Below are 139,869 nucleotides of genomic sequence, written 5' to 3' on the forward strand. Positions count from 1 at the left end.
TGGTGGTGTAGGTTCCTTCAGGGTCATCCTCCAAAACACGTGACAAACCGAAGTCAGACACCTTGCACTCCAGGTTGCAATTGACCAAGATGTTGCGAGCAGCCAGATCCCTGTGTACATAGCTCATGTCTGAGAGATATTTCATTCCGGCCGCAATACCATGAAGCATGCCGACCAACTGAAAGGACGCCATCTCACCATCATGATCCTTAAAAAAAGTTTAATTTATTCTATTTTTCATTTGGAACTGACACAAGGTAATTCTGAGTAAAATATTTGATTTATTAAATCACTTGAGATGACATGCTGTTATCATCTGTCATAATTTTGCTGTCTCCAGCAATGAATATGACAAACATACCCTCAGGTATTTGTCAAGAGCACCATTTTCCATGTACTCAGTCACAATCATGGCATGCTTGACTGCAAAAAAGAAACAGAAACAGTTGTTTTACAACATAAAGAGGAAATACCAGTTCCCCTGAAATACATTTAGTAGTAACAACCAAAACAAAAATGTTTTTGTAATGTACCTATTATCATTAAACATATTTTTAAATAATTAAATTATCTAAGTAAATTATGTATTCTTTGTAATAATTAAAATTTATTTATTAAAATATTTAAATAGTTCTACAAATAGTATAATAACATAATTATTTAATTATTAAAGATTCTAAAAAAACTAATTATTTAAAATAACATAGAAAATGATAAAAAAAATCAGATAATGATTATTAATTAAAATAATGCATTTATAAAATGCAAGTATACATTTATTAATACAAAATATGTATATCATTTATTTATAAAGTTTATAATAATACATTATATAATGTATAATAATATATAATTATATTAAGAGTATTTATTTTGGTTAAAATATTATTATATAATTATAATAAAATATTGTAATTGTTTTAATTATAAAAATACAAATTATTTTAAAATAAATTTAGATTTTTTTAAATAGTTAAATAAAATGATATATTTATATGATTAATTATTGTAGTAATTAAAAGGTATTTATTAAATATTTATAATAAATATTTATATATTTTATTTACATTATAATTATCTGTATTACAGTGTATAATTATAATAATTCAAATTAAATATTTAAAATCACTTTTTTTTTATAATTGTAATACATTTTTAATAAAATGTTGTAATTGTTTTAAGTATTTAAACATATAATTAATTAATTAAAATAAAATGCATTTATCAAACACTTTTTTTGAAAATTAGGTGTAGACTACACTTTTAAAGGGCACTTACATTTGGTGACCACCCCCTCCAGTCGGATGATATTTTGATGTGAGAACTGTCCCATGATGCTGGCCTCACTAAGGAAGTCTTGTCTTTGTTTCTCCGTGTAGCCTGGCTTTAGCGTCTTTATTGCTACTGGCACTTCTTTGCGACCTGGAGCTTTCATAATTCCCCGATATACCTCTCCAAACTCACCTACAGTACAGCAACACAAACCACCAAAGGGGAAGGCATACAGGCATCAGATAAGCAACATACCAAACAACAACTCCTTAATCTTGTCTGGTGAAATATAGGGGTGATTTCAAAACACAGAGGAGACTCTTTGAAATGATATTCAGCAACAGAAAGGGTGAGAAAAAAACAAAGGCATGTGGATGACCCATGTGCACCTGGGGTTAAGGCCATGGAAAGGCCTAAGTATGGACAGTGATTGGATAAATGGGGATTCATGGGAGGGTCATTAAGGACATGAGAATCTGTGAACAACAAGCACAAACAAAGTGGACAAGGTCCATGTCATTTGGGCGGCTTAATAGTGGAAACGTGACCACGCTGCACTGATCTTCTCATTTCAAGGCTAGGGAGGGATGATGTTTGAGGACCTGATTTATCAGTTGTTTGTTTTATTTTTAAGTCATGATTAATTAACTTAGTGTTTTTAATAGCACTAATCTACTCCATGTGGGATATGAAAAAGCACCAGAGCGGGTTAAGAAAACAACACTGATTCAGTTTGAGTAACATTGTGAGGGAAAAAACAGTCTCTGGAGGGGAAGAATTGCTACATTAAAGATATTCCAGCTCTAACATGTAGAGCTCGAATCAGACAATTTCTGGTTTGAGCCTTGTTGAAGCTGTCACTCCAATGAACTGTAACATAACTTCAAATAAATATGAGTGAAGTGTAACAAGAGGGGAAAAACCCTCTCTTCCCCAAAAATGCATTCAAGTTGGTTGTCAAACTGCCACAAATGTTCTAACCTGCTCCAATGACTTTCTGCTTGGTGATGTGACTGGGATGGATCTCGCTGGCAAATTTGAGCACTGCTGTGTTGGGGTCTTCATATGTGTGAGGATCCACATAAGTCTTCAACGGCTTCAGTTGGTCTGGATTTGACAGTCAGATCAGAGAATATTTAACAAGACCAAGGAAAAGCAAGCATGTTGGGTATTTTCAACAAGTAGAATGGGAATTCTAAAAGAGGAAAGCCACCAAATGAAATTCAATGCCACTAACCTGGGCTGGAGAAGTAGGTGTCCACTGGACCTTGCCTGGTGTGAGAGTTTCTTCGGCTGTCGAAGAAAAACAACTCAATAAGAGCTCTATTTTCAGCAAAATGATTTCTTTTCAGACTTGAGTTTGAAGAGTGGCTAGAGATGGACCGGCTCCATTCAGTTGAGGAGTGCTTACATTAAAAGCCGGCTGTGTTTGTCAAGTGGTGACAGAGGTCCGGGTTATCATAGGCACCTTCACAGAACTGCTACAGCCTCAAACCCATAAGAACCAACCCCCTCTTATCTCACACAATATCTCTCTCTGATTCATCTCCTTTGAAACAAGCCTCTTATTAAGGTTCACTTAATGAGCAGTCAACGGACAAGTTGTATTCAACGCTGATTCTTCCTTCAAAGTGGAGAGGAGCAATTCCCATAAAACGGAACATTGAGTGGACATTTAAGAAGGAAAAAAGAAACGCCTGGAAAGAGTGAGAGGAAGACAAAGCTCATTGAGTTCTTGTTTCTTACCGTTTTCGCAAAAGCAGTACCACTACCACAATGAAAAGCATGACGCTTCCCCCAACTGCTGCCCCGAGGATCACTGCTGTGTTTCCCGTTTTTTGAAGAGCTGAGAAAACAGCAACAAAGTGGTCCGGGAAATAAGTTACTAAAGAATGGAAACACACACTCCATAACACCATATAAAAGACTATACAGACATTCTTTGTAACTTAAGTATAAAAACTTTAAGGCTAAACATAACAGCACATTCTGCCATACACTTTAAAAAAAATTAAAGACCCCATGAAATTGCGTGACTAGCACAGTTTTCTTTCTTGTGTTGAAGTATTTCCTATTGAAACAGGATGTTTGGGTGTGACATATCAAAGGGCTCGTCCGTTTTCATTTTAAATATCCAATAGGCTTTAGATATATCACAGCCATGAACCAAGATTTGCTAATTGCTAGTCATTTACAGGTGGTATTAGGGAGAGGGACATTCTCATTCTAAAGATAATTTGATTGGATGAAAATCTGTGGTGCAAAATGAGTCATCAATGTTTTTGGTTTGTTTTCCCGGAAGAGAAAGACTGTGAATTTAAATGCATATATCCACTTAAAGAGAATGTTGTCAATATTTAGAAGTAAAGTACCATATACTGTATATTCCAAAATTAAAACACATTGACTAACTATCCATAAAACTTTCATTTTGATTTCACGGGGTATTTAAATACCCACACACAATTCATACAAAATCGAAGAAAGAACGAAGGTGTTTTTGAGTTTGTTTTGGTGGTTCATAACAGCTTGCCAGCATGAACTTTCAAGAAAACTTCATATTGGCTGCTAAACTTCTTTTTACTGCCATTGGTCCATGTCACTGGTAAGTGTAACTTGGAGCCCCACCTACTTTGAGACCGACAGCTAATTCCCATTCAGTCAGTTAAGATCAGTCAACATGAACATACCGGCGTGCAAAGTTATTAGCAAGCTGGTGCAAATTTGCCTACATCATTTTCCAAGAACATTTCATGATTTTCTTTGTTTCATTAGTCTACAAAAGGAATCAAATCTTCTCAAATGATCTTCAATACCAGTTCACTCTTTTGTTTTTTATGCTGCTTCACTCATGTGCCATTCTGCAGTGAAAGCCATTCACACATCAAAGCAAGACATGCCTCTGTCATCATTCTTTGTTTGTATTCTACCCATTAACACTCTTCACCCATCAGTTGTATCAGTGTCATCATAAATTACAATAGCAGAGTGTAATCGGTGCATATTATGTCCATGTACAGCGTTAGCATATTATCTCTGTGAATGCAAAATTTAAACATCACAAATGACACATTATCTACAGCATATATTACTTTAAATCATTATTGAGTAGTTAAAAAAGCTTCTTTTACTGATCTCGTGTGAATTCTACTCATAGAATGAGGCATGAAGTCAATGATAACATATTTCAATGGCATATTAATTGATGTTTTACATGTAGTCTTGAGTGTCCTCATAATTAAATGTACCTCTAAACAGTATGCCATTGCTCAGCTATTTTGAACTTCTTTTTAGCTCAGAGCAAATAACGAAGAAGCGATTAACTGTGAATGTGCAGGGGTCTTAATTGTACCGTATGCATTTTTACATGGTTTACCTTGTGGAAGTGTTGAAAACTCCTGTTCCATGCTGTAGATGCCCGGATTGCCCTCTAGGCTAAGAGCTTGGACTTTAAACAAGTAGACAGTTGAGGGAGCCAAATCACTGATCTGGACTGAGTTCTTTTCCAGCACCAGCACAGTGTAGGTAGTCACCTTTCCACTGGCCTTCTCCTCATCATTCTCCTTTGGAAATGACAATGAAGAACAATCAAATTAAGATTAACAATGCCAATATCAAAGATCAGAAGATGAGAATTTGCAGTGAAGTACTTGAGCTTAAGACGAACATTTTGCCTGACCTTCTTGCGATACATCAGTTCGTAACGGGTTGCGACTGGCTTGGCGCGGTGAGAAACCGACCACTGTAGTGACAGGCTGGTGGGGCCACTTTCCACTAGATGCACTGCAGTCACTTTTGGGGGATCTGGGGTAAAACAACCAGATCAAAGATTCAACGAAGTCCTTTGGATAGTTTAGCCCTCACCCTCATGTAGTTCCAAACATGTATGACATACTTTCTTCTGTAAAACTTAAAAGAATGTTCCAGGTTCAATAACCTTTTCTGTGTAAAGTTATTTGACTAATTTTACAACATTACAACTTTGTTACCATGACGATGTAATTCTAACAAACCCTAAAACCTTAAAATTATAGTAAAACTGTCAATTTAAACAACTTTACAGCTCAAATAATACACAAGTTTTAACAGAATAATTAATGAAAGTGCTTATATAAAATTATAAGCTTCACATTTCTGCCTTTTAAGGTTAGGAAAAAATTGTCCCCATTCTCTTCCATTGTAAGTGCCTTGTTGTACCTGGATTTTTGCTTTTTTTAAAGAAAATGAGTCAAATTCATTTTTGTGATTATCAACATTCTGCCACAAATGCTGTCGATTGAGCTTAACTTGTATTGAACCTGGAATATTTGTTTAATGAGAGAAGTTAGGCAGAATGTAAGCCTCTGTCACCATTCACTTTCATTGCAACTTTATGCCATAAAATGAAAGTGAATGGTGACTGAGGCTAACATTCAGCCTAACATCACTCTTTGTGTAACACAGAAGAAAGAAAGTCATACATGTTTGGAAGAGAGTGAGTAAATGATGAAAGAATAATGTTCAATTTTTTGTGAATTATTCCATTAATTTAGAGTTTCTGTACCTTTTGACCAATGAATTTCAAAGATTGTACTCACAAAGAGCAATAACTAGCTGATGAAACGTTACATGATGCATAACACAAATTTACATAGCAGACACACTTCTAACTATTAACAGATATAATACAATTATGAAATATATCTAGAACATCTTACATTCACAACAGAAATGTTCATGACTTTTGAAAGCTTTTACACATTTCTATGACTGTCCCAGGCCTAGAAATCACAATTTTAAAATGATCTGATATTTCCAGGCTTTCCATGACCATGCTGGAAATCCTGTTAATTAATAAAAGCACTGACCTGTATAATGCAATGCAGTGTTGATACTGTTGATGGATCTCTTCTTGCTGAACTGCGACACTCTGCTCCTTGCCTCCACAGAGAATGTGTAGTTCAGATGGGGCTCCAGTTCACTCACAGTGACTTTGGTCTCCTTCAGGTCTGTGCTTCTTGGGTCAAAACGCACTTTCTCACCACAAGACTGACATGCTCTCCCGGTGCACCGCTCACACACCACATTGTATGTGATATCACTGCGCCCACCAGTATTTACAGGGGGCCTCCATGACAATTGAAGTTTACCTATTGACATCTGAGCTGTGGTGGCCACAAGACTTTGAGGAGCGGAGGGTAAACCTGAGTAGACAAAGAGCAGAAGCCTTTTATTTACCTGTTCCCCTGTTCAAAGGGGCACTTGAGGGTTTAGTTAATCCCTAAAGAAAAGACTGACATGGGTAAAGATCTGTAAAGGTAGAAAAGGAAGGATATTGGCTAACAAGGTTATATCACCAATGGATGGATGTGCAAAGCAGAATGATGGTTTGACCGTGGAAATTTCTTACCAGAGCAAGCATCTGTCTCCGCATCCTCAGGTGCCCGATAAAAGCCCTCCATACAGGAGCAGCTGGTGGCCCTGGGGCCTGAGAGCTGGGTATTTTCTGGACAAGGTTTACAGGCTTCACTGGACACGGAAGATTTGAAGAAACCTGGCTGACATTCTGTTAAAATACACATGAATGACAACTTGGATGAGGATGGAGGACATTGCAATTAAACAGCTCTTGGCATATAATAAGTGATTATCTATGAACACAGTAAATGAACCTCCTTTGAGTGTTTTTTTTTTTAAAGCTCTGCGCAAGAGTGTGCAAAGTTGACAGAGCAAGACTAAGCACACTCTTACTCATCCTGTGTTAACCATCCCCCCATTCTCTGCAAACAGGACCAGTCATCCCACATTCCAGCCCGGTACCTTCGCTCTCAAAACTCCAACATGAGAAAAAATAGAACAAAACAAATTAAACCAATAGACAGTCAGAATGCTGCACGTAACAAAGGAGACTAAACACTTTTTAAAAAGCCAAACATTGTTTTTCAACTAAGTTCATTGCCTGGTTAGGTTTTGTATAACATATTGTATAACATAGCATATTGTATATGGGCGTACACAGAGGTTTTCATGTTTTCAATGAAAAGCATGTTGGTTTCTGGTTATAAACCACAATCTATAATAAATATTTAAAAAAAAAATGTAAGGCAGACAAATGCCAGATATGGGGAAGTTGTCACAAGGCCTATATATTAATAACTATTAGGATTTAATCAAATGTCAAATTATTTCTCTATTTACCAGTGGTTTTGTACATTGGTTTCAAACACCTTATTTGAATCAGAATTATTTAATTTAATTCTATCCTCCAAATAAAACTTCCACCATATATCATTAAATATCATATTTTTACTACAGTTCTTAGGTACAAAGTACTTTGGTGCTATTTTGTAAGGACTAGAGTTATTTTCATTATCATAAACTTGCCCCAACATGTCAGTTCAGCCCAAGTTATCAAAATTGTATTGGGTCAAGTTGTCAAATGTGTTTAAATGTTACATATTTATAGCATTTAGTAATTAAATGTTATTAATACATTTTCCGGAGATATTAAATAATATACAACAGTTAGTTCCGGTCCTTGAATATGACTGGATGAGAGATATTCCATGAGCACTAATGGTCTGACCCCATCAGCACTCAAACGGTTCACTGTGTGTATCACTCCGCTTGTGTTCATGCAGTTCTAAACTAAAGTGTAAGATCAGAGCAGATCTTTTAAGAGCTATGGTTTGCCTTTTTTTACATGTATTTTTTATGACATTACAAATGTTAGCCAACAGGTGGTGGCAAAAGATAATTGTTCTCTGTAATATGAGCAAGTTAGGTGACAGTGAAGCCGCTTCAGCCAGTGTTTACACACAGCAATACACTCACCTAAAGGATTATTACGAACACCACACTAATACTGTGTTTGACCCCCTTTCGCCTTCAGAACTGCCTTAATTCTACGTGGCATTGATTCAACAAGGTGCTGAAAGCATTCTTTAGAAATGTTGGCCCATATTGATAGGATAGCATCTTGCAGTTGATGGAGATTTGTGGGATGCACATCCAGGGCACGAAGCTCCCGTTCCACCACATCCCAAAGATGCTCTATTGGGTAGAGATCTGGTGATTGTGGGGGCCATTTTAGTACAGTGAACTCATTGTCATGTTCAAGAAACCAATTTGAAATTATTCGAGCTTTGTGACATGGTGCATTATCCTGCTGGAAGTAGCCATCAGAGGATGGGTACATGGTGGCCATAAAGGGATGGACATGGTCAGAAACAGTGCTCAGGTAGGCCGTGGCATTTAAACGATGCCCAATTGGCACTAAGGGGCCTAAAGTGTGCCATGATGGATCCATGTTCTCATTCTGTTTACGCCAAATTCTGACTCTACCATCTGAATGTCTCAACAGAAATCGAGACTCATCAGACCAGGCAACATTTTTTCCAGTCTTCAACTGTCCAATTTTGGTGAGCTCTTGCAAATTGTAGCCTCTTTTTCCTATTTGTAGTGGAGATGAGTGGTACCCGGTGGGGTCTTCTGCTGTTGTAGCCCATCCGCCTCAAGGTTGTGCATGTTGTGGCTTCACAAATGCTTTGCTGCATACCTCGGTTGTAACGAGTGGTTATTTCAGGCAAAGTTGCTCTTCTATCAGCTTGAATCAGTCGGCCCATTCTCCTCTGACCTCTAGCATCAACAAGGCATTTTCAGCCCACAGGACTGCCACATACTGGATGTTTTTCCTTTTCACACCATTCTTTGTAAACCCTAGAAATGGTTGTAGCGTGAAAATCCCAGTAACTGAGCAGATTGTGAAATACTCAGACGGCCCGTCTGGCACCAACAACCATGCCACGCTCAAAATTGCTTAAATCACCTTTCTTTCCCATTCTGACATTCAGTTTGGAGTTCAGGAGATTGTCTTGACCAGGACAACACCCCTAAATGCATTGAAGCAACTGCCATGTGATTGGTTGATTAGATAATTGCATTAATGAGAAATTGAACAGGTGTTCCTAATAATCCTTTAGGTGAGTGTATATGTTCACTTGTCTTACTACTAAAGCTAGGAAATAGCTTTAAATGGCTTTAAATTAACAACTTCAGCATTACGGCTCATCACAGCTTAGAGACACAACAGACTGATTAATTACACAAACTGAAGGCGCCTACCTATTATCAAACTTTCCACATTGGAGTGGACACACTGTTTAAAATGGTGGAGGACATTGCGGTTTCTACAGTGAAAGAATCTTGTGTAACGGCTACCGTGAAATTGGTAGAATTACCCCCGCTTGGACCACTATTTTTCCACTGAGAAAGCTGATCTTCAGAAAGCTGACAGCATCTCTGCTTGGATGTGGCAACAGGTGATCGCACACGCTATGTCTGTCTCGCTCTCTCTCTCTCTCTCTCTCTCTTCCTCACTCCCTCTCTCTCTCTCTCTCACACAAACATACACACACATCCATCCATCCATCCTTGTTTATCCTATAACTTGTTAGAAACAGCACAAGCCATGATGCTATTTCTGAAGTGACATTTTTTAATTACTAACGAAGGCTTGGACGCATCATTTGGTTTTAACAAGCAATGACAGATTCTGATCCACCGTGTAATAAAGTAGTTCAAATGTGTTTGACTGACCATACTCAGTTTTTTCTCATTTTTAAAAATGTACTTGTTCATTGAACTGTTGTATATAAGCAATATCAAACCTGCAATCATGATATATGGCCCTAAATCAGCACTGCTATGATTACCTACGACACTCGGACTGTGGCAAAATCACAGCAGTGCTGATGTAAGGCCATATCACACTCTTGCTCGTGTGATATTGCTTAAATAAACTATATATATATATATATATATATATATATATATATATATATATATATATATATTAGGGCTGTCAATCGATAACATTTTTTAATCAAATGAATTACATGATGTCCTGATTAATTAATCGTGATTAATCGCATATACAAATATTTGCTGAGAAAGCCCTCATATAACAATAATTCAATATATAATGATGAAATAATTATACATAGTTATCTTTAAATATATATATATATATATATATTCAGATAATATTATATATATATATATATATTCAGATAATTAAAATGCATTACATTCTTGTGGCAGCAGAGTTAATCATTGATAAGACAATACATAAAACAGCTTTAGAATACCATGTAATATTTACTATCATATTATTGATCATAAGTCAAGCATTGGCATACGGTTCACAGCAATCCATTTGCAAGTGAATTTGTCAATCAGTTCGAGGGCTTGTTTAAGGACCCGTCAATTTCAACAAGCGTCAGACTTCTGTACCATCTCGGGTGCATTACGTCATAAACATACAATTTTTAGGTCACTGTGTCAAGTTAAATATAGCGTAATACTTCAAACTCATCTTGAGATCCCTTAGTTCGAATTTGCACTCCATCAAATGTTTTGATTGCAAGAACGTAACGCATGTCTGTGTTGTTCTGCTGCCTGGTTGTTTTCTTCATTGTATAAACTGCGCGTTGCCACACAGCTTAAATTTCAATTACTGCCCTCTGGAGTAAACAGTTGGTACTACAAGTTTGCATTTCTCAGGAATCTTTCATATTACAGTCCGGGGGGCATTGCTATTAATTGCGTTAATTGTTTTAATGCATTATTTTTAATAAAATGAATCGCACTGAATTAATGCATTGAATCAACAGCCCTAATATATATATATATATATATATATATATATATATATATATATATATACAGTAAGTATATACAGAACTGTGCAAATGGCATTTGTGAAAAATGTTGCATACTGATAATACCTTCAAAAATAATTACATAAATAGTTTTCATTTATCACTTAAATGTCATACAAAGTCCAGTAAACATAAAAAAAAGCAAAATCAATACTCAGTGTGACCACCTTTGCCTTTAAAACAGCACCAATTACCCTAGGTACACCTGGACACAGTTTTTCTTGGTTGTTGGCAGATAGGATGTTCCAATCTTCTTGGAGAATTCGCCACAGTTCTTCTATCTATTTAGGCTTTCTCTAAAGACTTTTTCACAGTACTGTATATACATATATATATATATATATATATATATATATATATATATCTATATATATATATATATATATATATATATAGTACCATGCACTGTACAATGAGTTATAGTGTGTGTGTGTGTGTGTGTGTGTGTGTGTGTGTGTGTGTGTTTTATATGTATGTTTTATACAGTATTTCTAGTAAAGTATATAAATATTTGTATTAATATAAATGGAAGGCAAAGAGCAGGATTTGCAAACATTTCTGCTTTTAGTCAATCTGATGTTGATATAAACAAACAGTACAAAAATAAAGAATCTTGGAATCTTTCTAGAAACATTCCAACATGCCCAGCTCATGTCCTTCCGTTGTCTACTTCTATACCCCCACCACTCCCCGCACACACACAGTCTGCTTCCTTTCTAAATATGCTATGCTATATTCGTTTCAAGGATTAGCCACATACAGTATTTATTTACATTTACACTAAACCCCCGATATCTGGTTTTCAGTTTCATGTAGGGGTTTTATTAGCCAAGGGACAAGCTGGGACACAACACAGCATAGATTACTGGTTGCATTATTACACAATTATGTACACTAACACCATGTGTCAGATCAGGTGAGATATGTGTATTTGTGTGTGTTGAAATATTGCCAGAGGTGCAGCCAGCGTAAGACTAAAGAGATAAGTAAATATTTGGGCAATAGTTTCAGGGTAAAGATGCTTCAAGGACACGATAGGGTGCAAAGTTACGCCTACGGTGAGGTACACTTATATCCAAATTATACAGCATGTACTGTGGTATTGCATTAGATACAAATTATCAAACCAAGTGATATTTTGCACAAAAATCTTTTCGCAAAACAATGGTTTGACATTTTTGTTAACTTTTACATTTTTGCTGTTTCAATAATTGTTTTGTAGACTGCAAAATATTATTTTCAAGACAAGTAATTTTGTTTTGTTTTCTTGTAAAATTATCTAAACATTCTTAAAACATGATTGATTTACTTGTCAAGCAAAATGGCATAAGATATTAATTCTTATTTTAAGAGAAATCTGACTAAATTTAATGAACGTATTTAAAAAAAAAAAAACGGTTTTCCAATGGGATAAGAAAAATAAACTTGTTTTCCCTTTGAATTATGTTTATTTATTTACTACATTGGCAAACCGTTTTTTTTTTTTTTGTATAAATCTCACTAAATTATGTTAAAAAAAAGATGTAAAATCTTATGCCAGTTTACTTGACAAGTAAATAAATCACGTTTCAAGAATGTTTTTCGATATTTTTATTGGAAAACGAGACAAAAATACTTGTCTTGAAAATATTTTTTTGCAGTGTATTTACATTTTACTGAAACTTTAAAATATATATTTTTTTTTTAATTCGTTCTATATGAAGGAAAGTATTATGTAGAATATATAATAATTATAATAAAATATAATACAAACAATGTCATATAAATGATTTGCAAACATGCATAATGCATACATTTTTCCTGACTACTTTTTACCAATTACAAACATGTCCTTTGAGTAGTTGTATAAAGTTTATTACTCGAAAGTTTACACAAGTGTCCTAGCAGAGTAACCCCAGGTGTAACTCTGCTCATAAACTATGAACATTTTCCACTATGTTTGACAACCAGAAAACTTAATTTTACAATAAAATTATTTTAAATTATATATTTTATCATTTAAACAAAACTTAACGAAAATCTTTCTGAGAAATGTTTTTAGGAAAAGTGGGCTTGTGCAGTCTCTCTGAATTTTTTTATCATGCATTTTCAAGTTTGGCTAGAAAATGTCCAAATGTTTGTGTTTCTGCCGCCACTGTGTTTCTGTAACACAATAGCCACAAGCCAAATCATTGTTTCCATTTTTTAATGCTTTGTTATCTAAAGATTTGCCAAACAGTTATAATTAAAGAGTCGGGTGCTTCCTCCTTCCTGAATGCTTTGTATCAATTGAGGTCTTGTTTTGGGTTGAGACACTTGCTCTCTCTCTCACAGGAAGGGGGTTAGCGGCAGTATACATTACCTCTAATATTTGAAAGCATGCATTCTCTTATTTCAAAAGAAAACTCTCAGCATGAAAAGAATTCAGTGTGGCAGCAAAGATCGAGCCAATGTGTTATTTATTCCTCCTTTCAAGTGAGCTCCTCATCCCGTTTCAGTGCCAGCTGTTGTGGAGACTTTACAGCAACTCATTAACTCGCCTCTCTGCGGAGGTGGGGATGTTGTGGGAGACAGGGGGACTGAGGGACAGACAGAGGGATAACGATTCCAGCAGGGATTTGAAAGGAAAAGGGGGAGCAGGAGAAGAAAAAGAATTGTCCTATTCACCGAGTACGGGGGCTAAACAGCTGCGGCTGCGTACCCCGTTTCATATGCCTACTGCCCCCCACTCCGGCTATCCACTCGTAATCTCCAAATTGTTAAGTCTACTTGCTTGCCTCATGGACACATGTGAGGGTCTAGCACAACATTCAGCAGCCCATTCACTCTGGACAACAGGCACAGAATGCCACTCAGTGCACAGAGAGGGAAAACACTTGTTTCAAATAGTGTAGATACCACATGACGTGATAATACACTGGCTAGCTTCTTAACAGCCAAGGACAAAAAGCTGCAGGCATTTTGGAGGGCTGAGTATGCTGGACTTCAAGTTTTGCTTTAATCCACTTATACACTGGCATTCAAAAAGTTTACAATAGAATTTATCAAGTATCCAAACAACACCCCTGAGACTTTACTTTTTTTCGAAACACTTTTTGTGTATCAAAAAAGTGGATTTGTGCAGCATTTTGATTTCGATAGAGTTTCAATTTAATCATATTAAAGATATAGTAAAATGTTGTCATTATTTACTCACCCTCATGTTGTTCCAAACTAATATAATTTAAGTATGTGTTAAGCGGAATCACATCCTAAGATAAATAAAGGCAGACATTTTATTTTTAAGTGAATCTTTACTTAATATTTACATTTTTATATCTTTTTTTTTTAAGTTTTTTTTTTTTGTAAACAAAATTTATTTTTTAAATATGGAATGTGGAATTTTAAGTGAACTTTTCAAAATACAGCAGTAATCTGGTTCAGCATGAGGGGCTTTATATGGGCGTACATTAAAGTTTTTTATGTTTTCTATGAAAGAATGTTGCTTTCTAATTGCATACTGCATACTTTAATAGTAATATACGAGCTATAGCAGTGGCGATTTCTCAGTGCCAGCAAAGCTGGCATAACATGTCTAATAAATACATATTTTTTTAATTCTTTCATTCTCATTCACCTTTTTGAAGATGTATTTTCAATCACTTTTCACTCCTAATTCATCTACAAATGAATAGCAAAGAACAAAAAGTTTTCCAATCATAATTTTTTTTAAATAATTTACATAATTTAATTTCACAAATCGCATACCCGAAGCCATGCTCCTTAGCCGAAGCACCACGTGAGTCTGAGCTCCACCCCTTCAGGCCTTCAGAATTTCTTCAGAATCCCTCAACAGTGTAAGTGAATAGGCATCTAAATTCAGATTGTCAGATTCATCAACCAATCAGATTGATTTATTTGTTCTTGGTGGGTGTGGTCTTCTAGCTGGCATTGAGTGACGCAATCACGCTTTAAGTGATGTATATAATTTGAAAGCGAAGAGCGTGAGATCTTGCTGACGAGTCGGCTGTCATCACTGCTGTTTTTGCTATTGAGAAAAAGATCCTAATGGATTTACAAACCTGAGATATTCTGCATGATCATAAGATTGTTAAATTAAACAGGAAAGATGATTGATTTTCACTTCAAGCAAATTGGTAAGTGCTTTTGCATTGTTAAAGCAACATCAGGATTTTTCTAAGTGTAAATTATGCTGCTTGAGCATTCAGTGTCAGATCAAGTTTTGAAAAGTAACCGTGTACTCAGGTGAAACAAAATTTTGTTAGAGAGCAAATATAGTTAGAGAGCTTTCTCTTGGTATTAGACCTCCTTGCGTGGACATGTTTTTAAAATGTCAATTGGTATTATACTGTAAGTTGACTACCACATAATGTATGAAGGCATACGGTGTCTTATTGATTGTGAAATGGCGTTTTCTTAATTGCATGAATCGCACTGAAGGCCTAGACTTAAAATGATCGGGCTGCGACTGAGCTATATTACAGATATATTAATAGTGAAATAGTGCTCACCTTGTGAAGTTCTAACAAGGACTAACAGTGAGATCTTTTAGTCAAATTACACAAATGTGCAGTTTTTCTAGCACTGGATTTCTACATTAGATTCAAACACCTACTTAAAACCCCCTTAAACTAGAATAACGTTTGTAAATTATATCCTTCAAAACTAAATTCCAATATATTTTAACTATAAATATAAGTGAACATGATAAATCCAGAGTCTGTTACATTATATAACTATTGTGGCATTTATGTTACCTTTTCACTTTCCAAAATACAGTAGGACTGGGGATTAGGGCAACAGGCTTTGTCTTAGCATTTCGGACACAACAGGAAGCAGGAAGCATGCGTTGCTTCCTTCCTAAGGCAGCCAATGAAAGCATAGTGACAGAGAAGGCAAATGTTGGTCGGACTCTGGATGGAGGAAAGGAAAACTGGCCCATTTGCAAAAATGGTAAAGCAAGGTCATAGGTTAAAAAGGACGTATGGCTTTTGAGGAACGTTGATTACATTGTATTTATATTACAATGTAATACAAACGTCCCAGCAGAGAGATGCGAGCTTGTCTGTTTCGCTTGAATCTCAAGGGCTCCGTCTCGCTATTTGGCACCACAGGCATAGACCTTAAGAGGCTCTGATTGACTGTTTGTTTATTGTGAGAGTAGCAGGATCCTGCTCGCTGATGACCTACTGGGGTCTGCGAGCTGTGTGGGTTGAGAGGAACAGTCAAGACGGATGAGAGTCTGACATTAATGGACGGATGTATGGATGGATGGATCGACGGCGAAGGGGACTGAGGGTTGAATGAATTAGTGGCGGGACAGCTCGAAGCCCTCCAGGACAAGAGTTTGACGAATAAGAAAAAGGAAAGAAAAACAAAAGGCCTAGTCATTTAAACTAAGCGCAGAGGGGCTTATATGTAGCCTCAGGCTGAGTTGAGTTAAAGTGCGCTGCTCCACCAGGTGTTGACGGCCAAGTAAAACAAACTGTGCAGCGGAGTGAGTGCGGACTGCGGCCAGGGGCTCATTTCACAGTGGAGGAGGTTAAATTTAGAAGGGGAGCCATTGTAAAAATAAAACATGTGCACTGAAGAATATGAAGATTAAGACAACATAGAGCAATCATAAGAACCCGTTTTCTACGGTTTGTCATGAGGTGAAGACAAGTTCACAACGCAGCTACATCTGCTCTCAGCTAACTAGTCTCTCATTTTTTTCTTTCCCCTAGTTCACCGCCCCACCCCCCAAATGACAATTCTGTCATCATTTATTCCCCCACATGTTGTTCCAAAACTGTATGCCTTTCTTTCTTCTGTGGAACACAATTAGTGAATTTAGTTTTTTTGGTCATATTTTCCACACACACAAAAGAAAAGTGGGAGACTAAATCTTTCAAGCTTTAAAAAGGATGCAAAACCACAATTAAAGTATCCTAATAGTTAAATCCCATTTCTTCTGAAGTCACTCAATATGAGCGTGTTTACATGCAAAGCAATACGCTGATACCTATAAAAAATAAGCATATTTAAAACATCAAAGTAAGAAATGTGCGTTTACATGAGATTTGAAATAATTTGATTATTCTCTGCTTTTGACATCAAAATATAAACAGGCAAACACACAACACCAGTAAGAATGCTGGTAAAGGTTTTAAAATGCATAGCGAAATCAGGGTACTCAGCTAAAATCTATCGAATCATGCGCTGATTGGTTTATGCTGAAACCATCCATGACCTACCCCGCAATACAATAATGCATTTACATGACCTTACATGTTGTCGGCTTATCAAGTATAATCTGTGTAAAGTCGTGCATGTAAATGCTCTCCATGTGTAAGGAAAAGACAGAATTTTAAGTTGTTTAAGAGTAACTAAATGGCATAATTGCCATTATTGGGTGTCCTATTACTTTAAAGAGTGTCACTTTTTGTCTGAGAAAAAAGTCAAATGAAAAAAATTATTTGACCATAATTAAAATAGTGTGTATAAGAGTTCGAGTTTAGAAGAAAGATAAAAAAGAAAATTATAGGTTAACACTGACTGACATTGTTTTTACCATTACTGAATGGTCAGTGGAGTGGTTCTTATGGCCAGACTAAACAAAGCCAAAGCTGTGAGTGTGTGTTTGTATGTGCAGGGGGGGATGCTGTAGTAACATGAAGCCAGAAGGGATGGAATGGTCTCTAGGTGTGGTGAGAGCATTAGTGCAAAGATTATCAGTCCATTGGAACAGTTGTAAGAGAATTACATCTACACTTTATAATTCCACTAGCGCTTTCATCTAGTCGTTAACAGACACAATAACCACTCTAATCCCTCTCTTTTCACACTTTTCACTCATTCTAAAGGAAAGAGGGCAAGAGAAAGCGATGATGACAGAGCACAAAAGGAGACAAACACTGAGACCTATCCAGAAGATATGTTAATTAAGAAAGGAGTTAACTAAGAAACCAGAGGCACAACTGAAAACACTACAAAAAAGCTGTGAGATCCTCAACACATCAATGAGCATAACACTAGTTTATTATATGGGTGGGAATCAGCTGGGACCTGGTACTTTGTTATTATTTCCATATTTGTGTTGTGATCTGATTCCATTCTTTATGTTTACTGTATTGCGATTCAAAATTGTGATATATATTGTCATATTTTACTCACTTGTTTCACATTCATTTTCACTGGAATTTGGTGCTTTGCGTAACACATAATGAACTTCCTCCTATGCTTGAGAGCATACGCATTTCAGTGTTAGTAAACAAAACAATGTGAGGGAATATTGCACTTTTGTTCCAGTGTGTTTATCATTAAACAAAAACCTTACAGTCTAGCTGTATGTACCATCAGTACAGACCTTGTTACAACCGCAAAAAGTTATAGACGTTATAGAGTTTGCATTTTGTTCGAACAGAAATAATGGAGAGTTCATGAAATTATAATGTCAGAGTACGTTTTGTCTTCTCACACTATGAGTGGTTAAACAGATAGTTAAAACAAAAATACAAATTCTCTCATAATTTACACACCCTCATACCATACCAGATGTGTATGACTTTCTGTCTTCTGCAGAAAGCAAATTAAGATATATTCGCTTTGTGTCTGTACAGTGCAAGTGAATCCATGTCTTCTCAAACAATCCAATTGTTTTTGGGTGAGAATAAACCAAAATGCAACTTCTTCTTTCACTGTACATTTTGCTACTGCAATCTCTAAGCGTGATCGTGATTTCAAACTCGATTACACTTCCTAGTGCTTGACACATGCAAAGAGAGCAAGATGGCGCTAGGAAGTGTAATCAATCTTGAAATCATAAACACCAAGGAAAATGCGTTTTGGTCTGTTCTCACACAAAATCTATTGGATCCCTTCTGAGGATATGGATTTAACCACTGGAGACTTATGGAAATCTTAGATGCTGCTTTTATGTGCTTTTTAGAGCTTCAAAGATTTGGTCAACATTCACTTGCATTGTATGGATCAACAGAGAAATATTCTTCTAAAAAATGTAGTTTGAGTCTTTCAGAAACAAGATGCAGTGATGCAGTTTTGTAAGGCATAATATTGCAATACTTGGAAATATAAATTTTTACCCCTCCTCTCTTTATTATTGCACTGATAATAAAAACAATTATATAACAGCATTGTTTTCTAAAGTATGCAGTACTGGAAAACATTTTCGAAATGCTCCTTTTCGATTGAGGGAAATGCTGTTTCAGTGTGGATTAGATGAGATGACAACAAAGATGGGAAGAGTCAGGTTTAAGCCAAAAAAAGAAAAGCAAAGCAATAAACAAAATTCCTTAATAAGTGGGAATAGAATAAGTGAATGAAGCTAGTGACTGAGGGTGACAATAGAAATCCCTGAGCTGACGAGTTGGAGGGTCACAGAGGATTAGTAAGCCTCCGGTTTCCACTATAGCTTGTCCTGTTTCAGGGCACACAGAGCTGACACGGGCCAGGAAATTTGGTCTCACACACTAGCAGCACAATACACTCAGTACATGCACACAATCCTGAAATCAACTCCTCTCATGTGAGACCTTCAATATACTGTATATAGAACATCTAGTTGCGGGAAAAAGCATGAGAGCCCTAGAATTGACCGTCGATATCTGCATAAATTTGTCATAAATTAGATTTATCTTCTAATAAGTCACAACAAACAAACACAGTCTTGAATAACACTTACAATGATGGGTTATATATTCTGATGAGACTCTCTTTCTTAAACAGACTGTGTAAACATTCACAGTGCAGAGTGGAAACATTATGTGCACTCTTGGAATTAATAAATGGTTGACCCTTCTTTTGGCAGCAATAACTTTAACCAAATGTTTTCAGTAATTGCAGATCAGACCTGCTCAATGATCATGAGGAATTCTGCCCCATTCCTCTTTTCAAAAGTGATTAAATCCAGCAATATTCTTAGGATGTGTGGTGTGAATCGCTCTCTTGAGGTCATGTCAAAGCATCTTAATCGGGTTGAGGTCAAAATGAGCCTCTCCAGAAGGCATATTTTCCATGGTAAGAAATCCATTGTAAATTATTACTAAGGTGGAAAAATCCACACAATTCTCATGATAGGCGAGCTCTCCAACACCCCACTGACAATTCAAACAAAACTGTGAGTAACTGACTTCCAGTAAGTCTACAGTAGTTTCATTTAATTTGTATAAAAAAAGTCATTATAGTAATATTAACAAACAATTATAATATCTACTCTTATTGTAATTTGATATTAGATATTGGTATTAGGATCAAAGATGACAAGCAACCCCATTTCCATGAAATAATTCCTCATTATCTAAACTTCTCCAGGCAAATGGCACTAGCAAAATTGAGTAAATAAATTAAGATTAATGTCAAAACCAAACTGTTTCTGAGGGTTAGTAAATGTGATCGATGGAAAAAAAAAAGTTCAGAGAAGAAATAATTAGAATCAAATAAACCAGAGAGTGATTACACCAGGTGAAATAACCTAGAATTAGCTGGATTACATATCATGACGATGTTAAACATATTCACACAGCTTTCATCAACACACATTTACTGTGAATGCTGGCATTACACACTAGAGTGGTATGTTAGATGACTACAATACAATTTTAACTTTAGTCTTGCGCAAACGTTCAGAGAGCATTTAAGCCAAACAACTTGCTTAATTTCCTTTATGTTTATCTCAGCTTTAAACTACAGTTAGACTCTCTGCAGTGAGCTGATTTCTTTATCCTCATTTTTTGCTGTTGAACTGCCTGTCACCACATGGTTCGACATATTTGAAGACTATACTGTTTCTCAAGCAAGGAATTCCAAACTTCCACAAGCTTTTACAATGCACAGTATGTACAGTGTATTGCACAAATGAGTTAAAGTTTATCTTAAATGTGGTGCATGTACACTAAAGTTAGTTTAAAAGCATATATTTGTCTGTGGGAGACAGGTAGGGGATAAGCAAAGCTGTTTATTTACAGGACACCGTCAAAAATCTCCCAGAAGAAACTAAACAGTGTTTGCAGGGCCGTGTGAAACTGGATGTTTGAACTTTCAATAAATGTCACTTCCAAGACCTGGTCAAGGCCAGAAATTACACTTTGTCATCAGAGCAGCCAATAACAATAATACATGCTGCCTATTTGGTTTAATTTAGGAAAAGCCATGCAGGTTTTGAAGAGGGTATAAATGTGGCCAAACTAAAAGAAAGAAAGAAAGAAAGAAATGAAGAGCAACTGGATAGGAAGTAGATATATCCAAAACCAGTACTTATGGCTCCTGAGAACACACACCCAAGTCAATTACTACCCAGCCCATCACTCACCGCACATAATACATACACATCTCTAACTTGGTCACCCACTCTCGGCTTAAGCATGTTCCAGTGAGGGAAAATCTTCTTTACAGTAAAGCACAGGCCTTTTTTAGACAGAAATAAGTTACTATAAAAGATTCAATGCCTAATCAGTCTCTATTTTTCCTAAAGACCAACAATAAGGAGACCAATAGCCTCTGAAATATTCCAGAAACTAGCTATTTTTCAGCTCTGGAAACCTCAAAAGGGTTTACTGTTAATGACAGGGTGTGGGCATGAATTTCTTCGGCAATCTAACATAACGCGTTACATTTACTCATTAGGTTTAAAAGTGGCTTCTTTTTACTCTCACTCAAGTAAATACAACAAAAAAGTTTTTACTTTGTTACAATGGGCGGCGTAATTTTAGTTAATGTGTAATTTATTGAGAGATTATGGAATGGGACTTTTACGACAGCGTAAGGTCACAGAAAAAATTTTATTCACCCAAAAATGAAAATGATCCCATAATTTACTCACCCTCAAGCCAACCTAGTTGTATATGACTTTCTTCTTTCAGCCAAACACAATCAGAGTTATATAAAAAATATCCTGGCTATTCCAAGCTTTATATTCTGAATGAATGGTACCTTAGAATTCAAAGCCCAAAAAGTGCATCCATCCATCATAAAATCATAATCCATATGGCTCCAGGGGGTTAATTAACTTTATAAACTATAATCACTGCGCTTCCGGTAATGGCCATCCACGCATTCACTGGCTTCCTCTGTCCTCTGCGCTTCCGCGTTTAACGCTTCTCACTGTAGCTTACACAACACCTCCATCATACGCCAGAAATCAACTCTCTCATGAATGCGCGGACGGCCGTTACCGGAAGCCAGTGATTATAGTTTATAAAGTTATGAATATTAATATTTTTCTTATTCTGAAATAAGAAAGTCATATACACCTAGGATGGCTTGAGGGTGAGTAAATTATGGGATAATTTTCATTTTTGGGTGAACTAACCCTTAAGCCGAGTCCATCAGTACTGCAGCATCAAGCTCGTCAAAGTGAAACACTTTCTTTGCTCCACATGGTGAAAAAAATTATAGTTTCATCATGCAATGCCTTAATTTAATACCAAGTAAACAGATATTTAAAGAATAAAATTGCAGCTCCAACTAAAGTCAGCACTCTGAGATAAGTTGTGGCTCTAATGCTAACGCGGGCTTTTCTGTGTAATGAGATGGTCATTTTCAGGGTGACTCTGTAACTGGACTCTTATGACATACATTTTTAAGTGTACACATTTAAATCAGTGCAGCAATATATCAGTGTGCTTTGTCCCGCATGTCATGAGCAGTATTTACACATTTACCCTGTGTTCTCACACTGGCAACTATTGCAACTACTTCTGACTGATTAACTGTATAAATCTATGCAAACATCCAAGTTAAGTGTAAATGCCTTTTGCTCTGCCGTTCGCATGACTGACAACTGGAGCACTAACAGACAGCATTTCTGTGTATGCAGAGCGAGGCGCGCAAGGCGATATGTGCAGGCATGAGGCGATCGTATGGCGAACAATATATATGTTAATATAAAGAGTAAACACATTTAATATAATGTACATTATTGTATTTATTTGTTATATTTTAGTATCTTTAAACTCTAATACAAACTGGGTAGCCTTTCTGGGTGCATAGCGCCCTCATTCGACCAAATTATCATAACCTACAGGTTATAATAGAATATTTAAATCATTCACAGAATTATAATTTTAAAAATGCATGTTTTGCATCTCTATATGTTACGTTATTTTAATCAAGTAATGATTTGCCAATACATTCAGCATGAAATAAAACATTGTAGGAGTGAAGGAAGCAGTAAACTCCCAGCTCGTATGTCTTCCCTGTGGTGAATTATGGGCAATTAACCGTCATCGAGTGCACATCAAGTGTACACTCGAAATTAGAGTGCAATGTGGGTAAGAATGAGTGAACAAAAGTAAGGAATGAGTGGCTCACACAGACACTCCTACAAAATGGTGAAAACCCAAAATAGTGCACTATATAATGTATAGGGGCAGTGTCAGACACAGCGAGTGTTCAGCCACCGGGGTAGGTGCCCTACGTAGGCTGCGTACTCTGCGTTTAGTCAATATCTTTAGAAGCGATATGATAGCTGTGGATGAGAATCAGATCACTTTCACATTCTTCTTCTTGTGTTTTGGTGATTCACATTCTTCTCTGCATATTGCCCCCTGCTGGGCAGGGAAAAGAATGTCTAGCAAAAAATTACAAATATTGATCTGTTTCTCACTCACACCTATCAAATCACTTCTGAAGATATAGATTTAACTACTGGAGTCTTATGGATTACTTTAATGCTGACTTCATGTGCTTTTTGGAGCATAAAAATTTTGGCACCCATTGATTGCATTGTATGAACCTACAGAGCTGAAATATTCTTCTAAAAATCTTCATTTGTGTTCTGCAGAAGAAAGGAAGTCATACATATCTGGGATGGCATGAGGGTGAGTAAATGAGGAGAGAATTTTCAATTTTGAGTGAACTATCCCTTTAAAGTGATAGCTCAGCCATAATTTTTCCCCAACCCTCATTTTGTTCTAAACCAGTGTGACCTTCTGTATTCTTTGGAACACAAAAGAAGTTAGATAGAATGTTATAGACTGACTCTATAACTTTTATTCTACTTGAGTAATTATTTTTTTAAGTAATTGTACTTTTACTTGAGTAAAACTTTTGGCTACTCTACACACCTCTGTAGGTCAGGCATCATGTCTTTGTGCGGTCAGCTAATATAAGCAAGCGTTACAATTGTGAAAGGGTGTGTTTTATAAGTGGCAAACTTGAATGCAATTTTGTGTGTATTTTAAGCAATCTCACCACAGACAGTTTGCCATCCTCTTTGAGAACATAGTTAGCCTCACCCCACCCTTGCACTTACCCTGTTCTGTTTTAGAGTGCCCCGATCTGACTACCTGACAATGATTGCCTTTAATCAACAGTTCATCCATCAATGTAAGTCAGCTCTGGCCTGGAGCTCTCCCCAGGGAATTCTTCAGGCCTGCAGTAGTTGGGAAGGCTCCTTAATAAACCTAGCAGGGTTATGTCTCAAACTGAACACAGCACTTCATTGTTCTGCTACCTTTACATTCCATTCTCCACCTTTCCACTACAATATCCTCCCACTCCAGAGTCTAATACTTTATCTCTCTTCCAATTCTAAAGCATGCACACACCTGTTCCCACAATCTTCAGTCTATAAATCAAAGAATGTATGCAAACGAAAATGTGTATGTGCTCAGCAATTAAATTAATCTGTAACCGCTGAAATTAAGAAATTGTAATGCAGACGCCCCGTTTTAAAGGAATTATTGCTCATGTTCAGTGTGTAAATTTGGCTGCATTTTACCTGTCATTGCATACTGTAGAAATGTGGGGACTATGTAAAAGTTTTGAGGTTAGAGGACGTTTAAAATGGAATGATTCTAACAAGTTTCTGCATGCCAATATTCTCATACACATTTCTGCCATCACAAAACACTTTAGGACTGTCACATGGCTGATGCCTCTCTGGTGTTGCAAGAAAAAGAAAAGACAGGAGGGGAAAAACAGGTGGCCAATAGAATGACATTGTCACACCCTCAAAAAGCGTGTTTTAAACCTGTCTTTGAAATGTTCTACCTAAAGCTAATAGTCTGCAACAGTCATTGACTTTTGTTGTATTTTAAAGAATGCTGGGGGTCATGGGAGTCAAGTCCACTGCCAGGAAGAGCAAACACGTTTCAAAGCACATGAGTAACAGCATGCACAAAATAGGTGATGAGAGCAACATTATAACATGTGAAAATGTGTCTACTTTGTTGTATGAAACATGCAGGGCCATTTCTGAGCAAACAGGGTCACTAAGCGAAATCCTACTTGGAGGCCCCCGGCAATCCAACCACAATATTATACATATTATACTGTATATATAAAAGCAGTTTAACACAAAACAAAAAAATAAAAGGCATTTTCTTGTGGCATCATCTTAGCCCTACATATGAAACAAAAAATTGACCAAAAAACTATTTCAACTAATTTCCCCACAGTATAAAGAAAAAACATTACTTCTAAAAGAATGCATATCATGATATAGTACAAATGAGATGCTAATTATAATCTCAATCTGTGTAGAAGTCTAGTCAATATTCAAAATCTTGACCAAAGCCAGGCCTAACATGAAATTATATTTCAGAATGGAATAAGAAATCTGAGTTTCCAAGAGACGAAAGAAACTATGGAAGCCAGACAAAGGAACACATATCTTACCTTGGCATGCATCTTTCATGGCTTCAAACCCAGGTCGGCATTGGCACTGGCTCACTGGTACCACCCACTCCCCATCCATGGTGCAATAAATGCGAGGTTGGTCCTCGCTCAAGGCATTCTCCACGCACCTTCCAGCCACCTCCCGCAGTGCCTGGTTCTCTCCCCCTGCCACTGTCTCAGGGAATGTTGCCATGCTCTTCACAGTTGCTGGACATGTTTTATAGTAAACCCTGACAGAGTAGATGGCTACACAGGCCCCAATGTCCTGGAAGGCCAGGTAAAAGCCCTTACGAGAAAGATTATCCACTACTTTAGTCTCAACGTTCATCTTCATTGCCCCAAGGCTGGATATTTCATCCGGAGCAATCGTGGCCACCTTGCGGAACTGGCCTTTGCGGAAAGCAGTGCCGATGTCAGCATCAGCCTCGGAGGCGTACAAGTTAAAGGTCTCCTTGCAGATAAGCGAGTCTGCTTTGAAAGAGTTGCAGTCACGAACGACAAATCGCAGCTCCACAAAGACCCGAGAGGTGGTGGGGTGGCGCTGGATGAATGTTGTACGAAGCCAGTTGTCTTGCTCTCGTTCCTCCACGTTACATATATAATAGTTATACAGCAGAGAGCCGTTCACAGCTCGCTGGCCTATCTCCCACTGCAACAGGAATTAAAAATGTGATGTTAGCAGTAAAGTCAAAACCAAGGTTGTGGAAAATACATTTTGAAGATGTCAGTGAATGGTGTGGACAAAAATAACACAAAATGTCCTAACCATGGAATTTTAAATAGTAGTGAGGATGATGAACCAATACAGCAGTCTTTCTACTGTATCTAACTGATGTAACATGCTGTAACACATATCATTTCAAATGCAGTGTGTACAGCACATTACGTTTTTACTGTAATTCATGTTGCCACTGTGCTATTAATTACAGGAGTTTTTCATAGTGTGTGGCATGCCTATAAAACTGCAGCAAATGCTTCCATATAAAAGAAACTTGTGGTTTAAAGCATTGAATAAGTTTGAAAGTAGTTGAAGTATTTAAATAAACAGCCACTCATTAAAAGTGCAATTAACTTTCTATATAAATTAGAACATGCTGGCACCATATTCACATTCTTGAATTCTCAGCTTTTTCCATTACACCCTTAAGGAAAACAACTACTATACAGATTTCTTTGTTGATAACACACTTTTTCCAACCGCTTTTAAGTAGATAAAAACAGACTGGTTATTGATTAGACAAACATGTAACAAGTCAGTACTTGCAATCTCTGACCATTATCATATGAAGAAGGACTGAAAGAATGGTTTTAAAACCAATTAAGCTTTCACATTCACAAAAGCACCATATGTGCCAACCTTAAAATGTTAATTACACTCCTAGTTTTACAATCCCTAGCACAAGGCTTTAAACTCATGTGAGGCTACAAGTGTTCAGCAGGCAACAAAGTATCTGCAGTTTTCTGAACTTTCTCAGGAGTGTTTTCCCAAAGTATGTAATAAAGACCTCTATTCAGTAATGCACAACTTAAACTAATATATAAGAAAAAATAACTTTTAGACCCGTTGTAATGAGCTTGGCACATAGTAATGCAGCAAAAATAAGAATTATGGTAGTAGTAATATACTCACCCCACGCTCAACAGGCGATGTCAACCAGCCCAACTCTGCTCCCGATGCCACCATATCCAACAGCACCTCTGCAATAATTTCGCAAATATATTAGCTAGGCCTATATATAATAAAATATTTCTGGCATGATAGATTTATCACTTAAAGGGTCACAATAAATAAAATATTCGAGCTTATATTTTTGTTTGTTTTTTCAATGGCAAAAACTTAAAATAAATAAATACATTAACGATAGTAGCCTAAATATACGGTGTAACCAAATGGTCAGGATAATTTTTTTTATATATTTTTTACACTAACGTTTCAAAGAATTTCATTTTTTTATATCAAACTTTAAAAAGTTTTCAAATTCGCACCGAATTGTACGCACAGATTTGCACTGGATTACCGAAACCAGCCTTATAAGAAGTCCCATGTTTGTTCGCGCACAGAATTTGATTTAACCATATGCCAGTCATAGTCAAATGATTTTCAAAAAGGCAAGTAATTGCCACAGAAGCATGGCATAGAACAGAGAGCTTTTAAATAGTTTAATCCATGTGAGTGAACCTGACTGATACGTTTTAGATAACGTCTCAAAGAGTTGCGTACCTTCCTTTTTTTGAAGAGAAATAAACACTAAATTCATAAATACATTCACAAATAAAATCCGCTTAATCCGTCGGTAATCCATGTTCTCTGTGGAGTTAACAGTGATCTAGGGCGATCCACGCTGAAACCAGTGGCTGTTCCAGTTGCGCTGTCGGAGGACTCATTGAGAAATGCCGAGCGTCATGAACTCCGCCCGCTGGAATGTGATCGGTTAAATGAAGAGTGCTCAGCAGCATATTTTCACTTGTATCAATTCAGTTTTGTGACCCCGCCCCTCACTTCTCAATTTACCTGTACATTTTACAGTGGACCGTCCTTATTCCTTAAAGGAATAGTTCACCCCAATATAAAATTTCTCTCATTATTTACTCACCCTCAGGCCTTCCTAAATGTGTATGACATTCTTCTGAAGAACCCAAATTAAGATTTTTAGAAGAATATCTTAGCTCTGTACATCCACACAATGCAAGTGAATGGTGAACAGATCTTTGAAGGTCCACAAAGCACATAAAGGCAGCATAACAGTAATCCATATGACTCCTGTGGTTTAATCCATGTTTTCAGAAGTGATATGATAAGTGTGGGTGAGAAACAGATTAACATTTAAGTCCTTTTTGCTCTAAATCTCCACTTTCACTTCTATATTCTTCTTCTTCTTTTTTTTTTTTTTTTTTTGGCAATTAATATTCTTTGTGCGTATCACCGCCTACTGGTCAGGGCTGGTCAAATTTATAGTATACAAAAAAAGGACCTAAAATATTGAACAATGTACCTTTTGCCACATTCACTTGAATTGGACATACAGAGCTGATATTTTCTTCTGAAAATCTACATTTGTGTTAAGCAGAAGAAAGCAAGTCATACACATCTGGGATAGCATGAGCGGGAGTAAATGATGAGAGAATTTTCATTTTTGATTAAGTGAATTTTCCTTCAGTTGCATTGAAACTGAGACTTTCAGATGTACTGTGAATTTAAATGTTGTCAGTTTATGGTAGGCCAAATGACTGAATAAAACGATTGTCATGATTATCTATAATTATTGTACTAATGAGGTTCACAAATGCTCTGGTTTTAGAATCTAACCCATCTGTGAAACCCCGGCTAAAGTCACATAATCTAATTGTGAGATTAAGAGCATCAAATATGGTTAAAAAATGCATCCGAACCTGAGTGCTTACAGAGCTGGTGAGAACATAGATGCAAGACTTAAATTATGGCAAATGTGTCCACTCTTAGGAATTTTGGAGTCAAGCTCCCTGTGTTTTGAGACTCCTACTTAGCTGTCTCAGTGGAGTCACAGACATAAAGTGCACGAGTGAAAGAATATTATCACACTCACTTCTCTGTAAGTACCAATCAGACTGTTAAATAGATGTTTTACAAAAACATGTTTATTTTTTAATCAGTTCTATATTTATGGAGTACATTAAATAGGTGAGATTTATTTTGTTCCCTTTTTGTTTGTGTTACACCTGTGGAACTGATCTGAGATCATTGCATGTTGTCATTGCACTACACTTCTCAAAATGCTAATTTTCGACACCTCTGACGCTACTGTATCCAAAAATTCCTTCACACCAGGGGCTGTTCCCAGTGTTTCAGATTCTTTTGGTTAACAATGCCACATTCCCCACCCCACTATTCTCACCTCACACCCTTTTTTCACACATGTATATGAATTCAAGGGATTCATTTGAGAGAAACGATGTACATAAAAATAAAGGACTAGTTGCTTTTGGTCAGAAAATTATAATAGATTTTGAAATTTAAAGTATATAGTTATTTTGACAAAACTCTACATCTACAAAATACATTTAAAGGACAGTTCACCCCAAAAGCCTTAGTCACCATTCACTTTCATTATATGGACAAACGTGCAATAAATGTGAATGGTGACTGAGGCAAACATCTCTTTTGGTGTTCCACAGAAGAAAGTCAAACAAGTTAAGAATATGAGGGTGAGAGAATGATGAAAGAATTTTCATTTTGAGGCGAAATTTCCCTTTAATATCATTTATGGAGATGTGAAGCAATTTCCTATTTCTCCCAGTAACTCTTGTGGCAATACATTTCATGTTCTTATACAACAGCAATCTGAGATTATAAAAGCAGTTACTAGAACATACATTGCCAAGGTGCCAGCTATATATGGTAATATTCCCATACCACAAATCTTGAAACTTAAGAATCATGAATAGATGGAGAAAAGGGTGACTTAAAACTGTGTGTGTGGGGGGGTTTGGGAGGCAGTGCTGTCAGAGGACAGGTGGTGGTGCACTCAACAGCAGAGTAGCAAACAGCAGGTCCATTGTTACTAACCCATCAACATACAGCAGCAAGTGTTGCTTAAAGACGCACGTGTGTGAGCTAATATATATCTCAATGAATCACCAAGTAACACAGGGACTTCCTGCTCTTAAAGCCTGGCATGATGTTATAGTGTATAGGCTGTATACAAGAAAACAATATGTTTCAATACAATACAAGTTAAGCTCAATCAACAATGTTTGTGGCATAATAGTTATTTCCACAAAAATGTATTTTGTCTCATCCCTCCTTTTCTTTAAAAAAAAATTAATCTTGGTTGCAGTGAGGTACTTACAATGGAAGTGAAAGATGTCCATTTTTCAATGTTAAAATACTCACTGTTTCAAAAGTGTAGCCACTAGATATTACGGATATGATATGATGTGATAAAATCTCTTACTAAATTTTCTGTGTAATGTTATAGCCAATTTTACAACTTTTAACCCTAAAACCCTAAAATGACTGTAAAAATTACAAATTAAACAACTGTTTAAACCCACATTAACATTCATTGTCTCCATTCACTTTCATTGAAAGTGCCTCACTGTAACCTCGATTTTTGCTTGTTTTAAATAAAAGGAGGGACGAGTCAAAATAGATTTTTGTGGTAATCAAAATTATGCCACAAATGCTGTCAAATGAGCTTAACTTGTATTGAACCTGGAATATTCCTTTAAAATATATAACTTTTTGTATTGAAACTAAGAGTGAATAAAGCTTTAATTTTATATTGTTTTCAGTTTGTTATGGTAACAATCAAATCAGTATCGACTCACATGATAAGAGCCATTAGCAGGTTGATTCACATACCAGGTCAAAAGTTCTAGAAGGTGATTTCTTATTGCGACATGAAGTACTAGTACAATATTTATTTCAGATGTGGTCAGAGTTCATTTTACTGTAAGATCACAGACTATGGCCACAATTTTGAAACACGCTCAGAGCAGCAGGCCACACACACTTGGGGAGGTTGAGCAACATGAAGGGGTAAAAGAGAGGTTTCAGAAAAGATGACTTTACAGTAGGGTTCAAAAGTCACAGTAAAAATCTGTGATTCTAGGAAATAAATATGGGAAATAAATAAATGTTGGGATTTAAAAAAACCAAAAAGCAAATAAACATAATGTAAAATCGATAAGAAATATTTAAGACTCTATTTCATATAAAATAAGCAAATTTGTGACATTGTTAAGTTCTTTGTATAAAAAGAAGATGGAAGCATTTTCACAAGAGGACTCAGACATTTGAACTCCACAGTACATAATCTTAAAACAGAGTTTTTAAATGACAGTAAATTTAAACTACAGTATAAGGGCACCAAACAATAGGTGTGGTAATACCCTTAACGACAGAGTTTATGATTTTTGCTGATGTTTGTTTGGTGTAATTGGAGTGAAAGCCATCAATAGTATCTACATCTCTTCGCATAAGATGGTAGTTTTAAAAGTAGTTTCAGCATCTGGGTTGAGCTGCAGTTCAGACTCTATGCGGTTGCAAATTAAGATAATGATGGGAATGGGGGAGATGCCACTGTGGTCCTAACCCTAAAATGACTGTATGACCATGTGGTCGGTAGAAAGAGACATAAAGAGAAATTCCATTCCACTAGCTTATTTTCCAACTCCTCAGCATCTCTAAAAAATGCAGTCCAGGTCCAACTGTTGATTTGGATGAAGAGGGCTGGAGATGGGTTCCTCACTCTCCTTCATAACACAAATTTGTTGTGAGGTTTTCCTTATTATTATAAACACTTTATGGATCAAGCTTATTTTCATTAACAAATCATTTACTCACCCTTATGCTGTTTTAAACTTTCTTTCTTCCACAGAACACAAACAAAAATATTTTGATGGAGATATGAGGATATATCCATACAACGCATCACGATTTGAAAATCAATTACACTTTTCACACTTCAAATCATGATCGGGCCTAGGAAACTGCAAGATGTCTGTTTCTCACATTGAGTTGTATATATTTATTTTTTGCTGCCTTTAAGTCCTTTGTAGAGCTTGAAAATTTGGACCCTATTGACTTACATTGTCTGAATATTTACACATCTCCTTCATAATCTTCATTTGTGTACCGCAGAAGAAAAAAGTAATACGAGTTTGAGATGAAATAAGGATGAGTATATTATGAGAAAATTTCTATTTTTGGGTGAACTATTCCTGTAATTATGTGTACGGTGAGTCACAACTGAGTGATCATGAAAATGAAATCAAAAAATGATATGTGCAGAGAGTGGCACATTGAACAGATAATGTTGCAATTCTGATTCTAAAATGGATAGCTCCTGTTCTGGACTCTGATTAGTCAATACAATGTTTCAATCATGTAATTCACAAGAGAGCGCAACAGGGCCCGCCCACATTTCAGCCATCTTGGTCCTGGAAGTGAAGAGATTTCATAAAAGTGTTCATAAAAGTGTTCTAAACCATGCACCAATCCAACAAGCTCCAAGTTGAATAACAAGATTACAAGCTTTGATTTATTTGAAAATTGGACAACAAGACAAAGGGACAAGACCATATACTTAAAGGTGCAATTATGTGCCATATGTGGTCTGTTGGAGAAAATTTGGAATATCATTAGCTGACCACTAACATAACTTTTGGGTCTGTCTTGTGGTACACTTGTTCTGGGGAGAAATCCTAAAAGATCCTTGGAATAGAGGTCGATTATCCAGGTTATGTTTTATATTTTGGACAAATACCTGAATTAGTTAAAAGCAGTAACAGATATCTACTAAGGATAGAAGCTGTTACAGAAATGTATAACATAAAAAGAGACTTACATTGACTTACTTACATATTATATTGAGATTGCAAGCAGGGACTTTTTGGAAGACTAAGCAGTATATATATATATTTTATATATATATATATAAATATATATATATATATATATATATTTTATATTCTACAATCATTTAATAAAAATAAAGTTCATAAAATCTAAATAAATTGCCATACAATCCCATTAAGCATTGCAAATGCCAAAATTGGAATAAAAGTGATAATGGAAATACTAATAGTTTAACTTGATGATTGTAAGTATAGAAACAATATATTTAAAGTTTATTGCAAAATATTCAGATATATACAAATAGATCATTCACAGTGCGTTATTATGGTTCAAAATGAATTCTATATAGTAACAGCTGTGATGTGGAACACTTTTTTTTCACCAACCACTGAACAGAACCCATAGCGGATGATTAGTTTTAGCAATCTGTTATATAATCTCTATTAGGTAAAAATGTCACTAATGAATAAATAATAATATTTTGTGGCCTTAATAATTTTTCTATGTAGTAACTGTTTAATAAAAGCAATTAGAGCATAGCAAAGTCATTTGGAATGTAAACGTCCCAGATTATGTTTCAGGAAGTTGCATAGGCCGACTGACAAAGGTGGTCTAGGCCTACCCAAGATTTTGTTTTATTATAATGCATTTGGAATCAGACATTTGACTCATTGGTCGATTCCACCTGAGAGAGACCATCCCTGGTTTTGTATTGAACAGAAAGTTCTTGCCCCTATTTCGCCATTGCAAAGCCTTTCTGTTAAACTAATCAGAGTTTAGATTTCACATTTGCAATCGATATGGACAAAAGTGTCCAGAGTGTTTAATTCTGACATTTATTTAAATGTTGCCTCGAGCATATGGCTGAACCCAAAATTATGTATTAAAAAGTCCGCTTTCTGCTGGTCAGAGTGGATTCTGAGTGAGGTTGGTATGCTCCTATATGAGAGTGGAGTGTTGAGATCTTTTGAAAATTTGGTTCAACATTTCTTTAGATATTTACAGCTGTGCCATCTGCTCTGTGCTATTTTTGGGGTGATTACTGCTTTTGGAAAAGGTCATGAGGCATCAGTGTATTACTCCCTTAATTCAGAGTCTGGGGGACGGAGCTTTAACTTCTCTCAAGAGATTGTGGGAGAAGATTTAAACTTGGTATTGGAGGAGGGAGTGTGGGCTAGGATTCTATAAAACATCAAGTCTGCATCTAGAGAGGCAAGGGTGCACCTTATGCAATTTATGATTTTACATAAATTCTATTGGACCCCTTCTAGATTGTATAGTCTTGATCTGAAAGACACACCCACCTACTGGCGATGCCAATCAGAAGATGGGGACACAACCCATGTTTTTGGTGGTGAGTTAAGATCCAAGAATTTTGGCTGAAGGTTCAAAGTTTTATGTGTGACGTATTGGGCACTCAAATTTAATTTTGCCATTGTTTTTTAGATGATGGAAAGGTCATCAATATAGGGGATAAACACATAAATAATTGGGTCCTAACCAGTGTTATGGTTGGCAGACTGATTGTTTTAAGGGGATGGAAGTCAGCTGGAGTGCCCTTATTTCAAGAATGGTGCACGGAGATGGGGTGGTGGCTTATGAGGAAGTATTATGTAGAAGGCTGGGTAATTTGGTTTTGTTTGATGGGAAATGGGGAAGCTATTTGGCATTCTTGGAAGGCTCTCAGGGAGGAGCAGTGTGTTTAAATGTGTGTGATTATTATATTTATTTATTTTGTATGTGTACACTCAAGTGAGACCACAGGGGTGTTTGTTGAGGGTCAGGGTGGGATTGGGAGGGGGAGGGGTAATAGTGGGTTTTAAATGTTGATTCTGTGAATATAATGTATGTTTTTCTTTTCTTTGTTGTATGAATCAATAAAAACTGTTAATCAGAAATAAAAGCAATTAGGCCATTAAGGCTGTGGTGTGTATAATGGCTGAAAGTGTTGGAGGCACTCAGCTACGTGTCATGCCTAAAAATCACCCTATAGCCAAGACTATAACCACAACATAGCACAGCATCTTGACCCTTATTGCTTAAATACAGTATAGTTACATTGATAAACTGATAATCTAATGTAATGTTCCTGCAGATTACAGCTATTTTAATTCTTGTTTTTGGTGGCACAGATTGAATCAAATTTTTCATTTCACTGGCACACCCGAACACAAAAAGTGTCCACAAAGAGACTTGCCGAGACTGGCAGAAAAATGAGCAGCAACTGATAGCCAGGCATTTATATGATTGCACTACATAAAGCAGTGCACATATTCACTTGAATGAATAAATGCTCTGTGGGCAGTGAGGGCCTTTATAACAACATTCCAATGCTCTGACTTGGAACGCACCAATATACCTCCTGTTCAATTAGATATGCTCAAGGCTCAGTTAACACAAGACCAGCAACGGGGATGCTCTCAATGTTCATTGGAGGTGAATGACCTTGTCACTGGGGAATTCATCCACCGACAAAACTATCTTTAAGAGGAAACTATAAAACTTGTGTGTAGATCAAGAGAGATCATATACAACCATTCAACACTCTGAAATTACTTCCCATGTTTACTTTATTCTAATGAAGTTGGCACATCAAGATGTACTTGTACAGTATAAATGAGAATTTTGTTGAATGGCCACCTGTTGATTCAGTGCTCACGACCCACCCAATATTGAGTGTGTGCAGTCATGCATCATATCAGATGAGTCTGACAGTAGGAAGGGAAGGAATGAAGTAGCAAATAATATGCACAGGTTTGTGTGTGGTGTGCTAACATTTGACTGCATGACTGAAGTCTCTTGCCAAGTTTGTGTGGACTTAAAGGGACACTTCACGCAAAAATGAAAATTCTCTCATCATTTACTCACCCTCATGTTGCTCCAAGCCTGTATGACTTTTTTTTTTCTGTGGAATACAAAAGGAAATCTTAAGCAGAATGACAGCCTCAAGTTGCTTTCAAACATACAGCCCTTTCCTTTTTCATGTGTGAGAATGACCCATTCAAAAATATTGGTATATAATGTTGCACTGGCCTGAATTAGAAGTTGTAACATTACTTGAAAAGTTCAGTTTTGATGCTATGTGTGAACAGGGTCATCAGATTACCAGTTTGAGCACTTATGAGGTCAGGGGAAGCTGATGTAAGATGGAGATGATTCAGTTACTCTGGAGTCCAAAAAATGTCTTAAAATTTGACAGATAGTGAAATTATTCAATTTTGTGGGAGGATATAAAAACATTTTATATTTTAGAGCCGACAATGGAGGAAATCTCATTTGGATGCTCCACGACTCTGAAGTCATATGGTGAGTAGCCAGTAAAATTTGATGGCTACACTGGACCATGAAGAAATGGAGATTGCGGACAAGCAAGCATATAGCGGAGAAAACATTCAACTCCACTCACCTCCAACTCGCATCAAAGTCTCTGTTTTCCATCCAAGACTGCACCCAAATACGCTTCTCTTAATTCGAGCAAATAAAGAAATTTGTCGACTGATAAAATTACTAACTGCATCTCAGAGTTTAAATGCATTTTGGTGCTGACGTGCGAATGGTCACAAAATGAGAAAAAAAAAAAAAACTGTTGCATGTTTGAATAGCAGATGTGGAACATTTACCAGTTAAGGCAATTCAACAATTGTACTGCAATTTAGCAGGTTGCATGTGTGAAAGGAGCCATTCAATGAGAATAAAATTCTCCTTAACATCACATTTAATTGTTTTAATCTGCAGCATCTGCTGTTTTTATATTCTCTTTCCTAAAGTTACAAGTAAAAATGTGGCAAAAAGACACATCTGTTTACAAAATATGAAGTAGATTTTTTTTTACTCAAAATATATTTGGTATGTCAGTGACACAATATTTCTTGTACTCCAGAACTTTTTGATCTGTAAGATATTTTGACCATATTTTGACAGTATGGTGTACAGTAAATAATGATATTTCAATAGTTAAAAAAAGGAATACTTCAATTTTTCAGCCAATTAAAAAGCACCTGTTAAGTGTCGGTTATGCGCATTGTAAAGTCCAGCTTTTAAGCTTTAAAACGACACCCATTTTTTGTTGGTAATGCAAGTAGTTATTAATTAATTTGATGATTTTATTTTCAGCACAGTGCACCAAAAGTATGTCAAAAATATTTATTTATTATTGGGTAAGTAATGATGAGTAAATGACAAACTTTTTGGGGTGAACGTTCCCTTAAAATGTATAGTCAGTTAAGTGTTGAAACACTTTACAGTTTCACTCAACTGTATTGAGTGAGCAGAGAGCATTAAGGCACCTGTTCCAGCAGTCTAAGCCCCGGGAGGTTGACATTGGTTTATTGATGTAAGCATTAGGAACGTCAGGCATGTCACCCCCACGACCAGCTGACTGGCCCTTCCTTCCTCCCTCACTCACTGTTTAATGGGGGGTTTGGGGGCAATGTCAAGAGAAAGTGGAAGACAGCTGTTTAAATTATTGCAGGAGGGGGAAACTCATAATGTAGTGGAACCACATGAGGAAAATGAGGAAAGGGAGACGAGGATTAAAGCAGAGATTAGTCAAAAACAAGATAAAAAGGATTACAACAGATGGAAATGCTTTATCAATTTGATAAGAACAAAGGACCCTAAGTTTTCAGAGAAACAGCTAAGAAGTGAGGTGTTGTATGGTTATGTAGGTCACTGAATCTTCATAACCAGTGTGTAAATAACACTAAAAACCAATGGCAGATAATTGGCATGCATTATAATCTAGTAAATATGTACTGTTTTCATGAAGGAGTAAATTACAATAGGAAAAATGTGTGTCAACATCCAAAAATCCAAGTTGGGCTCGGGTGCAGGACAAAAATGTTAACGAGCGTCAAAAAAGGATTATATTTCTGCGTGCTGAAATTAAAGCTCCAAATATAAAAAGGCAATGTACCTGATGAAGACCTAACTGATCAATACGTTGCCTTTTTGTAATAAAGTTTGGAGCTTTAATTTCAGTGTGTGGACATCTACCCCATTTTTGATGCTAATAAACTGCAATCCCATGATTCAATACAATTGTATAATACAATAATTAATAATAATAATAATAATTTTATTGCAAAATATAAAAATATACAAGTAGTTTTAGAGTGGGAGGTCGACTCAATTGCATAATTTACGGCATCATGGCAGTGGGCAGTCGCTACAGAGATTCTTTGGTGCTACTCGCTGATTGGTTGAGCTTCTCTTCGGGGTTCTTGGGTAGTGTTGTTCTTCACCATGAATTCCGATATTTAACACAATTCTTTTTTCTTTTTTTTTAAATGAATATAGTGTAGCTATATTTAATATAGCATATAGTGTACCATTGATTAACAACCTCAGAGATCATGGTAGATCTGTCTGTAAAGATTGATAAGTTATTGTTAAAAATCAGTTTGTCTACAGAGAAAATTAATAGGATGTTTAATTCCGAAACCCGACTGTTGTACTCTACAGAGCTCAGCTGTTCAGTTAAGACAACAATTTGTAGGCCAACCCAGAAGGCTAATTCACCATGGGTTCCCTCTGGAATTTTGAATGGGTTTTTAGAATAGCAATTTTTAATTAATGCGTAAAATAAGGTCTGTGGTTAATATTACTTTGAAGAGACTGACGAATGATGTGCAATTAAGCAGACAACTGTCATAGTCCTTGTGTAGCTGCTTACATTATTAAAGCAAATCGTTTCAAAATTTACATTTAAAGTATGACTGTGTGTAATTTATTTTTAGAACAAATTAAACCTAGTCTCATAGAATTAATTTACCAGAACTTCATCTTTGCAAACTGACTTTTGTGACTCTGCTGTTAATGTTGACAGCTGAGCAGAATTGTCAATGAAAGATCCTCTACTTTGACAGGTAAGTAGTGGTCTGAAATTGAAGGTTGCAAATCATATCCTTATTTGCTGACAGATGTCACATCTTACTTCTTCTCACGGAGAGCTTTAAGTGTGGTGCGAGAACATGGCTATCCTTGTTGGCCCCACTCTAAACACCACCCTCAGAATGATTCACCATATGACAGCAGCCCTATTCAATTTAAACACTTTGGCACATGGCAACAACTTCAGATGCAGATGCTGTCTTTCACTTTCCACACCCCCTCCCATTTACAGACAAGCACTCTCAAAAATCCACAGGTGAACCAAAAACATTGAACACTTATCAATAAAAACCATTAACACTAATCATGTACACTTCAGCACTATTTGAATCATTATTCTATTTAAAAATATAATGTCCATAAAGTGTCCACCAAGGCTCAGATGTGAATGCCATATTACAATGACTATAAATCTAGTCAATTTTAAAAATGTATTCAAATAATGAACGTGGAAATGTTTTACTGAATGCAAACCAACAAAGGCCAAACACAATAACTATGCCAACTCTGAAACTGAGATAAAAAAAAAAGCTTAAAAATGTAAGTACTGTCACTGTTCTGTATTGTTACTTGTTGTCCCCCTCGGTGGTACTCTGAAGAAATCACAGTCACGTTCGTTCTGCGGCTTCCTTTAATGATGTCATCAGAGAGCGCTCAGTAATATCTTCTAATAGAAAGTCTTTCTGCTCACGTTCAAGCTATAAACGATCATCGTCGGTATGTAACGTTCTTTAACGTCATCTATCTATGCTTAGGAATATTATCATGTAAGATGAGATGTATGTTGTTATAATTGTTGTATAGATTTTCGGTGTTCTCTTAGCCCGGCTGCGTGTATAATCAGAATAGTCTGAGTTAAGTTATGTCTAAAAAACCTTTAAATAGTAATTTCATTGTGTAAAATAACAAGTTATTTGTACTAGTATTGTTTAAAACATGTGAATAGACCCAATGTGAAGATTTAGTACTCATTTATGTATATCTTTGGTTTCAGTTTTACCCTACTTTTGGTCATCATTAAAGAAGTAAACGATTCACCTTCGTCCTGTGTGGTGATTAGAGGAGGAGTTAAACTGTCTGTCAATTTACACGAAGGGTTGTAACAAGGACGGAACAGTAAAACGACACTTCATAAACGAGCTGATCTACAGCAGACAGGACCCTGCACGCTATACCGCTGAAATAAAGGTAGCCAGCACACGCAATGTTCCAAGTGGACGCACAATCAATCGACTCATGGAAGACCAGATCTCAAGCTTCCCGCACATCCAGCCGCTCTAGCAGATCAAATGCAGCCACAGCCATGGCACGCGCAGAAGCGGAGGCAGCCAGAGCAAAGGTAGCATACGCTGAAAAAGAGATGCAAATTAAAATTCAAAAAGCACAATTGGAAGCATCATTGGATAAACTGAATGTAGAAAAGACAGCAGCTGCGGCCTTAGCTAAAGCAGAGGCTTTAGAGGCTGCTTTGGAGTACGAGAATGATGGGCATGGCCCTAAGCTAAGGGGTGGATCAGAGCAGTGATCTCACAACGCCATGCAAATGACTGAAGAGTACGTACAAAAACATAGTGTACTGGACAGCAGTCTAAAGTCAGGGGTGCAACTACAGGGTTCCCCCACTACTACACAACCTCAGCAAACACCTCCTCCGCAAGCAGTTACAGCACTCACTTATCAACCCACACAGATTAAGCCCGAAAGGAATGAAGACCCACAGATTGAAGCCTGCCGTGCTCCAAAATGTTCTTCCACGATAAGCAAGAACCCCGCACACACACTAATAGGGGAAGGAAAACACGCTGAGCACCTGGGTCACAGAATTTACGACAGCTATCACCTGCCATTAGCCACACCTATGAGTAACCACCAACAAGCATATCAAGAGGCTCACATAGGGGCTTATGACGGCCGGCACTACCCACCTAGCAGGTTTGTCCATAGCGAACAAAGAGACGAGGTGCTCAGAGGTTCGTCTAACGAAAATAAAAATGTGACCAACTTTGTAAGCTTCCTTGCCAGACGAGAAATTGTTTCAACAGGACTGTTGAAGTTTGATGATAGGCCTGGAAATTACAGGGCATGGAGGGCGTCTTTCCTGAACACTGTCAAAGGCCTTAATCTGACCGCAAAAGAAGAAATAGACTTGTTAGTAAAATGGCTAGGGCCAGAATCAGCAGAACATGCGAAACGCTTGAGAGCTGTACACGTCAACGACCCAGAAAAAGGACTGTTAATCGTGTGGGAGAGATTAGAAGAGTGCTACGGTGCACCCGAAGTCATCGAGGATGCACTATGGAGGAGATTAGATAACTTTCCTAGGATTTCAAATAAAGACAATCAGAAACTCAGGGAGCTGGCAGACTTGTTGACAGAGCTACAAGCTGTAAAATTGGAAGGTGAACTCCCAGGCCTAGCATATCTAGACACAGCACGCGGCATAAGCAACATCGTACAGAAGCTACCGTTTGCTTTGCAAGAAAGATGGATGACACAAGGCTCCAGCTACAAAGACAGCTACAGAGTTGCCTTCCCTCCATTTTCTTTCTTTGTCAACTTTGTCTCCCAGCAAGCAAGGACACGCAACGACCCAAGTTTCATGTTTGTTCCTTGTACTGGAGATCAGATCAAGACAGACAAATATACTCATAAAAACATGAGCTACCATACACCTGTGTCGGTCCATAAGACTGACATCTCAGCAACCATAGTTACACCAACTGACCCTACACTCCCCAAGATAGAAGACCCAGCGAAGACATGTCCTATTCATAAGAAGCCCCACCCCCTTTACAAATGCCGTGTGTTCAGAGAGAGACCCCTCGAAGAGAGAAAAGCCTTTCTAAAACAAAGTGGCATTTGTTTCCATTGTTGCTCATCTACATCTCATCTTGCGAAGAACTGTGCAAAGAACGTTAGATGCACCGAGTGTGATGACGACAGACACCATTCAGTTCTACACCCAGGGCCCGCTCCATGGTCCATCAAGACCCTGAAACCTACGTACGAGCATGGCGGGGAGGATGAGAGTGTCGGTCCAAACGTTGCCGTGACATCAAAGTGTACAGAAGTTTGTGGCGGAGAGACAACTGGAAGATCCTGTTCTAAGATTTGTTTGGTCAAAGTTTTCCCTACCGGCCAACGGGATAAAGCAGTCGAGTTGTACGCCATATTGGACGAACAGAGTAATCGGTCCCTGGTAAGGTCAGAATTCTTTGAACTCTTCAATGTTAAAGGTGACCGTTCTCCATATTCCCTTAGGACATGTGCGGGAATAGCAGAGAAGTCGGGGAGAAGAGCGCATGGCTTCCAGGTATAATCTTTGGATGAAGAAGTCACTCTCACCCTCCCTACTCTGATAGAGTGCAATCAAATCCCCAATAACCGATCTGAAATTCCTACTCCAGAGGTAGCTGTTCAACACGTGCACCTAAAAGGTATCGCAAAACAATTTCCAACTCTACATTCCCAAGCACCTATAATGTTGCTGCTTGGCAGAGACCTCATCAGAGTCCATAAAGTGCGTAAACAAATTAATGGCCCGCACGACTCTCCATACGCGCAAAGGCTCGACTTGGGCTGGGTTATAATGGGCAGTGTCTGCCTTGGTAAGGTCCACAAACCAGACACAGTGAACACCTTCTACACTAACACGCTGGAAAACGGACGAGCATCCCTCTTCAAGCCATGTCCCAACTGCTACTTTGTGAAAGAAACACATGACAGCACTGGGTCTCTCATTTGCAAGAACAGCAAAGACCACAAAGGATGCACTGTGTTTCAGAGATCCAAAGACGACGACAAAATTGCACCTTCATTTGAAGACGTGGCATTTCTGAACATCATGGAACCAGGGTTTTACAAAGATAAAGATAACAGTTGGACGGCTCCCTTACCCTTTAAGACACAGAGACGTCGCCTGCCCAACAACAAGGCTCAAGCTCTTAACCATTTCAGATCACTCCAGCGCTCCTTCAACAGGAACCCAGAGCAGAAAGAACACTTCTTCGCATTTATGCAAAAGATATTTCAGAATGAACATGCAGAAGAGGCACCCCCGCTCGAACCTGAGGAGGAGTGCTGGTATCTACCTATTTTTGGGGTGTATCACCCTAAGAAACCTGGACAGATCAGAGCAGTCTTTGACTCAAGTGCTAAGCACGATGGCGTCTCTCTTAACGATGTCCTCCTGACTGGTCCAGATCTAAATAATAACCTCCTAGGCGTGCTTCTTCGTTTCCACCAGGACTCTGTTGCTGTCACAGCGGACATCCAGCAGATGTTCCACTTCTTCTTTGTCAGACCAGACCACCGAAACTTCTTACGTTTTCTGTGGTATCAAGACAATGACTTTAACAGAGACATCAAGGAATACAGAATGCGTGTGCATGTTTTTGGTAACAGTCCTTCACCGGCTGTAGCTATCTTTGGACTGAGAAGGACTGCGCAAGAGAGAGAGGAGACCTTTGGAGGAGATGCTAGAAGATTCGTGGAGAGAAACTTCTACGTAGATGATGCATTAAAATCTCTACCTTCAGCTTCAGCTGCCATCGATCTGCTCAAAAGGACACAGCAGATGCTGGCACGCTCCAACCTCAGGCTGCATAAGATCGCGTCAAACAATGCAGAGGTTATGGCAGCCTTCGCTTCAGACGATCATGCCAGCGACCTAAAGGATCTAGATCCGAGAGCCGATGATCTCCCCATGCAGCGAAGTTTAGGTGTCAGTTGGGACCTGAAGAGCGACACATTCACATTTCAGGTGTCTGACGAACACAAACCCTTTACTCGACGTGGAGTCTTGTCAACCATTAACAGCCAGTATGACCCCTTAGGTTTCGTCGCCCCGATCTTGTTGCAGGGGAAAGCCATACTTCGGGAATTAACAGTTGACTGCCACGACTGGGACGCACCGCTACCTGCCGAGAAAGAGCAGCTATGGACAGCATGGAGAGAATCACTCCAAGAGCTCAGGAACCTACAGATACCTAGGTCCTATACGCAGGTCTCTCCTCCCACAGCCCAACGCAGAGAACTTTGCATTTTCTCGGATGCATCAGTTCAGTCAGTAGCAGCTGTGGCCTACTTAAGGCTCTTTGATCAAGATGGAAGCTGCCACATAGGCTTTGTTCTAGGCAAAGCAAAACTAGCCCCTCGGCCAGAGTTGACTATCCCGCGATTGGAACTATGTGCTGCCGTGTTAGCAGTGGACATTGCAGAATTCATTACTGCTGAACTGGACATTCAGATAGATGACATCAGCTATTTCACGGATAGTAAGGTAGTGTTGGGATACATCCACAATGAAAAGCGTCGATTTTATGTCTTCGTGAACAACAGAGTGCAGCGGATAAGAAGGTTCTCCAACCCCACACAGTGGCACTTTGTATCAACTGATAACAATGCTGCTGATCACGCAACGAGATTCATTTCAGCAGCACACCTCAAAGACACCATGTGGCTCTCAGGTCCAGCTCTCTTGTCACAGCCTGAGCAAACACATAACCAGCAGGCCACCCTTGACTTAGTGAATCCGGAACAGGACGTAGATGTCCGCCCCCTTGTGTCTACCCTGAGCACAACTGTCAAGGAGAGACTACTTGGGTCCCAAAGGTTTTGCCGCTTCTCAAGCTGGAAGTCACTCACCCGTGCCATTTCATGTCTCACCCATATAGTCCGTCTTTACAGGAAGAATACAGAGGATTCTCATGATGGCTGCAATGGGTGGCATCACTGCACCCAAGATCACACGGTAGAAGGGTTCACCAAGGCCCAAAACACAATCATACGTACCGTTCAAGAGGAGACTTACGCAAAAGAGCTGCAGTGTATCAGGGATCAAAGACCTCTTCCAAAGGACAGCCCCATCGGAGCCCTGAGCCCTTTCATTGACACAAACGGTCTCATTAGAGCGGGCGGACGATCACAGAGGCTAATATAAGATGCGAGGAGAAGCAACCTATAATAGTTCCTGGTCGTCACCACATTGCCACTCTTCTTGTGCGCCATTATCATGAACAGACTCAACATCAGGGACGTCTCCTTACAGAGGGCTTATTCGTTCTGCCGGTTTGTGGATAGTGGGTGGAAAAAGGTGTGTGAACAGTCATATTTTCAGATGTGTCACTTGTCGTAGACTCCGCCGCACCTGCTGAAACTCAGAAAATGGCCGACTTACCTGACTGTCGCCTCAACACGGATCCTCCGTTTTCGTGACGTTGGACTTGATGTCTTTGGACCATGGTCGGTCTCTTCACGACGCTACACGGGGGTCATGCAGACAGTAAATGATGGGCGGTCTTGTTCTGCTGTCAAAGCATTCGTGCCATCCACATTGAAATCATCGAATCCATGGACACTTCTTCCTTCATCAATGCCTTGAGAAGGTTCATCGCCATTCGCGGACCGGTCAAGCAACTACGCTCAGACAGGGGAACTAATTTCATTGGGGCATGTCATGAGCTACTGATCCCTTCCAACATCAATGGTAAAGTAGAGAGGTTTCTTACGGATCAAGGTTGCTTGTGGGAGTTTAACCCCCCTCACGCCTCCCATATGGGCGGAGCCTGGGAAAGGATGATAGGGCTGACACGCAAGATCTTGGACTCAGTGTTCTTACAGCTTGGGTCTTCAAAAATCACCCATGAGGTCCTAGTCACCCTGATGGCCGAAGTAACAGCCATTGTAAATTCCAGACCACTCGTACCTGTGTCTACAGATCCAGATGACCCATTTATTCTTACCCCTGCAACTCTGTTAACACAAAAAACGGGTCCCTCTCTTGCTCCTCCAGGTGACTTTGATGGCAAAGACTTGTACAAACGTCAGTGGAGACAGGTACAAAGTCTCGCCAACACCTTCTGGGACAGATGGAGGAAACAATACCTGTCCACTCTGCAGACAAGAAGGAAATGGCAGTCTGACAAGCCAAATCTCACTAAGGGGAGTCTAGTGCTCATCAAGGTCAATCAAGCCAAAAGAAACACATGGCCTATAGGGCGTATCGCAGAAGTGTTTCCCAGCAAGGACGGTAGAGTCCGCAAAGTGGAAGTGTAAGTAGCACATCCAGACGGGGTCAAAGTGTTCCCGAGGCTAGTTACAGAGTTGGTCCTCCTTTTACCATCCGAAGACTAGATTACGGCTGCCTTTTCAGACATGTATTATGTATTAAGTAATGGTATCCAGGGACACCAGACGGGGAGTGTTCTGTATTGTTACTTGTTGTCCCCCCCTGGTGGTACTCTGAAGAAATCACAGTCACGTTCGTTCTGCGGCTTCCTTTAATGATGTCATCAGAGAGCGCTCAGTAATATCTTCTAATAGAAAGTCTTTCTGCTCACGTTCAAGCTATAAACGATCATCGTCGGTATGTAACGTTCTTTAACGTCATCTATCTATGCTTAGGAATATTATCATGTAAGATGAGATGTATGTTGTTATAATTGTTGTATAGATTTTCGGGTGTTCTCTTAGCCCGGCTGCGGTATAATCAGAATAGTCTGAGTTAAGTTATGTCTAAAAAACCTTTAAATAGTAATTTCATTGTGTAAAATAACAAGTTATTTGTACTAGTATTGTTTAAAACATGTGAATAGACCCAATGTGAAGATTTAGTACTCATTTATGTATATCTTTGGTTTCAGTTTTACCCTACTTTTGGTCAACATTAAAGAAGTAAACGATTCACCTTCGTCCTGTGTGGTGATTAGAGGAGGAGTTAAACTGTCTGTCAATTTACACGAAGGGTTGTAACAAGGACGGAACAGTCACAGTTTGTGCAGGGAAGAGATGAGAGAGTGAGGATCCAAACACAGGACTTTAATAATCAACAACAGAAGTGGAAACAACAATGATGATAACACAAACTAAACAACAGTATGCTGGCAAATAACACTGTGAACAAGTTCGTTGAGCAATGGAGGAGTCAGGAGACAGCGAAGCAGGTTTGAAATCAGCACTTTAATTTATTTCGTGAACATACGACGGTCACCGCCGTAGAAATGTAAACATAAACCAAAACAATATCACACTCAGTCTGTGGAGCTCTCTGGTTCCACTCTCTCTCTCTCTCCCGCTCTCGACACTTGGCGTCCCTTTTAAATGTCTCTCTCCGTATCACTACAACAAGACACAGGTGTTAGAGATAATTACAAACCAGGTGACAAGCCTTACCGCTCTCTCTCCCACAGACGGACACACAACCACGCCCCCATGCCACATGCCCCCACCGCTGACTCAGACCGGGGCAACTTCCGGCCTGCCTTCTCCCCCCCATTTCTGTAGAGAAAGTCAGCCACAACCATCTGCGCCCCCAGCCTGTGGACCACCTTGAATTTAAAGGGCTGGAGAGCCAGATACCAACGGGTGATCCGCGCATTAGTATCCTTCATGCGGTGGAGCCACTGCAGAGGGGCGTGATTTGAACAGCGGGTGAAGGCCCACCCCAGCAGGTAGTAGCGGAGCGTCAGAACCGCCCACTTAATCGCAAGACACTCCTTTTCGATGGTGCTATATTTTGTCTCCCTGAAGGAGAGTTTGCGACTAATAAACAGCACTGGCCGTTCCTCCCCTCCGACCACCTGCGAGAGCACTGCGCCCAGCCCCCTGTCAGATGCATCAGTCTGCAAAATAATGGGGAGAGAGAAATCATGTGCATGTAAAAGTGGCCCCCTACACAGTGCAGATTTTACCTTAAGGAAGGCCTGTTGGCACGACTCTGTCCACTGGACCGAATCGGGAGCCCCCTTTTTAGTAAGGTCAGTCAGCGGGATGGTGACATCAGAATAACTAGGCACAAACCAGGTGACAAGCCTTACCGCTCTCACTCTCCCGCAGACCGACACACAACCACGCCCCCCATGCCACAAACACACTACATACAATCAAGAACCAACATGGTAGCAAAGAACAAGAGGGTACATATACACTTGAGATAAGGAGATGAGGAACACCTGAAATACAATTAGGGTAAAGAACAAGACACAAAAAAAAGGAAGACATAAAACTTCAGAATAAGAGTCTCTTCAAACTAAGAGTCCTTGGGGAAAACATAAGAATAACGTGACAGAGAGGCATGGGCAGTGGGGGTGGGCAGAGCCACTGGAGCTGCTGAAGGAAGAGCGGGCGGAGCCGCAGAAGAAAGTGAGACAAAACAACTGGAGGAAGATTGGGCGAAGCCGCTGGAGTCTCAGGAGGAGGAGCGGGTGGAGCTGCTGGAGGAGGAACAGATAGATGGAGCCGCAGGAGGAAGAGTCTCAGAAGAAGCAGCAGTGGAAGGCTCGGAGGGCAGAGTCGTGGAAGGCTCCGAGGGTGGAGTCGCTGGAGGAAGAATGGGAAGCGGAAGGACTTCCGTCGAGGGTATCTTCGGAACCACCAGATCTAGGAGCAGAGGGGCCTCTGTTGACGGTGTCTCCAGAACCACCAGAGCTGGGAGCAGAGGGGCCTCCGTTGAGAGGGTCTCCGGAACCACCGGAGCTAAGAGTAGAGGGGCCTCTGTCGAAGGGGTCTCCAGAACCACCGCAGCTAGGAGCAGAGGGGCCTCCATTGAGGGTGTCTCCGGAACTACCAGAGCTAGGAGCAGAGGGGCCTCTGTTGAGGGTGTCTCCAGAACCACTGGAGCTAGAAGAAGAGGTGCCTTCATTGAGGGGGTCTACAGGACCACCGGAGCTGAGAGCAGAAGACCAGCCCTTAAGATTTTAGTGATAAAATCTTGAAGAGACAGACGATCGCAATCCAAAGGGACCAGCTTCCTCACGGGGTCCCTCAGTCCCAACCAGAACATGGCTCTGAAGAATCTTTCATGCCGGTTCACTTGAGAAAATTAAGCAGTACTCCGCTGCAGGAGTGGACCCTTGGGAAAGTCTCTCAGTCTGTTCTGCTGGATCCATAAAATTGGTAGGTTCTTCTGTCACGGTTTGTGCAGGGAAGAGATGAGAGAGTGAGGATCCAAATGCAGAACTTCAATAATCAAGAACAGATGAGGAAACGACAATGAATATAGCACAAACTAAACAGCAGTATGCTGGTAAATAACACACTACATACAATCAAGAACTGACACGGGAGCAAAGAACAAGAGGGTATATGTACACTTGAGATAACAATGAGACTAGGAACTCCTGGGATACAATTAGGGTAAAGAACAGGAAGACAGACATAAGAGGAAGACACAAAACTTAAAATAAATGTCTCTTCAAACTAAGAGTCCTTGGGGAAAACATAACAATAGCATGACAAGTACAAAGTAGCTGTGGTGGATTAAACTAATTGTAATTACTATCTTAATATAAACTAGCTGTATACTGTAATTTTTTTTGTGTCAGAGTAAGGCAATGACTGCAATACAGGAGCCCCAGTCTTATGACTGTTTATGTAGGGTTGCCACCCGACCATAAAATACAGGATTGTCCTGTACTTAAAGACAAATTTAATTCTATATTGATTCAATATGGGACGCAATTTGTCCCGTATTTAACCCGGTCAGATGGTGTCACTGTGAAATTGTTTTGCTAATTTAACATTGATATGAGTTGGACGTTTTGCCTGTGGTGGGTAAGAGACCATCTGAAGGAAATTTGAGAGTCCATTATTTTACCAATTCAAAAGTAGCTTTAAGGCAATAGATTTGTAGTAAAGGTGCACTCAGAAACTTACAGTGGTAAATAGTGGTCTGGATGAAGCATCATTAAAAGTCAATAGTTTTCAGTTACAGATGCCGTCGTATAAATTCACTATTCACAATCAGCCATGATTAATTTAATCCAATAGTGAAAGAGTCCAATAACAAGACGGTTACTGAGATTAAGCAAGTGGTATTCAGCGGATCATGTGATTCTAAATTGGCAGCCCCCATGAGGAATAAAAGAGGTTTTATATGGTTACTGATATGATTAGATTCCTTATCTCATGCGAGTGGTCATGATTTTATACAGATGTTTCAAAATTACAATTCAGTTCATTAGGAGTAAATCTTTTTTAATTGGGGAAAAATTACTGAGAGCACCTCAATGTGACATATTTGTTATATTATTGACAGTCCTGTAGCACTGCTATTTTGAATCTGTTAATCTCTCTCTCTCTTTCTAACTTTTTGCTCTCAGTTTCTTCTGCTTGCTCTTACATGTCCTTCTCAAGTTCCACCTTAACCACAAATAAATCAGGTATGTTGGTAGGGTGTGAGAGAGACTTCGAACAGGTGACTTATGCAATTCAAAATGTTCCTTTGTTGTCCTGCAGATATGATTCTTTCAAGACCACACATGCCCACTGTACCCGAATAGCAATTGGGTTTTTAAAGATGATCTCTATATCTCATGGGAAGCTTTTTTTAAATATATATATTCTATTTGAGAATGTGACTTTTTTTGAAAATGATCAACCCAAATCAATACCATAAGTCAAACAAAAAACAAAATGCATAGAGGACACATCCATGTTTACACATTACAGTGGCCTCAAAAATCACTTTTGGACAAAAATTTTTAAAGACCCACTTAAAAGTGTATGAATGTCATTGCATTAGATCAAACCAAGTGGTATCTGCAAACAGATGTTGCTAGAGCTTTTCTCAGAACTAACTTTACTTTTCTGAGCCATTTTTGATTGCTTTTAACCGATGGGTTTAAAGTTGATTTTTAGTGGATGTCAGTTCCGCTCAAGTTCACACAGATGTCCTGTAGACCATTTCAAGGACTATAAATAGTGACTAACATGATTAACGTTACTAACTTTAACACAATTATCATAAATTTACATTATTAAAATGTGGACCATGTTGTTCAGTGGCTGGATACTCCCTGGACACCTGCAACTATGAACCGCTGCAGTGAAGCGAGAGCTTGATACGTGCAATTCTGCTAACAACTGTAGCACCCAATTTATCTCTGGTAGGTGAACGAAATTTATGCCAACTAATAGCAATTTTGATAGGTAGAGCTCTAAAAATTACTATAGATGGCTCCCATTATAATGAATGAAGCTTCGCGAGTCATTTACTTTTACATTTAGTCATTTAGGAGATGCTTTTATCCAAAACGACTTTATTTTCCAAATTAGGAACATACCAAGCAATTGTCACATAAATCAACAATATGTGCAGTATTGAACTGCTAAGTTCTCAGAGGAGCTGGAGTAGAAGAAAAAGACAAGTATTTTTTGAATAAAAAAATAAATCCTTACCTTGTCCTCAGGTCACACAGACAGCTTAATTGAATGGCTTCATTGATTATAACAGAAGCAATCCTGAATCTAAAAATATTCCAGATCTCTCCGCTGAGGAAATAATTGTAAGCATTTAAACTACAATACAATTTAATCACCTCACAAACGTAGACGCTCAGTATCAACAACATGTCTGGATAAGTAACTTCAGGTAAACATTTGATGTTCTTTAAGAAAATTTGTTGGATCTGTTCATGATACCTAAATGCTTCAAGGTCCGTAGCATTCTGATTCCTTTGTTACTGTTTAAATCCTTGAAATGAGCTATACCAGATTAATCATAGATGTTGTTCATCACATTAACTTTGTTCAAAGTTTGACAACCAGAACATTTCCAAATACATTTAAAGGTAGAACTTTTGCAACAAGGTTATATTCATTAACATCAGTTAACAAAATTTGTCAACATGAATATAAACAATACTTTTACAATAAATTGCTTCTGCTTAATGAAGTATATGTGGAGTAAACATTTACATTTATGCATTTGGCAGATGCTTTTTATCCAAAGCGACTTACAGTGCAATTATTACAGGTACAATCCCCCCGGAACAACCTGGAGTTAAGTGCCTTGCTCAAGGACACAATGGTGGTGGACATGGGGTTAGAACCTGTGACCTTCTGATTAACAGGCCTGTGCTTTAGCCACTACGCCACCACCACTCACACAAAGCATACTGTTACGTCCTAAGAATGTCTAGGGGTGAGAACGTAACAAAGTTTAAGATTTTAAAGAGCTATAGTCAGGGCCCTGCCACAGCACCACAACAACAAAGTTCTTTTCAACAATTTTATTCAAAAAGTTAACAATTTACTTAGAGTAAATTGGGAAGAAAACAAAGACTTCAGGAGGGGGCAATGCCAAAATAACAAACAAAAGTTGAATCTACCTGGGAGTCAATTTCTTACTAAACCTCTTAAAGAAAATACAAATAAATATCAGAAATGTATACTCTCTCCCTACCTGACCAGAAAACCAGGAGAAAACGGGGGATAGCAAAATAAAAATGGCACCCACCTCCCTCCCTACAGTTCCCAAACAATAAACAAAGCAAATAATCAGACAGATAACAGCTTAAAAGATAAAGCAAAAGGGTATGGACTGGGACGTCTCACAAAGAAGCAACAGTGCATGGCTCCAGTGGTTAACAATAGGCAGCAAAGCAACAGTTCTCTAGCCAGAACAACAGAAAGAGGCATAGGTCCACGACAAGGTCCACGACAAGGTCCACGACAAGGTCCACGACAAGGTCCACGACAAGGTCCACGACAAGGTCCACGACAAGGTCCACGACAAGGTCCACGACAAGGTCCACGACAAGGTCCACGACAAGGTCCACGACAACTGGCCAGGCAGGACACAGACCATGCTCTGGAGAAAGGTTCTCTCTGAATGATAGTTCTGCTGGCCTTTATGCTGCGTCCCTCCTGGATGATAAGCAGGTTCAGCTGGAGACGTAATCAGCTACCTGCCAGAGTGACAAAGTGGGAGGAGCCAAAAGAGAGCAGGAGACACCAAAACAACAAAGAAAGCACACACAGTCCACAGTACCATGTACTTCACAAAAAATATACGTCCTTGGACGTAACAATACAAATGACAGTAGTAAGTGGGTTAATTTCATATTTGAAGAGTGATTAAGGGCGCATTGTAAATAAATCAATGATTTGTGATATACCGGATGACATGTTTCAATGGAATTATATTGTTTCGTTTAAAAAAATACAAATGAAAATAAATAATAATAATAATAATAATGAATTATTGTGATTTATAAAATAAATAATCATATTAATAGTAATAGTAATAATAATAATGATACATACATAATTATGCTGATTATATTTCTAGTAATAGTAGTTATAGTAATAGAAATAATAACAATAATAATAATCTTTATTATTGGTTGCATTTCTTAATAATGGCATCTGATAAGGGGGCCTGGGTATCTCAGCGAGTATTGATGCTGACTACCACCTCTGGAGTCGTGAGTTTGAATCCAGGGTGTGCTGAGTGACTCCAGCCAGGTCTCCTAAGCAACCAAATTGGCCCGGTTGCTAGGGAGGGTATAGTCACATGGGGTAACCTCCTCGTGGTCATGATTAGTGGTTCTCACTCTCAATGGGGCGCATGGTAAGTTGTCGTGGAGCCTCCCGTGCTGTGAGTCTCCGCAGTGTCATGCACAACGAGCCACGTGATAAGATGTGCAGATTGACGGTCTTAGAAGCAGAGGCAACTGAGACTTGTCCTCCACCACCCAGATTGAGGTGAGTAACTGCACCACCACGAGGATCTACTAAGTAGTGGGAATTGGGCATTCCAAATTGGGAGAAAAGGGGATAAAATAAAATAAAAATTAACAAAAAGGCATCTGATAGGCAGATGTCTACGCGGACCCCACGGGGCAAAGCAGCAGAATCCACCCAGCCAGTCCAGCCCCGAGGCATCCAGACCCCAGGCCCCCAATACGGTTCCCAGATAATTAGGTCTGCCTCCACATTAGTCGGACTCAGGTCAAGTTACAATAATAAGGCAATGTGAAACAGTAGATGTTAAACAGGTGAGGCAATCATGTCATAGTATTAGGAGCCTCTAAAAACAGCCTAGTCCTTCAAGAGTAAGGATCATTCGAGACTAATCAATTTGCCAACAGATGCTTCAACAAATAATCCAGCACTTTGAGAACAATGTTACCCAAAGACAAATTGAATGGATTTGGGGCATTTGATCTTCTACAGTGCACATAGTTAAAAGATTCAAGGAATATGGTCAAATCTCTGTGCATAAAGGGCAAGACAAAACCACTTCTGAATATGCGTGATCTCTGATCCCTCAAACATCACTGTCTTAAAACATTTAATGGGATATCATGAACATGGGCTTGGGATTACTTTAGTAAACCTTTGTTAGTCAACACCACTCACCACTGCATCCACAGAGGCAAGTTAAGACTTTACTATGCAAAGCAGAAGCCATACATCAACACTGTCCAGAAGCGCTGTCGACTTCTCTGGGCTCTGTCTCATCTTAGATGGAAAGTAGAACAATGGAACCGTGTTTTTTGGTAAGATGAGTCTGTCCCTCTGTGTGTTTGAGGCTCTATGGCCACAAGGAGTGGAGTAAAGATTTGAGTAAACTAATTTAATTGTTTGTCAGTCACAGCTACTAGTTTTTCCTTAATGACATGGTCCTTAGTAAGTGTATTGATATTTTTTCTGTTTTTCCAATTAATCAAAATAATTTTCTTGGCAATGGCTCGAGACAGCAGAATGGGAATTGTGTATTCAAATGGGGGGGGGGGGTATTTGTGAAAGGTTGTCTAGTAGACATATAGATGGGATGGCTAAAATATTGTGTTTTAATAGTGCTGATATCTTAGCTGAGACTTCATTCCAAAAAGTGGAGATTAAAGGACAAGACCAAAGTGTGTGAAAATACTTGTCAGGGGTGTTGAGACTACAGTGAGTGCAAATTTCTGAAGTAAGCTATCTGTGTAATATGGGTTTTGTGCAAGATTTTATGTTGGATCCATTGTATGTTGTATGTATGTTGAGTCATTTTTGAGAATTGTTTCCAAAAGTAATTTTCTGTTGTAATGTTGAGATTTCATTCCCATTGCTGGTACTGATATTGTAGTGTCTATAGATGATATAAGTGTATATAATTTAGCAAGTAGTCCTGTTGAATTACTGATCTTGTTGATACTTTCTAAGAATATCATTGATTCTATATTGTTCTCTCATTTTGGCTTTAATGTCACCTTTGATTTATAGATGGTAGAAATGTTGGTCTGTACCTAAATTTTACTTTTGTGCTAGTTCTGAAAATGTAAATAATTTATGATAGTAAAGGTTTTGTAAATGTCTAATTCCTTTTGCTCTCCATCTTGTGCTAACAGGAGGTAAAATATGGATGTTGAAATCTCGGTAATGCCATAAAGGAGAATTTTTGTGTGGTGTTGAATCATTCTTGTTTGCTAATTTGTTAACCTGCCAACTAGGACTCAAGGTTGTTGATGGTTGTTTGGGGCCGCCTTGCATGTGTTACCGCCATGCGCTCTCCAGTGATGTCATGGTCCTGTCAACCGGTCGGGTTGGGTTTTTTTCTGACAAGGACCACAACATCATGATCCCCTACCTGTCTTGTGTTTCTGTTCATGATTTGTGTGGGTACCAATGTTTTCACGGTCATGGCACCCTGCCAGGTTGTGTGTGTTCATCCTTTGTCTGCTTTGTCAAAGCGTGTTTACGTTTTGCCCTTATGTTTTTCAGGTGCCAATGGCATGCTGAATCAGCGTTTCTATGCCCCTTGTTTGTTCCTCTTATTTAAACATTGTATTGTGCCTGTTTCTGTGACTGTTCACTGTATTTTAATGGTTCTCGTTTAGATAGAACGTGCTTGAATATCAGTTGGTTGCCAGTCTGGAGAGGTGCGGTTACTTGCCTGCTTGTGGTCGCTCTCACCAATTGATGCCCAGTACTGTGGAGGAGGACTCCTCGATATCTGCCTGTGTCTCTGGAGATTCATCTGGGCTTTACTTGCATTGAGTACACTGATATTGTAATTGTATATATAATGTTGGAAGTTAGGAGCTGCTAAGCAACCATGGTCCTTTTTTTTAAGTATGTTTTGATGAGGAGGAGGGCGTGGCTATGCCTTGATGGAGCGTTGAATCAGCTGATCAGAGGGAGAGCGAGATAAGGGGCAGCCGGAGACGCCGGTTTGAGAGAGAGAGATGCACACGGCCGCGTTGCATGTGTGTCTGTTTATGTTAATTGTAAGTTAATTTATATTATTAAAGTTTATGTTTATTGATCAGCCAGTTCCCGCCTTGTCCTTGACTGGCCTTTTAACTATTACTGTGTTGCCGAAACCCGGGATGGAGGAGGTGTTCGCTGTCGCAGAGTCCTCGCCACTGCCATCCACCAGGGGAGCAGCTGCGGCCGTCTGCCTGGGGACGGAGGGGTCGATGCAGGCCGGTGAGAGCAAATGGAACCATGGCTGTCTGCCAAGAAGGGGAGGAGTGGTTCCATCCACCAGGGGCTGGAGGACTAGTTGGCGTCCGCCAGGGGAGGAGCAAGCTGGCGTCCGCCAGAGGGCGGAGGAGAGGTTGAGGACTGGGCAACAGCACATCCGGGAGCTGGCGAGCAAATTTTCTCTCTCCTCTCTCTCTGTGTGTCTCCGCTTGCCCTTTCGACGGCAGGGTGTACCACCGGCTGACAGAACAGCCGGAAGTGCAGCATGGGGGGGGGTGGGGAGTTAGTCAGCCGGAGATGCCGGTTCGAGAGAGAGAGAGAGACACACGTGGCCGTGTTGCATGTGTATCTGTTTATGTTCATTTTAAGTTCATTTATATCATTCAAGTTTATGTTTACTGTTCAGCTGGTTCCTGCCTTCTCCTTGCCCAACCTTTTAACTGTTACATATGTGTACATTTATTCTGAGTTTGTTATTTTTCCAATAAAATGTACTTATGTCTCATGTTTTTTCAACATGTTCAACAAAGTAAGAAAAGCTTACAGTCTGGCTCTCGATAATCCAATGATTTTAATTAATTTCACCATTAACTATGAACAGCAGAAATTGTGCCTCACCCAAAAAAAGCATTGTGGGGTTTTTGGGTTTGTCAGATCCTTACTCTAAACCAACCTCTCATTAAAGCACTAAACACAAACTCTACAAACACTCTGTCATACAGATCACATGTTGATTGACTTGCATAAATGGAGACCCAAAAATTGTATTCGGACATTTACTCAACCTCATATTGTTCTGAACATTGTGGCGGAGCAGAACTGCATACTGCCCTTTTAAGGATCCACCACCACTACCTAAAATGGCTGCTTGTTAGATTGCCAGACCTCAATAAAGGAAACCGAGAAGAACAGGAGAGCAGACGGTTGTTCACAAAAGAAAAAGAAGAGATTTGAGACTGGTTTGAGGTGAAGTTGAGGTGTGCCAAGCTGTGTAAGGAGAAAGAAAGTTTAATGCTTTGTACTGTGATGAGGATAAGGAACGAGATTGAAGGAGAGAGGAAGAAACACCAAAGGGACTAATTTGACAGTGCTCATCACCAGAGAGTGAGGCTTGGATATAATAGATGTTCATTGCACTTCTTGAGTAAAAGTGGGGTGGCATGAGTTCATAGGATCTGCAACTGCCGAAGAGCTCCATAGTCAAGGTGTGATGGAAAATATAAAGTCTAAAGTGGAATTGCTAGGTGATTCCTTGATTCTTCTGACCTACCTTTTATTCCTGTTGTTGGACTCCCACTCTGCATCCTGCAATATTGCCCACAGTCATCATACAGGTACATGCAAACTCTCTGTGAACCTGCGTGCACCATTCACAAACTCTCCTACAAACTCTCTCTCTCTCATACATTTACACACGTACACACACGTACACACACACACGTACACACACACACACACACACACACACACACACACACTTTTTAATAATTATTGTTGGGTGTTTTGTTCTGTTATGATTTATGTATTTATGATTATTTCTGGTATTTGTTTGTGAGTCTTGAACTCCTTGCCTTTTGTTCACTGTTTCTTTATGCTATTTTAATAATACACTTATGCTTTGAAATTTGATACTCTTATTTTGTGAATTTTTATTGTATGTAATTGGTGGCTTTTAAGAGCTATCTGGGATAAAAGTATTAATTTTGACGGGCACAAACCTGTCTGGCACCCGAATTCTATTTTAAATTAATACAAATTTAGTACAGGGGCCGCCACCGTTACAACCTGTATGACTTTCCTTGTCTATGAAACACAAAAGAGATGTTATGCAAAATGTTATCCTCAATCACTATTCACTTTCGTTGCATCTTTTTTTCATTAGAATCAAAGTGAATGTTGACTGAGGCTGACATTAATGCCAAACATCTCCCTCCTTTTGTGTTCTATGGAAGAATGTTATTCAGGTTTAAAGCATGAAGGGGCGGTCACACTAGGCATTGAGCATGCACATTTTTTTTTTTCGAACAACGCAATGGACCAGGATATGATGTCACATGGGAGGATTTCTGGTCTAAGTAAATAATAGATAACAAAAAACAAAAAATTATATTAAAAACTTCAGTCTCCTATTGGTTGCGCGCCCTCTTGTACAAGTTCAGAGTTCACCAAGCTTGAACTTTGGTACGCAGCGTAGTACGAAATGTATTCGCATGTGTTTCCACTCTACTGCATTCAGATGCATTTGAATGGGAGTGAATGGAGCAGGAAGTGTAGTGTGATCACCCCTTGAGTGTGAGTAAATGATGATAACATTTTCTTTTTTGGGTGTATTAGCCCTTTAATGTTGGATCACAACAAGACAACCTAGTCACCAGGTTTTTTTTTTTTTTCCAACAGATTGTCAACCAAATCCCGGCCTGCTCTATACCCACTAGGTCTGAATCCAGCTCTGGCCTACTCTGCCCAAACTGACCCAAAAAGAAACCTATTTGTAGTGAGATATAAGTATGTGCTTGGGATTATATTTCAGCCTGAGAGCAGAGGAGATGATGTCAGGAGGTTGTAGCGCGTTTGCATGGTGCAAGTAAGTGAATCCTGTCATAGCACTGACCTTTTCCAATTTTTTTACTCCGCAAAGAGCAAGCTGACCCTGGTGCCACCTGATCCAGCACTGAACACATCCTGGCCATTGTGTTGGGTATGAAAAGAAGAGCAACATCAAATCCTGCGGCTTTCTTCAGACTATTTTGTTAACAATTGAGACACAACAGTGGGATTTCTAGACATACATAATTTGCCAGACTTTATATAGAAAATGTTTGCATGATCGTCTGTGAGGTATATCGGTATCATTTTTCCTATGACATAAAAATGGAACATTGCCCATACAAAGATCTTCATTTCAGCCAGCACACAAAACATAAAAACCAGAAGGTTCTCATTTAAACCTTATCGTTGTTCTGATTGCAAATTAAAGGAGTAGTTCCCCTGAAAATGAAAATTATTTTGCTCCGCCCCAATACGTAATTATGAAATGTATGTCTTTATTCAATGAATATCTAAGACTATGACTAGCTCTTAAATGGACTACGAAAGTCGTATGAACTACAGAAATGGCATGTGATGATATTGACATCAAATGCCATTAGTTTACACATGTCTCATGACCAACCATCAACACCAGGTGCAATATGTGATTTGAGAGCTATAGCAGAGGGGGACATTTACAGTGAATAATGACTTCAATTTTGGTTTTCCACACAATCATACTTTTATGATGCTTTTTTTGTCATTTTGAAGCTTGATAGCCCCAGTTCCATTTACTCTCATTATATGACAAATATTTATCCTTTTGTGTCCCACAGAAAAATGGAAATTAATATGGGTTTCTAACAACATGACAGGGTGTGTAAATTACTATTCCTATAATAGATTTATCCACAGTAAACTGTGTGGAAGTGGTCCATGAAAAAGCAAAATCATGGTTTGATTTGAGTTTGCCATCCTGCTAGAGGTGGCAATATCAGATAAACACAGTATGCCATAGGGAAGTGAAGTGATTATCGAATTGCAGCCTATATTTATGTTATCAAATGTCTACTTCAGCATTATGTGAAGAGAGTGACACTGTTAGAGGAATACTGTGCTTCCCTTCGAGAGCAAGATCAGAAATTACTGGCTGGTATAATAGTTTTAAAATGTCTATAAAATTTGATTTAAAAGGAAATGAGATGAGGTCAAGACAACCACAACTGACTAAGAAATGGAAATAAAATGATCAGATAATTTGTTTTCTGTACAATAATTCTAGGTTATCCACTATATGGACTTTCTATGTGCTCAAACTGATATTTTCTATACTTTTGTTTTTTAATACATTATACATGTATCAGCCAATTTCATTGTGTGATATATTCTCAGTTGACTTTTGTGTACTTTTATTTTGAAATTTCTTTTTAAAGTTCCTGTTCCCCAGTCCTGTTGATATGTCCTGTTTTCCCTCCATGTTTATGTGTCTGGTTTTCTTTGGTTCATTGTTTGATTACTTTGATTCAGTTCTAGTTTGTCATTGGTTTAGTTAATTGTCTTGTTATCTTATTTTAGAGTTCTGCTTGTTCATTGGCCTTTGTTACCTATGTCTTGTGTATTTAAACCCTCATGTTTGCCTTTGTCATTTGTCATGTACTGTACATGTAACCATGTTGTTCTGCCGCTCTAGTCTAGTCTAGTCTAGTCTAGTCTAGTCTAGTCTAGTCTAGTCTAGTCTAGTCTAGTCTAGTCTAGTCTAGTGTACTTGTAACCTCGTGGTTTTGCCTTGCCTTAGTTGTAGTCTAGTTTTGTCATGTTTAGTTAGGTCCTTGGTTTCTTTTTGTTTCATTCACTTATATAGTTTGGGATACTGGTCTCCACGTTTGAGAATAAACTGCACTTGGGTTCATCTAAACTTCATCTTCGTCTCTGCCTGTTTTGTCAACATCGTTACACTCTGACTCCCATCTTATTCCAACCTTATCTTATTTTTGCACAATTACATTCCACCACAATCCATGCATCAGCTCCCACTCAGTTATTAATTTTATCAATCAAAATGTGCACAGTCATGTGACTAATATCTTTTCTATTTCTGACAAGGAATGCATCTGCTCAGCAGCTTATGAGATCATTTAATTATCATGGATTTTTAGCATACCCAAATGACTGCTGAAATGGACACTTATCAGAAAAAGAAAAGCCAGCGCCAGTATTTTCAGCATTCTTAACATTTTCCTTCTCTTTCTGATTTGGTCTTTTGGAACCCATTCAATGTGGTTCATGTCCATAGAATTATAGAGAACTAAAAATATGAAGGACAGTACAAATGCAAGCTTTAAAGAGAAGCTTTTGCCCTTCAATTCATACAGAATATTTATTCACCTGTGTAGAGACACACATCTAGAATGGAAAATAAAAGCATTGATGTATAACTGGATAATGGTCATGAGCAATATTTCTCATATTTTTGTTAAAAGCACTCTAATATTCATAAGTAAAGCCTTAAGAATAAACACAAAACAGATTTTCCTAAAGCATTCTGATGTGTTTATAGAAATACCATCTCATATCACATGTACTCGGCAGCCTACATATGGCCTTAATAAAGCAGCCGAAAACCCTTCCAGCAATTTGAATGAATTAGACATTTGCATGCCGGTTCTTGTTGCGGTGTCCTCCAACTGTGGTTTTCACTGCATACCAAAGTTCCAACTGCACCACAGCTACCTTTGCCATCGGCCTGGTTTATATCTGGGTTTATAACTGGAGAAGAGAGATATAGATGCTTCTACTTTCCTTTCATTCTCTTTGGAGCCTCCAAATACATACTTCCTCCAAATGCATCTTTCCCTAGAGTGGGTGTCAATTAAAATTCCTGGTCTTGGTGTGTCATGCCATTGTAAGTCTTATACGTCACCTCTGTTTTCCATGAACACACCTCTCTTCCAACTGGGATGAAAAGAAAGATAAGAGTGATTTGAGGGCTTTGGAATAACCTGTCAGCAACATGCTTATGATTTGTCGTTCAGATTCATCATTGTACAAATTAAATATTAAATACTCGTGGCACCATTTGGTTGCTACACCCTTTGAACAGGAGAACCTCTAGACACCCTTTCAAAAAGGTAGTTCTATGAGGGACTAACAAACATTTTCTCTAAAGACTGTCAGAGTTCCTTAGTAATGACATTACAAAAGGGATGGCTTGGAGGCGCTTGAAATGTATTTTTATGTTCCTTGAAGGCAACTTGAAAAGGGGGCCTAAAGGTTCTCCAAAGGTTTCCAGCAGTGTGGCAATCTGAGGAACCCTAAATGGTGTATCTTTTGTTTACTTTTGCTAAATCTAGGTCCTAAAGGATGTTAGTGTTCTTTCATTATGATGCAGTTCATAATACGTACGTTTACATGACAAAATATGAAATAAAAGCCACAGCTTTGGATAGACATAGGGCAGATTAACTAAAACGTTGCACCACTTTTGCATGTGGTATTTCAGCGCAAAAACCTGCATCTTAATCTCTAACCACCAGCAATCAATTTTAACAGGCACAATCAGCACTGAAATTGTGCTACATCTTGAGTATTTAAATTAAGTCATTGTTATTCCTTTCTGCACAAACACTCCTCCTTTTTATCTAAATTAGGCTCATTGTAGATTGCACTTCATTCAAAAAGAATTGCCTGGCACAATTTAGATTGCGCTATTAATGCCAAATGAAAGTATGCGGTAAAATGAATTTAATTTAAAAGAGATGTTTGTGAACATTTACAACCTATCATATCAGCAGTAATTAATCGAATGATGGAGAAGAGCGTTATACCAGTGCTGGTCCTCCCTATAGACAAACTAAGCAAGTTCCTATAGGGCCCCCTATCTGCCATGCAAATTATAGATTAGGGCCCCTAAAAGGCTAGGACCAGCACTGAACCTGGCATATATTCAGATGTGCGGTGTTGTCAAGCGCACGTTCTGCATGTTTAAGAGATGATTCATATGTCTGGATCAAAGTGATACTGTACAGTCCTGGCAGGGTGTATTCATTTCGGAAGACTGCGGCACCCTCCATGTTTGCGCCATCACCTGTTCTGCATAATTTCATTAATGAATCGGGCAATAAACCAGCACAGAGAGCACATGCAAAAAACACAGCTTTTACTGGCACTTAATTTTTAGTGAATCTGCCCCATAGTATTCCTAATTAATATGCTCTGTGGTCAGGGTGGGATAAATTGTGATCATCGGAGAAATCAGAGATGTTTTCTCTGTAATAAATCTTTCAGCTCACCACCACACTAACAAATCTACTAAGAGATGTCTTCAGTCTCATGCCAGCCTTTCCACAAAACACTGCCCCTAGGAATTCCATTAATTGTCCGTGGAACATCAGGGGGCTTATGAGTTTGATTCATGCAGCATCAGTTACCAATAAAACCAAAAACTGATCAGAACAGCAAAGACTTCACATCTCTCTTTCATGCACACACCTAAACGTACAGGTGCAAACATTTACGACTAAAATATTCACATCCAGGGATAGTAGTCTAAAACACAGGCAAACACATGCACATGCTTTTTGGAAAGCAACAAAACATGTGGCTAGAATAGTAACTTCCTTAATTACATGTTTTACAAGGTTATAATTAAGTTGATTAGAAAAGTTTATTTTTACTCTGTTCTCCATTATGCAAAAAAAAAAAACAAACAAAAAAAAAACTCATATTTTAGGACTGTTTAACTCTCTAATATATATATATTGTTTGAAATAAACTCAATCTAAAGGTAAACAGATATTTACAGTTTTCCACCTAATGACAAACTGTAGAGAAAACCAAAGGACACTTGATGGATTTCATGATTTGTGATTCAAGTCAATTTAAAAAAAAATACTGTATCAGAATGAATCAATTGGTTATACAGGTTGCACTTTGACATAAAAGTTAAAATGTTAGAAAGTCATACGAGTTTGAGAAAATCCTTTTAGATTTAACTATGTGTGGAGCTTACTATTATAAAATATATATATTTTTTTTTGTTTGTTTTTTAAAAAAAAGTCACTGACAATTAGGTAGGTGTCAGTTTAAGGCTCTCCCCATGTATGATAAGCTTTGGAACAGTTTGCCCCTGCACATTAGAACAACTCCAATGTTGTTATCTTTTAAAGCTCAGTTAAAAACAGTCTTTTGTTTAAATTGTGCTTTATAAATAGCCTTGCCTTGATATCAGCAAACAGTGATTTACTTTCATGTGATCTAAGTTGACCGTTATGCTCTGTCCTATGGTATGGTGGAGGTTGAAATCTCAGAACAAAGAATCTCTGGACCATCACAAGGTCAGGTAAAAAGTTATTTTTACATGCCAGACAAACATCACTTCCTGTTTGGCATCATGTTATAAGCAGATGGTGTTGGTCAAGTTTATGTGATTTGGTTTAAACATTATAAGACACCATCTTGTAAAAGAATTTCACAATTTGTTCAGAGAAATTAGGCAAAAGAGGTTGGAAATTGAAATCTGGTTGGATATGATTTCTGCCTTACCTAAGAATCTAGTGAGATTTGTGTGGTCATGGTGATTTTTAGTGAATCTGCCCCATAGTATTCCTACCCCATAGATTCTGCCCCAGTTTGGATGTCTCCGGCCTGCAGCTATACCTACTTGGAATAACACATTTTTGTTTAAGAAAAGTCGACTTCTTAATCTTTCTGGATTCACTGTGATTGGCCTAAAAAGGTAGGGTTATTCCAAAAGGGGGTGTCACTTCCACTCATGGTTAAGGAAAGGGTAAGGTAAGGGGCTCCCTATATTTTCTATGGTGGTTTGGAGTGACCGCCCCTTTTTGTAACAACGCCTTCAGCTAGACCCCTCTCCTCTGACCGAAATTATAACAATGCCCCCAGTGGCTTAAGCTGGAAGCGTTGTAGGACGGATAGGCATGTGTGAACTCCATTTATGTCCAGGAGAGGTCACCAAAAGCCTGTTTTGAAGCAGGTTGTTTTTAGCTGTACAGGATAAAAAACAGTGAAGAGGAATGTATATTTTATAAACTGTACTCCCCAACCCAAACCTAAACATTTATGGAGTAAAAATTAAATGCTGGGGCGGAAAAAGAAACCTCAGAATCATGCTCGTCAATGATCATGCAAACAAGATTACTGTCTGGTTTCAACGTGGATAGAATCCAGAGCGTCTCACGCTGCTGACGAAACATGTTGCCAGTAGGGCCACATTGGAAGATGAACACACTTAAACACAAGCAAAAATGTATGGTGGGAAATGCCACATGTGAGTCGGCATACTGCCTCCGATCCAGGGGTACCTGACCTTCCGGAAACAGCCAACTACCTACATCTCATGAGATGTAGAGGGTCATGTTGAGGTCATGTTGAACTTTTGATAGAAATTAATAGAAAAATGTGATAATTTAGTTGTCACTAAAAGCGATCACTACTATGTCTGTAGCATCGGCGTCCCAGTAGGTTATTGAGTCCATACACAGCCTGAGGTAGGGAGGCATCCCGCCGCCCATAAGCAGCAAATTGGAGTAATCGGGTCCAAGTCTGCGATGTCAGATGATATGTAACCCATGGTAGTACTCACAGTGAGTATGATTCAGTTCTCCACCGTAGCAGCAACTACATGCAGAACAGGTAAGTGAAGTTAACCACACGTGGAGCAGGTTTTCTTGAGTGTGCTGCAGTCTTGCATGTGACCTTGACCACTCCTCTTTAATCCAGTTTGCTGTTTAAGTGTGGCTCAGCTCGCAGATGGCTGCACAAGAATTGAGGTAGTGCTCACGGTTGTTGTGGTAGGTACAAAGGGTTTAAAGCGGTCACACTTTTTTCCTGTAAATACCACTTTAGTGTCTGTGAGTAAGCCAATTGGCAAATTCGTGGGTCTGGGCTGTTCACAGCGGGTGAAAGTTTTGGCTGACTTTGCTTTAGATTGAGAGAAGTATTTCTGCTCTTGCCTAAATGGCTCTGCATGAACTGACCATGTTACCTGCTTAGATATTTGTATGGCCTGATCCTTTACACTCTGACATCGTGTAAGTCCTGGAATTGCCACTTGCAATGATGCACTGGGTGAGACAGTATTCTATGAATGAGTCTCTATAGCTAACAGGCAGTTTTGTCAGTAAGGTGTCAGCATTGCATCAACAAAGCAGTTCATATCTAAAATACCTTTTAGCTACCTGAGGCAGTAGGCAGCTTTAAATGATATAACAGCACTTGATACTGGTAGTCCTCAGTTAAATATCTGTGAGGGCCAAGGATACTGTCTAGACCTTTTTTGAGCATGAGGAATCACTCTCCTTTCCTGATGAAAAGGATGCCATCTTTGGTTTGGGTATGCCATAGTATGATGCATTGGCCATCTCCATTCCTGGTACCACAGGGTCAGCTGGATAATAATACTGTGCTCTAGGCAGAGGAGGTGGAGGCAGGGGCAAAGGTTGATTAGGGTGATGAAATTGCATCGCTGGCTGGGCCAGTAAAGGCTGGACTGGTGCAGGCTGCACTGGAGATGGATGATGATGTGGCTGCATGTGAGTGTGCGCAGGCTGCACAGCAACTGATGCGGTGGCCATCATGCGGAGGCTGTGGAGGTAGAGATACCACACAAGCTATATTATGTGGTGGAATAGTTTGCTGCATCCTTGTTTGCAGCCACTGTTGCGTAGGAGGCTCATGGGAAAGTGTTTCATCATAATGTATTTTGTGTGAGGACGATGCTACAATCAATAGGGTTCTAATTCAGAATGAATGAGTTCAATGTGAGGGAACCCTCTGTAATGCCCATAAATAGGAGATCTAGATACAGAAGATGCCTGTCTATGAATGGGAGACTAATCTCCACATAGAAACAAGCGGTATGTTAATCTCTTCATTGTGTTGCAGTTATTTTTATCATGATAAATACTTTCACACATGTAGTGAGACAATAACATTTTCATTTTAAAATCACAAGAATAGTCTGCCAAGTGTAAAATTAAAGTAAAATAGTCTTAGATGACTATGAGTAAATTCAAAGGATACATCATGAGGGGAAAATAAATTACAGTTAATTTCAAATTAATAGTCAAGTCAATAATATGGGGTGTTTTTTATGATGAAAATATCAAAGTCTTAAAATGTGGGACTGGGCTTGACTTTAAGGCATCTTGCTTTCCAAATGTTATTTTCCCCATCATTCAGAAAGTTTAAAGCTTTGATTAACATTTATATTATGGAATAGAAGCATCGTGACAGAAACATTCACAAAGTTATACATTTCAAGTAATAAAGCAGCTAAAATTTAAGACCAGAAATGCTTCATGAAACTGTAAAGGCAAAAATACAATCAAACTTACAGCTGGTATTTAAGGAAGGTTTGGAGTATGAACTAGTATTTCTGTTTCCTGTACAGAGTCTATGCCGCTGTCACCTGTCAAATGAACGAAACACCAGCACAGGTGCTACTCATGCATGGCCATGACAAAATGGACGAATCACTCTCTTGGACTACTCGTTCTTTTGAGTCATATAAAAGATTCATTCAAAATGAACGAAACGTTCATGAACGATCCATCATTACTTTCCATAACGTCAGCTTATGGGGCTATTCCACTGCATGGTACAACTCGACTCAACTCAACTCGCTTTTTTGGGGTTTTCCACTGTGGATAGTACCTGTACATGATACTTTTTTAATGCCACCTCGGTCGAGGTTCCAAGCGAGCCGAGCCGATACCAAATGTGACGTCAAAATCCTGCAGATCACTGATTGGTCAGGGAGAATCATCACTACCAGCGTCACTGGATTTCCGACACGTGACATCACCCGCTAGTTTTAAAGTTAGCAACAGTGATAACAGTATCATTTGTTCACACGACTTTTGAATTGTGAAAAAATAAATGGCTGTGTGCAAAACCACGCCATGGTCAATAAACAAGGTGCAGACAGTCCACTCGTTAACGATGAGCAAAACGGAAAAGTCTCTCAGGAAGCTGTTGGCCACACACAGCTACCACCGGACCTACAAACAGTGTAGGGAAAAGTTACAAATAAAAGTGACAACAGAACCATCAAGGAAAATTGGAAGTGGTTCGACCAAATGGATGCTATCTAAACCGGCGAGCAATGGGAGGGAGAGTGCCCTGGACTCAGCCATGATGGAGGATGGCACGTTTTATGACGTTAACTCTATACGTTAACTCTATACTCTACTTGAAAGCTTCACTTTATTTAGTTGACCAGCTACTGGAAGCTTGTTTCTAAAACAACATGGCCAATTTAACTGTTACTCTTGTGTAAAATCACCATGCAACAACTGCTTTATGCAGCACAATGAGCTAGTAGCTAACAGCTAGCAGTTGTGTTATTGTTTTGGTCAGTTTGCGTCGTGTTTAAGATGATGTCACAGCAGTAGAGGCGGCGCAACTATGACGATCAGCCTGTAATCCCACCCACGTTTAGGCAGTACTAAACTGCAATGGAAATGCAAGCTCAGAAAAGTAAAGCGGGCAGAGTTGAGGCAAGTCGAACCGTAACATGCAGTGGAAAAGTGCCTTTAGTGACGCAATGTCAAGTGTACTGAATCGTTTGGGAACTAATTTATGGCTCAACAGTATACAGCCTCAGGGCTCTTCTTTGGGCTAATATTTATGCAGTTGGTGGGTAATACAATTTTTTTTTTGGCATTGGTAGAAGTAAAAAAAATACCCAACAGCTTTTCGTCATGTTTTTCGTTATAGCCAAATAGCCAAATCCATTGGATATTTGTCCGTTTTCCTCATTGGAATGTATGAGTAACTATGGTAACAGTGCTTTGCTTAATTATTATTGGTACAATAAAGGGAAAAATGCTCTTAAAATGGGGAATACTTGTCAACAAAACACATTATTTTATGCAATGGCCAATCTAAACTGTATTTACCTTAGGCAAATATCACAAAGGCAAAATTATTGGTGAATAAAAATCAGAAAGAAACAACAGGCAGATAGTGAATGACCATTTAATGATCTGCAGGGTTGTTAACCAACAACATTTATTTTTCATTTTAAAATGTCCTCATAGAGGAACAGCAAAATACACTCAAAATGATGAAATGTGAAAAATCAGACAAAATTTTAAGATCATCTGTTTTTTTTTTTTTTTTGCTCTTTCTTTTGGCATTTTGATGTTTTCAATCTATATATGAAAAATGTAAGTGCCTCCAAAATGACCATGAGAGCATTTGTAGTCAATCATATGAAACTTCAAAACTAAGACTCATGGTTTACTTTCTGCATCGGTTTTCTTGACATATTCTTGTTTTGTTTCACAAAACAAAATAATGACCCTGTCATAAAATACAAAGAGAAAACCACAAATATGAAAATTATTATTTACAGCTTGGCTCAAGGAGACATCAATAAAGAAATGAGACAAACAAAAAAAAAATTGTCTCCTGACAGATTTTAAAATATTTAATATTTTTTTCTCTCTCTTTACAAAGTATTTTCACCACTTGCATTGCACAGTTCTTGTTGGACATTCAGAGGTATGTAAAAATAAAAACAAGAAACAGTAAAAATCTGATTTATACACTTTAGAGGTCTTTAGGTCAATGTCATTAGTTAAGACACCCACAAAATTTGTTAACTTTCTGACATGACAATAATAAAAAAAAAGAAAAGAAAGAAAAGTAGGGGAGAAAATACATAAAGCAATGTAAAAGCAGGCCTTACAGCTCAAGTGACAAATACAAAGTCAAGTATCAAAATAAAGTTTTAATGAATCTCAATTAATTTAGTTTTCATCCATATGAAAAGATATGGCACAGGATTGGTTTAAAACACACACACACACACACACACACACACACACTGAAATTATACTCCAGCGGTAACTGACAATTCACTTTCATGGTTGATGGCAACAGGTTGTCATCTTGTTATACTTGTTATGTGCAGTGTCTTATGACTGCTTTGAAAGTCTTTAAATATACAAAATATTTACAGTCTGGCCTAATTCTCTTTAGGGGAAAGCAAATAATGTATACATACAATCCAATATCGAGGCATCAAGTATAAACTGTACAACTCAGAATGCTCCCATATTTTGTCCCGTTGGGAGAAAACAAGGGCTAGGTCAAGAGCCATTTCTACATATGACATGGAATTAAATGGTTTACTTGATTGAACAGTAGCTGCTTTAGATTACATAATTATTTCTTTTTTAATTATATAAAATTTGTCAAAGGAATTCCATGAACTACTTTGACAATATAACATTTTTAGTCTATACCATAAAATGGCTGGTGAATGAAGCATGTCCAAGTAATAACTTAAAGGTATCATTTCAATAACCAAATTTGTACAAACTTGTTTTTAACTTTTTAGATTTTTTATAACATAGTGCAATTACTGATCTGTTTATTTTTCTTCAGAAAAAGGAATCACTATCATAGCAATACAAAAAAAAAAAAGTTTCTTTACCCCCCATGTCCTAATAATCCAAAAAATCTCCAATGTTTGAAAAACCATAGATTCAAATCTCCAAAAGAAGATAAAAAAAAATGATCAGAGAATTGATCGTTGTAAGTAGCTCCATTTACAACTGTGAAAGGTGAATGGAAGCGGCAATGAGTCATGGATTAATAAGCTGGTGAAAGAACAAAAAGAGAATGAGCACATGGCCAAAGACAAGAAACTTGTCTAAGATTGAGGTACTCTCCATAGTAGAAACTGGCAAGTCCCAAAGGCTGGTGTTGGCATACTGTATGTATGCTGGGATCCCCCCCTCTCATACAGAAGCTATAACAATCATAAGATGGGGAGAGATACTGGAGATACTATTGAGAAGGTCCGGAGCAAGATGAGACAAGTGGCTCTCTGAAAACTCACACGGAGGGAAAATCTGGACAACATAAGCTGGCTACAGGGGAAATATAGGAAACAATATATTTGTTAGTCAACAGGTGGCTCTATGTTGAAATTATTGTGCCCTTATATGCCCCAACATGTCTTTTATGAGCAGTAAAACAATTTGACAATGCCACATTTGTGAGAGAAAAAAAGCTTAATTAAATAAAGATTTTGCTAATTTTTGTAAAGGCTGATCGTATAATATATTTTCCTCTTTGAGGTGTCCAAATATGGAAGCATCTCTTCTTTTAAACTTGGTTAGGTATGACAAATTTACCAAAAAATTTTCATTAGGAAAAACTTGTATTAAAATTTGTATTGAATACTATAATTCATAAAGTTAATTAGTAATGTTTTACATAGATTTTTATTAAAAACTAACCTGATTAGAGCCTGGGTTTGGGACATTGATAATTCCAGCAGCTTGTTTTGCTTGCAGGTAAGTGATAAAGCCAGTTTTGAGGGCATGGGTCTGGTTATGGACATCTTCTTGGTCCAATCCACAAGGCAATGCCAACAGAAGGCAGTACTCCCCATCAACCTAGAAAATATATATTTTTTAAACTCCTAACCCTGTTCTTATATTTCAATACATTTTGCTTTATACTACGCAAATTCAATACATTATGGTTTTATAAATACTTCCTAAGCTCGCTGTAAATTCTGTTGCATTTACCAGTCAATTAAAAAGTTTGTAGACAGATACTTGATTTAGTCAGAGAAAAGAATATGAAAGGTACAAAGGAAAGCGGAATGCTTACAGTCATCCTTCTGGAAACTCCTTCAAGTTGTGATGCCTCTAAGCGCATTCTCTGGGCAATGCGAAGAAAAGGACCTGCTTCTGGCGTTGGCAGTGAACGATGAGCTAAAACATTGTTACCAGACACAAAGTGCAGCTGTACAGCTGCAGTGTCATTTTTAAGTGCCAGGTGACCTTGCCAAATAATTGGATATTTCTAAAAAAGAAGACAAAGTGACTGTTACAATATGAATACAAACATTTATTTCCATTAGAGATTTAATGAAATAATTTTTTTTTATCAAAAATACATTAGTTACAGACCGTTAACAGCTGCACCATATCAACAGACCGAAGTCCTGTGCGATCCAGTTTAATGTCTGATCGCATCTGAGAGGAGGCCAGGGATGGAGGCAGCATCTGGCTAGTCATAGGTCCTTGAGGTCCCTTCTGTACAGAGAGAGGCAACTCCAATTTGGGAGTGATAGTCACTGGAGAAGTGTAAGAAGGGGAGCCAGTCTCATCCTGGACTCGGGACATGTGAGACAAATCCATGGAGCTTGGCTGTCGAATGTGTGAACAGTCAAGTTTTGGTTCAGCAAAACCTCCCACTGAAGCAATGGAGGAGACAGAAGGAACCGTATGTCTTTGACCATGGTCAATGTCTTGAGAGACCTGGTGAAGAAAAATATTTATAAATGTAAGTGGAAAGTACTAAATCTCACACTTGCAAATAAACAGATATTACGTTTTCACAAGACAAAATCTGAAACTTCTATGGTTAACATAATTATTGACTTTGCAACTGTAGGGCACCAAACAAAGTCTCACCTGAGATGCTGCAATTTCACGGTTAGCCAGGTTAATCCCAATTACGGAACGACTTGGATATTGGGAATGAAAGCCACTTATTTCTCTGTAGTACTCAGACACAGAATTTACATTTCCAGCATGAATCAACTGTCCTCCTTGAGGAGATACCATCACAGAGCTGGGTAGGTGTCCCATTATCCTGCTGTCTGAGTGAGGGGAGGGGGGCATCTTCATCTCCAGTGCTTTTGGTGCATCCCTAACAATCTGGGCATTTTTTACAACAGGATAGGCTTTAGAAGAAGCAGATGAAATGTGTGAAGACTGCATAGCCTCTGGTGTTCGAGTTTGACGATTTTCAACAACAACTGGATGGTCAGCCAAATGCTGGTGCACAAGCAGCCGCACATCTCTGCTGTACTGTTCTAGTCGCATAGCCCTGTGATGCAGACCTTTGTATTCAGGCTGCATTACCATGCTTTCTGGGTGTAACTGTGGTACAGATGCCCTACGAAGTCCTTGTGCAAGATTGTGCATATCATCACTGCTTGTCTCACCAACCTGGGCACCTACAGATGAACCTGCATGTGACTTAAGAACCACTTCTCTGATTACTGCAGGTTGGGGAGTAGTGGAACGTTGCTGAGATCCCGACTGTGGTGATAAAAGGTTTTCTGAATGCATTCCATAACCTATTGTAGGTAATGATGGGGTATTGACTCTGACATCTCCTTGGGACAAATGACCTATGGGCACAGGCTGGTTAACACTATGAGGGGGCATGATCACTGATTGCTCAGCATGGTGTATATTTGACACATATTGAGATCTAGGGCCAACTGGTCCCAAAACAACTGAGCTGCTTGAAGGGCCAACTTTTGGAAAAGGTGAAGGTGAATGGCCTGATGCCCTTGGTGAATGTGAATCTTGTTTGGGTAGCAAGACCACTCTTTCATGTGCGACACCTGGACATGAAATGTGATTACCTGATAAAGGGGGGTGGTTTGGACTTAAAACTGTGTTTACATTAAAGTTCTGTGATGGTTTTATATCACCTTTCATTGAAACAGACTCCGATGCTCCATTTTTTTTTAAATGTTGCTGTTGTGTAATTGATGGACCATACCTTAGAAGTTGAGGAATACTTGCAGCCTGTTGGAAGGTTTTCACAGAACCTCCTTGTTGACCAGTGTAGTAGGAGGGTTCACATTTTTCAGATCCAGTACTTTGCTGACTAATTGAGGAAATAACAGGCTGGGAATTGAAGGTCTGGCCAGTTAATACTACCCCTGTGTGTCCATAAGATGTAGGGGTCTGCGATCCTTTTGGAGTAGAGGACTGAGATGGTGGTTCTTGTTTTATCTGTGATTTTGATACAGACTGTTGAAACTCTATATCAACTGCACTGGCAGGTGGGATCGGACTAATTTTAGCAATAACCCGCTGTGGCTGTGTCTTTTGTCCAGAATAACTCAATACAACCACACCTTCTGATGTATTGACTCTCAAACCAGTACTTGACCCTGTGTTACAATGTGTGCTTTCAACAACAGGCCGTCCAACACTTCCTCCATCATCAGACAGTGGAAGTCCATGATACCTGCTATTTTCATTCAAGCCTAAACGATACTTCTGCTTTGGTAAGGGCATTCCAGAACTGCGGTTGCTCAAAGAGATGCGAGGAGTATCCTCAAAATCATAGGGCATAGGTATCCGACTAATGACTGAAGTAGCAGTGGAAGTTATAGCCAGTTTCTCTTTTAAGATCTGCTGAGTCTCACATTGTTTCAGAGGATTTGGCTGTGGTGGTGTTGTATGGGGTACAACTTGGGTTATAGGGTTAGGTCTATCTTCAGCTACAGAGCATTTTAAAGGCAGCACTGTCTCAATTGAATTTGGATCTGCTAAAGTGGTTGTGAACTGCATTCTTGGAACTGCATTGGTGTTTGAGGCAGACACAAACTTGGGCTCCATGAGAATCTTTCGCAGTGTACTGGTGCTAGGGTCAATATCAGAGGCTTTTGTGTCAGGGGGCATGGGAGGATTTGCTGGGGGTGTCCCCATTCCTAGTGTAGACAATGCCACACTAACTTTTGGTTTAGGTGGCATTCCTTTCTCTTCTGTTCTGGTGTTCCACTCAGCAGGTGTGAGAGAAGTCTTAGAAGAGCATACAGGCGAATTCAGACAGGTTGTGGGTGAGGTAAGTGTAGGTGCTACTGACTCAACAACAGATGGATGTTGTGTCCTTAAATAAGAAGGACTATTATTCCCAGAGTGGAATGCAGATTCCTGAGGTTCAGGCTGGTCAACAGCAGGCTGCTCTGCCTCTTTTGGTGTGTCTAGAGTCACTGTAGATGTAGCTTCATGTTTGCATGCAGCAGCAACAGTGACTACAGCTGCTGCTGCTGCTGCTGCAGATGTTGCTGCCTTAGGGTTTGCAGTTTGAATCTCTTCTGGTATGGACTCTGGAAGCTTGACTGTAGTTGACCCAGGCTTTAGTACTGTATCCTTAAAAATTTCAAATTTTCTGTTGATAGAAACCTTCCAACCTCTAGATTTCTTTGGCGTTTTTGGTCGTGCCTTTCCTCCTTTCTTGGCCTCTGATGATAAAGATTCTGTGAGTGAAGTATCTATGGTAATTGTTTTAGAAGACTTTGAATCTGGAACCAAACCATTATCTGATCCAGACTGTATAATAGGTTTCAAAGACAAGTCAGTCTCAGGTTCAATAACCTCATTTGCTACAGGCAAAACTAGTGCCTCTGATGTAGGAAGGAGGGCTGTGTATGTAGTTGGAGCAGAGAATCTATCTGCATCACCTGATATATCCTCAGCAGTAATGGAATCAATTGCAGCAGCCAGTTCAGTTTCACTTGCCGGATTGGCAGGCTTTTGCACCTCAGTTTCATCCGCAGGTTGTACAACAACAGGTGGTATTAAGGTAGGTGGTTCAGTATGTGGTTCTTTGTAAGGTGCTGGATGACGCTCATCTGTAAGTCTGGAAATATTCTCCACTGCTCTTTCCAGTTCCATTTGGTGTGCAAGCAAGGCAGCCACAGGATCAGCAGGGGGCTCCATTTCTGCTAGAGACTCTTCATTATTATCACTTTCATCTTTGTGGTAAATTGAGATATTTGACTCTTTTTTTACTTTTGTCTTTGTCATAGACTCTTCAAAACATATGGCTTCCTCATCACCTGAGTGAAGGGCATCTTTAACTACATCTACATTAAGATCATCAAGGTTTCTCAAGTTGACGGTGTTCTCATCAGACATTGATTTGATGTTTCCTGTTGACCTTGATGCTTTGATTTTACCATTCCTATCTAATGTCTGTATTTTTTCTTTAGGGGCTATTTCTATATTATCATCTGTAGATTTTTCCTCAACAGAATGTGTAAGTTCCTTTTCCAGTTTAGATATAGTGTGTAGTTTTGTGTCTTGTGTTAATTGTCCAACTTGCATTGAAGATTCATCTTTGGATTCAGCTTTGTGCTCTAAAGCAACAGACAAATCAACCTCTGCTCTGTCTGACTGAATGGGTCCTGGACTACCTGATGATTTGTCAAATTTTGATGTTTCTTTGATCTGTCCTGTTTGTACAGGTGAAGATTGGACCTTTTGAGATGGTGGAGAGTGCCAAGCCTCTGACACTTCAGAGACTTCACCACTGCATGTTGACTCTTTAATTTCAGGGTCTTCACCCTCAGAGTTTTTAGGCTGATCTCCCTTAACTGGAGACACATCATCACCTCTTTTACGAGTTTTGGGTGGACGACCTCTCCTCATAACATGCTGTGTTGCAGCTTCCTTATCACTTCCGCGCTTACGGGATGAACGGGAAGGTTGTGCAATATCTTTTCCTAATTGTTGAGGAGCTTCATCCTCATGGTGTTTTGCATAGACAGATCGCACATTTCGTCGCTGCCTTGCTCTGCCATGGTTTGCATTTGATTCATGGCTCGGCTCTGAATCTGTAGCATGAACAGGAGATTTTGCAGAGTTCCTGGAATCTCCTCTGGGTGAAGATCTCTTCAGCTTTTCTCTGTCAATGCGTTCACTCTTCCGTGTAGCTTGTTTCTCCTTAGAAACTTGGGGGGGAAGGGTTAGAGCTGGTGCCATTTTTGCCTTCTTACTCTTTGGTTGTTTCCGTGGTGGCTGTGACTGTTCAATCTCAGGTTCCATAACTGGTAACTCAACTGGCGATGCAACCTTGTGCAGAGAAGGACTAACAGGTTCTGCATTTTTTTCTTGAAGCTCCACAATCTCTTCAGTTTGATCGGGGTTTGGAAACAATAGAGAAGTCTGAATAGGATCACATTCTGGTTCAATATTACTTAAAGCTACACCAGGAGTAAGAGGTTTGACATTAAAATCTTGTTCCACAGTTAAGTTTACAGTTCTTCTGGACACACTCAGCTTTTCATTAGGCTCTTCAACAGTTATATCTCCCATTATTATAGGCTCAGGGGGTGTAACACTCACTGGGACAGCTTTATTATCCTCCTTCAGGCTAATTAATAGAGGAGAAATTAATGAAATATCTTCTGACCTTTCATCCATGACTGATGGACCATCTGTGTTCACTAATGTAGAGGGCAAAACTGGCTTACCATGCTGCAAAGAAGTTTCTAAGACTTGAGAGAGAGATATTGATGATGCTGTAGTTGGAGTATGACTAACTAACATCTCTTGGGAACTGTCTGATAGAATGGGGGGCAACCCAAGCTCTTCATCCAATTTCTTATCTTCCTCCATCTTATCAGTTACATTGGCTCCTCCTGAAATGGGCAGCTGTTGGTTCTTATCTTTTTGCTGTTGAAGCTCTATGAAGCGGCTATGAAAAAGTACTCTTGGCTCTTGAGAGAGGTCTGATCCCCAATCTCCAGCTTGTTCTCCTTGGGAATCACATGTGTTAATATCTCTACCAAATCCGACTTCAGGATAATTATTTTTGCGTTCAAGGTGTTGAAGTCGTTTTGAGTCCTGTTCAAAGATAGAGCTATGAAGGAAACGAGAAGCAAAGAGCTCTTGTCGTTCTTGTTCCTCAGGTTTGGCCTCTTTTTTATCATTAAGCTTCCCTTCAGAATCAGAGCGAATTTTCTTTTTTTTCATATACCAAGAAGGAATAGGTCTTGGGGTGGGTTCAGACTTCTCCTTTTCTGTGCTATTCCAAAAGCTCTTAAGTTTGGAGTCATGACCAAGGAAAGACCAATTTTCTTCTCTAGATGAAGATAGCGACTTTGCACGCTCGAGCAAGGCTTTGGTGTCTGGTGTTATGGTCTTATCTAATGCAAATTCATAGAACTTGTTCTTTTCAAGAGACTCAGAGGACTTTACGTCTGAAAGCCTCTCATACTCTCTCTTGAAGGGGTTTGAATTCAGTGAAAGGTGCCTGCTGTCACTATCCTCATCACAGTCTGACTGAACTTCTCCAGGTTCCAATTCACATTCAGGACGTTTTTGAATACTTTGTTTAACAATGTTGGTGGGGAAGCTCATTTCTCTTCTTAATGTACTCTTCCTAATATTGCTCTCCCAACAGAACTCCTCTTCAGCCACTGATGCTTTCAAAATTTCTGCATGAGGTGAAAGCCCTTGATGCACTGATTTACCAATATTGTATTTTGAGACATCAAAAAGCAAGCAATTTGTCTCCATTGCCACAGGGGAATTAGGCTCTTTGTCCAAAATTAACTGTGATGCATTTCTCTCCTCCTCAGCAAAGGGTGTCCCTTGAAGAGACACAAGTTTCTTTTCAGGAACTTTTTCATCATTTATCGGTCTAAACCTCTGGTAAATGAGCTCTCCAATAGAGCCAAAATCAAATTCAAATGCTCCTAACTTCTTTCGCTTGCTGGTTGGTGAATCACCAGTTATATCTTGGAGTGGTTTTCCAACCTCATGCACAAAATTTTGACGTTCAAAGTCTTCTGCATCAGTGCTGGGTGTGCCTTCAGCTTTATCAGATTTATCACACTCTAGCAGTTGTTGCTGTAACTGACGATTTTGCTCCAATTGTGTTCTGCATCTCTGTGAGTGACCAATATCTGAGAGCAACCTTTCCTTACTTTCTGAATCTATTTCTTGCCTAGAAGGGAGTAAATCAAAGTAATCCAAATACTGCTGTTCTTTCTCTCTTGAAGATTCCATTTCTATGCTCCCATCATCAGAGACTGCAAGACTGAGAATTGGTTGACTATTTCCACCAAAAGCACCTATTTTTTGATCAAGATCATCTAAAGGATCTATTGCCTCCTCAGTCGGGTCTCCAAGTCGAGCCTGAAGGTCAAGACTGAGGCCTACTGACATAACGGTGTCCAGCATTTCTTTTGTAGAACTAGCAGTAACCATCCTCTCTGGCTTAAAAATATCTCGCTTGAGTGTCTCTTTCCGTAGAAACTTTTTAGAATAATCAAAGTCTTTTGGCAAAGGATCATCACATATTTTCATTAATTTACATTCATCTTCCTCCTGACTACTCCTTAAATTTTCAGCCTTTCTAGATACTTCCTCAAAACGCATCTTCCGTGCAGCCAACCTGTCTGATTCCACAGAAGAGGTGGTGTCAAATCCAAGATCTGTTTTGAAGTATTTTTTGTTTTTCAACTTGCCCTCTTTATCGACAACCTCAACCAGACTAGACAGGCCTTTCTCCTTGAGAGGTTTTCCATGCTTAAAGTCTATGTGGAAAGGCATACTCTTGTGATCAGCTGAGGGAGATGTGGATGGAGATCGAACAGTATCACTCCCAAACTTTGTTTTTTGTTTCTCACAGAGGATACTGTCTATCAACTTTCCTTCCTTCTCCTTTACTCTTGTCAGCTGCACAACACAAGGTGGAAGATCAAGTTTTCCTTTTCCATAGTAGTCTTTTTCTTTGATTAATGGTTTGATGTTGGCTTTCCCTCGCAGAGTTAAGCTAACCTCTGGGCTAGTGTCCCTGTCTGGTTCAAGGTCCGTCTCTGATGATGGAACAGTGGGGGATGCAAGTTTTAATTTTCTCAACTTTTGCTTCACTGTTTTGTCCTTGCCTCCTTTCTCCTTACACCCAGAGTGCCGTTCTTTTTCTCCATTTCCATGCTCTGCTTCAAAGAGTGATTTGTCTTTCTCTGATTTATCACTCCTATTATACCTCTCCAAACTAATTTTATCTGGCTTTTCAAAGCATGGTGGAGATAGTGAGCTGCAGCTGCCACTTCGTTCAGATGAACGACTGTAAACATGATGCTCAGAGTCACTGTGTGGACGTTCAGAAAGGGACGGGGAGGCAGCAGGGCTAGCGGGGTGGAGTGGATGGGAAGGACTTTGATTATGTTCAATTGTTCGTCGACCATGGTCTCGTTCACGATCTGTTTCAAACCGCTCTCTTTCCCTTTCCCGTTCTCTTTGCAAGTAGCTATACTTCCGAATGTCCTGCTCATAAGGGTCTCGATAATCCCTGTATTCACGGGGGTCATCATAGTATCGCGGGTCATAGTAATCCCCCTGGTATGGATCCCATTCTGAATAAAACTCTCGACCTCTGGCAGCATATTTTCGACGTGGATCCTCTGTGAATGTGCGTACTCCAGGCTCCTTCTCATAGTACGTCCTCTCAGCTGTAAACTCATGATATGACGGGCGGCGCTCATCTCTGTAAAAGCCCAATGAAAATGAGTGAATTTAAAAACAGCCAAGATTCCACACAATAAAAATACTGTAATATACAACAACTCACCGTCGTTCAGAAATTATTTCATAGAAATCTCTTATGTCTTGTCCAGATGCCTGCATTGAATGGTAAAAAGCTATCTGGCTTTCCTGGTTGGCAAAGTCAACCTACAAACAAGTACAATTAACAGTGTAAGATAGTTTGTCAAGTCACTCTAAAAAGTAGTGGTACAGTTATTAATGTATTACAGACCTTTATTTTACTTCCTCCAATCTTCCAACCCTTTGTTTCCTTGACAGCAGTCTGCGCATACTCAATATTATTATATAAAATGAGGGCCATTCCCTTCAGACGGTCAAACACAACCTAATAAATAAAACTATAGGAATCAATCAAGGAACATTAAAATGAAATGTTTTTATTCCATAAATTAAGTTACAGTAACTTTAACATTACAAAAACAGTCATTTAAAATGATGTACAGAATAAGTACCTTTACAACATGTCCATAACGACAAAAGTGTCTTGTGAGATACTGTTCTGTAATATTGGAAGCCAAGCCATCCAACCATACACATGTAGTAGGCATACTCTTCCCAAAACCAAGCTGCAGCGGAAAAAATTACAATCAGTAACAATATTTTCTATGTAATCCAAAAGTTTTAATACCAATGAGAACAATTGTAAAAAATCTTGTGCTTCTGAAGCTCCTGTTACTTTTCTAACAAGATTCTACTAAATGAGGGTTGGAAATTAGCTGAAGGACACTAAGAACATTAAGGCAGATTTATACTTCTGATTCGAATTTAGAGTGTAGGCTACGCGTAGCTACGGCAGTCACTGCATAGCCTATGTCGTAGACTCACATGCACCTCTTCAAAAATGTGACTGCACGATGCATTGACACAGACCACAATATGCATTATATTACATTAGCATTTTGCCTGTGTACTCACAGAAGGATGCAGACACACCAACTATAAATGCAAACCAATGCATTGGCCACTATGCAGAGCCTATGCTGTAGGTTCGACGCAGAAACATAAAAAAGCCTTTAGACAACCACACTTCGAATAATTGTATTAATCTGATCATATCCTCACCTTTAACCTGTTGTTGCCAAGGTATTCACCATCCATTTTCTTAATTGCTTTACAGACACTTGCAATGTCACAATACTGGAGAAAGGCATATTGTGGGGAACCATTTACCTTTTTTATATCGATATCCTAGTAAAAGACAGAACATGTCCATAAATTAGTTGTGCTTTAATACTACCTTGGCTTTGTTCTAGAATCTTGCATGTTTTTGTTTTTTTTACACAGATACTTTCAAAATATATACTTACAACAATCTCTCCAAAACGCTGAAATATGTTAAGCAGGTCATGATAGGTTGTGGTCTTCTCCAAATTTCCTATGAATAACGTCCTTGTAGCTTTGGGGTGAAATTCATCTATACGTTCATCCAAAGGCCGAAATTCATTCTCACTCTCGGTTTCTATTGTGGAACAGATTAAAGAACCAAGTTCATTACACTGCTACTTACAAACTTTACAACAACAAGAAAAAAATTATTTACAAAACACTGGGAATCAACCTGGGCCATTCCAAGCAGTGACATCAATTTGCATCCCAAAAAACAGCTTTCCTTTAGATGCACTAAGAGCTTTTTCCTGGTCCTCTTGCTGGCGGAAGAACACTAATCCATATCGTTCCTCAGAGGCACCATGGATCTGAACAGATGTCACTTTGCCATACTTCTTAAATTCGTGGAAAAGACCATCCTTCAGGCTTGTATCTAAAATTGATAGGGAAATCAAAAATCACACATTTATGCTCTTAGCAAATGCTGTCTTACAGAAGTGTGTTGCAAGATGTTGTTGAAATTAAATGGGACATACTATATTTGTTTGAGTATTAAAAATCCATATATTACAGGTAATTTAAAATTGTATGCAGGACTGTCACGATTATGAAATTTGACTGATGATTAAATTGTCAAACAATTAATTGGGGTTTTAACAATTAATTGGGGCTTTCACAATTATGACAATTAATTGCCATACAAACTGTTTCATGAATTCATTTATATTTATCTTGAAATCATTTAAAGATCACCTATTATGGTTTTTCAAATATTACCTTTCATGTAGTGTGTTATATAGCTGTTTGTGAATGTAAAAAAAAATCTGCAAAGTTAAAAAAATCTAAGTGCATGATAAATGGTTATGACTCCCAAAAGAAAGAACCGATTCTGAACACCTGAAACAAGTCGTTAGTAATTCCAGACTTGCTTCCTGTACTAACCTACGTAATTTGGTAACAAAAAGCCCGCCTCTGGTCTTCATTAACTGCTCGCAAACAGCTTTGACCCACCCTCAAACACTACACTAAGCGGTATATGACGTTAAATTAAAGCTGTTAAATTAAAATACTTGCATATAGAGTGATAGGACAGGATCACTGAGAGGAAAATCACATGCAACAGCAATCATGAGTCAGATTCACATCTATAATGCTATGAGCACACAGGATACACAGCCTGCTGATCCATTAGAGGTGCCCTGTCCAAGTCCCACTCTTGCTCTTAATGAGCAGTGTTCTATTTACACTGCTGATTATAATTTTTTTGCACATGGCATTATTTAAAATATTTGATTACAGGAGATACAAGTTATTATTTTCTACTTTTCACATTGCATTATTTAAAATTCATTTTGTTTGCAAAAAATGCAAGTTATTTATTTTCTACTTTTTTAGGAAACGTTTTATATTAAAACTGAAATGTGACTTTTTTCATAAGATTTTTCATTTCAAGCTTTGATTTCAATTGTTCAAAATATAAAATAAATTACCATAAACAGTTTACGTTTCCTTCAATTATTTTAAAATCACAAAGAGAAGAAATGCACACTTTCATTAGAAAAAAATATCCCACCTTTAATAGTTGAGCATATTTACAGTACAAACCTTGTCAGTGAAATATGAGGGCAAAAAAAAAAAAAATAATAATAATAGTTAATTAATCATAATTGAGGTAAAATTTTCAACCAATCATGATTTTGATTTGAGGTCATATCATCCAGCCCTATGTTAAATGTTGGACAAAACAGTGCGCAAGTGAATTACAACAGTGTGAGCACCATGACAAAGCTCGCACATAAAATGTAAACCTGCAAAACTTGCAAATCCTAAATTCGAGCATAAAAAAAAATGATTGTGCACAAAAATTAACAAGTCGCGAGCAGAAACAACAAAACCACAACTCATGATAGGTCCCACACACGCGCAGATCTGAACACATGCGTAGCTGAAATCTTTACGCACACAAGTCGGTTTTGACACTCTGGAGCGGGGTCCAATCCGTTCTGTTAACAAATTCGTCCTATGTGTGATAAAGAGACATGAAAGAAGGGCCGGATGAGCGGTCATTATAAAGCCTTGCTACAGACCATGGTCATTATCGGTCATATAATGTTGACATTATATATATATATATATATATAAAATTGTATTGTTCCTATTGATGTATATTTCTTATTTCTCCCCTACAGAGTTTTGAATGTTTTTTTCTTGTCAATAAAATGTTTTTAATAATAATAAATCAGAGCAGAGTAGGCTCTCTGAAAGGAGGAGCTTAGAATGAATGCTTCGAACGGATTATTGAAGGAGACGTTTTTGACACTGGGGGAAAAAAAATGTATGCTGCCATTTGAATAATGAGAAAATTAAAGTGTTTTTTGACCTTGGATGCATATAAACCTATTGTATGAGACCTTTAAAACAAATTAGGCACATTTAAAACCATAATAGTTGCTCTTTAATAAAATAGGGCTATATGATTTCCATTAAAGATTTAAAAACGTATAACATTTCACTAAAAAAAATTTAAATATAAAATATTTCCAAATACTTAAAATATTTAATCTATTTTTGGTCAACTTTATTCCATTTTAGTCATATTTGTTTTTTGAACCTAGCCAACCTGAATAGCTATTATACTATATTGTATTAGATTACATTATACTGTGTATATATTGTAGTAACTATTCTGTAATAGCAACATATTTCTGTCCTAAATTTTAAGGCTCTCTAAACCCATGAGCCCTTTTTCTTATGAAGCCTTAAGATTCTGTGTGTACATAAAAATATGCTTCTTATATATGTAATAGGGTGTCTCCTCTGTGTCATTGGGTGTTATTAACACTGCATGGACGAACCCCCAATGACCAAGAGCATTTGCTATTACATGACTGTTTAATTAAAGTGAAACCAAAGTGGTTTGCATTCACTGTCAAAATTCTCAGGAGTTCAATTGGAGTGCTCAGATGAAGGAACAACATTGCAAAATGAGACATACAAACGTGCTGTCCATAGCATTTATATATTTGCTTAATTTGCTTATCTGGACAGTAAAATGTGATTTGAATTTTAAGTGCACAATAATTGTTGTTATCACAAATAACTGCAATCAGACAATTATTTAACAATTATGGTAGGCCTAGTTTTGTGTAACTGAAAATCATTTTTGAAAAACAAAAAAGGTGGGGGGGATAAACATTCTGGGGGGACTTGTAATTTTCATAATACCAAACATTTTACAACAATTTTACCTAAATCTTACAGAGGTCTACTTATCTCAATTCTTATCTCAAGTTTAATTAAGATGGAATATTTTTTTTGCAGCCTACATTATGGCCCTTCTCTTCAGTCACTTGTTTCCTAGCAAGACATGCAATCATGTACTCACATTTATACTGTTGTTCTTGCTTAAACATGTCGTTAAAGGGATATTTCACCCAAAAATTGTAATTCTGTCAGCATTACTCAACATCATGTTGTTCCTTGCTCATATGAATTTCTCTCTTCTATGGAAAACAGAAGATGTTAGGCAAAATGCTTTGATGACCACTCACTTGATACATCATCTTTCCATTCAATGAAAGTGAATTGAGACCTAAATTCTTCTTTTGAGATCCACAGATGAAAAAAAGTCATATGAATTTGTAAAAATATGAAGGGGAGTAAGTGATGACAGAATAAAATGTTTGGGATTATCTAGGTGCTGTAATATGAGCGAGTGGCACAATGTTACAAGGCAAATCTAGATTATTCCAATGTCGCACTATATAATCTACGTTGGTCATAAACAGGAGCGATAGTTTCTTCATGTCGCTTACAGAGATGTGGAATAAAAGCATTTGCATGTCAAATTGCAGATTTATACATCATCAAGTTCAGCAAATATGTGAAAATGTACTTCATTTGCTCACTACACGCTCAAACTAAACTCAATAAGCGTTCATTGAGCTGCAAAATGCTGCACAAGAGAGAGAGGTATCCTGTACATTTGTAAAAGCGCAGTCAAATTTACGGTACATTTCCACTGGCTCATTGGGAGTGAAGCAGAGCGATTGTTTTCAATTTATTCCCATGGAAGCCAAGCATCACGCTTGTGAGGTGGATTGTGGGACTAACAGCAGAGCAAGCATGGAAAGCTTTATTCAGTTTTATTCAAAGGAGAAAAGAAAAATGCTGGGCGGCAGCCAATCATTGTGAGCTGAAAACAGTGACGTCTGTCATAAGCGCATCAACATGTGAAGATAATGCTGAAGTTTCTGCTGGATTCAGTGCTTTAAATCAAAAACGGACTTCAAATGATAATTGCACGGATACGTTGTAACAACTTTACTGTGGCTTGGTGAGCAAATATGAGATTTTTAACAGATTTGACAAATGTAGACTGGGCAAAAACAGCCCACATTTGTTGTACCACGGCCTAAAAAGGCAGCTCTCTGGCGTGGTGAACGGCACTAAGCAGATTTTTTCTGCACCAGTGGAAACGCTTGCACAGGCAAAGAAGGTGTGGGCAGATGAATGCGTGTAAAACAAGCAAATCATTAATTGCTAAGCAGCCTCTTTTTATGCTGAACTTTATACTCAGGGACAGTGAAGTTGATATCCTTGTCTACTGTGAATATTCAATGTAGCAGTGTACGAAGCACTGCCCACACAGCACGGAAAATACCTTTATAGTATTTTTTTTTTAATGTTTATTAATGTTCTGTTAAATATTTAATTTGTTTTAGATATTGTATAATTTGTTTTGGATATTATTATTTTTATAGCCATTTCCAGGTACCTTATTTTAACTATTTTTATTTTCTTATCATTACTTGTTGTGTGTATTGATGCTTTGGCAATATGGTTTGAAAATAAAGTATGGCAATGAAGTACTTTGAAATGTAAAAATTTTAATTGAGAGAGAGACAGAGACAGAGAGAGATGCAATACTGTAAATTAACTGCACAGATTCTGGAATTATGGTAGAAATTATTGATTTGATTAGTGCATCTGTGTGGTTTCGTTTACAAATTCTCAACCCCTTTAATGTGAATAAATGTGTGTGGGAATTCCACGCATTACGAACGTGGAACTTGCGGGAATTATTAAAATTGTGCACAATATCCGCAATCCCATGGCGAAGCTCAAGCCCTGTTTATTTAAATTAAAATCACACAAGCCTCACCTGTAGAGCGCACAGGAAGGTTCTGCACTTTGATACCAAAGCTTTTGCGAGGTTCATCTTTATCCAGTAAAGGCAGGGGTTGGGCTGAAGAGGCAGGTACAGCTGTTGACTGAACAGATCGAGCTGGAGATCGATCACTGGAGCTGCTGCTGGAATCACTGCTGCAGAGTAGAAAAAGAAACAGACACACTCAGTATGTGTATGTATGGTGGAAACACCAACGTAAACACCTAATGTAGATCCCACTATTCAGAAGCAACGCAGTACATAAACAAAATCTTTAATAAATTTATATATAATGGTTCTGCAATATGAGTGTTGCCTTGTTGAAAAAGGCTTTTAAGATTCCACAGCTAAAAAAGTTAACTATTTAAACTGCAGTAAATTTTCTCACCTCAGAGAGGCAGTAATGCAAAAAGGAAATACTGCATGTAGTCAATATCAAGCTATTTACTAAAAATGAAAGTATAAATGTATGTCATATTCAAGGTGAAGGTAAAAACAACAAAAACACAATTCTTACTCTGCTTTAGTTCTCTATACATCATCTAAATGGTCACTGAGAAGAGACAAAATATATTTTTGTTCCAAGTAAAACAAATTACTGCGCCAAGAAGTCCAATTTCATACTTAATGGTTTATTTGAAAAGAGAGAGCAGAGCACTCAGGTATATTTGTTAAAAAAAAATGTTTTTGCAAACAATCTTAATTTTAAAATTGTTTTAACTGCAGTCACCTCATATGTATATCTTGAATGCCAAACCAACTCCAATAACACTGGTTTGGGAATAAAATAACAGTGGATTCGTCTTCATACACTATGATTCATCCATATTCATGGCTTCCCTTTTTTCTGTTTACATCTTTGCACTGCCTTCTTTTCTCACTCCCTCTAACTCAAAGAAGTGCTGCTGATTGGGGCTGGCCTGTGGGAGTGGGCAGGGATCCAGCAGAGGCTAGAATTTTCCAGTTCCAACTGGATCTCATGGAGGTGGGGGCAGTTCAAGTGGGCAGTGTGAAAATACACCAGCCGTTCCTTCTTCAAATTTCCCAACAGCATTTCTCCTTGAAAAGCATACAATTCTAACAAGCAGGAAAACCTCCTCGGAATGTTCTATTTTAATGCACGCCGGTCCCATTACCAAAAAAAAAAAGAAGAAAATTTTTTTTAAAAAAACACAACAACTCTGCATTTTTAATAAAAAAGGTCTATTTATTTACACTTCTACTATGACTTGAAGGAGAAAGAGGTTTCAAATTTCAAATCAATGCCCTCTACTTTAACCGAACGAGACATGGATGACATAAAAACGGAATTTTACGAATATACGTGTTAAAAACAGACAACCCCTCCAACCCAGTCACTTGAAAGAGGCAATTCTGAGACTTATGCAATCCATAAACAAATTGATAGCCCAGACTATAATTTATAGGAGCAAAATAACACAAAGATGGTTGATTGGTTTAAGCATAATAAACTTGTTAGTGTCTCTAACAAGAAAATATGTAGTATTTAAAGGCTGATTATTTTGACTGCACCAAATATTAATAAAAATATATATATATAAAATATAAACGCAAGGCTTAACAATGTTAAGATTAGGTAAATTAGAAGGTATCCAATTTACTCTGACTCCCTGCAATTTTAGGTATTGACCTTTTGCCTCTTCATAAGTCTGTCAAATGCTTTTACTTTGAAAACTCATATTTTAAAGCAAGTTATTTGCTGTTATTCTGAAAACTCCATTTAAAATGCTGTCAGATCTATTCTAAAGCCCTGTCTAGAACTTCTTTAAAACACATTCCGCAAAGTGACCTCAATTTATGCAACCTACTTTTGCAGATGTGTGATTTATTTACTATGATTCTAAAAAGTAATTGTGTTTCTTTCACAAGCCCTTATTTGTGGTCTTAGACTTCATGCTGACACCTACGTTTTTGTTTATTAAGCACTGCTGCTTTACACTGGACTCACATAGATACAGTTGGCAACGTGTCATATACTGGGGATGTGGTTAAGCGTGAGGGCATATAAATTCCGTTTAGCATAGTAACTTCAAGTCAAGTCAAGTGGTTTTTATTGTCGTTTCAACCATATACAGTTAGTACAGTACACAGCAAAACGAGACAACGTTCCTCCAGGACCATGGTGCTACATAAAAACAACAAAGGACCAACATAGGACCACATGAGACTACACAACGAAATAAAATACCTATATAAACTACCTATATATACCTATATAAAGTGCACGTGCAAACATGTGCAAAAAGTACAGGACAGTACAACAAATTACTGACAATGAACAGGACAATAGACAGTGCAGCGCCGACCAGTACTCAGTAGTGCAAAAAGATGACAGTTTCTAAAAATGTAAACATAACATACTATGAGATAATGTTCTATGCACATAGCAGTTATTGAGGTAGCAGACAGTTATAAAGTGACAGTTATTAAAGTGCAACTCAGGACACGTGTGTGTCAAACCAGTCTCTGAGTATTGAGGAGTCTGATGGCTTGGGGAAGAAGCTGTTACACAGTCTGGCCGTGAGGGCCCGAATGCTTCGGTACCTCTTGCCAGACGGGAGGAGGGTAAAGAGTTTGTGTGAGGGGTGTGTGGGGTCAGTCCACAATGCTGGTTGCTTTATGGATACAGTGTTTTTTGTAAATGTCTTTGATGGAGGGAAGAGAGACCCCAATGATCTTCTCAGCTGTCCTCACTATCCTCTGCAGGGCTTTGCGGTCCGAAGCGGTGCAAGTCCCAAACCAGGCAGTGATGCAGCTGCTCAGGATGCTCTCAATAGTCCCTCTATAGAATGTAGTGAGGATGGGGGTTGGGAGATGTGCTTTCCTCAGCCTTCGAAGAAAGTAGAGACGCTGCTGGGCTTTCTTGGTGATAGAGCTGGTGTTGAGGGACCAGGTGAGGTTCTCCGCCAGGTGAACACCAAGGAATTTGGTGCTCTTGACGATCTCCACAGAGGAGCCGTCGATGTTCAGCGGAGTGTGTTCACCTTGTGCTCTCCTAAAGTCAACAACCATCTCTTTTGTTTTGTCGACATTCAGGGACAGGTTGTTGGCTCTACACCAGTCCGTCAGCCGCTGCACCTCCTCTCTGTATGCTGACTCGTTGTTCTTGCTGATGAGACCCACCACGGTCGGGTCATCGGCGAACTTGATGATGTGATTCGAGCTGTGCATTGCTGCACAGTCGTGAGTCAGCAGCGTGAACAGCAGTGGACTGAGCACACAGCCCTGGGGGGCCCCAGTGCTCAGTGTGGTGGTGGTGGAGATGCTGTTCCCGATCCGGACTGACTGAGGTCTCCCAGTCAGGAAGTCCAGGATCCAGTTGCAGAGGGAGGTGTCCAGGCCCAGCAGGTTCAGCTTTCCAATCAGGTGCTGGGGAATGATTGTGTTGAATGCTGAGCTGAAATCTATGAACAGCATTCGAACGTATGAGTCCTTATTGTCTAGGTGGGTGAGGGCCAGATGGAGGGTTGTGGTGATGCATCGTCCATTGAACGGTTTGAACGATCACGCAAACTGCAGTGGGTCTAGTGAGGGGGCAGCTGGGTCTTAATCTGCCTCATGACGAGCCTCTCGAAGCACTTCATGATGATGGGTGTAAGTGCGACGGGACGGTAGTCGTTGAGGCAGGACACTGAAGACTTCTTTGGCATGGGGATGATGGTGGTGGCCTTGAAGCACGTTGGAACAACGGCGCTGCTCAGAGAGATGTTGAAGATGTCGGTAAGAACATCTGCTAGCTGGTCTGCACATCCTCTGAGCACTCTGCCAGGAATGTTGTCTGGTCCAGCAGCCTTCCGTGGGTTGACTCTACGTAGAGTTTTCCTCACATCTGCCGTGGTAAGACAGAGCACCTGGTCGTTGGGAGGAGGGGTGGACTTCCTCGCCATCACGCCGTTCTGCACTTCAAACCGAGCGTAGAAGTCGTTCAGCGCATCTGGAAGGGAGGCATCTTTGTCACAGGCAACTGATGTTGTCCTGTAGTTGGTGATGGCCTGGATGCCCTGCCACATGCGCCGCGTGTCACCGCTGTCCTGGAAGTGACTGTGGATTCTCTGGGCGTGTGCGCGCTTTGCCTCTCTGATTGCCCGTGACAGTTTGGCCCTAGCTGTTCTTAGGGCTGCCTTATCGCCTGCTCTGAAGGCGGAGTCTCGGGACCTCAGCAGCGTGCGCACATCCGCAGTCATCCACGGCTTCTGGTTGGAGCGTGTGGTGATGGTCTTGGAGAAAGTGATATCATCAATGCACTTGCTGATGTAGCTGGTCACTGATGCTGTGTATTCCTCCAAGTTGGTAGAATCGCCATATGTTGCAGCCTCCCTGAACATGTGCCAGTCAGTACACTCAAAACAGTCCTGAAGAGGACTGTTCATATGAAGTGGAACACACAAAAGCTTTGGTTCTTTTACATGCACATATTCAGATGCATGATTCCAGTCCCTTTTTCTTATCGCTGTATTGTTTGTATTCACAGCTAATTTCTTGACTTTTTATTCAATTGGATTGAAAAGAAATTCTCTCATTATTTACTCACCCACATGTCATCCTAGATGTGTATGACTTTCTGTCTTCTGCAGAACATAAATTAAGATGTTTAGAAGAATATCTCCGCTCTGTGGGTACATACAATGCAAGTGAATGCTAGCCAGACATTTAATCTCCAAAAATAACCAGAAATCACCATAAAAGTAATCCATAAATATGATGTGATAGGTGTGGGTAAGAAACAGATCAATATTTATGTTGTTTTTTTTTTTTAAAGCCCCAACCAGTAGGCGGCGAAATGCACAAAAAAATATGAATTTCCAAAAAAAACAAAACTGTGAAAGTGAAAGTGGAGATTTATAGAAAAAAGGACTTAAATATTAACCCATGTCTCACCCACACCTTTTTGTATCACTTCAAAAGATATGGAATTAACCACTGGAGTCTTAAGGATTACTTTTACGCTGACGTTTTATGAATTTTGGAGATTCAATGTTCTGGCCACCATTCATCTGCATTGTTCGGACCTCCAGAGCAGAGATATTCTTTATATAAATTAAAAAAATAAATACATTTGTGTTCTGTAGAAGAAAGTCCTGCATATCTGGGATGGCATGAGAGGGAGTAAATTATGAGAGAATTAAAATTTTTGGATGAACTATCCCTTAAAAGGCTATGCCCACACTAATAGGTTTTTGTCTAAAAATGCATTGATTTATCTACATTTATGCCTTTCTCCAACACTGTAAAAGCATTGTCCTTCACCAAAAACAGACTTTCGAAAACGCTTTCTAGCAGGACTGGGAGAGAAATGATCAAAAACATTTCTTCATATCGTTCAATATCGATATTTATTATGATATACATTTCATACCATTAATGGCAAAGGAAATGCATTCCACATGTTTGTTAGACCTCAAGAAACTTCACAGCGTAAGCTACCATTTAATTTGAACTTCAAGAAGCATACTCAGTTTAGGATTTAATCATACACATTTCATCGTCTTCAACAGACGTTTGACTCCCTTGAAGACTTTCTTCTGAAGCTCCACACTCCAGCTCAGTAGGTGGTAGTAATGCATCATAAACTGGATTGCCAACCGGCAATAAACATCACAAGAAGAAATACTTTTGCACCTGTGACAGCGATCAGAGATTCTTTTCATTACTGAGATAACAACCTCTGTGGTTCTATCATAGGAGAGAATGTAATGGTCAACTCACGTGTTACTACAGCAAGTCACCGTTTGCGGATACAATACAAACAGATGGGGAGAAAAGTGACACATACAAAATCATCTGTGAATTATCCTATAAAATGTAAATTTATTGTAGTAAATTCCACACATAATTTATTCCAAAATTATTGTTTAGTGTAAAACATGGTCAATTCATTAAGAGTGTTTCCTCACAAAAGCAGTTTATTCAGCACACTGAGACATCTCCTCCATAGAGTTCCATTAAAAAAGAACGGCCTCGTCTCCTCCAGTGTACCGCCATAGAATGTCTATGGGACTGCCACGTAAAGTTTTTAAAGCTTGTAGGCTCCCCTTAGAAGGGCTATGCAGCTATATGTATCATGAAAAAACATTAACTAAATAGAACATAAATAAAGAGTAGTAGTGTTGATGTCGGAGTTGCTGCTGTTGTGTTCAGTCGATAGCTGTTTTGTTATGATACACAATGATATCAGGTCACTTGACTGTTGGGACTCCCAGCTTAATGGCATCAAAAAACTGAAAAACACATCAGTTTTGTTTGAAAAAAATCATTGTGTCACTGAGGCGGGGTCTTGTGTTCTCGTCAAGTGACCAATGAGCCTCTTTACTGAAGAGTGTTGATGTTCATGTTTTCATTGCACTCAGATTCTGTCAACAAGCTTTTTTCTTGCACTAAAATGAGCCTGAACAGTCTGTTTTTATTGCATGCATTTCTTTACTCACTGCAAGCTGCATGTGGACATGCCTTCTAGGACAAGCCTCGATTTTATAATTAAACTTTTTGGAAGAATGTTGAGGTTTTTGTTGCCCACAATATTAAAAACATTTCTCTTTATCTTACAGGCATGGGATTTTTTGTTTTTTACATCAAGAACCATGTTTCCAATGATGCGGGTTTCATTTTAACTTTTATTTTATATCTCTGGAAATATCGTTTTCACGCAGTACATTTCTGTCCGTAATTATAACTGTAAAAAAAAATTTAAATGCTACAGTAAAAAAAGTTATACCATTTATTAATATTATTAGTAGTAGTTTTATAGTGAATATTACATAACTTCACAGTAGTGATATATTTCTGTCATACTTTTTTCCTATAAATGTAGCTTTTATTATGAAGTGCTTCTGTGTTGTTTTGACCAAGGAGCTCTGACACTATGATGGCAGATTCCCACTCTGGAAAAGCTAGTCGCTACGTCGTAGACTCAAAGTGATTATTATACAGCAAAAGGCTGCCATTTAATTAAATAAGCATGTACTCTGTATGTGTCTTACGCTACAATGTGAATTTGCACTCTGCTTACTGTCATCTGCTAAAAACAGAGCGTGCAATGCTCATGACGGTGTTTTCCCTGTTTGATCTAAGGAGGAGATTTGAAAGGTATGAGCGGTCGGCATCAGTACAACACTGTCTCCACACATTCACAAGCACTCACATTTGAATTACATGCAAACTATATATTTATCTCATTGAATCGCAGCTTTTGCGGTAGGCCTGTCACGATTTTTAAATAACCGTCTGATCATCATTATTTGATCAAGCCGTGTTTTTTTTGAGAACACCGCGATTATTGGGCATTCAAATTCCAATTACATTTTAATGCCCAAATAAGGGAATTTTAAGCAAATATACTGTAATGAACTGCGCATTTGAGTGTCATTCAGTGGCACTCCTCAAGCTACGTTATCTCGCCTACAGTGGTTCGATATGTGGCAAGCAGGCTCTTAACAGGGTAAAGAAAGAATGATCACATTTCCCCTGTATTAGCGTCTCTACACTGGCTTCCAGTGAAATTTATGGTCAATTTAAAAATTCTGATTCATGTCAACAAAGCACTATCTAGTCTCACGCCCCAATATATCAGTGACCTTCTCCTCCCTTACTCCCCCACTAGAGCACTCAGGTCCTCTGATGAACTTCATTTAAGGGTTGCTTATTGTCGCTATAGATCGAAGGGTGATCGTGACTTTTCTGTGGTAGGCCCTAATCTCTGGAACAGTCTCTCTTTCCATGTGAGGTCAGCTTCTTCATTAGCCATTTTTAAATCTTCTTTGAAAACGTTTTTATTCTTTAGCTTTTGAATAGGTCCTTGAGTAGGCTGAAATAGGTAAAAGCACGATGCTGTATTTAAAGGCATTTATTTATTTATTTATTATTATGTTTTTATATACACCGTGTGTGTGTGTGTGTGTGTGTGTGTGTGTGTGTGTATATAAATATGTTATTGTATACTTATTTGTAAACTGTGATAGTAAATGCAGAGCGCTCCAGTTTATTTTTCAATTATAGTGTAATGGCAAACGTTCCTGGTTCATTCAGGCTGTGTTAATGACACGCAGTGACAAAGAAGAGACAACGCACGATTACTCTATTTATGTGGAGTGCTAAAATTATGAAATTAAATCTCAAAGGTTGTGCTTCATGAGAGATAAGGGGTCGTGGGTTTAATCAGAGCATTAAAATGTGTGAAAGTGAAGAAATTAGGAAATACATATTTTACTATTGCATAGTATAATAAAAATGTAATATAAATATAATTAAAAAAACATACATCCTCTCACATTTTTGTAAATATTTGATTATATCTTTTCATAACACTGAAGAAATGACACTTTGCTACAATGTAAAGTAGTGAGTGTACAGCTTGTATAACAGTGTAAATTTGCTGTCCCCTCAAAATACCTCAACACACAGCCATTAATGTCTAAACCGCTGGCAACAAAAGTGAGTACACCCCTAGGTGAAAATGTCAATTAAATTTGGTGTTATCGCTCTCACACTCCCTCATACTGGTCACTGGAATTTCAACATGGCACCTCATGGCAAAGAACTCTCTGAGGATCTGAAAAAAATAATTGTTGCTCTACATAAAGATAGCCTAGGCTAGAAGAAGATTGCCAAGACCCTGACACTGAGCTGCAGCACAGTGGCCAAGACCATACAGCGGTTTAACAGGACAGGTTCCACTCAGAACAGGCCTCGTCATGGTCGACCAAAGAAGTTGAGTGCACATGCTCAGCGTCATATCCAGAGCTGGTCTTTGGGAAATAGACGTATGAGTGCTGCCAGCATCGCTGCAGAGGTTGAAGGGGTGGGGGGGTCAGCCTGTCAGTGCTCAGACCATACGCCGCACACTGCATCAAATTGGTCTGCATGGCTGTTGTCCCAGAAGGAAGCCTCTTCTAAAGGTGATGCACAAGAAAGCCCGCAAACAGATTGCTGAAGACAAGCAGACTAAGGACATAGATTACTGGAACCATGTCCTGTGGTCTGATGAGACCAAGATAAACGTATTTGGTTCAGATGGTGTAAAGCGTGTGGCGGAAACCAGGTGAGGAGTACAAAGACAAGTGTCTTGCCTACAGTATAGCATGGTGGTGGGAGTGTCATGGTCTGGGGCTGCATGAGTGCTGCCGGCACTGGGGAGCTACAGTTCATTGAGGGAACCATGAATGCCAACATGTACTGTGACATACTGAAGCAGAGCATGATCCCCTCCCTTCGGAGACTGTGCCGCAGGGCAGTACTCTTGCATGATAACGACCCCAAACACACCTCCAAGACGACCACTGCCTTGCTAAAGAAGCTGAGGGTGAAGGTGATGGACTGGCCAAGCATGTCTCCAGACCTAAACCCTATTGAGCATCTGTGGGGCATCCTCAAACAGAAGATGAAAGAGCACAAGGTCTCTAACATCCACCAGCTCTGTGATGTCATCATGGAGGAGTGGAAAAGGACTCCAGTAGCAACCTGTGAAGCTCTGGTGAACTCCATGCCCAAGAGGGTTAAAGCAGTGCTGGAAAATAATGGTGGCCACACAAAATATTGATACTTTGGGCCCAATTTGGACATTTTCACTTAGGGGTGTACTCACTTTTGTTGCCAGAGGTTTAGACATTAATGGCTGTGTGTTGAGTTATTTTGAGGGGACAGCAAATTTACACTGTTATACAAGCTGTACACTCACTACTTTACATTGTAGCAAAGTGTCATTTCTTCATTATTGTCACATGAAAAGATATAATCAAATATTTACAAAAATGCGAGGGGTGTACTCACTTTTGTGACATACACACACACACACACACACACACACACACACACACACACACACACACACACACACACACACACACTATTTATATTAGGGATGCACCAAAATTTCGGCTGCCGAAAACTTTCGGACGGAAAAGACACTTTCGGTTTTTGGCCGAAAGAGAAAAAAAGGCCGAAAATATATACCTCCTCGCCCCGCCCCTCAGTGCTCAGATTTGACTCTGGATCGATCTAGCCCTTATCGCAGCACTACCAAACAAAGGCCGATCATGTCAGCGGTGTGGAAATTCTTCAAAGTTTCTGATAAGGACATCAAATTTGCGATCTGCAGTGTTTGTTCAGCAGAAATTTCAAGAGGGGGTACGGTGCCGAATAACTTTTCCACGACAGGTTTGATACGCCACCTAAAAACACAACATCCAATTCAATATACAGAGTCCAGCAAGAGATTCCACAGCAGTGCCACAACTAGCGCAGCTACACCACAACTTGAGACGTATCTAGCTGAACTACCCATTGCCAGAAGCGACAATCCCCTTGACTACTGGCGCATAAACAAAGACCGCTTTCCTTTGCTTGCACGGATTGCACACAGGTATTTATCTGCCCAAGCACCAGCACAGAGAGTGAGAGACTGTTCAGTGCTGAATCTCATGTTCTTGATGAGCTTTCTGAAAGGAGAGACTGTCAGAAAGTTTAGCAACTTTTGTTCTTGAAGAGAAACCTGTCACTTGTACTTAAATAGAAAGCGGTCCAATATGATGGGTATAGCAATTACATTAAAATTTGTGTAGCCCTGCAACACTTGTTCTTCACTTGAGGCTACATATGTTTACAGTTTGAGGTTGGATTTAGTTCTGTTACTGCTGTCATGCACTGTTGTTTTGCACAATAATTTTCACTTAAAGTAGACATACAGAGGCCCTCTGCCATTCTGTGTTTTGCCTGTTGTTTTAATTAAAAAGACTTGCATATTTAAACTTTTTGAAAGTTGCTAGCTAAGTTCATTACTTGACTGTTGTTTTGCAAATAATAGTTTTCTAAAACTTTACATTATTTGGATAATTGTTAATAAAATCTGTAAAATTTGATTGTTACAGAAATGAATGAAGAATAATATTTAATATTGTTTTAATATATTTTCTGTCCAATTTTGGTGTGTTACTTTCAATAAAAGTGATTTGTGATTATTTTATTGGTTTGTAGTTTTTGAAATTCAGATTAATTAAATTCATGAAATTAATGAAAAAGTATAACATTAATACAATTATGCGCAAAAAAAAAAAATAGGTAAAAAAAAAAAGTACATTTCGGTTTTCGGCCAAGTGCATCCTGGAGTTTCGGTTTCGGCCCAGAATTTTAATTTTGGTGCATCCCTAATATATATATATATATATATATATATATATATATATATATATATATATATTTTTTTTTTTAAACAAAAGTTGACCAAAAAGAGAGACATATTTGAAGTATTTAGAAAGATTTTGTTATTTAAAACATAATTTTTCATGTTATTTATACGTTTTTAAATTCTTAAAAGTAAATTATAGTTCATCCCTATTATATTATTTGATTTATATATTTGAAGTTAAATATGTAAAAATGTCTTTTAAGGTGTATGAAACACACATACAGAAAAAAAGCACACCAATCGTGAAAGCCCTTCATGAGACAATTAATCGACACAGCCCTAAAAGAGACAATTAATCGTCATAATCGCAATTACTTGTTTGACAATAAATCTTCGGGCAATTTCATAATTGTGACAGCCTTATTTTGCAGTTAAATAATCTCACTAGGACATAACATGATTTTAATTTGTGGGCTGAATGTTTACATAATGACATTCATACATCTGATGGTATCAGTTTTTAGTATCTGAACATTTCTAGGAGACCTGAAATCCCTAATTTTTTATGATGAGTCCTGCCATACAAAAATTTAAACTAGGTTACACAGTCACTGCAAAAACAAAACTTGGTAATAGTGTGGATTTTGTAGTTACTGCAAATTTCCATCAAATCTGGGCATAGTTGAGCTGTTTCCCATCCATACCTATCATATCACTTCTGAAGATTTAACACTGGATTAAAGCACTGGAGTCGTATTGATTACTTTTATGTTGCCTTTATGTGCTTTTTGGAGCATCAACATTTTGGCACCCATTCACTTGCATTGTATGGGCTTACAGAGCTGAAATATTCTTCTAAAAATCACAATTTGTGTTCTGCAGAAGAAAGAAATTCTACACATCTGGGATATCATGAGGGTGAGTAAATGATGAGAATTTTCATTTTTGGGTGAACTCTCTCTTTACAATTCCAACCCCTATTTCAAAATATGTTTGACCCATACAAGTTACGAGTGCTTCCTGATACTCTTTTAGTACAGTCAGTGGCATGCACATGCGCAAACATCTCGCAAAGAAGCAGACAGTCGGCATGTCTAGAAAACAAACCTGGCCAGACAATCTAATCTGATTGGCTGGCTTTATGCAACTTTCAGGAGTAAGAGCACATTCAGCCCCCCCGGAGACAAAGTCATGTTTACAAGGTACCAAGTTGATACCTTCAGCATTTTTGAGGAATATTTAATCACTGAATTTACCAACATTTACCAGGTTTACATGTCAAACAGAGATTCCTTTCCCTTAAAAGCAGCTGGTTCTTGGTCACAAAAAAGCTGTAAAGTGGATTAGTTCAGGTGTGAGGGAAAAGTAATTTCTTGCATCCTGTGCACCCTTGATGAAAAGGGCACAAACAATAAATGTTAAGGTAGTTTCAATTTTCAGAAAAGTCTTACTGGGTGACAAGTTATGTTGGATGCTGAATGAAAGCAGTAGCATGTTTACTGTTGCTAACGAACTACTTAATTTGTAATCAGTAACCACTGTTACTGACTGCTTCAGACACCTAGGTGACCATTGACAACAAAGCCATCACATGCCATTATGTAAGCATGCGGCTTGAGTCCAAAGTTCAAGTACTGAGCAACAGAGAAGTATCCTAGCTGCAAGTGGCTTTGACATATTATCAACCATTTGAAGGGGTTATCAATGGCTGAACAGGTTCACATGCAGTAGATCTTGTGTGATTTTCAGCAAGAACATGCGTTGGTGTTCAAATTACACAGAAGTCATCGGTAATCTTCAAAAAGGCAAAAAATACTGACCCAGAAAACCATACATTTCAACACTGCAGATCAAGTACTACTGAAAGACGCAAGAATATTTTATACGAAGTAAATTTGCTGTCATAGATATACTATGTATAGTAGGGTCCAAAGGTCTGCGACCACATTGAAAATCTGGGATTTAAATCTAAATTCAAACCACGAAACAAACAAAGTGTAAGTATTTTTGGAAATTAAAAAATACAATGCAATGACATAAAATAAATAAGAACTATTAAATAATCTGAACTATTTCTAGGTCACTACTCAGATAAGCCAATTGTGACATTGACCATGTTAACTCCTTGCTTTCATTGAAACCTGGATCATCTCGAGCCCAATCTGTCATTAAAGCAAAAATGGGACATCCCACATAAGAACATATAGTTTAAAATATAGAAGCTTTTTCACTAGTGCTGTCAAGACTTTTGAACTCCACTGTAATCCAAGACTCTTTATTGCACTTACCTGCCACTGCCACTACTGCTGGTACTGCTGACTGAGTCAGAGCTGGAGGAGCGACTATGGGATCCCGAGCCACTGCGGGAGTGCGCCGGCCGCGCAGCCTGCCTCGCCAGCCTCTGTGGTGAGGGATTGTGTGAATGTGAAGAGTGTGGCGACCGACTGCGACTGTGGTGGTATGTTCTTTCTCCTCGCCTGCCTCTCTTCTCTCTATATAAATCCCGATGGACCACACTGGCCAGTGTAAAAGATTCCCGGGCACGGGGCTCATAGTGAGTCTCTGTGGTCTCAAAACGGCTAGGGCTCCGGCTTCGTGAACCACAGTAGACAGTGCCTCCTGGTGTCGATCCTCCACCTCCGACTACGGACGTGTTGCTACTGCTTCCACCAGCACCACTGCTTCCCGCAACACTCCCTCCACCCCCGACACTGGCCCCGGATGAGCTTCCGCCAATACTGCCACTGGCAGAACTGGAATTCCCACTGGCTCCGCTGAGGGCCCGGTCTCTAGAGTCTCTGTAATAATCGGTCTCATAGTGATGTTGGCGATCAAAACTACTGCTGTTGCTGAAACGCTCATGGTGTCCATAGGCACTGTGATCGTAAGAGCGCTCACGACTGTCCGCAGCCCTAAGTGACAAGGAAAGGGATGGAGGATGGCAAAGAAAAATGGAAAGAATGAAACAAATGTTATTTTCTCAAGTGTGCCCTGAGATACGCAAGTATCAAGTTACATGCTTTGAAGAGGTGATTTAATCAAAACATAGACTGCAAATGCATGTTGGAAAGGTGCCATTTTAGATTTTTTTCTTTATTCGAGCATTGAATATAGAAATTGATAAAATAAACTTATTAATATATTTCGCATGTTGGAAAGGTGCCATTTTAGATTTTTTCTTTATTCGAGCATTGAATATAGAAATTGATCAAATAAACGTATTCATATATTTCGGCCATTGATGCAATTTACTCTGAGGTTTGTTTTTATTTTGCACTGCTGAAATCAAGCTGAATCCATACTGAAAACAAAGGGGAAGAAACATTATGCATGACAAAAGTCATGCATGCCACAGTCAGTCACATTCCAAGTTACACAGGGTAGAGAAAATAAATTATTCACTCACTCTAAAATTACATACACATTTTTGAAAACTAAAATGACTAGAACCCTTTTTTTAATGAGTAAATCTATTGGGTTTTGTTTTCATGAGAAATTGCAATTACATAGCCTTTGCTGGAAATTTAGAGATTACCAATTAGATACAAGTAATTTATTCTATGCAAGTAATGAAGAAATCATTTACTTTGATAAAACAAATTGCTATTATCTAGACATCCTACGTGTCTCCACTCTGGGAGTGGTGGTGGCGTAGTGGGCTAAAGCACATAACTGTTAATCAGAAGGTCGCTGGTTCGATCCCCACAGCCACCACCATTGTGTCCTTGAGCCAAGGCACTTAACTCCAGGTTGCTCCAGGGGGATTGTCCCTGTAATAATTGCACTGTAAGTCCCTTTGGATAAAAGCGTCTGCTAAATGCATAAATGTAAATAAATGTCTCCTATATTTGACAAAGCATATTACTACCTGATTTTGTCATTTAATAATTGGAACAATGTTTCATTAATAAAATTAACTCATTCTCAAAGAATGAAATCAAAAAATATATATATTATTTTGGAATAAAGGTCTGCAATAACACGATCCACCACCATTTGTTCTGGTCAAGTTGTAGAATAATAATTAATGTGGAGACTGATTCTACTGGCTGTTTCTAAAAAAAGGAAGAAATAAAATCATCAGCTATGCTACAGAAACTGAATGAACTAAAGGACACTATATGCTATACTAAGCACTACGCTAGCTTCACTTTAATAGCAATATTTGTATGCTTGTAAATTTTGTGAACTTAAGCACTTTCAAACAATTATAACAACTGCAACCTGTGCTTGATCTTGATCATTTAAGCAATGGTCAGGGAGGTCATGTTATATTGTGAATTCTCAATATAGCACAGCCTCAAGTGCCTTATTTCTTTTATGAATGGTTACTACAGAATAACAAATATTACAGAGACAGATTTTTTGTAAAAAGTTATTCTGTTAAGCAAATTTATTAAATGTGAACATTCCACTAGAAAATATAGTCCCTAAAATAACTGTTATGCAACACAAATAATGTACAGCTATTGGTGATCTGCACTGATATAGAAGCAATTAATCTTAAAATAAGGATTTTAGAAGTTGAGTTCTGCTCATGAGATAGCTGCACATTACGGTTTTAAATACGTTTTACACCGTGATTTTACTGCAGGTAAGGGGGGTTGTTACTGCCTTAATCCCCATTAGTCTCATAACAGTGACAGCAATTATTAATAAATAGGCCTAGTTTTTATACATCGGAATAAACTATTAATCCACCAAGTAGTATAGCTCATTAGCCTGAAGATTATGCTGAAGATTGCTTTTATCACTCTTGAACAAATTAACATTTCTGTAATTTCAGTAAAATGTCAAAATATATACCACAACTGAAATGTAATGCTTGATAAGCAGTTTCTTCAGAGTAAGTTTTTGCTAGTCATGGATAGTGAGTGATATTGAGCATGTATAATTAAATCTGACCAAGTTAATTTGTTTGGTTTTCATAAGAAAATGATGCTTTGGTTTAGTAAAAGCCAGCTGTGTAACTTGACTGTGATCAACCTTTACAGAACATATATTCCACTCCTGTAATTTTCACAAGAACTGACAAACAGTGGTGACACATTGTATCATAACACTCCACAGCTCATTTGCCATCTCCTCGATTTCCATAGAGCTTCTATGTGTTTGACCAGCTTTTCTATATTCTTTCAAATCTTTTTAATATTTTTCTTGATTTGCCTCAAACCCTAATCAAATTAATTCACCTAGGTAAAGCAGAGAGGCAAAAAGCCAGGGAGTGTGAAAGAGAGTGAGAATAAGGAAAGGTGCAGCAAAGTGAGGCAAAAATCTGCAAATGCCGACAAGCTACTAAAAACAGCCTGTTTTAACAGCTACAACTGTTAGTGGGAATGCAAAAAAGACAGGGGATCAAACTAGGGGTTAGAAAACAGCTAAAATACATAGGGCAGAACATACCAACCTTTTCAGACAGCGGTAACCCGACCTACAATTCCAAATACAATTTAGGGAGACAGAACTTTATGAGCAAAAAACGAGGGTTAAAAATTGTAGAATGTTTATAAAAATGGTAAGAAAAAAAAAATCAATGAAGTAATCCTTATCTTTCAGGATCCAACTTAATAGTTCAGCCAAAGGAGACTCCATGGATTTGAAAAAAAAATAATATTAATTTGAAAATAGAAAAAACGTATGGAGGTAAGATTTTGGAGGTGGAATGTCCGACACAAGTTCAACGGAAAGCATTCCAATACAGATCAAAAAGCAGGTTGGAGTGAAGTTCAAAAAACACTATAAATCCATTGCATGGTCCTTCATTCAACAATAGTTAGGTTTTTCATTTTGATTAACTCTTTGAAATCTAAAAGATTGCAGAATTGCTCTTCATGGAGCTTTTGAGCTTTTTAATCCCTCTTTGTAGTAAAGTTGAAGCCTATACATCCATATCTTTACGGCTTAAAACGTTCACCTTCAAGACATCCCATCAGAATAAGACACCAGTGTTCTAACTGTTGTGAATGGCAATAATCCAAGTCATTTTTGGAAAATATGGGTGTTCGCTTATTGTTTAACAAATCCCGAAGGAAAGCCATGTCCGTTGATGTTTGAAAAATGATCAATAATCCCAAGGCCAGAGGATTAGTCCACTAGGATTCCAATTTTTGTTGGTCTTTCATCTTCACCGTTATGTATCCATAGTATGTTGTAGTTCTAGATCCAGAATGGGGCTTTGTAATCCAATTAACATTTCATTTCCAAGATGAGAACTGTTCTGCCCCACAACAGCAATACCTCCATGCTTCAATTTGTCGATCCAAAAATAAGTCCACTCTTCCTCAAATTAGACCATATGGCATTTTATATATCATTATTTTACTGTTTGGAGTTGAGGAACAAATAAGGAAATATAAACATAAAATGGTCTAGAAATAATTAATGAGTATATAAAGAGATTTGCTCACTGTGTTTCTGTCAAATTCTACCATGTTGATTAATGGCAGAAGCCTCACATGAACGGTAATTAACGGCAAATCCCTATCACCACACATAATCCAGAAGAAAAAAAGACACCGTAGTGATAGAATATCCTTGTCATTGGGTAGTATTAATCCAGGGGGAAATCAGAATCCAGAGAATACCATCCAGAGTATTCCAGATCATGGAGGGAGAGAACTGTTCCTAAACCACCCGTTTCAATAATCCAATAACCAATCAATGCGTTTTAATTGAACAACATTGTAATCTGGTTACAATAACAAAAAAGACATGTAGTAAGACATTAATCCACCTTGGGCTGTTCAGTATTCCAGAATAGGGCAATTCCACGTATGGTCACGGTCATAGATTTTCTCTCGCTTGCAGAAATCCCAGAATATTTTGATATCCAAAACATGGATTCTCTTTGCAATGATATCCAACTCAAGAGAATTATACTTCAGAGAAAATCCCCATGCAGAGGCACGCTAAGCTTTACATATTCAGTATGAATTTCTATGCATGTTCAACATGCTTTTATAAACTTCAACCATCTTGATTTACTCGGTGAGTGATGAAGACAGACATCAACCATCAAAGCGTGATGCCTAAATTACCACCCTCCAGTGTGTTACTTAATTTCCCTTGTGCCCTTGCTCCCAAAACAATACATTAGACCATTAATGACGGAAATAATTGGGAGGGAGAGATGAGTTACAAGAAACGAATGGTCCCCCTGCCTTTAAAAAAACTATGTCCACTTACCCGTCTAGTCTGCGTTCAAAGCGTCCCTCTCTGCTGTGCAGTGACACAGGAGGCCCATACACTGGGCCCCCCGCCCCCCTTGTGAACCCTGAAACATCCCGCCCATGAGTGGCTATGGACAGGCTATCATCCAGGCCTCTAGCCGCACTGGGGATAGTTCCTGGCTCATTGTAATCAGTGCGTAGGTCCCTGTCCCCCATCTTGTTGATAGACTTATGAGCTTTCTGAGCACTCTTAATGTCCACAAAATCCACAAAAGCTGCCACTCCACCCTCTGATCCACGTTTTGGAAGGACCTTGACACTCTCCACACGTCCATATCTATTGAAAAAAGCAACAAACAAATTACTAGCAGCCTATTCAAATACTTTTACTCAATTATTCTGATATTAATAACCATAATTAATATTACCAACCAACCAACACAGACAGATTAGAAACGTGTGTGCCAGTCTTTGGTGCAATATGTAAGGAAGACTATTCAAATAATAACCTCCCTTCAGCATCATCACACAAAGACATACTACTCTAGGAGTAGCATCAATTGTATGCCAAGCATCAACTTTATGTAATCTGATTTTAATAACTTGCTTCCAGTGCACCACAGAATTAAAAATAACGTGATAATATAACCAATGTGGCCATTACGTGTTTCTCTCTCTTTGTGTGCATGGATGGCATTATTCAGCCAAGCTGTAACCAGGCAACTTAACTACAGTCGGTCAAGCAACACAGGCTTGAAACCTCAAATCTTATAGGTGGATAATATTAGCTCTATGTACCTCATCAGGGCATGTTTGATGACCTTTCCTGATTCCTGTAAAGCCCATAACATTCAGGTTTAGGCCTATATAGTGTCATAACCATAATGTACATGTACCTCTTAAATGAATATTTCACCCAATATTTACTTACCCTCAAGCCATCCCAGATGTGTATGACTTTGTTTTGTCTACAGAATGAAGATTCTTTGTCTACACAAAGTTTTTTTATTTTTTTATTATATCAGTTTTGTAGGTTCATCCAATGCAAGTGAATGGTGACTAGAATTTGAAGCACCAAAAAGCATATTAAGGCATCATAAAATGTAATCCATAAGTCTCTAGTGATTAAATCAGAGTGGATATCGTCACCTACTGGTCGAGGCTGGTCAACGGTGGAGATTTATATTAAAAAAGGACTTAAATATTGATCCGCTTCACACCCATACCTATTACATCACTTCAGATGATGTAGATTTAACCCATGCAGTCATATGGATTACTTTTATGCTGCTCTTTTGCATTTTGGAGCTTCAAAGTTAAACCATTCATTTGGCAATGTGTTGAGCTACAGAGGTGAAATATTCTTCTAAAATTTGCATTTACGTTCTGCAGAAGAAAGCCAAGCACATCTTTGGATGGAATGAAGGCGAGTAAATGATGAGAGAACTTTCTTTCTTTTTTGGGTGGACTATTGCTTTAAGACTGTTGATATGACGGGCTTACATGAGAGTTAAAAGACCGGGCAAGCATCGGTTGGCGATAACGTGAAACTGAGTTGCAAACAATAATAGAAACAGAAGTGGGTGCAGCCAGCTCACCCCGCCGCTTTCTGCTCTAAGTGAGCAGCTGGCTGACACACCAGTTCTCACACTCACTACACAAACTCCGTCGCCATTTTACAAACCTATTCACATTTGCTTATTCATTCTCCCGTCCTCATCTTCAATAACAACCTCCACCGCACTGACCTGAGCTTTGACGGTCGCCGTACACCGTTGACTTACACGCGCGCTCGCGACGAAAATTTTGTGTAGCTACTTCTATCAAAATAACATTTTAAATGGAAGATTTCTGAATGCATCTATGTATTCACATTACTGTTCCTTTTCAAATTAGTGTGTTCAAAAGGTGACTGACCCAAAGCTTAGGGAGAAAAGGCTGCCGTGTAGACAACAGAGCGGATAGTCCAAAACGAATAAATCCTTTCCTCATAGTTCATATGTGGATATATAGTTTCTACAAGCATAATACATTTCCTCCCCAAAATAAACACGTCAGGGAAGAGCATGCTCTCGTATTAGTCCTTGCCTCCATAAAATATGCTTGGCTCTTTTGCAATTTAATACATTAATTTGGGTTCTGATGTTGAGGTAGGACAAGAGCGACTATACATACCAATATACTTTAAAACTATTAAAACGAGCCTAATATTTGAACCCATTCACATCTGCTTTCTTATATCTCATTATATTTCCAAGGCAAGATTCGTGCATATGCTAGTGGTCAATACAAAGTGTCATATGCGAACTATTGCAATGTCACTGCTGAGAGAAATCTCGCCATGCTGCTGCTGATCAGTCATTAGAACACGTGCTCTTATAATCAGAAGATCAAAACAAATTCACCACATTTAATCTCAACAGATCGTGTTCGATTTCAATCTGATGATAGTTATGCCATCCACTACTTACACCACCCAAGGAATGGCCCCTAAAGCCATGCAGGTCAGAAGTTGACATTAAATCATAAGCCCTTGGGTCTGTGACGCCAGCAATGATGCTCTTACAACGCGTAAAATGGAAGTTACATTGGGTTAATGCAGGTTTTATAATGCTAGATTGCATTGACAATAAAACTCAAAACGTATTTTGTTTCCAATAGAGATACAGGAACCTATGTGCAATACACAAACTTCAGGGTGACAACTTAACATCAAGTTGGTGCTGTAGAAAGTCTTCGTATAATAAGAAATGATTCCCAAACTGCAATTATTTGACTTGTTGTAGATACATCCATCGACGGTCTCAGCTCGCCTGATATTTGTGACATTTGAGATGAGGGGGTTCAAACAACACCCACCAAAGAACCACTGTTTCGCTTTAAGTAATATACGGAAACCATTTAGCCTATTCAACTTGCTCGCAGTAATGTAGCCATCGAGCAAAACATACTGGATAGCAACTAGCTAGCAACTTGTGTAAATTGCATCAAGTTCTGCCATTGCCATCTGGGTCGCAAATTAAAGCTTACACAAGCCAAAAGTTATGGAGCCATACGTTATGCGCTCATATGCGACCCTCCGTGCTAATTAGCAACCTAGCGACAACAGCGACTCTCGAAAGCTAACTCACTAGCCCGCGTACTAGGCAAAATGAGCACACTCAATTGCAGCGTTGTTGCACAAGTTGTCGTAGAACACATTTGAGGTGTTTAACTACGTCCCGGTCTGAATCACTTTAATCACGGCTCGCGTGAAGGAAGCACATTGGATGTTCTCGCACTCGCAGAAAATGGTAACTCACCGTTTGAAGTGCTCGATAATCTTTTCCTCTCGTACATTTTCTGGTAAATTCCCCACCCATAAATGTCTGGTTTCCCGGACCATACTGCGTGTTTGTGTCCCCCGGTCATACAGAAGACGTTATGGAGTTAAATCCATTCCGACTGAATGTGTCTTACAGTGGGGCGCTGAGATGTTCCTCTGACTCGATCCTATGATTGGACCCGCTTTGCACTTGAAAGCTGTGTTGACTAAAGAGAGCCTGAAACTTGCTGTCGAGGAGCGCGCTCCGGTTCATGACGACATCGCGCATTAGAAGAGACGTATGCTATGGGCACGCGGATCAAAACAGACAAGACATATTTTAATGCGTATCACTTTATCCGTTAAAAATGTGCATCATTAACGTTGGACTAATCTCCTGGTTCAGGTCCAGAGGTAGAAGTAGGAATGCATAAAATGTTGGGTGTAGCTTCATCACCACGCTTTCGTTTTCGTGTAGGCTAGTTTGACAACCTTGTGCTCTCAGTTATTTTTAGAACAGGTCTGTCAAAATGCAAGTTAATATCGTGTTGAGGTGTACAGTGTACGAGCCATCTACATAGGTTGCTATGGAACTACGCATAAAACGTTTGCACATCCACTTGTGTTTCCAACATTGGGAATAATCTGCCTGGATATGTCTCACTTTTGTCAAGAAATAAGACGGGTCGAAACAAAGGGCATCACGAGAGCCTTTTGTAGCTACTCTACTTTTGCACTGTGTGCGTAAATTATTTATTACATAATAATTTTGTGACCTGGATTGTTCCCTCGAGGTACTGATAATTGTCCAACTTCTTCACAACCTCTGTGCACACTTACAGCATCCAGACGTCTAGATGTGTGTGATCTTTAAGACATACTTTTTAAAGGTTGTTTGCTCATCTACAATACGTCTATAAAAGTTTCCTCTCGGATGTCAATAAGAAATTCAGAAGATGTATTTGAGACGTTTATTATTTGAGAATGTTTGCAAATCAGATCCTTTTCGGATGTTTATCAGATTTTAATTAAAATGCGATGCTTTCTAGATGAAAAAGATATCAGAAGTTGTACGTGTGCTGTCTGGGTCTGTATTCTGTTTGTGGGAGATTAGTAGTTTGAGATTTCCTCTTAGTCTCAACCACAAAGGCAAGAAGCATTTAACATGATTGGTTATTCAAAACACGAGCCTCGCATTGAATGTAAGATTAATAATTAATGAAGGTGCAGATTATTTGCAATCAGGAGTCGACTGTATAAAAGTTCACACATGATTTAGGGATGATCTGACTAATGTAATGCAACCCTCAACCCTTTTGCCAAAAAATCCCTTATTAAAAAAAACACATGATCATTCACCAACTAAGCACGAGTTGAAAGTGTCGATCCACAGACTACGCATGCGCCAGAATGCGGCAAAACAGAGACCGCAATGGGTGTTTCGCATGCGCTCAACACGCCCACACAAGGGTTTTGACAAAGAGCAATTACAAACCCTGAGACTGGCAGAACATTCTGGAACTTGAACTGAGATGAAGGTTGTTTTGTCGTGAGCAGCCATATAATCTTAAACTTCAGTCTTGAGTCTTCACGGGAATCGCATGGGATATTCTGGATTCGCCTAAATCCTTTTTTTAAATAGTGCTAATAAAATTGTGATCATTGACAGTGCTTTTTGGATTGTATTTTCTGCTCACTGGGAATACAAAATCGCAGTTTGGGAGTTTGGGCCCAATCCATGTTGTTGCATGTTATGTTTTGCATTTGTTTATCCCCCGGAAATAACTTGGACACCAATATTCTTGTTTTTCCTAAACAACAACAGACGTCAAAGTTCCAAGGAATTGAAGATATTGATTTACTATATTGCAATAACACAATAACTAATGTGTATGTTTATTAAGAGGAAACGACGAAACTGAAAGAAAAATCTGACAAACTGTGTAATCCTTTAGATATAGAAGTGTTTTTATTAATTTAACCTTCCAACGCTTTACAGTTCCTAGAAAAGACTGTCGCAGTGCCTAATAAACTCGTACAGTTTAAATTTCAGAATGATTTTTGGGTCACAAACGGCTAATACCTTCAATGTTCCCGAACGTTCTAATCATTTAAATCATTGTTGAAACTGTTTCCGCGGGACAACTAAAGAATGTTCTTTGAGATATGACGCCATTTTGAGCATGACCTAGTATGCACATGACTGAGCACAACAAAAGAATACAACGCTCCACAGCCATTTTGTTTTCAGAGTAACTATTTTGGGTTCAAGTTTAATTTAACTTCTCTTTTAGCGTTGGCGGCCTTCAATGGAATTGACGGAACTCAATTCTTGCAGGGTTGCAAATATAATTGTTAAAAGGCAACAAGTCACTAACCTAATTTTGTGTGAGTGCAATGGCTGTATGTAACCGTTAGATATAGGCTACTTATCTTTGACTAAATGCTTGGATACCATGTTAACATAATTATTTTTTGAAAAAATAAATACTTTGTTTATATTCACCTCGCAAAGTAATTATACATTTGTGTAATAGCGTGCATTAGAAGCACGACGTTCATTTGGTATTAGAACACAATTGCGAGAAGAACAATCTCTCAAGTTTATGAAAGAAACATTTTATTAAACACAAAATTTATTTAGGTGTAAGGTGTCGGAATTCACCATACGGCAAATTTTATTATGCGAAATAGGGAATTTTCACAGGTCCATTAAATAGTACATCAATAAAGAACTTTATTCTCTCATACAAACCAAGGTCCTTTACAGACTGGAAGGTTTTCTCAATAAATAATGTCTGTACTTTGTAGAAAATGTCATCTTGTAAAAGTCTTAATTCCTGTTTATCCTACTCCTTTATATCCTTCAAGTGTGTTTTCATCCAAGTTCAGTCGTTTTTTCCCCTTTTCTTTTGTCCAATCTGGTTTCCTGGCCTGTTTAATGGGCATTTAGGCACATGGGTAACTTGCTGCAAATATCCATTATTATGCAACAACAGAAATATGTTAATTAATGCTCAAAATAATGTGCCACAAAATGTTAATTAGGTCAACAAATAGATGCTGCATGTGGGTATTACAGTTCTAATCTCCACCTGTTTCTTAGTTCAGCAGTGATCAGCAATGCAAAGTTCTAACCTGAGATATGGCTTCCAAAATGTCTTGAGATGGAAACAAGCATGCGGCTTCACCAATGAAGCAGATTAGGACATGGATTACATCCGACCACCTTCCCACTGTCATGAGTAAAACAAAAAGCCCACCCAGTCGCACAACAACTGTATTTAGAAGAACCTGCTGGTCAGGTTGTTGACGTCGATGCTCTGAAAGAACAATGATGAATGCTCATGATTAGAACCAAAATAATCAAATTATGGCTTATTTGAATGTAGTTTTAAAACTACATTGAACCCATTTTCTTATCCTTACCATTCCCTTGTCTTACCATTCATATACACTACCAGTAGGGTGTAGCAGATTGTAAGAGGGGTCCAAAATCTCAGAGCCTCAGTAGTTGATAGAAAGTGTTGGTTTATGTTTGATATGGCAGCAATCCCTGATACCCCAAAAATTAGAATTAGGACACTACAGAGCCAGGTTAATATTGAACTGCCTGTGGTTAAGAGTCCAATGCAAAGTCCACAGTAGCGCTGTGTGCTATGTATTGGATACATAGTCTTTACATGGTGCCATAGTTCACTGCACTGGCTTGCCAAGAACCAGCTCAGTCCAACTGCAAGAATAAGGCATAGCCAGCCTTGTGGTGCCTCCTCATGGAGAAAATTAAGGCTGCAGCTTAATGCACAGCTTAAGGAGAACTGGCATTGGACAAGCAGCAGTAATAATGGGTCACTTATTGGGTCCTAAAAAAGAAAACAAGTTATTTTCAATGAGAACGAATTGGCTAGTTGTGCACAATTGTATTTAAGTTGCAATATCATAAATCAATTTGTCCGTACTGAGGCTCCTGTGATCCGTGCTGAAATGGCTCGAAGAGAGAACTCTAAAACTACCAGTGATGCAACACGAGACCCCACAAAGGAAAGAATCACTGTAAGGATCCAGAATTGAATTTTCTCTGTCAGTCCATCATTTGATCTATTCTTTTTTCTATGGTCTGTTTCAGCATCTGAAGCACTTGAAATAACAGACAAGTGATTTGTGCAAAAACTCAACGTTGTCCTCATCTAAAGACCTAATACCTGCATTTTTAGTCTTTTTGCAATTAATATATTCAATAACAGAGCATAACTCATTCAGCTTACATCCTTACCTCTGTGCATCGACAAACAAGTAAACTTTTAAAAGGTTACGAAGAACCAAAATACCACAAGCACCAACAAGCCCTGTAATTATGATAAACACAATACACCTATAATTTTACAATGTAGGCAGCACACAACTATACCAACAGATCATTTTAATCACTTTAATATATATTCATGTGTCAATTTATGAGTATTATTATTAAAATACATAAATGTACGAATAAACTAAAACTCTTTCTTGACATTTGTTCAAAAGATCATTCATTGAATGTCTCACCTTGTAAAATACCATGTAAAGGAATAGCACCCAGTGTTAACCAAGTAGGAAAACTTGGAATAAACCAGGAAATGAAGGAAAACATGCCTATGAAAGTGATACATTGTTAAATCACTTGTTCACATAAATACCAGCCAAACAGACCACATAAACAACAAAATCCAAGCCAAATCATCAATATCACCAACCTTATTTTCTGTTATATTCAGTTGCGTTGTTTGAGAACCTCACTCCTGGAGGACCTTTATCAGTTGCTGATATGAGATTTTCAAGTTTGGTTGCACAGTCTCAAAGGTCATTTATGGCTCTGATCCATTTGTACAAATAAAATGTATGTGTTTGTACAAGTTATTTTCTCAAACAAGCACAACCTTTTAATATATTATTGTAGTTCCATAATTAGACAATAACATTATTAATACAAATCAAAGATAGGTATTAAGCTTCTGAGGCCAGACCCAGTTGTGTCAAAGTTGTGCAACTATTAAAGTAACTAAATAAATGAACACTCCATTTCTGCCCTCTAGTGGTGATTATTTCCTTTTCTGATAACATGAATATGTATGTGTACATAACAGGATGAAAGACCCACAGATTTTATGAAGGCACTTGAACTTTACACTGCATGCAGAAACTTTAAACCTTTGAGCCTACCATCCATCACCCCACAACTGCTATAGTACATTGATATTACATTTAGTTGCCCTGCAAAGTCGAAATAGGCATAAAAATAAAAGTATATATGAGAATGTCTGAGCTTTAAATTGCATAATTCACTCTCTGGAAACCATTATTTGCATCTTAATACAAAAACAAGAGTCATATTTATTATTATTAATAATTATTATTTATGGACTAAAAAATGCACATGGGATGATTGATTACGATGATTCACTTGTGTCCAAGTCGTCATTTGTGAGTTGCTTTGAATAAAAGCATCGGCTAAATTAATAATTGTAAATATTGTCAGTATTAATCTCTCATATCGTGAAGCGTATCGGAATAGGACAATCAGCCATCAATTTGTGGTAATGGTCCTCAAATACAGCATCCTCTTGTGCACTGAAATGATTCTTCCAGTCACCAACCTCACCTATAAAATAAATAATCCAGAAAAGAACAGATACAATTAAATCATAATAAGTATGTTGCTCAATCATATATTTTAAAATAAAAATAATCACCTTTTCTCATGAACTCTGAGGCTGTACGATCAAAAATTGTATCTGGGACAGTTGAGTAGTTTGCCATTGGGTTTTCTCGCATAGCAGAAAAAGTTGTCATTTTTACAATGTGATCTATTGTGCACTTCGATAATTGGAGCCCGAGGAATTCAGCAATACGGGTCACTTCACGAACAGGGTCCTGAAATTATTTATAAACATATTATAAATCATTAAATTGTTATTAAACTGTTTGTATATACAAATTGAAAAGATGGTTAAATAGAAAGAATATTGAAAAAAAGAATATTTAGCTGGAAAACCTCTTTCATGTCTTCGAAGAATATGTACAGGATTGCCTTGTTATTCCTTTCCCTCCAGTATCCTTTAACATGGTCATACCAGGAACCCCAACCCACTGAAAAAATTATTCACATATTAGGAGTTCATTCAGGACTTCAGTAGGAGTTGATTGGTCTATAGAGTACCATTTATACACTATTCAAAAGAAGACAATTGCTGGAAACAACAGTGTAATCTCAGCATGACTCACATTGGCATGTCATAAACTTCTCCAGATATTCTTGCCAAGGGCCAGGCTCTGGCTGGTAAAGATTCATGCGGTCAAAATGATAATATGACACAACGGTGTCTTTGGGATTACGGGCCATATATATAACCTATAAAGAAAGGTTATAGATTAGATTTAAAAAATTTTCAACACAGCCTGGTGGTAATGATACAAAAGCAATACATTTTTACCTTGCAACCAGCCTCCCAGAAAGACTGTGGCACAAGTTGGATAGGAAGATGAGTTTTAATTACACGAGGGGGATCCATGACCTCCAGTTTAGTTATACCTAAGATATTACACAGTTAAATTATTAGAGGCATGTAAATTAGAACTTGCATGAAAATACAGTAATTAGGTTTGCTGTTGATTTTTCAGTTGTTTCTGTACAACACACCAGCATTTTCCCCATCCGCAGAAGTCATCTCAATAAAAGGCATGCGCACTTGTGTGGGAGCGCGTTTGGTCTTTTCTAAATCTCCTTCATTCAGGATCTGATCCACCACCTCCTGTGTCCAGGTAGTGCCTTTTACATGACAGATTAGATAGTATTATTAAATCAAATTTAAATTGTATTATGTTCAAAAAATGAAAAATGTCATCATGTATTTTATTTTGAATGTACAATTTTAAAAACCCTCCTGTGCCCTACCTGCTTTTGGATAGGTGGCAATGAGCACATCCTCTTTAGATGCCTGGAACTTCTCCACTCTTGCCCAGTACTTCACTATCCGCTCGGGTAAAGGGACACCCTGAACTTGACTCAAAGTGCTGCGTGTTTTCCCATCCATGTTTTTCAATTCGAACTTGACTGTAAAGAAGTATTTCTTTAATCTGTCACCACAAAGTACACTAGATAGTAACAGGTGTTTTTATTAAACACTTTTTTGCGCTAAGTGTCCAGTCGTTCCACCACTGCAATTCATTTGCTTTCCTCAGTTTTTCTAGTTTGGCAACCTCCGGAATTTATTATAAAAGATTTAGCAGTACAAAACTATATTCGCTATTAAGTTTTTATATATAACTACTACATTTAGTATTACCTATGTTCGCAATACGTGCTTGAATGATTGAAGCTAAAAAAAAAACTAATGCTTCCGGACACGTGAAAGCTGTGTTTCGTCTGGTTTCATTTGTTTACGGGTCTTTCAAAATCAAGGCTGATCGGTTTAACAGATGAAAAATCGTTAATAATAATAATAAACTTTAAAACACATGCGTCAAGTTTGTAAAAATTTTGCGAATGTTTTGTGTCCATGTTGGTTTCATAATTTTTTGAAAAACTGAAAGAAAAAAATAAATACACCAATAAATAAAAGGTCAAGTGGCACTAATAGTTGTGTGTGTGTGTGTGTGTGTGTGAATATATTATTATTTTATTTATTTTTGTCACAAATATCAAGAATTTTCCTCTGGGTTACTCCGTTTGATCAGAACAATATTTTTCATTAAAATGTCAAAATATCTGGTATTATTAAAACACTTTACACACAGTCACGAGGGTCTGAATGGGTCTTATTTTTGTCACATGAGAATGGCTACCAGCATTTTGCCTACACCATCTGATTGTGGTGGATAAAAGTTTTCAGATATTAATCATATTTTAAAACAAAATCTGCGTTCACTTCAAGATTATTCCAGACTACTAAAGCCAATATTTCTTTTTCAGGAATCTAATTAATTTTTTACTGTCTCCAGAGGGTTAAACCCTTTCCACCACTTAAACTATAATGATGAACATATTTTCAATTTCTGAGTTTAAAGTAATTATTTTGTGTGGACTGCCTTTTTAATGTTTATATATAAACCTCCATACAGTAGGTGGCGGTACTGTGTAACACTTTGACTCACTAAACGGCTCATTTACGCTGTAGAGGGGAAAATGTGCGTTAGAGTGCGAACCGAGGGAACCCTCTAGTTAGTAAGCAAAGAGTGGGAACATGGATGATGAGGAGGTCGCGGAAAGCTGGGAAGAGGCTGCCGACAGTGGGGTAAATATGTGATAGCTGAACTTTCTCCTCGCTTGCGCAAACTGTCTTCTCAGTGTAAATGGCTTCGCATGGAGCATTTGTCTGAATCATACCACTGTCCTCTTGCTAGCTCGCTAGTCACGCCTGTGACTACAGAGTTGGGGAGTAGGCCGCAGTTTAAGGGAAACTAGACCCAAACTGGTGGGATATTTGTGTCTTAACCCGGTCCCTAAAATGGAGGCAGTTTAAATGTTGCTGTGGGTGAAGCGTCATTTAAAACAACCTGTCTTCTAACCAAAATTGAAACTTAGACCAACTGCTAACGAATGCTTGTTAGCCGGGACAACTTGTGTTGATTAAAAAGGAAGAAACCCTTTCTTTGCCACCGCACAAGAAACCAAAGATGGCTGCCCGAACGGGCTCGGACCTGTTCGGTGTCATAAAGGAAGCCATAGAAAGTTATCTTCAGTTTTATTATGTTTAGAGTTTTATGAATATATTTTTACTCTGAAATTCCAGTGATTTCCTGAAGTTGGCGGAGTAGCGTGTCACCGCACCGCTGGGTAGTCAGATCAGAGAGTCAACAGACAGTACCAGAAGTTTGATGTTCTCTTTGAAGTCTCTTTTTTTAAATTTTATCTCACCTTTTAACTACTGGACAAAGGGGGGGGGGACAAATCTTTGGCAAATGTTTATATTGATGTTGCTCTCCTAAGTGAAGCAGTGGCATCTATCTGTAGAGAAACGTAAGTGCAGTGGCATGATTTTGCCACTTTATAATTAAAGATCTGCTCTCGTCCAAATTCCAAACATTCTTTCAGATAAACCAAGCCTTATTTTAAGCCTCGAATGTAATATTGCCTTAAAATAAGCAAGTAAACTAATGTACACAATTTCAAGGATATTGTTACAAGCATATATAATGTACCTTTTATCAAATGCCTGTAGTTCAACAGGGCAGAAATATAATAAATGATCTTAAATGTATTCCAATATTACATTTGTGGCCTCTACAACATGTCTAGTTTCATTTTTTGCTTACTATATCTTGAGGTGCTTTATGATAACCTTACATGTGATCACAACCAGTAACGGTTAATTGGTATGGACTAGTTATACTGTACCGGTTTCTTGACTCAATTCACAAATGTTTTATTTTTGTATTAATTAGAAGCTTCTCGCTAAAAGATAAATTGGGCAAATGCACAAAGACAATAAAAAAATTATAGGCATGATCACTAAAGTTTTTGAAACGGGTATATGTTCATTTCATTTATGAGTTTTATTTTATTTATCATATCCACTGTCAGGGGCACTTAAAAAAAACTAGACTTGTTCTTTTGATTTCAATATTGATTTGCCAGGAACATCTACACACCTGCCATTCGACATTGTAAACATTGCCACCATCTGTGTTTTTCCACAAGTTTCTGATTCGAAAAGCCCTCATATTGTGTACTTACTCTAGCGCTGCACTGTAATTCAGCCCTGCTATTAATTTAGCCACAGCGCTGAGGATATATAAATAACTTTGTTGAAATTAAAAACTTGCTGTTGCTACAGAGGCCCCTCGAAGCAGCTCCCCCTGCACTATTTTATAAGATTGCTTAATGCAATATGTGTCTAGTAGGAGTGTACATTTATTTTGTGTTTGCTTTGAATGTAGGAAATGGAGAGAAGACTAGAGGAAAAGCTTCGAATCAGTCAGAAAGAGAGGTATGTCAGGCCATCCTTGTGTCTTTCAGCCCATGTTTTGCTTAATGAGCCAGTTTTACCCAAATTATCTTTTTGATGCTCCATCAGACTTTCAAGTGGCAGTTCAAGCCGCTCTTCAATGAGGCCAGCAATTGTAATCCAGGATGACTCACTCCCTGCCGCACCCCCACCGCAGATTCGTATTTTGAAGCGACCCTCCAGTAATGGTTCCTTGGGTTCATCTGTGACACAGTCCCGACCCTCCCCGCAAGTAAAATCCTTAGCACAGCGAGAGGCGGAATATGCAGAAGCCAGGAAGAGAATCCTTGGCAGTGCTACTCCTGATGAAACACCCCAGGAGAGACCCAATTCAGACCGGTAAAATGCTGATTCTCTTAATTAGACAGTTTTGGGACAATCCCTGTCAGTTTGGTATTTATGAATGGGTGCTTTAACATATTGTTTATGCTTAATCAGATCCCCACGTGGAAGCAGCCATACACTTTCAGAGGACAACAGAACAGGAAACCATGTGGTTCGACAACCAGCAGGTCCAGATGGTACACAAGGCTTTCACCAGCGCAGATAGGAATAGCAGCCTTTCCTGGGAGGAAGGGAGAGGCGATGATTGGGCTACTAGAAGATGATTGAAATTCAAATATTTTTTATCAATATATAGAGGATGTGAGATATTTTTCAAATAATTGTAAAACTCTCTTAAATCCAGCATGGCGTATGCGCCAGTGTGTGGAATGTGAAAGGGGGAAAAGAAACGTGACACAGAAGAGCGTATGGGGAAAGTTTTATTCCTCACTTTTACACTGTGATGAGGACTTCGCTTCCGGACACTGCTCACTGTGATGTCCAGCCCCCAGCCCTCAAAATAAAAAGAGAAAATAGGGAAAAACAAAGCAGAAATGCAGAACAATTTTCCCTTTCTCACTTAACTCAGCTTAGGCAGCCAGCCTATCACGCCATTTAAACAAGCCGTGAAACTCCCTCTGAAAAGACATTTGAAGAAAACTACAAGTGGTGAAAAAGCAGAGCCGGATGTGTTATAACAAACAAGAGGATGTAATAAGGCACCAGCTTCTTTCAGCAATAATAATAATAGAAATATCACTCATTGTTCAGACCTCCCTTCCACACTGTTCCTCCCGAGCATTTGTATTGTGTTTTTTTTTTTTTTCTTTGTTTTAATTTTGGTTATTACTGGCTTGGTCCGCTAATTACCATATGTTTTTAAACAGGTAGGGAACAGTGAGTGTATTGTGAAAGTTCTTTAATGTTTACGGTTATTGGTTTCCCCTATGTTATTTTACTCATTGGTTTTCCTCTGACTGTCCTGATTTCTACAGAAAGTAAAAAAGAATAAAAACAAAAGTAGTACAGAATTAAATGAGTGCAGCACATCACATTTTAAACCGTTTCTATGCCTTTATATGAGTTGAGAAGATAGTCATTCTTTTAATTAAAATACAATGGAAATGTATTTCTGTAAATATTTGTTGTGCTGGGAAGAACCAAAGGAATTGATGCAAGGGGAATAAAGACTGGCTCCCCTCGCCTCACTTCCTCAACAAATCTGCAGTCAAATTTTTTCTTTTTCTATGCTTTTGTTTTTACTTACAGTTGAAGTCAGAAGTTTACATACACTTAGGCTGAAGTCATTACAACTTTTAATTTAATATTAGCAAACTATAGTTTTGGCAAGTTGTTTCGGAAATCTTCTTTGCGAATGATAGGAGTACTTTTTTCAACAATTTTCTACAGCCAGATTGTTTCACAATCACAATACTAGTGGGTCAGAACTTTACATACACTAAGTTAACTGTGCTTTTAAGTAGCCTGTGAAATTCCAGAAAATTATGTCCTGCCTTCAGACAATTAGCTTCTGATAGTAGGTGTACTGAATTGGAGGTGTACCTGTGGATGTATTTTAAGGTCTACCTTCAAACACAGTGCCTCTTTGCTTGACATCATGGGCAAATTAAAAGAAATCAGCCAAGACCTCAGAAAAAAATTGTGGACCTCCACAAGTCTGATTCATTCTTTGGAGAAATTTTCAAATGCTTGAAGGTACCATGTTCATCTGTACAAACAATAGTATGCCAGTATATACACCATGGGACCACACAGCCATAATACCGCTCAGGAAGGAGATGCATTCTGTCTCCTAGAGATTAATGTATTTTGGTGCGTAATAGTGCAAATCAATCCCAGAACCACAGCAAAGGACCTTGTGAAGATGCTGGAGGAATCAGGTAGACAAGTATCTATATCTACAGTAAAATGAGTCCTATATCGACATAACCTGCAAGGCTGCTCAGCAGCTCAAAAGCCAGACTGCAGTTTACAAATGCACATGGGGATGAAGGGCTTACTTTTTGGAGAAATGTCTTCTGGTCTAATGTAACCAAATGTAACTGTTTGGCCATAATGACCATCAATATGTTTGGAGGAAAAAGGGTGAGGCTTGGAAGCCAAAGAATCCATGAAGCATGGGGGTTGCAGCATTATGTTGTGGGTTGCTTTACTGCAGGAGGCACTGGTGCACTTCACAAAATAGATGGCATCAAGAAGAAGGAAGATTATGTGGATATATTGAAGCAACATCTCAAGACATCAGCCAGGAAGTTAAAGCTTGGTCAGAAATGGGTCTTCCAAATGGACAATGATCCCAAGCATACCACCACAGTTGTGGCAAAATGGCCTAAGGACATCAAATTATTGGAGTGGCCATTACAAAGCCCTGACCTCAGTCCGATAGAAAATGTGTGTGCAGAACTGAAAAAGTGTGTTAGAGCAAGGAGGCCTACAATCCTGACTCTGTTACACCGGTTCAATCTGGAGTAATTGCTCAAAATTAAGCAACTTCATGTGAGATGCTTCTGGAAGGCTACCCAAAAAGTTTGACCCAAGTAAAACAATTTAAATACAACCAAATACTAACAAAGTGTATGCAAACTTCTGACCCACTGGGAATGTGATGAAATAAATACAATCTGAAATAAATAATTCTATATACTATTATTCTGATATTTCACATTCTTAAAATAAAGTAGTGATACTAACTGACCTAAGACATGTAATATTTTCTATGATTAAATGTGAGGAATTGTGAAACACCTTAGCAAAATACATGTAAACTTTTGACTTCAACTGTATGTAAGAACTCAGATTGTTTTGAGGTATTATGAGAGTATGAAGTTGTTGAAAGGTTTTTATCTGAAAATGGTGCAATGTTAAGCTTCCATGAAGTATGGCTTCCAGTTCATTTGGAAACACCTCTAAAACTAGATTACAGAATATCCTATAAGAGATTATTTAATGTTTATTGAAACCTAAGAAAAGTGTGCATAGCACCAGTGGCGTACACAAGACAACTTTATTTGGAGTGTTGACCTAGTTGCTCTGGCTATTGCAATACAATGTCGATATACGAAGAGCCATGCTACCATTCTTGACTGTAACTCCATGCATTTTTTTTAAACCCTTCTTTAAACCTTTATTTCCTGTACTTTCCAGGAAAGAGGTCTCTGAAATGCTCCTGCAGTTCATGGACATGCCCTTTAATCTTGAATCAAATACTTGTCATTGTTCACCCATTGTGCTGTATCAAATTAGACCAGACGGGTCTACCGTGCCCTGCTTGTGAACATGGAAATCTGCCTGTAAATACTTTTCAAAATGGCCATTTAATAAAGACTTTTTAAATAATGTATGAATAATAATTTTCACATTTAGGGTTTTGATTTAATAAATATTTGGTTATTTTTTAATAAAGGATTTTCTATGGGTATTTTTATTCACAGTATAATACAAGTCTTTAAGTGACTGGGGCAACTAGCTTGGGTAAGAGTTTCTAACAATATTGGAATACATTCAGTAAGTGAGTTGAGGGTCATATATACACCACAGATCCCCAATATTCACTCTATAAAATTACGGATACTTTTATAGCACTTTCCTTTCACTGGTTGTTACGTTTGATGTAGGGAAAAGAACAGCTTGCCGTTCTGAACTGAAAGTAATTATATCAGTTTTATATAACATGAGTCAATGACAGTTTTCATTTTTGGATCAACTCTTCTTCCAGCTATAAGTCAAAACCAAACAAAATACAACTGGAAAACTTGTAATGTTCTGTTTTTTTAGATTTACATGGATAAAAGCAATGTGATATTTTGGATCATGGCCGAATCTTGAGCTAAATGTTTCTTGGATCTACTTCAACATTTTGTAATTTTCATGTATATATTTTATATTTACCAGTTGGTTATAAAAGATCCCTCTCAGGTTTTACCCTGCATCGATTTGGCCCCGAATTTAAATCTTTCAAAATATTTTAAAAACTTTTTATGCATTATTTATATTTTGTATTAAAAACATCATCATTAAGAGCGATTTTTAGTTTACTCCTATTGCTGCATGATAAGAAGTCCTGTGCCATATATAATGGGCAGAAAAGGATAGCGTCTGGTACGCATACCTTACTAGTGCTTTGAGAGGTGGTAACAGATCTTTGGCAACCTTTGATATGTGTAGAGAGGGAAATCTGAGATGCTAAAGGGGGGGCAGGTGTCAGCTAACACCAATGACGGAGCGCTGTGGTGGGAACCAGGGCTGGTTCAGGGGTGGCCATGAGGGGGTTTCTGCTAAGAGGGTGTCAAGACATTTGTACTGCTTCTTAGACTCATGTTTTCCTTGAAAATTGCGAAGGCAGTTTAGGGAACCTCGGTCAATAAGAATCTATAAAAAGAGTGGGATGAATTCTGAATGAGTACTTAACTGCAATTCCTGATATTGGTTGCATGATTCAAATGCCATTTACATGTACTTCTCTTTACATCGAGCAAGTAACATAAGAAGAAGTTAAGTGCAGCTACAGCCACAAGTAGAAGTTTGTAGCTCATATCGGTAATGTCATAGAGCTGCAGCAGTCTATGGATGATGGTATGAGGAAAAAGCACCAGCCAGATCATAATTCCAAAGGAAACCAACAGAGTGACTAGGAACAAAACTAAAAAGAAGAAAAAAACATTTAGAGAACAATGTCAGTAAGCCTATCAAAGCTAAACATATATATAAGACCTTTATCACATACTGCATAAGCAGTGCTCAACTGTAACTTAAGTGAAATAGCAGTCTTGCACAACATTGTTTCTGCTGTATAACCAAACTGACTCTATACAGAAAATATAGAGATTTCTGGATCACCAAATTAAGTATTTCCCTAATAGTGGCCATAAATTTTAAAATGGTTCTGGACCTTTTTCCACAGTAGTGCTACCTGTCATTTTTGATGGGAATGACAACAAGACTGTGAGATATATACCAAAGGTCTCTTCAATTGGCAGTTGTTTTTAGTGTTTTGGATCGTTCTGCTGACAAAACATAATAATAAAAACACAAATCTTTCCAAAAAACTCCAGAAATATGAATCGTGGAAAATTAGATGCGATCTAGGAGCTTCATACAGCTTTTCATCGAAGAGACTGTAAGTCTATCCCTTTTGAAAACCTTGTTTTCATTCACATAACAAAATCAAACATGGCGGAACTGTGAATAACTTCTATTGGAAGTAGGCCCTAGAGAACTGTTATGAAATCTATTTACATGATGAGGTTGATAACATCCTAAAAACTAAGGGTGCACCAATCGATCGGCCACCACAAAGGCTATGTTCAGACTGCAGATTTTTTTCTCAAATCAGATCTTTTCAGGCAGACTGTCCGCACTATTAATTGCTAGTGCTCAAATCAGATTTGCACATTCAGACATAACCAACCTATATGCATGGATTGCTTTGGTAACGACGTAGACGTACCCACGTAACGATGCTTTCAAAACATATGCGGGAAAAATGGAGGTGCATCATCTCGCTAAATAAGCACCCTGTCCATTCACGGTGCAGAAATCCTCCATGGCACAACAAAAACTCAGCAACGGAGGAGACTGGTAAATATTTTGATGTTTTTATTTATTTATTATAGAACAAGAACAATGTACTCACTGTTACAATCATAGTAGCATCAAATAGTATAAACAGAAAGAGAGAAGGAAAAACAACAAATAATAATAAACCAAATAAAGCCCAGGGACAACTTAAAATGGATTAAGAGAAAAGAGAAAAGTTTTCAAGTATTCTATCCATTTGTTTTGCCTTTTTTATTTCTTGCATCTTTTAGAGTCTCAATATAAAGCATCAGTTCAGTTTTAAACAGTATGCTATTAGGTTTATTGTTTGCCCATTTTTGTTTGTGTATATGGTATTTTCTATATATAATTAACAGATTCATCACCAAATTTTGTTCTAAACTCTTATTCTTATACAATAAAAATATATATTTACCAGTTAGCCAAATCTTTAATTTTGTGTGTTTAAGTATTAGATATTTAATATCAATCCAAATAAATTGGGTAAACAAGAATACATATTTTATGGATTCTTCCTCTACAGTAAGTTACCAAAGACACATGTAGTCTCCATGTCTCTAAAAAATGTTGAGACTACTTGTCTCACTGGGTAAATTAAATGAATAACTTTATATGTGACTTCTTTAACTTTATTGGTGAGACAGTATTTACTAACTTCCAGACCTCTTTCCATTCAATCTGATTATACAATGAATTCCAATATGGTTTGCATTTAGGTAACGATGTATTTCAGCATAATGTTTTTAAATTAAAAAAACATATATTTTTTTTTTTTTCAAAATTCAAAGTTGTTGTTAAAATTTTTAGCTAAAATCTCCACACCATTAATAATTATCTGAGTATTATATACAGATATACAGTACACTCAGAGGATATATCATCTGATAAGAGTTGAATAAGGCCACCAGGAATGGCATCAAAACTATTGCAATCTCTTTAGCAGTTACTGGAATCTTATAGCATTAAGGAATTCACAATAATTAAAAAGTTGTCATTACTTTTAACTCTCACCAGTACAATACCGTTATCGTACCAGTTTCTAAAAAATAAAGATTTGTTTTTAAACAAAATATTCTTGTTATTCCAAATTACAGATTTGTGTGGAGAGAAGTTATGTTTATAAATGAGCACCATAATAAAAAGAAAACCTGTCTATGAAAACAAGACAACTTTATTGGAACCTTGTTAACATCAAAATTACATTTAAAAACAAATTCCAAACCTCCCAACTTTTCAAAAATGTATTCTTAAATACGCAATTAGCAGTATTAAAATAAAGTACATTCAGACCACCTTCTTCAATTGGATTGCATAGAATCTACTTTTTTAAATAGTGCAGTAGGTTCTTCCAGATTAAATTAAACTAAATAGTATCTACTTCTTTTATGACTGTGTGGCAGGGCGGAGGGCGGGGCCGGGTCGTGATCCTACACACCCGGTCCTGTATTAGGCTAATTAAGCCTCCGAGGGATAAATGTCGACTGCAGAGGATCGTGAGGGAGAGTGTGATAGTTTACGGACATGTCCGTCATGTGTGTGTTTATGTTGTCTTTTAAGTTTATCATTAAAACTATTATTTATATTGTCAAGCCGGTTCTCGCCTCCTCCTTTCCATTGATCACTTTACACACACATGACGGACATGTCCGTAAACGATCTCTCTCCCCTGCACGATCCTCTGCAGTCGACCTTTATCCCGAACGAAATGGATTGTCTCTGTATTGTTTTACACATTTTTGGGAATATATTTGAGCTTGGCAATTGCCTGAAAAAGCCATTGCCCCCTTTCATCTAGCACACCACTTCTAAGACATTTACAGTTATTTATGTGTTTATTTTTTTACTTATTTTATGTTCTTATGTCAAGCATTTGTGCAAGATCTAAAAAATTGGCAAAAAAGCTAAACAAAATAAGTAATTCATAATTTAAATAATTAAAAAATAATGTTTGTCCCTTGATTTCATATAATTAGTGTTATCAATGTTAAAAACTTGTATTCTGAAAATTCTAAATGTTATAGAAAATAACTTAAAAGGTCAAAGTTCAGAGGAAGAAGTGGCAGTTCAAATGTGCAAACAGTGATTATCCCACCATGTTGAAATTAATTTACATTTTAACAAATGTTTTCACATTGATCATAATTTTTGTATTTTTTTAATTTTGTTTTTTAATTTTGATTTTTTATTGATGCTCAAATCAGTACAGTAAAAAGTAACAGTCAACAACAAAATACATAAAAACATATACATAAAAAAAAAAAACTAAAAGCTGGGGGTGCACATAATATAAATTGTACATATTAACAAATGATGAGAATTACTTGACACTGAAAAAAGGAAAAGTATTGCAAACAGATAATTTTTTTAAGGCTTTTCTGTTCTCAGACAATTTAATTGAAATTAGGTATTTTTCAAGTTCTTTCATAAAAACAAGAAAGAGAGGTTTAGCATTTAGATATTTAGATTTATGAATGTGGAACTTGGCGAGTAACAAGATCAGATTAATTAGCCTAGTACCACATCCTTCCAATACAACATACATTCATTAAGAATTTCATTCCTAATAAATTCTAAAACATCTTGCCAGAACATTTTAGTAAAGGGACAAACCAAAAAAGATGAGCTACAGTTTCGTCAGATTTGACACAAAAAGAGCAACTGGAGGAAAGATCCTCTTTGAACTTTTTTAAGTAGTGGTTTGCAGGGTAGCACTTATGAATTATTTTAAAAGAAATCTCTTTTACTTTATTGGTTAAAATTAAGAGATGTGGAAGCATCCACACTTTTTTCCAACAGATACTGCATTATTCCAGTAAGCAGTTACAGGTGGTAAAGTAACAATTTCCTGATGGAATAATGAATGAACTGATCTATTATTATTTTTGTAGGGTGAAGCAAAACACAATTTACCAACAGGGTTATTAACCACACTCAAAGAGACTGGAAGTAGAGATTTAGCATCTCTTAGTAAAACAAGAACACTTGATGGGATTGGACCCATCACTATTGCAAATTCTTTGGGAGAAACAGGAAACTGAAAATGATCTAGAAATTCCTTATATGAAAACAATAACCCTTGAGAATTGATTAATTTACTGACTAACAAAATATTTTTATCAAACCAATTCTGAAAAAATATAGATTTATTCTTGTATAAAATATTACAGTTATTCCAAATAAAATATTTATGGGGTGAAAATTGGAATTATGGGGTTATCTGGTCAATAACTTTACCCAACTTTGGCTCCAAATGAACAGATTGAGCAGCATAAATAAGCCTTGAGAGAAGTACCCTACCTCTCAAAGAGAGATCTCTTTGTAGCCACTGGTTAAATCTCTTCTGAATTTTATCCGAAAGGGGTTGAAAATTAAAAATACATCTTTCTTTTTGGTCCTTCACTATATGAACTACTAAATAACAAACCTTTTCTTTCACAGGAATATTATGAATAAAGGGGTCATTGCAATTTTTATCATAATTTTCACTCTAATTTCTCTAAATGTGACGCTATAGCACTTCTTCCTTTATGGTCTTGTGGCAACTCACCCATTGACCACCGATGCCCCCTGGAGGACATCATGAGACTTGACGTTCTCTAAAGTTATGTGATTTTTTTTAAATTTTATTTATTTAATCTATTAAACGTGGTGAATTATTTGATTGAATGTAGTTCACAACTTCAGTTGCAAAAAAAAAAAAAAAAAGCGCCTTTTTCATTTTTTATTACAGAACCTTAGGACACAATTTGTAAACATTTCACTGTGACTTCAACAGTCTAAGGTGGGGGGGCATTGTCCCCCTAGACTTTGAACACGTGATTTCCTATGTACCGATGCCCAATTATTTACTTATTTTTTTGGTCAGAATTTGCTGTCACTGTATGTTAATTTTACGACACCAACCGACAAAAATCTGACATTGTAGGTAACATTCAAAGAGATAAGACACTGCAGTTTATACAGTTTCTTACATGTTAGATGTGGAATTCAGTTTTAAGATTTAGCTTCCATTGTTGTGAATAGTTCAAATGGGTAGCGTGCACGCAATTTCAAGCATTGACAAGCATTGACAAGCAGGGTCAGAAATTAGAGGCAAAAATTATTAAAATGTCCTATTAATATGGATTGTTTGAACAATTCTTATGTTAAGAGGTAATTAAATTCACAAACTTAAGAATCTGAACAAAAAATATATATATTTTAGCCTATTTTAAAAAATTACACATTTCAATTTCATAACAAAATCACACCTAATTCAATTGTGCAATGTTTAACACAATTCAATAAATAAAATTAAAGATAATTCAGTTCAATTTGATGGGATTTTGTTATGAAATTTAAGTGTGTAAATCTTAATTATTATTATTGTTTTGTGTGCATCAGTGAATTGATTAAATTCACATAATTGACATAAATGGATGAGACAGTTTTATTTTATATGGTAAGAAAAACAATACGCCCTCATAAAGGTAAAAACATATGCCTGTGAAAATTGCCCCTTAATGTAAAAGTTAATTTCTGACTGCTGACAAGTTGTATAATTTTTTTATACATACAAATTGACATCATATGACAAAAGGCTATATGAACTACATAAATATAAAAAATGAATATGTTTAAAATGGAGAAAACAACTGAGTGAAAAACATACCCTTTCACAAACTACCTGTTTGTGAAAGAAAAAACTACCCCCACCCCTAAAGATCACAATGCCCCACTAAAGACTGCATCCTAGTACCGGCAGAGCATCTCAAGCATTCATATTTCTAAGTTCTTATAGTTGTAGCACATTGTGTCCGCCACCTAGACATCTACCATACAGTGACAAATTAGGACATTTATTGAATATGTTATTTTTGTGCCAAACACAGACAAATATTTTTTGGCATTATCACAGATTAGTATAACCACAATCAGGTAAACCAAATAAAATAAAAACAACATGAAATACTGTGCTGTTACATACACCATTCAGCCACAACATTAAAACCACCTGCCTAATATTGTGTAGGTCCCACCTCGTGCCGCCAAAACAGCCCCTAAAAGAATAGCATTCCGAGATACTATTTTTCTCACTACAATTATACAGAGCAGTTATCGGAGTTACCATAGACTTTGTCAGTTCAAACCAATTTGGCCATTCTCTGTTGACCTCTCTCATCAATAAGGCATTTTCGTCCACACTGCTGACTGGATGTTTTTTGTTTTTGGCACCAGTCAGAGTAAATTCTAGAGACAGTTGTGTGTGAAAATTTCATGAGATTAGCAGTTACAGAAATACTCAAACAAGCCCGTCTGGCACCAACAATTATCCATGCAATTATCTAATCAGCCAATCATGTGGCAGCAGTGCAGTGCATAAAATCATTCAGATACAGGTCAGGAGCTTCAGTTAATGGGGAAAAATGTGATCTCAGTGATTTGGACCATGGCATGATTGTTGGTGCCAGATGGGCTGATTTAACAATTCTGTAAGATATTATTATTATATTATTATTATACTTTAATAAGATATTTAGGCTTCAGATAATGTATTTTCTTACTTTATTTACTTGTTTAGGGTCAAAAGAAGTGAAACAAATCTGCCACTGCTGAAGAAGTAATCCAATTTATTTAGATTACTTTACTGACTTTGAATAATTCAACGGAATACCCTACAAATTACATTTACAGCATGTATTCTGTAGCGGAATACTTTTTAAAAGTAACCTTCCCAACTCTGTATATATATGTTTATTATTATTTGTTTTCTCAGAGCACACCTTTTAAAATTTTTGTCTTTACCTGTCTCTCTCTCTCTCACACACACACACACACACAAGCTCGCTGGCCCTTTTGATTTATATTTACAAAAAAAATGAGCTTTTTTCATAATGAATGAATTTATAAATTTACAGTCATTTAAATGAACTGAATCAATGAGTACATATAGTACATTATTTCCCAAACATACAAATCAACTAGCAGATGATCTGTTTTCTTTATAAGTCGCCATCATTTTCTTAATTTGCGCTATGGCTTTTCCAGGATTGAGTCCCTAAACAGGAGAGAACACAAAATAAATCTAATTAAATATTTAAAATACAGCCATAAAGTCTCAAAGGCACTAAGCTATGATAAACATACTTTTACTTATTGTCCAACAGCAGTGAGACCAACTGAAGGTTTATCATGAAAAGGGCAGCTTTGCAGTTTGATAAAAAATTTGAACATACCTTGGGACAAGTCTTTGTACAGTTCATTATTGTATGACAGCGGTAGAGGGAGAAAGGGTCCTGTAATTTGGAAAGACGCTCTTCTGTAAAGTCATCACGAGAGTCAATCATCCACCTATATGCCTGAAGATGTAGAGACAGAAACAGCAAGAGGACAAATTATGCTAAATTCAAGATGTGGGGGAATACGATTCAGTGTTAAGAATAAAATATTTTTAAAGAGATTACAGTAATTATTGTATAACATGTATATTGTACAATTATCAATGACAATGACTAACAAATTAACAGACTCTAGAGATTAAAACAAATACCTGCATAAGCACAGCTGGTCCAAGGTACTTGTCTCCGTTCCACCAGTAACTTGGACAACTTGTGCTGCAGCATGCACATAGAATGCATTCATAAAGGCCATCCTATGAGCAAGGGAAAGAGGACGTTTAACAAAAATATATTATCAAAGAATACAATCATGTTTCAGAAACAGAATCAGTCTAAAGCCAAACAAAATATTGAGCAGGGAGGCTCATACCAGCTTTTGACGGTCCTCGATCGACTGAAGGTACTGTTCCTTTCCCTGTTTTGACTCATCCTTCTTCTTCAGATAAGGCTCGATGGACTTGTACTGTGCATAAAAGTTGCTCATGTCCTAAAATGCCAGCAATTATGAGTATAGGATTAGTTTGAAATTCCAGGTTCACTCTATTTAATAGATTTAAAGTTAAAGAAGGATTATTTCTGGGGTTTTCATTTAATAGTGGCATACTCACAGGGACAAGATCTTTCACAACATACATGTGAGGCAGAGGGTAAATCTTTGTCACTTTGCTGGTATTTGAATCAATTTTGTTTAAACAGGCTAATGTGTTGCCCCCATTGATGTTCATAGCACACGAACCACATATACCTGTAACAACATCACATACAGATATATTAATTCAACATCTTAAGGCACATGTTAACAGGACAGGATGCAAACCTGTTAATTTAAGTCCCAGGAGTAATTTCTTTATTTTTCCTCAAAATGTCAAGTTTGGTTATGCTCCTCTTACCCTCTCTACAGGAACGTCTGAAGGTCAGCGTTGGGTCAATGTCATTTTTAATTTTGATGAGGGCATCAAGAACCATAGGACCACATCTAGGACAGAAAAACATGATTTTCAATTCTTCAAATGTAAAGAGCTTCACAAAGCAAGAAAACAGATTGCATAACTATAAGTGCACATACGTGTTCAAATCAATTTCATAGGTTTGCATGCGTGGCTTGTCACCAGGTGTGTCAGGGTCCCATCTGTAAATCTGAAATGTCTTCATTCTTGGCTCAGGGGCAGGGGCAGCAGCGGTCTGGGCATATCGCACCAGCTGGGGTAGGACAGAGGAAAATAACACATGGGTACATAAGTGATGCAAAATGCTGACATGCATTGGAAGACAAGGCATCAGTATTAGCTAAAGGTATTTTAAAGGTCCGCTCAGTAACTTTTTGTATTTGAGTCCTCTCGGACACCAAGTGGCGTGGATTCAGTTTTATTCAAACACATAAGTTTTCAGTTAGAAATTCACTATTCACAGTCAGCCATCATTGCTTTGATCTATGAGTGAACGTATCTGATAACAGAGTGGTTATTGAGATTAAGCAAGTAGTATTCAGCTGGTCATGTGATTCTAACATGGCAGCCCCCATGAGGAGACCCTCTCCATGTAGAATAAAACAGAAGGTTAGAAGGTTAGTGATATGACAGGAGTATTCACCTCTAGAGAGTGCTCGTGAATTTATACACATGGCTTAAAAGTACAATTAATTTCTTGGGGGGGAAAACGTTTTTTAAAAAGGAAAGAATTACTGAGTGCAGTTTAAAAGGTCTTTTCAGTGTAACTGAAGTATGTAATTCAGCTCCATCATGGCGCCACCTCAAGGTATAAAAAAAAAGTGCGCGGGAGTTACATCACTCTGTTACTTAACTTACATTGAAATGGTATGGACAATTGTTTTCAACATCACCACTTCATACTATAAAGAGATTTCTTAATATTGTATTATCGCTAAACAGAAATGTTGCACTGATATAATTATAATACATTCATACAACAGTTGTGTAACCATTTGCTGCTAATCGCAAGTTACATGTTAACGTTGACTCCAGCAGATAAAGAACTCGGCTTTATAAACACCACATTTTGGGTACAAAGTTCCGTGTAACGATACCACGAAGACAAGAATGCAACAGTCAGATTGTAATTTCCTTAAATAGTTAGATAACGCCGGTTGAGTCCGTGTTTATAGAAATGTGTCAGATATCCAATAATAAATTCACAAGACTGCATTATTATCGCTGTAATGACGCGAACTCTTCCGCCGCCGTACACCATGCGGACTCTTTTAGATGTTGTTGACAGAGCAGAAGGTGTAAACAACTTACCACAGATACCCTACAGTTGCGTATAGCAACAGCGCTGCGACCGAGAGACGTGCACACAACCGACATTTTCGAGTTTCTTGTCTTCTTGAGCAGATTGAACTGTTTCAGATATATAAGCCGTAACTTGTCCCGCCTCCAAATGCCAGCGTAGATGGGGCGTGATGTTTCATCCATCAATAAAAAGCGACAACGTGACATGTAACTGTACCCGAAGTCCCTTTTACACAAGAGCAATATGTTATAACCTCTCATTGTGTTCAATATCGTGACCATCTGTCTGATTCAGACGTAATGAGTAAAGGAGTAAAATTACACAATATTGACATTTACATTTTACGATTAGCCTGCATTTATTTATATAGTAGAGTCCAACTGGGCTAAAATCATACCTTAAAGCAGGGGTGGGCGATTATTTTGGTACAGGGGCCACATCGGGTTTTAAGTAATACATATTGGGCCACATTGGATCTACTGGTTTGAGATAGAAAATTCCACATTGATTTGGTTCTTGTATATTTTAAGCCCAATAGTTGTGTAGCCTACTCAATTTTTAAGTGAATATGTGATGGATGGGACTATTCTGCAATTTCATAACATATTGTATTGCTCTACAAAGGTAGATAATTCTCTATCAGGAATTTAAAATAAATAAAGGCTGAGCATAATTATAAATTAATTATTTTACAATCTTTACTTCCCTGGTAATGTATTACACAATTTAAAACTCTGTACGTCAGGGGTCTGTTTTACAAAAAAGTAAAAAAAAAAAAATGTATAGTACTTACAATGTTTGTTGCAAAGCAGGCAGTTTACTTTTTTTATTCACATAACATTACCTATTTGCACTCTAAATGGGTCCTGATGTGGGTCTGGTCAATGGTTTGGCTTTCCATTCAGCACACATTAACACAGGCTGCATAACTATGAGAAATTATTCCTGCAAGAGTTAGATTAACATACAGGCACAGTGTATTGCTAACTTTGTTCAAAGGGGAAAGCCAGAGCAAGAAAGGGCTCACTCGCATGTATGGTTACCAGAATGCACAAAATAAGTATAACATTAGGTGGAATATTGCTCCAGTATAAATCTCTAATTGGGGGGGATTTATATCTCTTATCTGGTAACCCCGAGCAACTTAAACGCTTGTGTATGCGCTTTAGGAAATATCCAATGAAAAAAACATTTTTAGGATAAAAGAGCTGCCAGCTGTAAACTGCCAATGTGTGCCTTAAAGGAGTGTTCCATATTAAGATAAAATAGTGCCTAAATGATTTGCATGCACAGAATAGATTTTTAAAAGCATAAATGAAGTTTCAAGCGTAATAGAAAAATTTGCAATCACAGAGTAAGATGTGTGAAAGCGTAAATGAAATTGCAAGTGTACAGAACGTTTTGTAAAGGTGTAACAGGTGAAAGGTGAAGATGAAACAAATATTAGCAATACTTTAATGCTTTGTATAAGTGTAATTCATGTGTTGTGAATCTGTAATTGCGTATTAAAACAAAGTACATTTGGTGTGTATTCTTCTGACCTTTTTTTCGCGCTTACACTTCTGGCACTATTTTTGTGCCTAAACATGGTCAAAAACATTGCAAACCTGCAATCAGATATATGCAAGCAAAGAAAGGGTGTCATGAACAGCAAAACAGATTGATCACATAGAATCAGTCTGTATGTGTAATATAAACTACTGCAAATGTATAAATTACTTGTGTTTGTGGCATAAATACTTTCCAGAAATAATCTGATATACATCAGATCCATCTTCCTTTTGTTGCGCTCACACTTTGGGCACGAATTTCTCACTGAAAAGCGTTTTTGAGCAAGGAGGAAGGCGAGTCTACCTGCTTTTAATAACCAATCAATTGAGGTTTTCGTTCACCAGTTTACTCGGACCTGATTGGTTTAATAACATGACTGACAGCTTCTTCTTCATATAGCTAACCATTGTGCCTCTGGGTATCTCTCCTCTCTTAAAGGGGCATTCAGTTGTTCTCTAGCTAGCGTTAGCATTGCTCTTCTTCGTGTACTTTAAGTATAGATGTGACATTGGTGTTACACATAGACATATAAAAGTTTTACACATTAACAAATGAATTGTGTTTTTGTGAAGAGTGATCTGAATGGTGAACACTCACTTGAGATGAAGATTACTCATAATTGTTTTCTATAAAAAGTGTTTTATTATACATGGTGCAGGTCACCCCCTTCAATGTGTTTCACCATGTTGAAATGACATGACCTGCCATGTTTCACTAAACGTCGAAGAAGAAAATCCTCACGCTCATTGGCTGCTGACTATGTAGATACATGTGTCTATGCTTAGCGCAGTGTAGTTTGGTGAAGCAAAGAGCGAAAAGAACTCAATGGCTGCATCTGAAAACTAGGCAGCTATCTTGCTAATGTGTAAAACTTTTTATATTAGCCCCAAATTACAGAATGCAACTTTAAATATTAAACTGAATATATGATTTAATTAGCCTATATTTACTATTAATTATCATTGGCCAGGCTTTTTTGGTGAATAGATGGAATTAGCTGATATCACAGAACCCAGAACAAATTAATAAAGTAACCCACATAAAACAAAACTCTGTGAGCATATAGATAGATATTTAGATAGACAGACAGTCAGACAGACAGAATTATTAATTATTAAGAATAACAAAGGCAAACAAAATAATCTCTTAAGAAAAACAATGTGTTTTATGGGGGCCTTTAGCCCGTGTAACAACAGGCTTTTTTACCCCAAATACTATCCTTTCACTTACAGTAATGGACAGTTATTGAAAAACTTTTAATTGAATCACCTTGAACAAACCAAAAAATTACAAATAAGTATTTTTCTCAAAATAAATGATAATTTTAATAAAATTTAGAAAAGATTTAAAAGCTTAATTAGTTAGTTAGTTAGTTAGTTAGTTAGATATGTAGATAGATAGAAAAGAAAGACTGACAGACTTTAAATGGATAGATAGATAGATAGATAGATAGATAGATAGATAGATAGATAGATAGATAGATAGATAGATAGATAGATAGATAGATAGATAGATAGATAGATAGATAGATAGATAGATAGATAGATAGATAGATAGATATTTATTTAAAGGCTCTTTGCTGGTCTGAGTCAAATAAGCCAAAGTTGAAGTCTCTACGATGTTGTGGTGCAAAGATATGTGTTTTGCTATACTGGTTGCAAGGGTAAGTCCATCTTGTTGCTAGGCAGTTGCCAGGGTGATACCTAAAAGGCTGCTTGCTGGACTGAGTGTAATTAGCTAAACCTGAGGACTATGACATCTTGATAAGGAGATTTCCATCTAAGCCATTTTGAAAGGCAGTCAGGGGCGCCTGCAGCTGTATGGATGTACACACTGTGCGTACCATGAGCACTCTGCCTGACCTGAGAAATATTTACTCTAATAATATTTCACCAACCATGAATGTCCGGTTTTTCTGTTGGCTATTTAAAAGAACTAACAATACCCAATTTGCGAATGAGAAATTGTTTTGAGTCGGTTCTTTTCAGTGAATTGGCCAAACAGGCTTGCAAAATGGTCTGAATCGATTTGTGATTCAAATTCAGAGCGCTCTCTCACTGAATCGTTCGGAGACACACATTTAACACACATTAAAACAGTATCAGAATATTTACGAATACAGAGAACAAGCAGCGCTGAATACAGTGTAAATTTACCTACAATCAACTGAAAGAAAATTCTGTCTTTTTGAGAGGTAACTTTGAGAAACTTCAGCTAGAGCTGTGTCATGTGAACAAGGGGCTGTTCAAACTGAAGTTGTTTTTGCGTCCGCTTGAGCTCGTTAAAACATTTGCTAGGACAATGTTTTTCTAAAACTGCAATACGTTTACCTGTGCTTTTAGCATCTCTCACGGGAGCGCTGCATTTTAAGATGGTATGAAAATGAAAATAGTTACTGGCTCCTAACAGCACTTTCATTGTAAGCAGTTATTTTAGCAGTTGTTATAATATTTCTAATCTTGTAAACATCTTATATAATGTTGTGCAATAAAATTATGTCACATCACATGTGGTTTGAGAGGTGTTTCTAACATTAGTTTTATTTAGATCCCAAACTTTATATCTTACTTTCCCAACAATGATCACGTGGTTGATGGCGCTTTCTAAACTGAGAAAGGCCAGCCCAGGTTACCATGGAAACCTCACACTATTGCCTAAACAGAATGAAGATTTATTGTATATTAATATATTATTTAATAAGAATAACAAGTAAGTCCTAATAGCTAGTTGCATAAAGCACCTTGTATAACACACACTTGTGGAATTTAAATGTGTACATAAATTCTCAAATATATGAACTAATTTTATTTGTTTGTATATGGCCATATAACAGATTTAAATATCAGACAATGTAATAATGGCAACAGGCCTAATTATTGAATCCTCATGTGTGTTCTTAGGACATTTCTGGTATTGCGTCTGAGCACTTTGCCACTCGACCTAAAATTTGAAACAGAACTAACTTTGATTTTCAAGTATTTTTACATTTCAGTTGATATTTTTATTATATTTTATTTGTACAGTTCTTTAGGTATTTTTTGTTTGTTTGTTTCTAAAAATAAGTCACAAGTCTTAAAATAATAAATCGAAAATAATATTTGGCATCATGGTATACAATTAAATGGCAGTAGAGAAATTACAAGTAGTTACAAGTAGATAAAAGTCAAAATTACTAATTGGATAACTAAATATTTAACTGTTAATAATATTAGTAATACACCTTAATACCATAATATTGTAATACTGTGGTATTTTTTGTGACAGTTATCATATCATGAAAATCTCATACTGTTACTCCCCTAGTGTATACAAAGTATACATATTATTATTATTAAAATACACACTGGCCACAAATCATATGCCGCAATCCAGATTGAGTGGATGCCATGTTACACTAAAAGGGCAACACTAATAAAATATAAAATATACTTTTTTACACCAGCAGAAATTATTCTAAAGAATTTTGAAGCAATTCAGGTAAATATAAAATGACTTTTTAAAAAAAATATGTGGTAATGGAGTGGTGGTGTAGTGGGCTAAAGCACATAACTGTTAATCAGAAGGTCGCTGGTTCGATACCCCCTTGCCACCACCATTGTGTCCTTGAGCAAGCCACTTAACTCCAGGTTGCTCCAGGGGGATTGTCCCTGTAATAAGTGCTCTGTAAGTCGCTTTGTATAAAAGCGTCTGCCAAATGCGTAAATGTAATGTAAATGTAAACTATCTTGTAAACAATTCCTGTATTAAATACGTGAAAATTGTGATTATAAAATATATTTTACTGTCACACTTCATGTATTTATCACAATACAAAAAAACCCACACAATGAACTGTAAGCTCTTAAGAGAAAATATAACATTGTTTGGTTTCTGTGCATACCCTCAGACAAATCCTGCAGGTGCCCTGATGGCAGTCAATGGGTTGTGGTTGCTAGGGTGCACTGAATGGTTGCTAGGTTGAATGCAGTTGCTAGGATATTAAAGTGATGGAGTGATAGATAGTAAGTATAAGTGGTAAATTAGATAGAGCAGTTAAAGGCATTTAAGAGGCCTTCTGTGGGTCTGTATACATTTGAATTCTTGACAATTGGAGTTTGAATAGTCTTGGCTCATCTGAACATTCCGTCAATGTAAGTGAATTGGAATGTTCTGATTTTTGATCATCCACTTTGGGAAAACCATAAGTCTGATCAGTTAGCTATACCGCACTATTCAGTCTGAAGGTCTGTACAGAGTTTGGTGCATGTAGCTTGAAAGGTCTAGGAGAAGTTAGTGTTAGAAATGTTATGCCAAGTTTACACTACATGATTTTAAGCCGGATTTTAGACATCACCTGTCAATCAACTCTAGAATGTGCATGCGCATTAGATATACAAGCCGGGCAAATTGTTTTACCGTAATATGAGGAAAAGAAGCACAATTTAAGATTCCAATATTATCTTTTATTGATGATTTGAAATATGTTCTGTGATCGTAATCTTGACCAATCGTTTTTTAAATTTTGGTCTTTCTATAATTGCTAGAATGAATTTGATTATACTTTCTTTTCATAATCGTACACCAGTAGCCCAAATGCTAGCTTTGCAGTATATTTTATCAGTTGGGTTGCTAGGAGACATCTCTGGTGACAGTTGAACCCCTGCAAAGCTAACGGGAGCAATATAAATTTGTTTCCTTACATGTCATCTTCCGAGCATCAAGCAATGGCATGCCTTTATCGTCGGAGATCGGAGATATCAATAGGAAAATCCGACATCCGAGATGAATGTAACGCAGCACAAATCCCCACATTTGACCAGCCACGACCAATAGGTGGCGATATGGATGAAGACTGAGAATCGCCAAAAAATGAAAAGAAGAAGAATGTGGAAGTTAAACGTCTAGGTTACGTATGTAACCTCCGTTCCCTGATGGAGGGAACGAGACGTTGTGTCAGAGAAGCGACACTAGGGGTCTCTCTTGAGCGCCGATATTCACCTCTGAACTATGAAAAAAGGCCAATGAGAGTTGGCAACCAGTATTTGCATGTCCCGCCCCCGGACATACGGGTATTTAAGCGGCGCAAATACGGGAGTTCATTCAGGATTTTTCTGAGGAGCCGGAAATGGTCCGGCCACAACAGTGGCTCGGCTCAGCGACGTGGCAGGGGAGACACAACGTCTCGTTCCCTCCATCAGGGAACGGAGGTTACATACGAAACCTAGACGTTCCCCTTCTGTCGCTCTCTCCACGTTGTGTCAAAGAAGCGACACTAGGGTCCACTTATAAAAGCGCCACGCGCTGAGCCGTGTACGTGAACTGCTGATACAGGAGCGAGCAGGTATTCTTACGTGCAGGACGACCAACTGTATCAGGCTGCACGTACCCTTCCCCAATGCCCCATTTAAGCCATCAGGATTCCTTATCGTTACCCTGGAGGGGGGAAGAAGGTGCTGGCCGCCAACCTGGGAACGGGCCAAGCCTGGCCGGGCCTCTTTTCTCTCTATGTTTCTCGCATAGAGAAACTTAGGCCGGGGCCCTTACATGCATTGAGGGAAGGGGGTCCTAGCCCTTATTCAGGGCGGAGAAGACCCTGCGGAGGCCACGCCTACCCGAGAGGGGAGGCAAGTTTAAGTGGCAAAACCATCAGAGGCCTGACTTAGGGCCTATGTGGAAAAGTCAGTGCGGTGGTGGATCCAGCCTATAGAGGGGGGAACATACAGCATGGCAACCGAGGCAGCCGTGACTGCCTAAGGGAAGTACAGGAGTCCACTCACCAGAGGGGACAGAACCGTGGCGTTACACACAGGGGGAGTCCGAAGGAGGCCTTACCTGTGGAGCACCTATACCAGTGCAGGGTAGCTTGCGGTACCCGCAGTGGCTTGGGTCGGCGAGTTCCTCCGCTGAACTGCGACCCACGAGGGCTAGGGAGGAATCAACCAGTGTCCCAAACCTGAGATCTCCTGGGAATGAAGGCGCACTGTTTCCCCTGGTTAGGGGGAAGGGCGCTAGATGCAAGCGATTCACCCGGTCAGATCGTGGGCATGTCACTGAGTTC

At 38.2% G+C, this 139,869-nt stretch overlaps 6 protein-coding genes across 7 annotated transcripts in view; 1 reads left to right on the forward strand and 5 right to left on the reverse strand.

The window, feature by feature from the left end:
- Positions 1-27,989, reverse strand: part of LOC127629101 (ephrin type-A receptor 2-like) — a 37,314-nt gene extending 9,325 nt beyond the window's left edge. Inside the window, exons 1-13 of the mRNA XM_052106163.1 lie at positions 27,793-27,989; positions 27,202-27,269; positions 25,572-26,220; positions 6,662-6,817; positions 6,120-6,455; positions 4,952-5,076; positions 4,649-4,835; positions 3,019-3,118; positions 2,510-2,565; positions 2,254-2,379; positions 1,279-1,464; positions 362-423; positions 1-208 (exon numbers count right to left, since the gene is read on the reverse strand). The exon at positions 1-208 is cut by the window's left edge and continues 2 nt beyond it. Of these exons, the coding sequence (XP_051962123.1) occupies positions 1-208; positions 362-423; positions 1,279-1,464; positions 2,254-2,379; positions 2,510-2,565; positions 3,019-3,118; positions 4,649-4,835; positions 4,952-5,076; positions 6,120-6,455; positions 6,662-6,817; positions 25,572-26,220; positions 27,202-27,269; positions 27,793-27,874 (2,341 nt within the window). The 5' untranslated portion in view covers positions 27,875-27,989. The remainder of the gene's footprint in view (positions 209-361; positions 424-1,278; positions 1,465-2,253; positions 2,380-2,509; positions 2,566-3,018; positions 3,119-4,648; positions 4,836-4,951; positions 5,077-6,119; positions 6,456-6,661; positions 6,818-25,571; positions 26,221-27,201; positions 27,270-27,792) is intronic.
- A 40,523-nt stretch (positions 27,990-68,512) lies between these two features.
- spen (spen family transcriptional repressor) lies at positions 68,513-107,976 on the reverse strand. Its single transcript, XM_052106206.1, has 15 exons — positions 107,769-107,976; positions 104,483-104,803; positions 99,586-100,209; positions 86,155-86,315; positions 81,223-81,423; positions 80,972-81,123; positions 80,727-80,852; positions 80,117-80,230; positions 79,876-79,989; positions 79,690-79,790; positions 71,991-79,605; positions 71,484-71,834; positions 71,182-71,376; positions 70,803-70,961; positions 68,513-70,430 (listed from the first exon to the last, which is right to left on the reverse strand). The coding sequence occupies exons 1-15, from the start codon at positions 107,849-107,851 to the stop codon at positions 70,299-70,301; spliced, it is 10,449 nt and encodes a 3,482-aa protein (XP_051962166.1). The 5' UTR covers positions 107,852-107,976; the 3' UTR covers positions 68,513-70,298.
- Positions 107,977-110,427: 2,451 nt separating this feature from the next.
- LOC127629114 (transmembrane protein 82-like) lies at positions 110,428-112,632 on the reverse strand. Of its 2 annotated transcripts, none has more exons than XM_052106183.1 (7): positions 112,504-112,632; positions 112,316-112,402; positions 112,044-112,116; positions 111,730-111,907; positions 111,216-111,633; positions 110,909-111,093; positions 110,428-110,704 (listed from the first exon to the last, which is right to left on the reverse strand). In XM_052106183.1, exons 2-7 carry the CDS (start codon positions 112,398-112,400, stop codon positions 110,615-110,617), a joined length of 1,029 nt encoding a protein of 342 aa, XP_051962143.1. In that variant the 5' UTR covers positions 112,401-112,402; positions 112,504-112,632; the 3' UTR covers positions 110,428-110,614. The 2 variants fall into 2 exon arrangements, with proteins under 2 accessions (XP_051962143.1, XP_051962144.1); XM_052106184.1 differs by having other exon boundaries at positions 110,428-110,739.
- Positions 112,633-113,273: 641 nt separating this feature from the next.
- Positions 113,274-115,107, reverse strand: sult1st5 (sulfotransferase family 1, cytosolic sulfotransferase 5). The gene is made up of 7 exons (XM_052106194.1): positions 114,702-115,107; positions 114,447-114,575; positions 114,241-114,338; positions 114,032-114,158; positions 113,802-113,896; positions 113,500-113,680; positions 113,274-113,408 (listed from the first exon to the last, which is right to left on the reverse strand). The coding sequence occupies exons 1-7, from the start codon at positions 114,838-114,840 to the stop codon at positions 113,296-113,298; spliced, it is 882 nt and encodes a 293-aa protein (XP_051962154.1). The 5' UTR covers positions 114,841-115,107; the 3' UTR covers positions 113,274-113,295.
- A 786-nt stretch (positions 115,108-115,893) lies between these two features.
- On the forward strand, positions 115,894-121,456 carry szrd1 (SUZ RNA binding domain containing 1). The gene is made up of 4 exons (XM_052106204.1): positions 115,894-116,040; positions 117,686-117,735; positions 117,823-118,092; positions 118,192-121,456. The coding sequence occupies exons 1-4, from the start codon at positions 115,990-115,992 to the stop codon at positions 118,301-118,303; spliced, it is 483 nt and encodes a 160-aa protein (XP_051962164.1). The 5' UTR covers positions 115,894-115,989; the 3' UTR covers positions 118,304-121,456.
- A 7,151-nt stretch (positions 121,457-128,607) lies between these two features.
- LOC127629119 (succinate dehydrogenase [ubiquinone] iron-sulfur subunit, mitochondrial-like) lies at positions 128,608-132,423 on the reverse strand. The gene is made up of 8 exons (XM_052106198.1): positions 132,290-132,423; positions 131,098-131,231; positions 130,922-131,007; positions 130,640-130,776; positions 130,402-130,518; positions 130,184-130,285; positions 129,870-129,992; positions 128,608-129,691 (listed from the first exon to the last, which is right to left on the reverse strand). Exons 1-8 carry the CDS (start codon positions 132,353-132,355, stop codon positions 129,611-129,613), a joined length of 846 nt encoding a protein of 281 aa, XP_051962158.1. The 5' UTR covers positions 132,356-132,423; the 3' UTR covers positions 128,608-129,610.
- Positions 132,424-139,869: the final 7,446 nt, after the last annotated feature.

Source organism: Xyrauchen texanus, chromosome 35 (assembly GCF_025860055.1).
Source record: "Xyrauchen texanus isolate HMW12.3.18 chromosome 35, RBS_HiC_50CHRs, whole genome shotgun sequence".
NCBI classification, from domain to species: Eukaryota; Metazoa; Chordata; class Actinopteri; order Cypriniformes; family Catostomidae; genus Xyrauchen; species Xyrauchen texanus.

What these genes read in the sequence shown, in the direction of transcription:
- spen (XM_052106206.1), bottom strand. Translation starts at nt 107,851, where the DNA reads ATGGTCCGGGAAACCAGACATTTATGGGTGGGGAATTTACCAGAAAAT. An exon ending in TTGGCAACAACAGGTTAAAG is followed by an intron (nt 80,231 to 80,726) that starts GTGAGGATATGA and finishes TTTCCGCTGCAG; the next exon opens with CTTGGTTTTGGGAAGAGTAT. An exon ending in GTTATGGACATGTTGTAAAG is followed by an intron (nt 79,990 to 80,116) that starts GTACTTATTCTG and finishes TTTATTTATTAG; the next exon opens with GTTGTGTTTGACCGTCTGAA.
- LOC127629114 (XM_052106183.1), bottom strand. Translation starts at nt 112,400, where the DNA reads ATGTTTTCCTTCATTTCCTGGTTTATTCCAAGTTTTCCTACTTGGTTA. An exon ending in TTGTTTGTCGATGCACAGAG is followed by an intron (nt 111,908 to 112,043) that starts GTAAGGATGTAA and finishes TGTTATTTCAAG; the next exon opens with TGCTTCAGATGCTGAAACAG. An exon ending in ACTGGTAGTGTATATGAATG is followed by an intron (nt 111,094 to 111,215) that starts GTAAGACAAGGG and finishes TTGTTCTTTCAG; the next exon opens with AGCATCGACGTCAACAACCT.
- sult1st5 (XM_052106194.1), bottom strand. Translation starts at nt 114,840, where the DNA reads ATGGATGGGAAAACACGCAGCACTTTGAGTCAAGTTCAGGGTGTCCCT. An exon ending in GAAGTTTATGACATGCCAAT is followed by an intron (nt 113,897 to 114,031) that starts GTGAGTCATGCT and finishes TAATTTTTTCAG; the next exon opens with TGGGTTGGGGTTCCTGGTAT. An exon ending in CTCAGAGTTCATGAGAAAAG is followed by an intron (nt 113,409 to 113,499) that starts GTGATTATTTTT and finishes TTTATTTTATAG; the next exon opens with GTGAGGTTGGTGACTGGAAG.
- szrd1 (XM_052106204.1), top strand. Translation starts at nt 115,990, where the DNA reads ATGGATGATGAGGAGGTCGCGGAAAGCTGGGAAGAGGCTGCCGACAGT. An exon ending in CGAATCAGTCAGAAAGAGAG is followed by an intron (nt 117,736 to 117,822) that starts GTATGTCAGGCC and finishes ATGCTCCATCAG; the next exon opens with ACTTTCAAGTGGCAGTTCAA. An exon ending in GAGAGACCCAATTCAGACCG is followed by an intron (nt 118,093 to 118,191) that starts GTAAAATGCTGA and finishes ATGCTTAATCAG; the next exon opens with ATCCCCACGTGGAAGCAGCC.
- LOC127629119 (XM_052106198.1), bottom strand. Translation starts at nt 132,355, where the DNA reads ATGTCGGTTGTGTGCACGTCTCTCGGTCGCAGCGCTGTTGCTATACGC. An exon ending in TATGAAATTGATTTGAACAC is followed by an intron (nt 131,008 to 131,097) that starts GTATGTGCACTT and finishes TTTCTGTCCTAG; the next exon opens with ATGTGGTCCTATGGTTCTTG. An exon ending in GTACAAAGACTTGTCCCAAG is followed by an intron (nt 129,692 to 129,869) that starts GTATGTTCAAAT and finishes TCTCCTGTTTAG; the next exon opens with GGACTCAATCCTGGAAAAGC.